Raw genomic sequence first — 139,991 nt, 5'->3', positions numbered from 1 at the left:
ATTACTGCTTCACGGCCGAAACAGGCAGGGTGGTGGTACCCACCCGCGCAGACTATACAAAAGTTTAGGTCTTTTATTTATCGATTGAGGCACTACGAAGTCTGCCTCGTCAGCTAGTTTTTAATATAATTTGCATCATGTTGTCATTTATACTGAGTGGTTTCTTTATTTCTCTGGATTGTGTAGATATCAGCAGACAAGAATCAATGTGTTTTCACTATTCTGGGGGAGATAAAGGCACGGAGAAGGAGGAGAATCAGGTGGTTTGGGCAAGTAGTGCGGATGGAGCAAAATCGGGCTGTGTAACGGGTGTACGCCGCCCCGTAGAGAGGGCCAAGAGGGCTGGTCTGACGCTGTGAAAGGGAAGCTGGTGGAAAGTGTTGGTGATGAATGAATGGCGGCATTTACTGTCGGAGGCCAAGACCAACTTCGGTGTCATAGCGCCAGCGCGGTCGGAGTAGTTCACTACATCTGCGTAATGTGTTTCGGTATCAAGCTTACTCTAATAGAACGATAATTGAAAATTACATATTTAGTGAAATGGAAGTATAATTAATAGCTTTTCAAATATATCTTTAGCTGGTTGAAGTCCTAGCAGGTTCGTTGTATGAAACGGTTTATCTGTGACATATTTTATATAATTTAAAAATAAAATAATGTTAAGTACAAGTTTAGAAAAGTTTTCATGAATCATTCGCGCTTAGAACGTTTTGTAGGTTTTAAGTCGTGTGTGATTGTCTGGCGTAATATCTTGTTTGGAAGTGCTGACATGATTTAAAAACACGGTTCCTCGTCTTGGTCTTTATATTGCTGAAGAACTTGACCTTCGTTTCTCCTGACAAGTGTAAGTACTTTTAATATCAGGCGCTGCTGCAGTCGCCACCGGGTATCATATTGGTATGAATAAATACTGTCCATTCAGAAGCACTACACACAGCCATCCGTATTGATAGAAGATAAGTGAAGCCGTTACGGAATCTATTGATTTCTATTGAAGCTTGTCTCATTTGCCTAGAACTGCGTGTTGCAAGAAGACGAATATTGAATCGATTATGTGTTGTCCACCACTCCATATTCGGCTTAATATAGTAAAATTATCTCGAAATCGAATTTCAACTATTGGGATAAAAATTAGGATGCAAACATTAAAAAATCATCGTTGTGTCATTGTGAATCTGGTACCGTTTCTTTGTTGTCCTTAAAGATCAAAGTGTAAGCCTTTGAAATACGAGCAAAATCTAAATCACTAGCCAATCACAAGTCTAGCTGCACTACACGTCACTGTGACGTCACGTCCAGATCTGGCGTCCCAGAAATTTTCCAATAAAACAAAAAAAAAATTCTAATCACACATCACCAAGCGTCAAATAGTTTTTCCGCAACATTTATTCCGTTTCGGATGGCGACGACGAGGCCATTTCGGAAACGCCTCGAATAATTTACCCAAAGGGAATTCGATTTTATTTGTCGCTCTACAATCCCGTCTGTATAGATTCTGACTTAAGTATTCTCACTGAAGACGCGCGATAAATGATAGTTTTTCTGCAAGATTAAATCAATTTTTGGAGTCGTCATCGAAGCTGTGAACGTGTTGTATGGAATAATGACGTGTTTGGTTTTTTTTCTTGAGCCACTTTAAATTGTCCGGTTCATATTTTTGGAACAAAGTTCCTTATGGGACGATTGCGGAGGGGTACCTTGCGGAGGGGTACCTTAACCGGGAAAAAAGTCCGTAACGAAAGATTTTTCTATTTAGTTTGTTATCAACAGATGTCGCTGCACGTAAATTCAACAATTCCTGAATCGCGGTGACGAGATGTTACACAGCTGATAGACATTCTCGTATTCCTCTTGCTAAATCATACTTACCTGGCGTAGAGGGATACCGTGATCATGCAGGCGGTTTCCCCAGGGCGGGGCTGCTCCATTGCACTGCGGAGTGGTATTGACCCTTGCAATTATTTTTATTTTTATCAATAATGTCTTTATACCTCAAATATAACTTCAAATTAATATTTTTATAATATGGAACTTCGTTCCTATCCGCTGTCCCACGATACCACACACATATTTTTTTATTATTATGATATGAAAACGAAAATTCTCGGATAATTAATCTGTCATAGTACTATCAGCGTGGGATAGTAAAAGCTTGGGTCATTCCCACAAATGAAGTCATAGCATTTGTGTCGCCGCTCGTCAAGAGAAAATGCATGTTTGCTTTGTGACAGAAGTAATAAAAACAAAGATAGGATAATTGGATATCGCTACGTAAATTTGGAAACGAGATTACGGCCCAATTACAGTCAAGTGGTGGTGGGATTACGGGACGTGGGGACGCGGGATTACGTGATTACGTGATTACGTGAATATCGGCCGCTACCTTGATGCAAAAGGGCGAAATCTCTATCAAATTGTACAACAGCTGTCAACCCTACAAGCCAGATCGCAATTGAAATAAGGATAGAGTTGAATAGAAATAAGCAAAATTAAATTTAAATACCTTCGAATTAGCTCCCATTTTTCTTCCAACTCGTGCCATAACGATGTTGGAATATGTTTGCATTCAAACAAGTTATTAGCTTCGAAATCAAAGCTTGCATTGTCGTAAAGGACGTTCAGTAGATTGCGAGTGCTACGAAATTAATGCTCTCAGTTTACCTTAAAAATATCGGTTAATTTCATGAAAGCTTTCTCAGGAACCGAAGGGTGCATCTTTAATGCGCTCGGCAGATGTTCGGGTGCCCGGGAACTGCGAAATGGAATAAATGATAGATGGAATAGAGTAGAGTTTTCCTTGAGCTCAGAATACGCGCTTCCGCTAGATACCATATTGATCAGGATCATTCTGTAACGGATGACATCAAGCCACTTTTGATGAGTTCAGGACAATGCTGTAAAAACAGTCTTGATCCTTTTGGTGGGATTGCGACTTTTCCCTACCTATTCGCTGGGAGCCTAGGAGGTTATACCAGCTACGCCTGAACAGGTAGGTGAGCTCACGGCCTCAACCTGAGAAAATTTGCTAACACAAGCCTTAGCAAGAGCAGTTCTTCGCAGAATCTACCATCAAATTGGAATCGCAACCCACTGAGAAGATCCGGCGAGAAACTCAGTGGGCTGTGTGTATGGGTTACTTCACTTTTTAGTCGAACTCTTTGGCGTAATCGACGACTTCGACAAAGAAGGATTGCGACTTCTATATCTTTCGGCGTTACTGGAGATTACAATCAACAAGGACAAATATATATTATGATACCTTTTGAATTATTTTGAAACAACAATATTAACTCGAAAGAAAACGAACCAGAAAATGAAGGGTTTCAAAATATTATTAAATGCCACATCCGATTCTGAACGCAATTCTGTTTGTTCAGTGAAACTGCGACGCCTTTTTTATTAACATCGTAAAACAGGTAAGAACGTAATAAAATAAATAAATATGTAATTGAATTCCGGGGAATTCATCAAAAAAGTATAAGCACGCCATGCCGTGTCTTATGTAACATGCTTTTTAATTTATCGTACAAAGATAAAGAATCTTCGGTAAAGGTAAAAATATTCAATCCTATCCTGCCCAATCTGCCCGTCTGGTGTTAAGGGGCTACCCGAACCCTATAGACATCACAACGCAAATGACGTCACTCACCTTGAGCATTGAGGTCTGTGTCTTAATAACTAAACTACGGAAATAAAAAAAAATACGCGTTTTATTTTTATTATACAACGTTATTCTCACATCGTGAGAGTCATTTGTGAACATTCGTTAATTTCGTATTTAATTGGCAAAATTGGTATTTACTTGGTTGGGATTTTTGAATATCGCCAAAGTCGTACCGTTCGATCAGGATACACCGGCTTACATCTTTTAGGCCACGACAGAAAAACTTTGTTTATGACCGATAAAATCAATTCTTTATTCTTTATTGTACACACAGTTAATACAATACAATAATTGCGAAAAGTTATAAAATGGCGAGCTTAACTCAAAAGTTGAGTTATCTATGAGCTAACCGTTCTAAAAGAGGGAGAGCTTTACATAAGTGGATATAAGAGTACAATCTAGTCAATTTACTTATTGATACAATACACAATAACAATAATGATAATAATAATAAAAAAAAATCAAATAAATGAAACTGTCATAATGGCAAAGTAAACAGAAAAAGACCATGTGGCAATCTGCCATTGGTTAACCTAAGCGTTGGTTTGACCAAATAATGACATCTACAGGCCTTAATATGGTCGCAGCGCCTCGCACGCCTTTCTCAAGGCGTAGTCTCCCGGTAGAAATTGGGAGAGGAGGAGGACTTTGGTCTTCCCCTTCTCCTTCTTCTTCTCTGGAGGCGCTGGATTCCGACATAACCCAGTCTGTTACCCATACGTAAACAGATTCCCCAGCGTTAAAAAAAAGGCCTTAATATGGTCCTTAGTTGCTGAAAGCCGAACCAAACTTTGACACGAAATTCATACTGGATACGGACCTTTAAAACAAAGAACAAACACCGCGAAGAAGATTCATTATGACTTAAATGAAATCAATGAACTCAAGTTTTTTAAATGCAGAATTCTTTGGAGTGATTTTCATAAAACGATAATTTTTGTCTACTTCAAATATTGCAGTATTTGCGAAAATAAAAGAGAATTTCTTTTCACACAGAATTGTTGTTAATGTGTTTTGGAATTTTCTGGAACTGTAAAAGACATTACTCCGAATATACGTTGCGAGGAAAAATGTTCACAAAATTTTCGGTGTTGTAGATAAACATATAACATGTAATGCGTGTAAACATGTACATAAAATGTCAAGTAATTTGTCAGCGGGATTTTTTTTTTATTCATCCATTGGACAGGATAAGGAAATGTAGTCCACACAGGAAGGGAATGCCTGAATGGCGTTAAGTTCGCCTTTGTGTAATGTTTTTGTACAAAAAATAATAATTTTAATCAATCAATTCAGATAAATAATTTGTAACAAGCCCCGATGGCTTTTTTTATGAATAGTGACCTCAATATGATTATAAAATTTATTACAATATTTGAACTTTAATTAAATTGATATATTTAATGAAATAAAATGAGATAAAGTGGAATTCAATCGGAATAGGTAAGACAACAGTATAGGTGCTGTATGAGTTAAAATTAAATAGTCTCTTAGTAATTTGTTGGTTTTACTAAGAGTTAAATTAACTTTTTTTGAAGAATCACAGAGGCTAAATCCAGCAATTTTGTTCCATGTTTCCCCACTTGTTTTGACAGATTTCACAGATGGTTAAGAAGCCATTAACGTTGGTCCGACCAGATCTCCGAGCAAGACAGTGGACCACTTAGCGTTGCACTACACCTGGCAACTGACCAGAACCGATGGAGGGAGGCAGTCGACAAGCTGAAACCGAGTCACAAGAAGAAGAAGAAGCCACTGTTATTACACATATAAACGCGAGAAAACAGTTAAGTTGACTTGACAGCTGACGTTCCCATCAAAAAGTGCGGACTTCAATCATTCTTATTCTGTCATTTCTAATGAAATGTCAAATATTTCGTCAAAGCGTAATGTATTGGTTTGGCCCTCATTGCCCGTCCCTTGAAGCAGAACAAAATATGTCCCTTGTCGCTACTGGCCTTTTTAAGAGCAGAGTGCCTTAATTGGTCCCATTGAGACTGAGTCTGCACTGTTTCGTTGTATTTTGTTTTATTTGTGAACAAATTTTTTTAGTCCTTACGTTTTATATGCAACATTGGTCAATAATATTATAATTGTAGCATAGCGGATGTTTTGAAACAGAAAACGATATTTATTTATTTGTCGGAACTGTGTACGCTAACTTGGCAATGATAAGCGTCAATAATTTTAAGCGATTTAAGCTGTACTAGAGGTCCCGCAGTAGTTGAAATTCGACTATAATTAATTGGAATTGTAAGTTTGTACACTATTATGATTGTATTTTATACTTCTATAATCACAAATTTCGCCAAGACTACACACTATAAAAAATATTAACAAAGACAAACAATATTTAATCTATTCTCAATTTGACAACAGACGTCAAAAACAAAAGTTTGACAATAAATAGTATGCATGCGTGTGTGCGTCAAATACATGGTATGTAGTGTGTGTAATGTTTTCTTTATTGATTTAATGTATCTTTTATGCATTATTTAAAAAAAATATTAGCATTGTGCACTTCTTCTCTATAATCTCTATAACTGTGGAAAATTTCATACTCCTCCGTCCGCGCAATTTTCGTCAAAAGGGATACAAAGTTTTTGCTTCACGTATTAATATATAGATAACAAATAAAAATAGATTAGAAATGTCACATGATTTTTATTGAATATTGAATTTAAGAGATGAAGTAGTTGTGGCCTAAATTATAGGAGGCTTACTTACTTGTATCGACCAATGCGACTGTATCGGTGTTCAAATACAATATACGAATATGAAATTTTGTTTTGTAGCCAGTAGTAGTCAAGCTCGATTGAGGCGTGTTATTTTTTTTTTATTGCTTTGATTGGTGGACGAGCTTACAGCCCACCTGGTGCTAAGTGGTTACTGGAGCCCATGGACATCTACAACAAAAATGCGCCACCCACCTTGAGATATGTTCTAAGATCTCAGTATAGTTACAACGGCTGCCCCACCCTTCAAACCGAAACGCATTACTGCTTCACGGCAGAAATAGGCAGGGCGGTGGTACCTACCCGCGCGGACTCACAAGAGGTCCTACCACCAGTAAACCAGTTTTACCTGTATTTTCTGATTTATAGCCGTTATCTCTGCAATATAAACAGACCTACAGAAATTTTGGCCAGTATCGCATATTGGCTTAAATATGGGACCTATAATTTTATCCAAAAGCAAGATACTAAAACACAATTTCGACTTGTAGGAACAGCAATGGGGCTTAGAATGAAAACCGCATTGTCTATGATAATTAATATAACAGAAACAACATGACATACGTCTAAAGCTGTTTTGTCAATGTAATAATATCGTGTGTTATAAATAAGGTGAACACGAAAAAGTTCATCCGTATCAATTCTGTTCGCTATTGTTATGTTCGCGAAACTTTTCCGAACAAATAACAAACAAGATAAGGCATCTTAACAACTGTAAATTCGCTTGCGACAAAGCGAAACTCGAAAGAGAGAACGAAAGTTGCAGGAGGGTGGAGGAAAAAGTCGATGTAATATTTTTCTATTTTCTTGTCGCGTGTAATCTAAAGAAAAAACGGTACCTTTTACTAGTGGATACTCTTAGAGGTTCTTTTAACAAACGTCTAAATGTTACAGACATAATAAATAATGAGTCCATTGTGCAGGGCTTGCATGGAGGTAAATGAAACAATAGATCACGTCTTGTTGAAATGCGACGAAGTGAGAGATTCTCAGGTGAAATACCCAGTCGTTTAGAACCTTAAGAGACATGTTGACTTCTTAGAGGAACTGGGGATGATCCAGAGAGACGAAATGTTGTTAGAGACTTGCAATTAATCCTTTTGTAGGGTATATTTAAAACTACTTTTACGGATTAATCTAGCATTTGTAATCATCATTTTAATATTTCGGTACGGTTCCGTCATTCGCAACCCCGAAAAATTTGAAGAATTCGAAACATCGGAAATTGTATTGCAAGGTTTATGGTTATTTATATCATTATGATTATATAGAATCATGTAGATATTAAGGAAGTTTATATTGCAAAACCTTTAAAATATGATTGTTTATTAGTTGCTCAATTGATTGCTTTGTGACCGGCTAAGAGGAAATAGCCGGGTGAGACATATTTAAAAGTGAATGCAGGCAGTCGAGGAGTAGTAGTTGAATAAGACGCAGCAATTGAAAATTGGCAGATTAAATCAGAGTGCGAACAAAGTAGGTCTGTTTAATTTATACATCTGACACCCAAAAGTATAGTGATGATGAATCAATGCGAGGATAATTCGTTAAAGCAGTATTAGCTATGCCTACGACTCGTCGTAATCCGGAATGGGTAGTTCCAGTTGTCTTGTATATTTCTGCGCGAGGCACTCGTGCAATAATTTCTGAAAGGACAGCCATTGTACCAATGATACTTAGGCCTTGATCTTATCTCACGAAGTCTGCCTTAGAAAACAATAGCGTTCGTATAAATTGTAAAGAAAAAACATTTTCATGAGACGAGAGCCAATAAAATTAGTTGAGATCTCGCACTCAAAAACGATATGCTATCCGAGTGCCCTCAACGGAGCGTGTCTCAATACAAAATATATCGAGAATATTTAACTGAAAATAATATCGATATTGGCAATTTCTGATAATGTACATACATATTTAAGGGGGCTTTTTTTTATTTTAACGCGTTACACAAAAGCTGTTTGGTTTTTCGTAATATTTTCACGATCGTTTAGAAATTGAATTTACGTTTGAATTTTTATATTTACAAACGTGTGACATTAAATTCGAATCTCGTACTTGGACCTTTTTTTCCCTACTTATGGTGATAGCCTTGAGAGGCTATTTCAGCTTCGCCCTAACATGTAGGTGAGCTCACGGGGCTTAAACCGAAGTGGTGCTGACACTGGCCCTAGCAAGAGCAGTGCTTCGCAGAATCTACCACCGGATCTGAAATGCGCCCACTGAGAAGATCCGGCGAGAAACTCAGTGTTCTGTGTCTGTGGGTTAATTCGCTCGTCGAGCCCTTCGTCGCAATCAACGGGTTCGACGAGGACGGTGACCGGTACTGTAAGCTCGTCCATACACCTAAGTAATAAAAATTAAAAAAAAGCTGACGTGCAGTGAACTATGGTTTCCAACAGTCACTAGGAGAAATTAGTGGAATAAAATAATCCAAGCAACAACGCGGCTACTGAAGGTGACTTTAAACTAATAATTCGCATCCCATTCTTTTTTATTAAACGCTTTCTGTAGGGATATAAGTACGCTAAAAAAGAGTCAATGAAAGGAATTTTCTAAAGGATGCTACGAAAAAGTACAAACCGGTCATAATTACGTTTTAGACGATTAAAACGAGCGAATATTAAGAACGGTGAAGTGACTCTTAATGTTCGAAAGTGGGAAGCGAGTGTCGTGAGAGCACTCGTTGCTCTAACTTGCAAATTATAACCACATGTTTGGTGTCTGAGGGCGCTCCAAGTCGCGGATACGGTCGGGTTTTTGAAGGGCTTAAGTAATTAGATTCGGGGCTTAACTTTAATATGATTTCGTGTTGCTGTTTCGGGAATTATTATAAATTTAGACTTTTGGCAGCTACGTGATCAGCGCATGCGCAAACGATCAGAGCCGTTTACTTATATGTCGGAGAAGCCACAATTATCAACACCATCGACAGGAATCATAGGGGCGAATAGGGTGATCGAGCTAAGAGAAATATTGAGTACACCAATCACGTTTGTTGTCTTAGAACCATTTAGAAATCTTCTCTCGTTGACGTTAGCAAACGAAAACGAATGACAGTTCTTAAGACGAAGGCGTCGCTCTTCAAGAAGGCTGGTTGGTAAGTGTAATGGCGTCTACGCGCCTTCATCGGCTAGGCTCTGTCGTAAGCACGAAGTTAGCCGATGATACCGCAATCTAGCTGACAGTTCTTAAGACGAAGGCGTCGCTCTTCAAGAAGGCTGGTTGGTAAGTGTGATGGCGTCTGGCCGCCTTCATCGGCTAGGCTCTGTCGTAAGCACGAAGTTAGCCGATGATACCGCAATCTAGCTGTCATCTCTCGGGAATCGTGATACGGTTCGTTTAGCTACCAAACTAATGACCGTCTCCGACATATATTATATGTAGGCTCTAACATTATAAACGCGCATATGGCCTATATAGTTTATCTTTATTGAAACAATGATTCATGATGCGTAAGTTATCGGAACGCTAACAGAACTCGAATTTACAGATCCAACTAAATCTCTCCAGGCTTATATAAGCACTATTTCAATAACAGTACCCAATTTATATAAACGGAACCTGTTGGGATCTTGTTGATTTGATTAGAAGCGATTAATTAAGCCGAGGGCCCGCTGGATGCCGAATATTATAAGCAAGAACAAAGGAAGGCACTAATTAATTCTGTTTACTTTAAGAAGTTGTCGTGGCCTAAAGGATAAGACGTCCGGTGCATTCGTATGAAGCGATGCACCGGTGTTCGAATCCCGCAGGCGGGTACCAATTTTTCTGATGAAATACGTACTCAACAAATGTTCACGATTGACTTCCACGGTGAAGGAATAACATCGTGTAATAAAAATCAAACCCGCAAAATTATAATTTGCGTAATCACTGGTGGTAGGACCTCTTGTGAGTCCGCACGGGTAGGTACCACCACCCCGCCTATTTCCGCCGTGAAGCAGTAATGCGTTTCGGTTCGAAGGGTGGGGTAGCCGTTGTAACTATACTGAGACCTTACAACTTATATCTCGAGGTGGGTGGCGCATTTACGTTGTAGATGTCTATGGGCTCCAGTAACCACTTAACATCAGGTGGGCTGTGAGCTCGTCCATCCATAAAAGCAATAAAAAAAAAAAAAAAAAAGTTTCGTTTGCAATTGCTTGCTAGACGCGACAAAAGACCTACCGCGTACTGAGAGGGTTTCTTTATGTCTTCTTGTTAATGTGATTGTATTTTTCTATGTTGTGGTTAGAATGTTTTTAGATTTACCCCAATATGGCTAAACAAAAAACAGGGCTATTTCAAATTAAAGTTTTTGAGTTCTCAAATTGTGTCTTATCTAAAATTTAAAAATATTCAGGTATTTTATCGATATAAAATATTCGATTACCGAGAGATGGATTCTTCATAGTTTTGAATGCTATGAATTAAATATTAATCAATTCAGGTTTAACCAAAATTCTTTTGAGGACCCAGGATTAAAAAAAATTGCATTATAATCATAGAACGAACACTCGAACTAGGTGTGAAATTGTACATTCACCTACTTCCAATGAGAGCTTATTCGAAACTAGTTATAAAAAACTGTGTTAGATATACGAGTAATAAAATATGTCAATGATTAGTACTATACCTTCCATGAAGTGAGAGCAACAACTGCACAAAGTTTCAATCTAATGATTAATGCAGTAATTAATTACAAAAAAAAACTTACATTCATTTGGATAAGTTACAATCGTTTGATGTGGGTATCGTATGGATAGTGTATAAGGACGAATGATCTCTCGATCCAGCTGTTATAGTTATGAAGTGGTTACCGAATATAGATTACCGAATATACATTACAACGATAATGAGTGATTTATTCTCCAAACGGGCTGGTACCACCAACCTACCTATTTTTGCATTAATGCGTTCCGGCTTGAAGAGTGGGGTGATCTTTTTGGGGTGGACGAGCTCACAGCTCACCTGGTGTTAAGTGATTACTGGAATCCATAAACATCTACAACGTAAATGCGCCACCTACCTTGAGATTTAAGTTCTAATGTCTCAGTATAGTTACCGTATATCGCAATTTGAATGGCGGTAATTCGGTTGTAATGTCAATGAACTTTGACAACCAGTTATCACTAGATAGATCGGGAGCTTCCTCTTCTTACCTTTGGTCTTATGTATAGTTACAACGGCTGCCCCACCCTTCAAACTGAAACGCATTACTGCTTCCCGGCAGAAATAGGCAGGGTGGTGGTCCTACCAGCAGTAAATGTAGTATTTTAGAACTGAGAATGAAACCCATGTGTCAAGGTGAGCCAAGGTGGCTGCCAGCACTTACATCTTGTTGATATCCACTTAACACCCAACTGGGCTGTGAGTTCCTCCGCCCGTATAAGCAATAAAAAAAAATCGGTTGTCTGTAAAGTCGGTTTACTGACGATACTTGAACGTGACAACGTCATAAGAAAATACTGATGGAATGGTTTCATTTTTCAAAAGAAAATTTTAATTTTATTTGTTTGATAGATATTTTGTATGGACAATTGACACCACATTCACTTTTCACTGAACTTCATACTTGACGAAAACATGTAAATGTATTATTGTATAGCAGCTGTCCACGCGGATGCATCGCTCACTCAAGTAGGAGAACAGATGTCGAACGCTGCCGAACGCGGAGGCCGATTGTGCCTCTTTGTCGCTCGTTGCGCGCTCTCGATTGCACTTCAAGCCTTAAATGGAACGCCTCAGAGCGAGGTAACGCCGCATGAGTCATGTTTTTCGTGCGTGCAGCCGGCTCCATCGAATTATAAGACGTTGTTACGTCAAAAAGTACCCATTCGTATGTGCTTTCAATACGCGCTACCACCAACAAAGTTCTGTACGATTTTCACCCAGTCAGTCACTAAAATAAATTTCATTCGTTAATAGTGTCATTTGAAAGGTAAGCCAGCGGATAACAAGAAATGTTCACGTTGCAGTCGAACGCGTTGCCGCTTAATGAGCGCAGTTGTTGTGCACTACTGGCCTCTAGAGAATGAAGAATATCGATAGATCCTTATCGATAATATTAATGTTATTTAATTAATAGGCTTCATAGACGATTTCGAGATATTTGCATTCAGTTTTCACTACACTGATAATAGTTGGTCCATCGTTCAGTAGGTAAAAATATTTCAAAAACGCTCACTTAAACATAAAAAGCATCACGCTGCGCTTCAATTGAGTACTTTCTTTATTTATTTACAATGATTTGATAGAAGATAGGTGATGGGACTATAAGCCCACAAGTCGATAAAACCCACATATACTGTCCAATTTTAAGGAAAAATTACCATTGTCAGTATTTTTTCTTTTGGGAATTGTATCCTGCTCGCCAATAACTCTCACGGTAAACAAATAAAAGAGTTCTAAAATCGATAATGTTCACATCACTATTCATACAGAACTGCTTAATAACTGTCGCTATGAGCAGCGCTCCGCCACAACACGAATGTGACCTGAATAGCCTACCAGTTTATCGATTAATACGTCACATATTAATAGCCTTCATTATTGTATTCAATTCTGCGTTATTAGTTTCGAAAGTCAATTAAAGCATTGGGTTGAAGGTGAAACAATTCCGTTGACACGGCTCGTCAAATTTCTGAATATTACCTGTATAGGTATTCCGCGTCATGTGTGATCACACAGTACCGAGATCGACCAAAGAAGACGTGATATGAATGATGATCATGATACGAAAGAAAGAGGAGTATTGAGATGACGGATGATAGAGAAGAGTGAGAAAGAAAACTCGCTGTACCGACCTCACCTAGTGGGATAAGGTGTGACAAAGAAGAAGTAGATGACACAGTACGTTTGCGTTTGTGGTAAACCAAAATAAATCATTTCATTTGATCAATCATCCATGTTGTATTTTCGGAAGAAGAGTACCGACTAAAGCAGTGTGGCGTTACCTCAGCAAAAATATCATAATTTACGTTGGCATGATGGATTGGAAGAATCCTCGAGATAATTTATAAATACGCGGAGGTGAATAACGCCGCATTCTGCTTCAAGGTCCAGTAATCCCAATGATAGTCACTTGTGTATCGTAACAATTGTCCTAAATGGAAGATTTTCAGGGTATCATTGGATTTGTTTTTTGGAAGAATAGCTAGTGGTTCATAGACATTACCAGCTTTACCAAGAGTAGGCGAGCACAAGCTCAGCCATAAAGGGTGGGATTTGCTAACAACTGCCCGAGGTCATAATCTCAAGGGTTGTGGCTTGGTCAGTGCATCTACTATCAAACCGAAATCGCAACCTGGTGAGAAGCTCTTCATTTGGGATGATGTTATGGGATGTGTCACGTAGACTTAATCTACGAGTTTGAAGATAAGCTGTACTATGACTACTATGTTAAAATGTCAAACAGCGGCATCTATGAGTGGGTCAGATCGTGAGAGCCGAATCCAGGGGTGATAAGTTAGTTATCGTGACGTAAAGATTCATTCCTCATGTACCATGTACTTCGACGATTATTCTACAACAAAGGAGACTAAAATATGTGACTGAAGTGGTATGTGGGTGTTTGCTATATGAGCGAACACCATATTCGCATCTATCATGGCGGAAGTTGTTGATATGACATACAACTAGTCCGTTTTTCATAAGTTTATATTCTGCCGCGATTTAATAATAATACTGTTACGATTTCGATTGGTATCTCTTTTAAAAATTATCATCTCCCTATTTATTCAATCTAAATTAACTCGACTCTCAGTCTTACGTTAATAAAATATCAATTTTGACAGATTAACGTTCCCAATAAATCTTCTTTGAATTAATAATGAGATACCTTAGGAGCTTTTAGTCATCAAATGAACATTCATTATTTGACAGCTCCAGTGAAAGGTACCCGGAGACTTGAATATACGGAGATTATTTCAATGGCCGCCCAGGATTGGGATTAAAGGAAGGCTTTAAGGAAACAGCGAGATAAGAAGTATGAATTCAAGAATCCTTCGTAATAAGATCAAGATTATGAATACTGATATGTTGAATCTGTTTATTTACTAGCTGACCCGGCAGACTTCGTAGTGCCTCAATCGATAAATAAAAGGCCTAAATTTTTGTATAAAATAAACTTAAAACAAACAATAGGAAATCCGACGATAGGGGACACATCAAAGGAAAAACAAAATTGTTATTTTTATTTAAATCCGAGCATTTTCATCTTTATCTACCTTTTAAACCTTCTCTGGACTTCCGCAAATAATTCAAGACTAACATTGGCCGAATCGGTCCAGCCGGTTTCGAGTTTTAGGGAGACTAATCGTATGGGCCGTATGGTCGTCTGCCCACAAAAGCATTTTTGTTAATCAAATCTTAATGTTATTTGATTTTAATTATTTCTTAATCTTCTTGTGAGCAATTAATATGCACAATTTAAAAAAAATAACTCAATGACCAATTTGGATACAATACCTGCCGATAAAAATTGTCCCTCGACTTTTGGAAAAAGACAATAGGCCAATTTCGGCTATGTAGAGCGCTATCTCTATCCCGCTAAACACTAACAGTCCGGTATCTATTAGGACTAGAGACAATATTCACTTGAACAACGACTTACAATCTTCACATACGTAGTGTGCGAGAGAGAAAACCCTCTATGAAACCGAAATTGCCTTTTCCCAAAGGTTAATGTACAATGCTTTCGTTTGTTTCTAAACGTATTTTTTGTTTAGTAGTTATTGTTGTTTACGACCTTTAATGTTATCGATATATTTTTAGAAGCAATCAGGTATTATTTTCTAAATGTCAATTTTTTAAGGAAAAATAAATAGAAATGCGGAATATTTCGAGTTACGGGTGATTTCTCACCCACTGATTGACATTTGGGTAATATTCAATAAAAAAAAAACCTCATCGTCATTTCTGCTTACTAAATATATGCTCCCTCGAAATAGGAGCGGAAAACCTTGTGCCCACTATTCATAATGCTATATTCATTACTTCCTTATCCCCTTGTAGTAGGGGGTTGATTCCAACGCATTAATAAACCCCTATTTATCACTTTCGGATAAATGAACATTCAAGCGCTCGGTTGTTCACTGAACACTGTGCCTATCTTATTACGAGAGCTTACAGAAATTTCGACGAGAAAATATTAGGGAAAACAAATGTTAATGTTTGTGTTGGCAACACGTTTTTTTTTAAGCGAACGCACAACGTGGGTGGCGCATTTACGTTGTGGATGTCTATGGGCCCTAGTAACCACTTAACGCCAGGTGGGCTGTGAGCTCGTCCACCCATCTAAGCAATAAAAAAAAAAAACAATTAGTGTGCTAGAGTTTTTTTTACGAATTTATGCGTCTTTGTATACAACTAACTTAAAACACGGTATTTTAAGACACAAAGAAAATTCCCCAAAAATTCTTATAACATGGTAATTCTACAAAACGATAACGAGATTTTTGTTGAAAGCTATCTAGAAAATTACATTATGCACTATGAACACACATTGTATAGAAATAACCGAAATTTTACTGCTTATTTGTAATCTATATATATAAAAATGAATGAAATATTCGTTAGTCTAGCTAAAACTAGAGAACGGCTTGGCCGATTTGGCTAATTTTGATCTTGAATTATTTGTGGAAGTCCAGAGAAGGTTTAAAAGGTAGATAAATACTTATATATATAAATACTCGGAATCAAATAAAAATAACAATTTTGTTTTTCCTTTGATGTGTCCCCCGTCGGACGGATTCTTTTTTGTTAGTTTTAAGTTTATTGTATACAAAATTTTAGGTCTTTTATTGATCGATTGAGGCACTACGAAGTCTGCCGGTTCAGTTAGTGTTTTATATAATAGGTAAAAAAATACATGCAGGCATAATTGAGATGTTTCATTTAGAAAAAAACTACTCTCTTTATGGTACTTACTGGCTTCTAGTCTAAAATAACACGGACTTTGGAGGAACGTATCTACTGTGTTACGGGTTATCTGTATAGGGTAGACGTCTCAGGTAGGAGACTTATAGAAGTAGAAGTCTCAGTTGAATTTTATACTTAAAAAAGATCCTACCAAAATGAAGCAACTGCTACAGTACGCGATAGAAAAGGGCTTACAAGGTGCTTTACACCAAATGCGCCAAAACTTACAAGGAAATGCTGTTGGAAATCGAAGAAAGCTGGTCTACTCAGATGTGGTACGCACCACACAGCATACATTTTTACATATGACACTAGTGAACCCAGCCGATCGTTTTCTGTAACAAAAATCAATCTGATTCCAGATTGCAGCGCCATCTACCGTATACAACTGAGATAAGGCAATGTAATCGATAAATCATCATCATCATCATTATCATCAACAGCCCACAGTCGTCTACTGATGGACATAGGCCTCTCCCAATCTACACCACTGAGCCCGGTCTGCGGCTCTCCTCATCCACTTCTTGCCGGCCACCGTGCGGAGGTCATCGCACCATCTAGCCAGGGGGCGTCCCACGTTACGTCTTCCGCTGCGCGGTCTCCACTCGAGAGCCCGTCTGCTCAAGCGATCGATAAAAAAAATAAAAAAAACATAAAATCCTAGAGTTCGATTGTAGCACCATCACCAGCAAATTGTATACTAAATTATCCATTATCCATTAACTGGCATTGCTGAATCCTCTGGGCGACGGTAACCACTCACCATCAGGTGGGCCGCCTGCCTACAAGGCCAATAAAAAAAACGAAGGATCCACAAGTTTTATTTCATATAAATCGGTCTAGTCATGTAGGATTTCAAGAAATATGCAACAGTTAATTATGCATGCAGTTATTTACTTATGTACAAAGATGGCCGAATTTCAAGGTGACATAAAAGCGAGAAACATTTTAGTTTTATTCTATTAAAATTAATCCATACTGTGCGCCAATTATTTTTAAATTTGCGAATTAAAAAGTAACACATAAAAATTGCAGTTTCTTATAATATTCCAATCTTATATGCACATACTAATTGAATGAGTTTTCTACCCGTATATTCGATCCAAAAATATAACCTCAACTGTAGCTACTCCATCTTGAAAAATGTTGCCAAAACGAAATTCAAAAGCTGCGTAAAACAAGTTCAAAGACCTCGTCTCGTCTATGTTGCCAGGTGAGTAATTCACTTTTATTATGATTTACTTTCCCTTGAAAATGCTGTTCATAATTTCTTTAGAAGTTCTGTTAAATTAAATTGTCGCAACGTCGCAGAATAACTTGTTTTAATCAAACTTATGGATTTGTTCGAAGTTTAAATATTACATCGGCACAAATTCTTTGTTGATTTTAGGATTCGCAGGATTGTTATCGAAGTTTATTTTTTTATATTCCTACCTTCTATAAGCTTAATAAGCCGTATTTTATGTTCAAATACAGAAGATGTTTTGTTGATTTTTATTATAATAATGGGAACGGTTCATTTATATCAGTGACATAAATTAAACCGAAGTTAACTAAGCTAATTACTATCATGTTATTCGAAACGGCATGTAAGGTATCATCGGGTTAATAATGAAGGACGAAAGTACGCCGGCAATTCTAATTCTTGGATTTGTGTCCTTAATTTCTAAGCGGCGTACCTGGTATGAACTTAAACCGGTACTATAAACGTAAAGGCCAGACGGAAGGTGCTAGAGGCTCATTGAACGACTCTCCTGCGCTTTTGTGGTAGAGCAGTGATTTGAATCTGCTCTTGAAATTGATGACCTCCATAGACGACGGTAACCACTATAATGGGCCGTGAGCTACTCGCCTTTGCAGTAAAAAAAAAGGGTGCGTGTACTTATGTATGCGAGTAAGAAGTTATACTTTATTTTTATTAAATTTATTTCCTTTTTTTTAAATATTAAATAATTAATAATAAATATTTAACGTTAATAATTTAATAATATTTAGTATAAATTATATTAAATAATCATTTTGTCATTTATATTACTAAAAAATGAATGCTAATAACACTATTTTTACGAGTGTACATGCGCGAAAGTTCACCTGTGGCTATATTCAGACTCGCCAAGTTACGTCGGTCGTATTGTAATGAGCGATTTAGTGGGCAACTTCATTCTGTTAATTTTGTGTCACGGTGCGCGCGCATCGTAAAATTTCACTCTCATCAATTTTTCATAACGCGCCTAAAGAAGTATAACTTCAAAAATAAGATAGTCCAGTATACAGGATAAATTTACTACCATCGGTGTATCTAGCTGTTATTACATTACAATAGGAACAATGACTATACGCTGACAGTGGAAGTTGGTACAACTTATACTGGTACTAAACATAATAGATCCCCTAAAACCTTAAATAAATCCTTAATATCCATTTGAAGAGAGCCTGCATAAACATTTAAGTACTCGAAAGCAACAGTTGAATTCTCTGTACAAAATTGAATCGTAGTTTGTAAGGTTAGCTTGATTTAAGATTTTGTCATTTTAACAATAGAGTCTAATTGATTTAAAGTGGAAATGCATTCAGAGCTCAGCGTTTTTGTTAGAATTGTTCGAACACTAGGGTCATACTTAAAAAAAGGGTTCGAGAGGTTTAAGTATAGACTGCACTTGCAGAGTTGTTGATAAATATAATTTAGCTATGTTAGAGCTTATATCTCAAGGTGGGTGGCGGATTTCGTTGTAGGTGTCTATGGGCTCCAGTAACCACTTAACATCAGGTGGGCTGTGAGCTCGTCCACCCATCTAAGCTATATAAAAACACATGTGTGAAATTCAGTGGGTCGTATCTGTGGGTTAAGTTGCACGTCCGATTCCTTCGCCGCATTTAACGTGTTTGACCAGACCGCTGACCGGTGCTTCGTACAGTGATCTTTGCAAAATCTTCTTGGTTATCTTCGTTCGTTGTGACTTAAAACCATGAGGATTAAAAATAAAATTGAAGTACCGACACTTTATGGCCACTTGAATTGTAAATTACTCTCAGTAGATACGAATACTTGTTCACGGAACCCCCTTTAGAATTAACGCGCGTTTCGTAACATCATTCATCATAATTAAAATTTATCATCCAGACTTTCTGAGCGCCCAATGTTTATTAATTACTATTCCATTTTGATTTACAACCTCACGTCTAAATTAATTGCTTTGAGACGTTTTCAACTACTTAGCAGTTAATTTTTGATGTGCATTATTACTAGTTCTTCTTCGAGGAATTTTTCTGGTGGTAAATAGCTATCAAAGACATCTACAACGTAAATGTAAATACCCACCTTGAGAAATGAGTTCGAAGTATCAGTGCTATAGTATAATGGCTGCTTAACCCTTTAAAGCATACTGCGTCACGGCAGAGATAAGACACTAATTATGCAAGCAATATTTTTATGGGTTTGATTTTGAATAGACGATATTTTTCTTCATCGTCATGGAAGCTATTAGCGAACATGTGTTGAGTATTTATTTCATACAAAATTTGGTACTCGTCTGCGGGATACAAATACCGGCACAGTCGCAACTCGCGATACGAATGCACCGTACGTCTTATCCTTTTATGCAACGACAATTCTCAGTGGCTCGCAATTCGGATCCAGTGGTAGACTCTGCGAAGCACTACTCTTGGGCTAGTATTAGCAAATTCTCTCAGGTCGAGCCCGTGAGCTCACCTACCCGTACGGGCGTAGCTGAAATAGCCCCTTAGGTTACCAGCGAATAGGAAGGGAAAAAAACCCACGACGCTTTAATTATAATCCACCTGCGCATTCTGGCTAGTTGAAATGTGCCTAAGACCTTATTCGACGAGGTAAATTTTCGCGGTACGTTTTTACGGTCTTCGATAATCAAATTTCACTGGAATTAAATCTCTAAAATTCACAAGTCACGCAACAACATAAATCTCAAAAGAGGTTATAATAAGTTATACAGTTGACCTAAATGGTATTTTGAATATTGAAACATTAGAAGAAGAAACAATAATAACATTTTGAATACCGAAACATATCAAACATAAAAAAAACTGGTGAAGCATTAGCTTAAACGTTGTTTTACGATGTACTAGGTACCCGTCCGCTTTGCTGGACATTTAAAATTAATATTATTATTTCTCACCCCCACAAACAATCTCATCATTAACGCCCCCGCAACTGGTTTAGGGAGTCCGACACTCATATAAATATTAGCCTATCCATTAAGTACATGTATTTTCTACATGGATACTAATTTTCAAGTCAATTGTATGCATGGTTCAGTAGTTATAACGAAACATTCGTAAAAACCATTGTACATTTGTATATTGATATTGATATAGATTATTTTATGGACCATTAAAAAATGTTTGCCCAGTAAAACTATATAGCACAAACTAAGTTGCTCTGAAAAGAGAAACAACATTTAAGCTAACCAATTTTTATGTTTCATATTTTTCGATATTCAAAAATTTTCAATGTTTCTAATGTTGCTTCTTCTAATGTTTCAATATTCAAAATACCAATTATGTCACCTGTATAATTTATTATAACCTCTTTTAACATTTATGTCATAAATCATATTATAGAGGTTACATTAAAATCAATCTTCCGGTTGGAGAATGTAAACTAACAAGAATACCTCAATTGTATAGCACCGCTAATGATATTCATATGACTATGAATAGTTGATTTCCGTTCACACTACTCGAACACTCATACATTCGGGTGTTGACGATCGAGTCGAGATCGTTTCCTTACAAATCATTGATTTCGCACCCAGACCCATTTTTTATTCAGCACCCCATCGCGGAAATCCCTGCTACATCATTATTTCCGAATAGACAGACTAAAACGACCTCTACAGCCAAGCAGATATAGCTTAAAATCGTCTAATCAAACTTTTATACTCAGGTGTATTCAGTGAAAAGGAATGAAAATTAAGTCATGTCTGCAGCGCACGTGTCTACTCTTTGAGAGTTCAATACTGAGTTAAAAAGCTTTAATTTAGTTCGTGTCAAGGGTTATATCCAATTCGAATCTGAATAGAATCAATAGTGTTATAGCCAGTCTTTTGTAGATAACGAATCAATGTGTTTTTTTTTTTAAATAAAACCCACACAAACCCAATTTCAATATAGGGATCCGCAACGTTTCGCTGATGTTGTGTTAAAATATCTTGGTTTTCAGACCAAATTATCATTAGTGTGTTCGTAGCGGTTGATGGCATTTTTAAGCTATTGCATAGCTTTTATCGCAGGCCTTAAGCGCGGCGACTGAATCATGAAATTCCGTAACGAAAAAAACCTAACACCCCTCATTCCGCCTACCATGTAGCTCACGTTTAACACATTCACTCGTTGCGCTTGTGTAGTGTTTGTGAATAAGCGCGTGGCGTGACGTCACACTGCATGCGGATCATGAAAAGTTTGCCCATCTCTCTCTCGCGCAGTCTAGCTTATGAGTGTGAAGGGGACAGTTAAGGTTTTGCTTTTAATAATGTTTAATATAGCGTGGTCTTGTTTTATTATTGTTTTAATATTAAACTATCATTGTCTAATTATAATTGCATAAGTTGAAAAAAAATGCTATGCAATAGCTTTACCGCGGCAGTTCCCGAGTGCCACACGTTTGTTTATCAAATTTATGGCCGTTCATTACTTGGCATGTGATAATGACGAAATTGTAAAATTTATAAACGTTACTGTTGGCTAAAATTTCTCGATTCATTTTAAATAACTGCTTTAAAGCACGTGCATTTGGTTTCAGTATTATACTCTACATATATGTACGTTGAATACCATCAAATCAAAATATCTGTCACATACACATATCTATAAAATATATGCATAAAATATATAAATGCTACCTGTCATTACCTACGGTCAGTTGATTTTGTACATAGATGCAATATAGGATATAGATAAAATATGAACATACTCTCTACAGTGGTATGGAAAAACAATTTATAATATGTTAAATATATTAACTAGTAGTGCTAATTAGAACCAGAGTTAGGAGTTAAGTATTGGAAACGCAATGAAGTGGGAAGTACCAAATATTATGGATTTAGATGCTAGTATTGTAATATAATATAGTTCTAATAATATTACCTACAAATAAGGAAAATATAATATAATGTACATATTAACATAGAACGCAAAAAAATGTGTTGCAAGTATTTTGACGCTTTGTTTCAAATTTAGAACTTTTTTAATAGTAACGCCATTTTGGTTTCTTAATTTGATTAAAACTTTTACTACACAGAGAAAGTCCTTCGAGAGAGATATATAACTTAGCAAATTAAAAGAAAATAAATTTTAGTCCCAATTCGGTATGTTTTGGCAAGTCTCTTAAAAAAATATTTTACTATTTTGTGACGTAATTATATCATTAGTATACCGTGGAAGTCGCTTACGACGAAGGGCTCGGCGAGTAAATTAACCTACTGACACAGCCCACTGAGTTTCTCGCCTGATCTTCTCTGTCAGTCGCGCTTCAGATTCTGCAAAGCACTGCTCTTGCTAGGGTGAGTGTTAGCAATGTCATCAGGTTTGAGGCCCGTGAGCTCAACTAGTCGTAAGATTACCCTGGCATAGCCTACCAAGTCTACTAGCTTAGGTAGGAAAAAAGAAAAGAAAAGGAATAAATAACTTGTTTCAATATTGCTTATAAGTTTTTTTTATTACGTAGGATGGAGGTTACATACCTCATAGTAATAAATATAAAACTAATACTAACTAATGTGGTATGGTTATAATAATAATTAAATGAATGTTATCTCTATCTATAAAAATAAATTGCTGTTCGTTAGTCTCGCTAAAACTCGAGAACGGCTGAACTGATTTGGCTAATTTTGGTCTTGAATTATTCGTGAAAGTCCAGAGAAGGTTTAAAAGGTTTAAATATGAAAATGCTCGGAATTAAATAAAAATAACAATTTTGTTTTCCCTTGATGTGTCCCCCGTCGGACGGATTCCTTTTCTTTCTTTTAAGTTTATTTTATACAAAAGTTTAGGTATTTTATTTATCGATTGAGGTACTACGAAGTCTGCCGGGTCAGCTAGTTAATGATAATTATGGTCACATCTATAATTGCACTGACCATAACCTAACCTAATCACCTCTCGTAAATAGTAAAATTGGTTGATAATTTAACAAATTATGTAAATAAAGTGAAACACCGTGATTCTAATTAAAACGCTATTAATATACACCATATTATTATTAATACCAAGCATTAATCTATTATGTATGTATAAATATTTATTTCTTAGTTTAAATATTTGCCGATAGTAATGCCGATAGTAATGTTTACGTTCGTGTTTCAAAGTATTATTGACCTTCTGGCTGTGACCATAGATACTCTTAAAGTAGTACTCGTAAAGTGACAGATTGATTTCAGTGTTGCCCATTACAATATTTAATACCTAATAAAAAGTTTCATAGTGTGACCAGACCAAATTAAGTTGGTCATAGTTTGAGTGTCCCTAACGCAAATTCACGATCATTTCCTTCTGTTATCGTTAATTTAGGCAATTTGATAAGAGATACTAAAAATTGGTTTTAAATAAATTCTTTACTGCATTAATACGTTAGATAAAACGTCACCAAAGAGAATTCTCATCATGTCAGAGCAGCATTACCATACAAAGGCCGTTCTGTCTGCCACCGAGCATAAATCTTGTTCAGGTGACAGCCATCCACGTGTAACACCCTCTTTCGTCTCTGAATACAAATTATAATGAACATGGCGAGCGGGATTTTTGTCTGTTTGACGCACTTGCGTTCGAAAATTGCGATTTTTGTTTTTTTTTAAATGAAACTTCTTTTGAATCGTTGTAATTTCAAACTCGATGAAACGAAATGAACGAAACGAAAAAATAAGTGTGCCGCGATTGGCTTGCCGAAACGGCTCCGAGCGGCGCCAACAAATCACGAAGCGCTCCACACGGTCTCGCGTCCCCGACTAGTTCAGTGTGTTTTTGACGTCCGTGCACACTGTCGTGGCTCTCGGAGCGCCCTGAGATACTTTTATTTCTATAAAGTTTGTTATCAACAGATGTCGCTGCACGTAAAATCAACAATTCCTGAATGGCGGTGACGAGATGTTACACATTTTCTCGTATTTCTCTTGCTCAATCATCCTTACATGGTGTAGGGATACTGTGATCATGCAGGCGTTTTCCCCAGGGTGAGGCTGCTCCATTGCACTGCGGTGTGGTTGACCCGTGTGCTTTCTACCGTGTGTGACTTGCACACACACACACACACACACACACACATATTTTTATTGCTTAGATGGGTTGGATGAGCCCACCTGGTGTTAAGTGGTTACTGGAGCCCATAAACATCTACGACGTAAATGCGCCACCCACCTTGAGATATAAGTTCTAAGGTCTCAAGTATAGTTACAACTTCTGCCCCACCCTTCAAACCTGAACGCGTTACTGCTTCACGACAGAAATAGGCAGGGCGGTGGTGCCTATCCGCGCGGACTCACAAGAGGTCTTACCACCAGTGTAATTACGCAAATTATAATTTTGTGGATTTCATTTTTATTACAAGATGTTATTCCTTCACCGTGGAAGTCAATCGTGACCATTTGTCGAGTACGTATTTCGTTAGAAAAATTGGTACCCGCCTGTGGGATTCGAACACCGGTACATCGCTCAACACGAATGCACTAGACGACTTTATCTTTTAGGCTACGACGACTTCTAAAAGCCGAATTCAAAAGGATGTCTAGAGCAGTAGCTCTTTTAAACAAATTAACTCAATGATCTTTCCATATTATCTTTGAACTAAATTAAAATTGTCGAAACTAACGACGCCACCGTTTTAAAATCCAGTGCGTATTATGGTTGATGCTTATTTTGAGGAAGGAAAATATTATATACTAATGAAAGTGACACACGTTGCATATAAATTAGTTTGAGGATTTAGTATTAATTTAAAATTTGCTCTGCCTTTATTTGTTTTGTAAATTAGGAAAAAAACCGTCTTTGCGAACACATTTTTATCAGTAGTTTGTAATAAAGCTTGGTTCGTAAACAAGAAATCAACATGAATTGGTACTATATTAATTGTTTAATTCATTATGTCTGAGACAGCGCACGATGAGCGTTTCTCGAACACAGACAAACAAGACTATCCATACGTTTACTTCTACAAAATTGGATACAATATTTTTAGAGAAATAGAGAGAAAAAGAGGAAGATCTAGAAGCAGACGGGCTGACGGCATTGTAGGGACGGCTGGTGAACTGTGGATGGAAAACGCCACAGATAGAGACTATTGGGTATCTTTGGAGGCTTTTACCCTCAAATTGAAAGGTTTACGCTAATCTAAAATCTAAGTTTAAAACAAATCAATCAAAGTAATTAAATAAAGATAATAAAATCATAATAATTATTATTATAAAAAGATTGTGTACAATGTATTAGGTTTTATTAGGAGTGAACTAAAAGGCTTTTTTATTTTATTTATTTATTTATAATAAAGTGAAAGGACGTTTGGTGCAACGGAGCGGTTATAAAAGATGGTCTAAATTATAATAATAATTTAATAATAATTTATTTATTAACCTTGATACATTTACACATAACAGTTTGCTAAAAACTCTCCACACTAGGCACTGCCTGTCTCGTGGAGAGTTTTTTACAGGAGTATCTTAAAACTAGTAATAACGGTGCTGAATATACAAGTAAATCAAAATAGTTAAGCGAAATATTATACATATATATATACACACCCACACATATACATATATATACATACACATACACTTATATATAAAAGAAAAGGAACAGGTGTAATGATTTTTACCATAAGTACGTGTTTAGGGTTACTTAATGCATTTCAGAAAATCCTCCGAAAAAGAGTAGGACCAATTAAGCAGTTCTTTTATTAACTTTCTTTTAACTTCTTCGTAATTTAGGTTAAGAATTTTGTATTTTTTATTGAGTCTGTTATATAAGTAAGGTTTCATGTAGGAGCTAAAACGACGAGCAAAAGCCGTCCTAACTGAGGGCGTCGGGATTATAGGAGTGCGTTTTGTAGCAAGAACTTTGATGTTGGTAATTTTAGGAACTTCTCTGTGGTAATCAAGGGCTGCCCTAAGGATAAATATTCTTCTCACGCTCAGGACCCCAAATTCTTTAAAGAGTGTGTCTGTGGGATACCGAAATTGTTTCTTTAAAATAGTTTTCAATACTGCTCTCTGAGCTCTTTCAGGGGTAATTAGATGAGAAGTGGCTGCTCCGCCCCAGGCCAGGATGCAGTATGAGAGTATGGATTGACATAGGGCGAGGTAGATGGATTTCAATATGTTTATACTTGCTAAGTCTCGGAGCAACTTAAAGGAGAAAATTAATTTCCGGACTTTAGAAGTAGTAGAGCCTATATGCTCTTTAAATGTAAGTTTTTCATCGATAGTGATGCCTAAGTATTTAGTGGAATTAAAACGCTTTAACTTAGGCTAAAGACAGACAGAACTTAGACTGTAAATCGCCCATAAGATTTGGTTTCTTGTCGTAAGATTCAAGCAGTCGCCGTTAGAACTGCCAAGGATATTCAGCAGATGATACCTGACTTTGGCTCCGATGCCGCGTTCGATTATTACCACCGACGAACCTCTGGCCCAAATTGTCGGTTAACACTTGATTTCAGTAGGTACAAACCTAACATACCCTACTAACTTGTTTCGCAAGGTTTGTGCCTTATGTTTAGCACAACTAACTTGTTTACCCTCCTGGCATGTAAGCAGAATCCAATAATTTCCTATTTAAAGAGAACGAAGAAAATACGTACATTCGTTCATGGAATATCAGCATGTTTTTACTGAACTTTATAGTGTGCGCCGTTTAATACTAGTTCCTTTTAGTCATAAAATTGTACAATGGTAAAGTGGATGTTTTATATGCGGCAAGTCCAGGTGGTTTGTGGTTTCCGCTCGAGCACAAAACAGTGCTTTATAGCTGCGGTCTCCCAGCCACCTTCATTGAAGCTTACGTTTGTCTTTAACGTTTCTGTTTAGAAATAAGACTTGCGTATTGCAGTTATTTTAATGTGATCTTTTTGAAGAAAACTATTTTTCTGTCGTGTTTCTCCTTTCATTGCTCAAAGTTTTATTTCTGTATTACTTAACAATCGTATAGGATGGTGCTTACTGGCTGATATATTAGTATAAAAAATAACTTGAAATCATCTCGGCCTAAAGGATAAGATTCATTTGAGCACCGTGAGCTCACCTACTAGTTAAGGTTACGCTAAAATAGCCTCTCGAGGCTATCAGATTAGGTAGAAAAAAAGTAATCAAGTGATGCAACAAGCCGGTTCTCATATCCGGCGAGCAGACATCATTGTTTCTAAGTAAATACGTACTCAACCCTTTGGCTATCATGTAGGCTCTATGTGGCATACTGAAGTAATTATTATTAATTATGCCGATTTCTGCTACAAAGACCCCGGAATATCTAGTACACTCTGCGAAAGACGAATACGAAGATACTGAGAATTAATCTGTTTCTAAGATACCTAAAATACTTAAACATTAAAAACAAAAGAAGGCAAAGAAACAATAGAAATCGACATTACTTCAGTACACCACGGAGGGGATCAGTGACTTACATGGCAATCAAAGGGTTAAGAATTGTTCACGAAAGACTTCGACGATGAACGCTATTTCCAAATGAAAGAATAAAAGCAATGAATTGATGAACTACGAGTATATAGTATTCACAAATAACAGCAATAGCATTATTGAAAATTAGCATTATTTAAACGGCCGACCGAAGATCGGGTTCAGTGGCGAGCTTTGGGGGAGGCCTATGTCCAGCAGTGGACTGCCGCAGGCTGATTATGAAACGGCCGTCTGGTGTAGTGGTAAGTGACATGGTCACAACACAAGGGGGTCGCGGGTTCGAATCCCGCCAAGGGAAGATATTTGTATGATAAATATAAATATAAAATGTCTTTTCCAGGGTATATTGGTATATGTATATTAAATATATGTATGTGTATAATAAAAATCGTACATTTATTTTCGTTATCTGGTACCTGTAACACAAGTTCTTTACGAACCTAGCTCGGGACCAGTTAACGTGGCGTGATTGTTAAATATTTATTATTATTATTATTATTATTCAAATAAATATCAAATATTCAAAATAAATATCATATTGAAAGTGTTTCAAAACACACTATCTTCAATGCAATCGAAGCCAAATGTAATTATTACGTTATTATTTCATTACAATAAATAACATACAGATGCAGCCCACACGTGTGTCTCTAATTAGCGGCAACGTCCGTTATCTTGCTTGTTACTGCTAATTGCGCTATATCAGGCATCAATCTGACACTAACTATACCAAACCCTGCTGCTAATGCTCTGTTGGCCTTATTCTGAAACTGAATTGTAGTGAACATATTATTATTTGAGCTAATCTGGATGTTCGATAGCGTTCTTATGCAAGATTAAAATGTGTCTAGTCTAGCTACGCTGGCGTTTTGGGTACATCAATAAATCAATGAGCCCTTTTGTCCTGAACTTTTAGGGCTGTTGATTTGTTGTTTAATTTACAGCACGTCTTTCAGTTCAGTGTGCTTATTGACATAGGAATCCTCTAACATCTCAAGTCAATCGTGAACATTTGCTAAGTACGTATTTCATTAGAAAAATTTGTACCCGCCTGCGTGATTCGAACACCGGTGCATCGCAAGATACGAATGCACCGGTCGTCTTATCCTTTAGGCCACGACGACTTATGTAATTTTTGCTGTATATAGAAGAAGAGGCTCTTGATCTATCTAGTGATAACTGGTTGTCGGAGTTAATTGACATTACAACCGAATTGCCGCCATTCAAATTAGTATATACTGTAAATATACTGAGACATTAGAACTCATATCTGAAAGGTGGGTGGTGGCATTTCCGTTGTAGATTTCTATAGGCTCCAGTAACCCTACTTAACACCAGGTGGGCTGTGAGCTCGCCCACCCATCTAAGCAATAAAAAAAAAAACATAAAAATACAGACATATACAATCAATTATTTTGTATACGGACGGTTCCACCACCAGAACGCAAGACTGCTTTGCGGCAGAAATAGGGGAAAATATTGGTGACGTACGGGCACACAGGATGCCCGCTCACTATATTTAAATTTCAAGATTCTCAAATATCAAAAGCACAAGTCACCGGAACTGTAATCTGATAGAGTAACCGCCCAAGGTGACGTCATCCTATTGTCCGCCTGTCATGTACAGAAACAGAGGTACAGTTTGAGAGCAATGTGACTAACTATATATATAAATAATGTTTTGAGATATTGTATTTTATTCCGAAATTCTGTTGAATTAGTTTTACGCAAAATGTTCTCGTTTTTTCCATTTCTTTTTGACTTTTAACTAGTGATCCCCCAGTTGATTGATCAATGCGATTCGTTCAATTTACAAACTATGTCGATGGCTCTCGTGTCTTTCTCGAGACGAAAGCAGCGTCTCAATTTTCCGTTGCAACTCGATAATATGTCGATGTTTAAAAATAGACGAGCCGTATCGATACCGTCGTCGATAAGTGATATAGGTACATTATTGAACTATCAAAAGTCTCTATTGTTGAGTTGGAGAGCGAGACAATCGTAGATTCGATTGTGATTTTAAATCGATTATTAATTATTCGATTGCTTAAAACTGAAATAAGCTATTAAGCTAATAAGCTACTTCTGGCTATGTGTGATAAATCGTTAAAATCGAACATTATCTTAAAGAAATATGACCTTTAACCCCAATGGCGTGACAAATTAACTCCGATTGTAAACATTTAATTATAAATCTAGACCTTTACCTTTACCTAGTTTTGACTTCAAACCCGAAATTTAATAATATAATTAATTCAGTACTGTTAAGATAAATAGATTTAATGTTTCTAAAAAATATTTTTATATACTTTGATAATGTGATTTATGACACTATTTTTATTTCACGCTGCGTAAGCATCACGCGAGAAATGGGTCAATCTGATATCGCCTAACCAGCTTGCGAAGAACAGCATATCTGTAGTTCATCATGGCGTCATCAAACGAAATCTAGTCGTTAAATTATATCATGGTCAAAATCTAATACGTTCTAGCTCACCGGAATTAATCTGATGAAATTATTGCCTTCGGCTACGTCAGACTTATTATGAAGCCGTCAAAAATCTGACATGGGTAGAACTAATACCAAACCTGCGTACGTATTCGAACAGTGAACAATATAAAATTTAAAATTCAAACGAATATTTAAAAAAATAGATTTTTTTAATTTTATTTTTTGATGGGTGGACGAGCTTACAGCCCACCTGGTGTTAAGTGGTTACTGGAGCCCATAGACATCTAGTTGTAGTCTAGTAGCATTTACCAACGTAAATGCGCCACCCACCTTGAGATATCAGTTCTAGGGTCTCAGTATAGTTACAACGGCTAACCCACTCTTCAAGCCGAAACGCATTACTGCTTCACGGCAGAAATAGGCGGGGTGGTGGTACCTACCCGTGCGGACTCACAAGAGGTCCTACCACCAGTAAAAAATCATGTAGAGTAGATGCATCACTCTTTACTTTCCATTTTCCTGGGCATGTGAGCAATTTCTCTATATGAGTAGATTTCCCTATAAGAGTAGTATTTTACAGTCGTCGTGGCCTAAAGGATAAGACGTCCAGTGCATTCGTATCTAGCGATGCAATGGTGTTTCAATCCCGTAGGCGGGTACCAATTTTTCTAATATAATACGTACTTAAAAAATTCTCACGATTAACTTCCACAGTGAAGGAATAATATCGTGTAATAAAAATCAAACCCGCAAAAATTATAATTTGCGTAATTACTGTTGGTAGGATCTGTTGTGAGTCCGCACGGGCAGGTACCTACCTTGAGATATAAGTTCTAAGGTCTCAGTATAGTTAAAATGTCTTCCCCACCATTCAAACCGAAACGAATTACTGCTTCACGGCAGAAATAGGCGGGTTGGTGGTACCTACCCACGCGGACTCTCCTACCACCCGTAATTACGCAAATTACAATTTTGCGGGCTTGATTTTTATTACATGATGTTATTCCTTCACAGTGGAAGTCAATCGTGAACATTTGTTAAGTACGTATTTCATTAGAAAAATTGGTACTCGCCTGCGGGATTCTTACATTTATTATATATACCTATAGTTAGATAATAAATGTTTGCCCAATGTGGGGATTGAACCCGCCATCCTCGGTGCCACAGTTAGGGGAGCCAACTACTAATATAGTAAGATATTTTATGATTACGTAAAAAGGACATATTATTATTATCCTTTGCTACGTTATTATTGTAACGCAATAGGGCCGCTCATATAGAGCAACATTTACAAATTCCTCACGAACACATCGAAACATATTTCCCTTACCCTCGTACAAGCGAATATTTGGGTCCAAGAATGATTATAATTTCGGCTCGAGACTAATTTCACGTGTAAACTTATCTAACACACGAACATAATTCATTGAACCCCTCCCGCCTAAATTGTTTCCATCCGCGCTGTTATTATAGTACACATACATATTATTATACCATCGGATTATTCACGTTGCAAATCGATTCACAATTCGTATACAGCTTGCTCAATTAAAAATTTTCTTCCTGTTGTTCTAAAATATAAATATACTTATTTAGATTTAGATGTAAATAAACGTGTATAGTTAAAATAAAATAAGTGTAGTATAGGAATAAATAATGTTAAAATTAAATCTCTAGCAAACCACTTTCAGAGAACCGTTGATGGAAACATTAAACAAGCAAACGGTGAGGTACATTAATAAAAAAAAATTATTAGAATTTCAGCTAAATTTAAAATTATGTATAATGTAAAATATAAATATTCATTATACACAATGTGATTAATAACATGACAAGTGTCCGATTTACATAATAACAATAAAATTTGGAACGCCAATGTCCGATTTGCACAATAACATTTTGAACAAATGTAGGCTTGCTTTGCTGATCTTTTAGAGAATTCGGTGTGCGCCATCACAACATTAGCCCACAGAACGTAATTTTTTTACCTATAGATAAATTTAAGAAAACTATCAAGGTATGTCTGCATGGTTATGCATATTACAAAGTTGATGATTACGGAACAAACAGCGCGGTGAGCTAATAAAGTATTCGCTCTAGAACATTTTATTTTACTATATTAAATGAAATAAAAATGGATTGAAAGTTTGTTTCATCGGTTTTCCTGAAGACTGCAGCTTTTGTAGATGCTAGCACAGATAGTCAGTCTGTTTGGACACGCAACAAATATGTGTTAATGAGGTTTACATTGAAATGAATGATTTTAATTTAAATTTTATCCCAATTATTGTAGTTTATAATCACGAACAGCAAATGAACCGAATTCATTGCATGCAAAAATCTTTTTTAAGACTTTCTTCTTGCTTGAGCTTGCTACTTGCCAAAAACGATCTTGCACATTGGATTTATTTGGTCCAAAATTACTTCTAAAGTAAAATGATTAAACTGCCTGTCTGTTTCAGAGCTTTTCTCAGCACAAGATTTGTATATTACAATGATTGTATACGTCAGAGCGACTGACAGTATTAACACGCTCGTAGCCACTCACTGTTGACTCAACACAGGAACCCGGTAAGATTTTTTATACTTAGAATTTACAATTATTATTGATCATGATACACAACACCATTCCCAGGTCAACCACGATCGACTTAATAATAGGGCTAGCATAGTCTGTTAACCGCTTTTATTTCATTCTATGGGGTAAACTAAATGTACACAGATACATTAATAGCGCTTGTGTCTGAAGATAAGATAAGAAATTACTGGTGGTAGGACCTCTTGTGAGTCCGCGCGGGTGGGTACCACCGCCCTGCCTGTTTCTGCCGTGAAGCAGTAATGCGTTTCGGTTTGAAGGGTGGGGCAGCCGTTGTAACTATACTGAGATCTTAGAACTTATATCTCAAGGTGGTTGGTGTTGTAGATGTCTATGGGCTCCAGTAACACCGGGTGGGCTGTGAGCTCGTCCACCCATCTAAGCAATAAAAAAATAAAAAAAGGAATTGGATTTTGTTCGGATCTTAACTCTGCCAATGCCGCTCCCAAGCCCGGATGAAAAAAGAGGAGGGTTGAATTAGAGTACGAGCTTTCCACCGTAAAACGTCAACGCCGAATGTCTGGCGGCGGTTAATTAGCCGGACCCAAATAAGGCTTCAGCGGCCTTGAAGAGCTAAATCTCTTCCAAAAGCATTGCCGTGGAAAGACGCAGGAACCTACCATGTGTATTTTTCCAATAAAGAGGCTACGACCTCATGAGGCTACGACCCTCAGGATTGAGGATTATCGACGCAAGGAGATTCTGATCTAAGCGTAGATAGAAAATAGGGTACATAGAAATAGATAGGGTACAAAGGGTACATAGAAATAGATAGGGTACAAAGGGTACATAGAAAATTGTATAACAAAATGATGCATCTCTTGGAGTTGGTTTTTTATATTCTGAAACCTTTCTGCATTCTCTGTTCGGTCTATTAATACCGAGGCTGATAATAATAAAGTAATAAGTACGTTACATGCAGCGGTAAACTCATTTATCAAAGTTTCGTCCCGTCACGAGCAGTTTCCGTCTACGCCGTATCGATTACCAATTAATGGAACTACATATTAACAGCGATATTCCTTTATGTGAAATTCGGACTTATTTTTTGGTATATCTATGATTGCGACATAGTTTTGTGTACTATGTGTTCTAAAATAAGCCTTTATTGCTGTAATTTAAATCCAACTTTTAATTAGCTATTTCGGTTAGCGTTCGGTATGGGTTTCAAAACAGCTTGTCTCTCGACAAAGGCCTCCTCTAAAGATTTGCAATATTCTCTATTTTTGTCCATTCGACTCTTTATTTAATTGTTTTATTTATTACTATGTGTTCTAAAACAATATACTAATACTATTGTTTTTCTGTTTACTGTAGTACTAATCTTCAAATTAGTGAGATAGGTGCTTAATTTTCACCTTAGTAAGGTAATGTAAAATTTCTTTGTGATAGCCAATAGTTTGAAATACAACCAAAAACACGATCATCCAGGATCATTGACAAACTAAATGTAAATAATAAATTGAAAAGTTTTTTCCACCTTAATTAGAAAACGTAACGCCATATGAACAAGAAAATTGAAAATAATACAGTAAATTAATTTTAATGTTAAATTAACCGTGAATAATTTCGAATTTCGATCGTTGGTCTAGAACTACTTAGATGATTAATGTTTAATACAATATTATAATAACTTGTACAGTTTGAGATCTTTATATTTATTATTTGGGCACACTTTATTGCTTATATCAAGACTGTTTCCCCCTTACTGTCTACTAGCATTTTGCTGAATTGAAAAATTTTATTTGTGTGCAGGTATTTTAAGATTAAAGAGGTTTTTTCTTTCTTTTCTGTAGAACCTTCTCGATATTCGTCAAAAGGATAGATCGAAACAAAAAAAAACAGACACGTCAAACGAGCGACCCATACAAGGCGATTTCTGTGAACTATGACGCGCACGCCGACAGAGGAAGTTTTCATTCATGCGCTCAGACTATGAATAATGTGTTCGATGCGACGGAAACGGCTTCCGGTGCACGGTCGGATGGTTTGGGCGCTCGTCTGCGAGGCCTCTTATCTTTTTGCTTTGCGAGCAAAGAGGCCAACTTCGATGGATTCGAAATTGATTCAATCGGGAGATTTTTTCTTTCCATTTTGATATATGCTCTTTGTCCGCTAGTAATAAACTTGTAACAATTACTCAGTATACCGCTTGGAATTTAATGTAAAGCTAGGGCTGCGTATCTTACGATAAATAAAGTTACGCCAAAATCAAACATCATGGCCAATCATATATATTATCTCGTAGCTTTCTTGTATTTTTACGTAAGAATATAAGATAAATTACAAAAATACATCGCAAAAGGATAAATCTTAAGTTCATAATAGTAAATAAAAATAATACTTTCAGAACACATATCACTATTTTATGATAAGAAAGTGATTAATGATACTCATATACATTGTATGAGACATGAGTTCGAATTTTCAATAGCATCAGGGAGCACACGACTTCTCAGCAGAACAACATTGCCTCAATAGATAGGTTAGTTAACTAATGTAAACGGATTCACAAAAAAAAAATACCAATGCAAAAAAGAACACTGAAGATTCAAATAATGTTATGTAACGAGAAAAACGGACATACTTAAACAATCTGTCAATTAATGACAGAAATGTCAGCCACATTGTCAATGTTACGAATGTCAATTATAGAAATATACGTAATATAAACTTAAGAGAACATACAAACGTACGCAAGGAAATAAACTGAAGATTCTACTACTGCGGACTAGAGTAGTTAAAAAATGGGGCTCATTCCAAAGCCGGATGGTACGTGGCAAAAAAGATCTCTGGAAACGCACTGTGGATGAACGCAGTGGCTTCAGGTAGTATGGATGAACTCCACTCCGGTGGCGGGCGGTGCGTTAGTAAAAACGAGATGATGGAATCATCTCAAATATTTCTGCCATGAAGCAGTAATGCGTTTCGATTTGAAGAGTGGGGCAGCCGTTGTAACTATACTGAGATGTTAGAACTTATATCTCAAGGTGGGTGGCACATTTACGTTGTAGATGTCCATGGGCTCCAGTAACCATTTAACACTAGGTGGGCTGTGAGCTCGTCCACCCATCAAAGCAATAAAAAAAAAATTCTCAGAGCACTATCCATGGAACATGCGGTACAAAATGCAGAAAAAAGCGAAGTCCCTCCGCAGACCCAGAGGTTGGAAACGATCCGTGAGAACGTGATTATAGACAATCCGAACGGCCCTCTTCTGTATGGAGTCAAATGGAAGTTGCTGGTATTTGGGAGCCTCAGCCCAGAGGTGGGAACAGTACTCCACGCGAGGCCGGACTTGTGCTTGATGGTAGATGATTAAGAAGATTAAGGTCGCGTAACCTTATCTTTTGTGCTAAAAGTAACTTAACCTGATGTATAATACCAATTCGAGAACGAAACGAAAACTAAGACGAGTCAATATTGAAAAAGCGAACATTCTAGAATTAGTTGCTTAAATATCGCCGGTGTGCTCTTCAGCTTTTATACAGAGATAATTTCTTTGTAAATCAACATTAATGAATATTTCATTCGCAATTCATTGCTGGCACATTTATTTATTGAAAACCTATTATCTTGATCGGATGAATGATATAATCAATTATTGGTTCGGTTTTGCTCTTTATACAAATTGTTTTATGTTGACAATAATTACCTACTTCATTATTATTCCACCGATTGTTGGATGAATCAGTTTTCAATTGAATTTAGCGGATGAGGGTTTTTTTTTGCACTACCTAGTACTACGTGTCTTTCAATGCTCATGGACATCACGAAGCGATTGCTGCCGCCCGCTCTGGAATTTGAGGTAATAGTTGAAGCATAAATCTACAGAACCTATGAACGACCTTATATTTGTGATTAGATTTGATTGATTGTTTGACTGATTTCGGTAGGCAGCGGCCTGGCTCTACCCCTGGCATTGCTGAAGTTCATGGGCGACGGTAGTCTCTCACCATCAGGTGGGCCGTGTGCTCGTCTGCCTACAAGGGCAATAAAAAAAAAGATTTTGGGTAAAAATTTATTGGATTTAACTGATGATTCTTTAAGTTATTCTTTTTTTCCTTACGTAACGTTGGTAGCCTAAGGGGCTGTTCCAACTACACGCGGAATTTTGTATGAACTCAAGGGGCGCAACTTGAGAGAACTTGCTAACACTAGCCCTAGCAAGAGCAGTGCTTTGCTGAATCTACCACCGGATCGGAAGAGCGACACACTGAGAAGATCCGGCGAGAAATTCACTGGGTTGTGTCTATGGGTTAATTCGCACGTCGACGAGTTCGACAAGGATGGTGACTGGTGCTTGAAGAGCCTAAAAGCACGGAGAGTGGATCCGAGGGATCCGACAAGACATGTTTTGGGCGACGGCGGCTTTGCTTTGCTTCGTCGCCTGATCGAACGTATAAATGTTAGGAATCTTTGAACATGATTTTGACCCCCTTCAAAACGTCGGATTAACTTGAAATTTGGTATACTTATTAAAGAACGACGAAAATTAATTATAAAAAAAAAATTGAAAAAAAAACAATGGAAAAATTGAAATTCAACTAAGATATGAAAAAAAAATAGTTTAAAAAAACTAACAAAATACGCTTTTATAGAAAATCCAACTAAAAAACAGAAAATAAATTTTAATAAATTTGAATTAAAAATAGTGTAAGAAAAAATGATTTTATTGCAAAAATGGCGTGGGGTGTATGTATGGTATCAGTAGTTATAAATATTTTATGAACAGATATGAGTAGAAGGGTGGGTTATTTTGATAATATCCTGAAAAGTACCCCACGCTTTTTTGCAATAAAATCATTTTTTCTTACACTATTTTTAATTCAAATTTCTTAAAATTTTTAGTTAGATTTTCTATAAAAGCGTATTTTGTTAGTTTTTTAAACGGTTATTTATAATATTAAAATGTATAATTTATTGATAATATCCATTTGTTTTTGTCGCATATTTCAGCATAATCTTGAGAGATCAGCTTGCATATTATTTACGCTTTCCAAACATTAACACCCGGACCAACGATCTATCGAGCAGACACCACATGGCAGGTATTTCCTTTGACGTAACAATCTTATTCAATGGAATTCGACTTCAGCAAGGAAAAAGAATATTATTGCTTAGATGGGTGGACGAGTTCACGGCCCACCTGGTGTTATGTGGGTACCGGAGTCCATAGACATCAACAACATAAATGCCGTCGCCCATCGGGAGATATGAGCTCTAAGGACTTAGTTTTTAAGTACAAGGGTTTCCCCACCCTCAATCTGAAACGAATTATTACCTTACGACAGAAACAAATAGGCAGCACGATGATACCTAGCCGTGCGGACTCACAAGATGTCCTACCACCAGTAAACCTGTCTTTTGTCACAACAAAATTACAGGCGCGAAAAAAAAAGGATTAATGGTATTCTTTTGAAGTGCTCTATATTTGCAAGAAGATCAAAAGGTGACTAGCCTTTCAATAGTTAATTTATTCACAATTTTAACCCGTTTGTGTCACGGGCCTTTTGTGTCTACCCAAGACCGTAGCGTAGGAAATTAAAGATTCTATCTTCGTAACAAACTCAACTTGGAATAGCATTAAATAGAACAAAACACGAAATTGTGTGCAGGCAAGCGATTGTGGTTTTTATTTTTCCGAGATTGAAATTTAAATTGGTTTGTGTTTTTTTCGAATGCGCGCTCTGCAGTAAATGTTTCGGTCGTGATAAGTGGGTCGTTCTCTTACGAAAAAGTTTTTCCTTTTAATTTTCATAAACCGTTTTTGTTCGTTGTAAACGCGTAGAATGCGCTCGTAGCTTTAACAGGTTTCAGAGAGCCTATTCACAATGTTACGTCAATGCAGCTGAACCAGCGAAATTTTCCTCGCATTCTTTAACCATCTATTAGGCTAAATTCCCGAAAATTTCTTCAAATTATATAGGCGATTATATTACTGGTGGTAGGACCTCTTGCGAGTTCGCATGGGTAGGTACCACCACCCTGCTTATTTCTGCCGTGAAGCAGTAATGCGTTTCGGTTTGAAGGGCAGCCGTTGTGACTATACTTGAGACCTTAGAACTTATATCTCAAGGTGGGTGGCGCATTTACGTCGTAGATGGCTATGGGCTCCAGTAATCACTTAACACCAGGTGGGCTGTGAGCTCGCCCACCCATCTAAGCAATAAAAAAGGCGAGTTAGATTTATTAGGCGTTTTGTTCCTTCAGCACAGAAATATACATCTGATACCTATAACTTGTTTTTAATTGCACTTTCCTGTGCAATTAGATTCAGCCGATGACGTAATCATATCCTAGTTAAATGGAGAGATAGTCATTATACAATACGATTGAGACTTCCAACACTTTTTTTTTTATAAAAGAAAAAATACGTTCCTAACACGAATGTTTGTCCGATGTGGGAATCAAACCCATGACCCTCGACGCGAGAGTCAGAAGAAGCGCTAACTACTGCTCCACCGAGTCAGTCTATCTATAGGATCCGGTAACCACATAACACCAGGTGGACCATTGATTTCGTTCAATGTGAAGTAAAACCTTCAGAATTATTCTATTACATTCTCTCACAGACTATAAAAAATGAATTCTATGAACGTATATGTTTGTCTCTTTTTAGTGTCATTTTTTCGTTACATCGAGTTTCAAACCACAGTGATGTTAAAGAAGATTTCTTTTATAAAAGACATGCGTTAGATTATGGATGTTTCTCGCCACTGAGCCCTGTAAATATGTACATTAACTTTATTATCGACGTCAGAGATCCATTGAAATAACGACTGCCCGCTATCCAGACCAGGGCATGTGATCGCTAGGGGTTTTTTAAATTATTTTTTTATTGCTTTATGGGTGGACGAGCTCACGGCCCACCGGAGCCCATAGACATCTATCTACACCTTAAGACGAGAGTTCAAAGGTACCCGTTTCTACAGTGCAACGGCTGCACCACCCTTCTATTGCTTAGATGGGTGGACGAGCTCACAGCCCACATGGTGTTAAGTGGTTACTGGAACCCATAGACATCTACAACGTAAATGCGCCACTTATCTCGAGATATAAGTTCTAAGGTCTCAAGTATAGTCACAACGGCTGCCCCACCATTCAAACCGAAACGCATTACTGCTTCACGGCAAAAATAGGCGGGATGGTAGTACCTACCCGTGCGAATTCACAAGACGTCCTACCACCGTCCACCAGTAAAGCGTACTACTAATAATAATATAATAATAGCCTACCAGTAATATATGTAACTAACTATATAAGTACTTAATGTTACTCACACAGTAGTACTTTATGAGACTGCTACCTCTGTTTAAGTCATTCACTGAACTTGGACAAATCATTGTTATTTAGTTGTGTACTTAACTAATCTACGTATTTTTGAGCAATAATGAAATCTGGGTTTTTTTTTTTTTTTTTTTTTTTTTTTTTTTTTATTGCTTAGATGGGTGGACGAGCTCATAGACATCTACAACGTAAATGCGCCACCCACCTTGAGATATAAGTTGTAAGGTCTCAGTATAGTTACAACGGCTACCCCACCCTTCAAACCGAAACGCATTACTGCTTCACGGCAGAAATAGGCAGGGCGGTGGTACCTACCCGTGCGGACTCACAAGAGGTCCTACCACCAGTAAACTGGCTACAGATAACGCTTAGAATACATTCTTACATAACGTGTGTCATAACTTAAATTTACGCTAACCTTTTTTTGGAGATAAAATACTCATCTTAAAGTCACCGGATTACGTAATTATACGGTCTATTTTACCGACAGCGGAGCAAGATGTCTGTGAAACAAGAAGTACTTAATTTGCATGTAACTAACCTATTTTTTTTTCTTTTTCTTGATTACGAATTTGGCTGCAGCTCCTTTCCTCGTTTCATTAATCTTAGAGCTTTTTTCCTTGTTATTAAGACGTGTAATTTTATACGCTTGTGTTTTTGGAATTTAATTATTAGGACAGGTTTTTTTTAGTTACTCGACAGTAATAACAAAGCGTATGTGAGGCGCTAAGAAGAGATGAAAAGCAAAAGTTTTTTTTCGCTTCTTTACCGATATTAGCAGAAGAGTCGTTAAGAGATAAAAAAGAAAGGGTATAATATATTTTCAAACACCCACGCCTTAATGCTTACAAAAAGATTTGACTTTAGTACCATAAAATGGTATACATGTATCATTACGTATCAAATTTATTTCAATAATAATTATTTGCAATGCTTTTACCATGAGATCTGTTATTTTATTGTCTTTACGATTAAGAACGAACTAATGGACCAAAGCTTGGGATGAAGTTGTCGAGGGCCGTTACAAACTGACAGATTAATTTTGTGATTAGAATCTTTTCTATTTCCAAGACAAAAAATATATTGCGAGACGAGTTTAATTTTCATTTCGTTTTCTACGACTGGCAGTGACTGTTTACCAGCAGGGGGTCGTTGACACATCATTATGGATCCTCCCGATCCATTAACGGTGCTTTTAGGTACCTCAAGCACCGGTCACCGTCCTCGCTGAAACCGTCGAAGAAGGGCTCGACGAGTAAATTAACCCATAGACACAGCCCACTGAGCTCTCGCCGAACCTTCTCAGTGGGCCACGTTCCGATCCGGTGGTAGATTCTGCGAAACACTGCCAGTGTTAGCAACACTCCGGTTTGAGCCCCGTGAGCTCACCTACACGTTAGGGTGAAGTCTGTCAATTTACGACCATCATAAGTGACTCCTCCAGGCTTACTCATATAAGCAAACAAAAGAGCAAATGTATTGCGTAACTTTGACATTTGAATGGCTGCAAAAAAAAATTAAAGATGGCGACTAATTGTCTCTTTAAAATACCGGCTGTGAAATAATCAAAGTTGGCGTTACAATTAAACACGAATGATTTCGTTTATTGAGATGTTTTATTAATGAAATCAGAATAATTTACATTGTAAAAAATACTCCATAGTTTTTTTTTTATATGCTAATGTTACATTTCAGGTGAATTGGCTCGACTTTACATTCATTTTAAATTTAAGTTAGATCTTTAATTTAAATCTAAATGTTTTAGACGACTTTTCTACATTTAAAAAATATGTTATTTAACCTTGTGGTACGCTCACACTCATATTTATTTTATTTTAATTTTTTTCAATTTAAAATAACGACAAACGTAGGATTAGTTGTAGGTGAGTGTGAACAAACCATTAATTCGATTTATACCTAAAAGGGAGAAGTATCAGTTCAACGGTAAGCCTAATTTATTTTTCTTTGGCATTGAAAGCGACTATTAGTTAAAAAACAAAAATATTCTAATTTTCAATGAGGATGGTAAATAACGAAGAGGAAAGATTTTCTTGAATCTTACATTACTTATACAAATTTCGAAGAAATCACACACGATTTCTGTAACATCCGACAAACTTCGCTTCGGTTCGTGAACTAATCATTATTATTTAAAAACGAGAACCCAATTCTCGCAGAAGGCTTCGCAATATATTTTAAACGTATCTAATTTACTTACATTAAAATTTTACGATTAACCGTCTTAAAATTAAAAGCTGCATCTTTGGATTCCTATAACACAGTCTAAATGGAACTACATTATTGAACTGTCACGAATAAACACTAAAGTAAACGATATGTATTTGATAATCTAATTGAATTTCCCCCGTTCATAAGAGGACTGTGTCATTTTGATTACGCACTAGCAAAATTTTTGTTCTAGCCGTCGCGACATCAGTCTCTACGGGAATTTAGGTAAAAAGAAATAATTGTAGAATTAAAACAGTCCACTAGTCACTTATCCTGAATTAAGAATTTTAAAGAGGTAAAACAATGGAACAGTGTAGGCAGCAAAAAAAATGCAAAGCATCGTTCTTGTTTTCTGCAGTGTAATTCTGTAGTTATTTCTCCATTGTAATTCAATTGAAGATGAATTTAGATTAAACGCTGCTTTTCTCACTTTTGTTTACTCTAAAAAAGTTTATTTGGGTCATGTGAACGAAAAAGGAAATAATATTCTAGTGCAAAAAGATGATTTTCTACTAGCGTCTTTTAAACGCTGTTCCGATAAGGTATTTGGCCAATTTGTGTTAAAAAACCAGAATATTATTAACACTGTCACTATCCTAATATCTAATCACGTCTAATCAACAATTAATTGACAAATAAAATACATTAGAAGCTCGAATAGATACAGCGAAAGTAAAGTCAAAATTTGAAATTAATGCAATTTTTTTTTGTCTAATAAAATTTTTTTACAATAAATTTTTACACATGACAGATCACAACGAATTTTTGTAAATTGAAAAGTAAAAGTGTGTTAATTGAAAATAAGGTCACTGGACGGACAGACACAGGTTTCAAACTTAAAAAAAAACGTGCATTAATCTAGTTCAAATAAAGCATGTATTAAAAATATCTTAAACAAATAATTTCCAATACGCTTATTACGGAATAATTACTGTCGCTTGTTGATCTTATGATAATGAAATCTCTCGATAACCATGAATGTTTCAACAAATAGTATCCGATAAAGTTCTCCTCTTCTGAGAATTCGAAGACTGAAGAAGTACATATTTGTGATATTATTACTCAGCCTGCCAGTCTCCCAACATTCTAAGCTTATGTTCGACATGTCATAAATGACAAAGTATGAGGTAACGTAAATATTTAACAAAAAATAAAACTTTTTAGAAACAATTTGGTAAATAAACTAGGATCTCAATGAAATGAGACGTTTCTACATGGTATTTATTTTATTCGAGGTCAAGAACTTTTGTAACTTATCAGCACTATTCAGTTCAATATTAAGCGCCCACTGAAAAATATAGATGAGCATAATTAGTATAGTAAAATAAAATATGAATTGTTTACGTTCAAGTAAAACCTAAATGCTTCCGCATTAAACAATGCTATCGTAGTCATCTGCACATATATCAATTCATAGATGAAACCGAGGTTAATACAAGGCTTAACAAATATACAAGAAAAGTCATCTTGATGACAAGATGAGTTCTCTTTTCTTAGCAATGACCGTCGTCAGTACTCCAAGGATTATCATGGAAGAGTTTATACAAATCTTACGCTTCGATTAAGCTTTGAAAGTGATTTGTATTAATAGGTCTTGCGAAACCTCAAGTATTGTAAACATACCGTACAGTTCATCAATGAATTTGATCTATGAATTACGTAAGGTTGTTCCGCCAGTCTTCGTCGCTGTGGGCGGTGCAGTTGGTGGCGCACCACCTCGACTGGGCGGTGGGCGGGCAGGGCGCGCCGCCGGGCCGTTGCCGACGTATGATCCGCCGCGTGCGCATCGCCGAGCCGACGCAACCGCCGTCGCTGCGGCAAGCGCTCCACTCGCTCCAATCTGACACCCGGCAGCTTAGCAACCCTGTTGAGGACACCGAAAGTGTTACTTACAGGTTACATTGAATGATCTTAAAATAACTTTATTCTTTAACCGCTTTAGCTTTATTCTTGAACCATGAAATGGGAACACAACCGAGAGAGAAAGAGAGAGAGAGAGAGTACGCTTTGTTGTACAGCTAAACAAATAAAAATGCAAAAAAGCCCAATAGGCGATTTTATCGTTAAGAATCATCTCTTCCAGACAACCATCAGTTGGACAAGTCATTAATTGTCGCGTATTTGATATACTTACGTCGAGGATGAAAGGCTATTTGGCTTAAGCGACATTTTTGCAGCTTTACAGGAGAGCTAATTAATGTTTATAATTCGGAAAAGATATATCAAAAAAACTTCTTCAACTACATATCTATTTAAATGGAGTAAACTCAATTTAAATTAAATAAAAAAAAAACAATTGTTGATACTACAAATAAAACTGACCTTTAATTACAATTATTTATTTATTTATAACACTTCATGTAAAATTTACATTGGCGGACTTCATGACTAAGGCATTCTCTACCAGTCAACCGAAGGTAGCGCAGAGTAAATAATGGTGGGTGCAATGAAATTTATATTAAGTTACGAAAACATACACAAAATAGTATATATATACATATATACACAATCACCTATATATACACACATACATACATAAATATAATAGTTATACATACATACATACATACATATAACAATTAAGACTTTGTAATTAAAAGCTCCGTTTGGTAAAAGTCGAAATATCACTTAATACAAATTGCCTTTCATCCTTCGCTATGTACATATACATTACTTACTTGTCCTTTTCCGTCGTCTCCGCTCGGCGGGGTCAGTATTGTCAGCCCGGAGCTTGCGTCGCCTCCGCGCTCGGGCCCGGCGCGCCAGACTTCGCAAAGCCGAGCGCTCACTCGCGGTCGGTCCAGACGTGGGCAACTCGTTCGCTGATCGAGGCTCCTCGGTGGTACTCGATGAATTGACACTAGAAGAGCGTTTTGTTCGTGAACGTAAATCAAAGGACGTTCGTAATCTTCTATATCACAGACTTAAACTGGTGAACATAGGCCTATGCCACAAGCCTCGCCACACTCTACTGGTGGTAGGACCTCTTGTGAGTCCGCCCGGGTAGGTACCACCATCTTGCCTATTTCTGACGTGAAGCAGTAACGTGTTTCGGTTTGAAGGATAGGGCAGCCGTTATAACTATACTGAGACCTTGGAACTTGTACTTCAAGGTGGGTGGCGCATTTACGTTGTAGGTGTGTGTGGGCTCCAGTAACCACTTAACACCAGGTGATCTGTGAGCTCGTCCACCCATCTAAGCAACAAAAAAATGTTAAAATTGACCTTATGTCCCATGATGAATGACAGCATTTGTTTGTCTGTAGGCTTAGTTCAACGCTTTATGGGCCATGGCCTCTTCTACCTACATAGCCTAGCACAGTGATCTAGCACAGTGTACGAGGAAAGAGATTTTAACTTACATAGTGTAATATGAATAAGCCCCATCGGGTGTGGTTAAAGCGCCGTCAACGTATATCCTGGGTGCTTGCTCGGCTCGTTCCACTTCCTCTGCGACAGAGAGCGCCCTGTTCCCATCGAGCACGTCAATATTGTTGTGACTCATCTTGTCGAGTTGTAGAACGTCGTATTTCTTATCGTCGCTCGTTCGATGGAATACTTCTGTTAATTCGTATTCCCGAAGCTGAGAACGAAGACAGATCAGTAGGACTTTTCCGAGGAGCGGAATATTTTGATTTTGCTATTTATATAAACAAGGTAGGGTCAATGGTAAGAGATCTCGTGTCGATCTCGATTCGATCTCGAATCCCCATGCGCTGGGCTGATCAGATGAAAGACCTTACTGAAATCCCACTTAACGAGTGTGTGCGCCGGGCCTCGGTTCACAAACTATGGAAAACATCTGTCAAGGCTTTAATAAGCAAGAATTCCACATGACCACGACTGCTCTGCCAAGAGCAACCGATTATGATGATGATGATAAATAAGCTTCGCTGTGACTAGTGGAGTATATTAAACACAAATTAATGGTACCTTAACCACACGTGAAGTGCCTGCAACTGTCAATAAAATCAGACAAACGTGGTGACTACTTAGAGCTAATGGCTGGGGTTATTCTGACCCCACACGGGTAGGTACCTCTACCCTGTCTATCTCAGCCGCGAAGCAATCATCCGTTCTGATTTGAGAGATCCGCTACACACTAAAATAGAGGCTCTAACTTCATGTATTATCACATTCACGTCACAACGTCACAGTCCTCACTGATTTCATGATATCTATGAGCTAATGGGATTCTATAACCAGTGAACAATTCAACATGGCGTAAAACTGGCTCTTAAAAATAGTCCTTAGACGAAAACACTCAAAATCCAATATATATTTTTTGTTTCACGCAAAATGTAAAATAACTAAATCTTTTTTAATTCTATTGTAATGCTCATCTCCGGTGTCTGCTAGGAGAGATATTAAAAAAAAATATGTAAATGAATAGATTAATAGATTAATTGACAGGCGAGATCTAGGGTATCATAGCTTAGATTCGTCTGCAAGATGCTATGGCGTTTCATTACAAATTTAATAAAAGCCTAAGTTTTTTAAAAATTTAATAATGGACACGTGTTTATTCTTTTAAGGATATTCTTCTCTGTATATTTTCTTTTCAATTTCTAACATGGACTCCAAAAATTGCAACAATACCACAAATCCAAGGTTCCACTTTCTACATTTATTTGTATAAATAGTCTGATACAAGTGAAGCTAATAAAAAGGTGGTCGAAATTTTGTTTACTTAAAAAAGAGATTTTAAGTCTTTTTAAGATATTTAGACTTTCAAATCACTCACTTTAATGAACTGAAAGGTCGCTATAGGCGGTAGTCTTCTCAAATGGGGATAGAAAAATGAACCGGCTGGATGCGAGGGGTATTTCGAAGTTATGCGATAGGCAACTCCTTGAGGAGCTGTCGTCCAATTCGGTGCTGTAAACGAAAAGCCGTTGTCTGTGCCAGCATCGAGAGGATCTACCTGCAGGCAAAAAAATATTTTAGTTTTGTAATAATAGGAACCAAAGTACTTTGGGACTCTGAGAATCAACGATATTTCAACAATAATTGACTCGGATAGTTAACGCCTGTCCCAATCGTACAATAGCTAGGATCTATAACCGAAAAGCAACTACTATGTAAGCAAAACTTGCATTACCATATACTTGCCAATCATAATGGTGATACAACAATTATAGGTGGCGAAAATTTAAATCTAAATGTTCAATTATATTCACTAAAACAAGGAGAGATATTAGGCATCTTTCAGTACCAGATATTTCGATTACTGCAAATATTCATGCTCACCTCAATAGTTATGCTGTCCAGCCAATTGCCGTCAACGCAAAGATCAAAACTGTCCACACCGATGAACCAGTCCGGAGATGGAACCATGCGCGCCATGACTGATACCTAGAGAATAATAAATTTGAACATAAGAGACATGGAAACCATATATCGTCTTCTTGCATCAAAACTGTATAATCTCAAACTTACTGATTTTATAGGAGAGCGTTTTAAAGGTTTAACATATTATTATGATATTTTTAATATTAATCATCTTTGCGACATTAATTCTTTATTTTTTACCAGATACATTATCTGTCTTTAAAGTAAGATAAAATGATGTATTAATTTTGTTAATAGTAGTCAAAATATAAGTAAACTAAAAAAAAAACTAAAACTAAACTACGCTCTTTTGACAGTATTTATTAATATGAGAAAAATACTGGTGATACCAAATGATTCCGCATATTAACTCAATTTCTAATATTTTTGGAAATTGTACACTTTTAATGCGAAAAGACGATATATGTATCGATAATTCTCTCCCGAAGTCAAATACCAGTCTCCGATGGAATCCCAGGTAGGAGAGGTAGGGAGATTCCGTCGACAACATTAAGCAAATATATCAAAGCTATGTATCTTTTTGTTAAAGATGACCTTACCGAAAACCTAATCGTAATTGGTTACTACCTTTAATAGACAATGTCAGTGTTAAAGGCACAACCGAGCAATGATGCTAATATTTTCAAAGCTACTATAAAAAAGGTACAAAATCAGGTATTTGAACTTCAAGGGTTGTTCTGTTCTACTGAGTACGACACCCGACTATTGGTACTGTATGTCGCGACTTTGTCAGGTTTTAAATCTTACAAGTAGACTCAAAATCTGTATATAAAAAACGTACCAAAGGCTAGTGGTCAGAAGGGACACAATAAAACATTGTGTCGTGAAATGAAATTCGCAAAAAACATAATTTTTCGTAATTACTTACGGCCAAACATATTGTGAGTATACCGCACAGATTGGTGTCTCAATCCTGCTTGTTTCTGTCGCAAAATACAAGTCCAAATCGGACAATCGTTATACACAATACAATATCATCGAGATTTCGAAATAACAAGCAGGCGGACACGTTGTCATATAGCCCAATGAGTTACTCGCCGGATCTTCTCAGTGGGCCGCGTTTCCGATCCGGTCGTAGATTCGGCGAAGCACTGCTCTTGCTAGGGCTAGTATTAGCAACGTCAACAGGTTAGAGCCCCGTTAGCTCACCTACTCCTTCGGTGAACCTAGTGTGACCCCTAGACATACAAAAAAAAAGCTCTCCTAATATGACTTCTACTTAATATGGTAATCCCTAGAACTCAATAAAATAGATACGAACTTATCTCCAAATCAAGAATGTTTAGAAATATTTTAAAACTACTGTAATGAGATGATCAACAAGTATGTACGCGGCAGTAATTAAAATAAGTTAGGGTAGCTTATTTTAATTACTGCAGAGCAAAATCTCGCTTCGTACAGTGCACATTGTATATACACGATCCTGAAGTAACAGGTCATGCAGCGTGCGGCAGGCACATGTCTAGCTCAAAAGGCTAAGTAATTAACGCGTCACCAGCACGCCCGGCCTGACGTCACTACGTATCTAGTCGTGCCTTGTTCTATGGATTGGCATTGTTTGTAGACAGTAGCAAGCATAACGACTATTCGTATTTGCCTATGCGCTAAAACAGAGATTTAAGCTCATCCGGGTTTTTTCTGCTGAATTAATTTTTACTCTTCGAATGCTATGCTCAAAAGGCATTTTTTATTTATTTCCATTAGCTACTTATTCTAATTTGAATGCCAGTAAAATGTAAAACAGAAATTCAAATGAGTAACGAAAAAAAAAAACCCACTAATTTATTTTTAGTCAGAAAAACATTTTCAAGATTTTATTACTTGATTAATAATTATTACGGTCGTCAAAGGTTTCCTTAACGAGCATTTTTATATCCGAACACCGCCTAAGAAACTTAATTATGACCATGTTTTATTAAATTCGATTTTACGGCACGTTTTTTTACGGCTCGTTTTTGTTTAATGATAATTTCGCCGTAGGAAGTTTCATTATTTGACTTCAGTTTTTTTATTATTAAGAAGGATTATCTATTTAATTTTGTTATTAAATACGTCCAAGCGATGTTAGGGCTACCTGGTCTAATCAGTTATAGAAACAAAACAAAATAAAGAGGCCTTAGACTATCCGCACTGCTGTCTCATCATCACCCTGCTGCGATTTGGGTAATTTATTGATCTTGTTTTAGGTATAATCAAAAGGCTTATGTGAATCTAAAGAATATAATTGAATATCTTATTTATATATGGCATACTAAATGAATTACTAAGACAAACTAATACTTTTTTATATAGCATAAGCGTTTAAAGAGGAAGTGTAAAAGTAGCCCCGGTAATCAACAAATTAAAGAGCGGACGGTTAGCGTGGTACGGACATGTAATGCGTAAAGAGAAGATACATGTGACTAGGAGATGTATGGCAATGATAGAGCAAGGTAGAGGGGAAAAAAGGTCGACCGAAGAAGACATGGATGGAGTGTGTGAATGACGATATGAGAGATAGAGGAGTGAGTGTTGATGACGGCTGATAGAAGAGAATGGAAGAGAAAAATTAGTTTTGCCGACCCCACCTAGTGAATAAGGTGGAGAAAAAGAAGATAAGTATTTAAAGTTCTATGATGGAGACTAGGTGAGTATACTCTATCCCTTTTTTAGGCCGCAAATGTTTGCTTATGAAATACATATTGGGTTTTTACGCGCGCGTTTTACCTGAAATTAAAACGCCAACAACACCGTTATCGTTAAGATGATTTTAACTTTAATTTTTATTGTTTAATTGAGTGGACGAGCTCACAGCCCACCTGGTGTTAAGTGGTTACTGGAGCCCATAGATATCTACAACGTAAATGCGGCACCCACCTTGAGATACAAGTTCTAAGATCTCAAGTATAGTTACAACGGCTGCCCCACCCTTCAAACCGAAAAGCATTACTGCTTCTCGGCAGAAATAGGCCGGGTGGTACCTACCCGCGCGGACTCACTAGAGGTCCTACCACCAGTACAAAAATTAAATTTTTAATTAATCGCAGCTATGAGATAGAAGAGTTTTATGGGATAATTAATCATCAATCATTTCTGGGATACAAAAGAATAATACAATTCGAGCCAGCCAAAAAACCTCTAATATTCCACGCACACAAAATTCCCGGCCGATAGTTGTAAAACCACGAAACAGTTAGCCGTAATCGTTCCAATTGTTTTTCGCTTAACCCAATTGGGGTGAAGCCATTAATCTATCGACATAAAAAGTGACGTGAATGCCGCGCTCCCGAAATTAGTCCTAACTGCCAATAAAATAAACAATTCAAAATCAGATAACGAACGTTTCGATTGGCTTCGTATTGAAGGCGGACTTTGACGTTTCCGGTGCGAAATATTAGGTAATTAGCGATGGAAACGCGATAATTTTTCGGTGACGTTTACGGTCGTGAAGTATTGTGCGTGACGCGTTTCCGACAATGAATGATGTCACGAATTTTTCCGGATATTTGATTTCCGAATTTATCGGCTATACCGTTGTACCGATTTATTTTCCGATGTTTATTTGTCGCGTATAAACGAGTTGTTGTGCATTTATACGTTGTATTTTTTTAGTTCATCGTCGTCGGGGCTCGACGAGTGAATTAACTCATAGACACACAGCTCACTGAGTTTCTCGCCGGATCTTCTCAGTGGGTCGCGTTTCCGATCCGGTGGTAGATTCTGCGAAACACTGCTCTTGCTAGGGCCAGTTTTAGCAACACTCTTGGTTTGAGCCCCGTCAGCTCAAAAGGGTTTTGTACTGGTTAACTTTGTTTATATTATGGAAGATATGGAGCGGCATAATTGTTTATGTCCAGATTTGAATCATTCCCGACAGATTTAAAAAAAAAAATTACAATCGTTTATGATTTTCTAGTTAAAAAAAAAGGAAAATTAGACGCAACACTAATGAACCCGGCTACAACACCAACCAGAAAGCTCCTCCTCCTCCCCGCGCCGTTTTCCTCATTACTGAGGGTCGTGACTCCCCCGCTGCATCAGTTTCTCCCGTACGATTTCCCTCCATCTGCTGCGATCCTTAGCTTCATGAAGGGCATTGTGGAAGTTGATGTTTAGAGAAGATCGTATTTGGTCCGACCATCTCGTGGGGCTGCGTCCTCTGGGACGTTTGCCATCTACCTTTCCTGTCACCATCAGCTGTTCTAGATTGTGACCCTCTTTACGAGCAATATGTCCATATAATTCCAGCACCAGAAAGCTACTACTATACTTTAAAATAAAAAGAAGTACTCACCCTAGAATGATTCCCGTCGACAAAGAACTGGGCTTCAGTGCGTCCGGCGCCCTGACTGACCGGCGGCGCGCCGAACACGTCTAAAGTCCCCGGACCGGAGCCTAGCGCGTCCGATCGTCCGGTCTCCGCAAACTGGCGCACTTGAGGCGAAACCCGACGACCCAAACGGAACAAAACGTGTGACCGATTGTGGGAGACACCTGTTAAAGATAAAGAAAAGTATGTAGTAATGAATAAGAAGTGGATGAGGAGAGCCGTAGGCCGGGCTCAGTGGTGTGGTTTGGGAGAGGCTTATGTCCAGCAGTGGACGACTGTGGGCTGATGATGATGAGGATGTAGTAATGCTATGCCAATGACGAACTAGCACGAGCATCGCTCATGCCTTCTGTTTTCAAAAGGAAAGAATATTTCCTATAAGTTGAGATAATATTTCATATTCTGAAATGAATATACCGTTAAGTAAAACACTATTTCTTTAAAGAAAATATTATTCTATCCACTTTTACATGTACCGGTATTTTACCGGTGGTAGGACCTCTTGTGAGTCCGCGCGGGTAGGTTCCACCACCCTGCCTATTTCTGCCGTGAAGCAGTAATGCGTTACGGTTTGAAGGGTAGGGCAGCCGTTGTAACTATACTGAGATCTTAGAACTTATATCTCAAAGTAGTTGGGGCATTTACGTTGTAGATGTCTATGGGCTCCAGTAACCACTTTTATGAGTCCGCGCGGGTAGGTACCACCGCCCTGCCTATTTCTGCCGTGAAACAGTAATTAATGCGTTTCGGTTTGAAGGCTGGGGCAGCCGTTGTAACTATACTGAGACCTTAGAACTTGTATCTCAAAATGGGTGGCGCGTCTACGTTGTAGATGTCTATGGGCTCCAGTAACCACTTAACATCAGGTGGGCTGTGAGCTCGTTCAACCAACTAAGCAAAAAATAAATATTAAGAATCAACAGACTGCGCTAAACAAGTACCCTAATCTTCACTAGATCGTAACAACGGTTGTCGTTTGATGCAGGAATAAGTGTCAGTAAATAAGTTTAATATTTGAACCGGGCGATAGGGTAACACAAAGCCGCGCGCGTCCGAAACATGTCTTGTCGGACCCCCGGATCAATTCTCGGTGCTTTTAGGCTCTTCTTTTTTCCTACCTATGCTGATAGCCTTGAGAGGCTATTTCAGCTTCTCCTTGACCTGTAGGTGAGCTCACGGGGCTCAAACTGGAGTGATGCTAACAAGGCCCTAGCAAGAGCAGTGCTTCGCAGAATCTACCATCGGACCGGAAACGCGACTCACTGAGAAGATTCGGCGAGAAACTCAGTGGGCTGTGTCTACGGGTTAATTCACTCGTCGAGCCCTTCGTTGCAAGCGACGGGTTCGACGAGGACGGTGACCGGTGTTTGTGGTACCTAAAAGCACCATTAATCGATCGGGCGGATCCGTAATGACGTGAGGGCTCTTCAAGCACCGGTCACCGTCTTCGTCGAATTTGTCGATAATTTAGATTAAGTATAAGTAAAACATTGGGAAGCGATAAATAAATAAATAATTCGGATATGTATAAGATCTTTTGACTTTGTCTTCTAAGTCTTGTAGATAATAATAATAGATATACATTATAAATAGTTTGCAAATGATGATCAAGTATGATTTAAATATAATTTCTCAGTGATCTTTTTGCTAAGTGTGGAATGTATCGATGATATAACGAATGAATGAATTTAATATTTATTGTTATGTAATATCAATTACTAAAATGATATACAAGATTCTGTTATTACAATTTCGTACAAAAATATACGAACGAGTTTTGAGCTTTCGTGTTTTTTTTTCAAATACAAATAAAACCCACCATTATTGATTTTTTTTTTTTTTTCAATTGTAACTATACTTGAGACCCTAGAACTTATGTCTCAAAGTGGGTGGCGCATTTACGTTGTAGATGTCTATGGGCTTCAGTAGCCACTTAACATCAGGTGGACTGTGAGCTCGTCCACCCACCTAAGCAATAAAATAAAATAAATAAAAAATACGTTTGTGCTGACGGTACTTAAAAAGAACAGGAACACTGAATCACCATTAAGGCGAGTTGTTACTTAATAAAAGTTCACTGAAATCACTTCTTAAATGCAATTAATGTGTACGATTACTTTGAACAAAAAAGAGGTATTTACAAAGCGTCCGCCCACGTTGCGAAAAATGGAGCGAGAACTTTCTCTTGCCAATTAATGTGGATCATCACATTTCACATACAAAATTGGATTAAACAAAACCAAAAAAAAATACGTTATTATTTTTATCGAATACTCCTTGGGTTAGGCGATTTTGTTGCTTTTAAATTTAAATAAAACTACGCGTCCTTTTAGAGATTTTCAAGAGTTTGGACCTAACAAAACGACGTCATTCTTGTCCAAAAATGCGTGTTTACATACTCTCAAAGAGCACAAGTCAGGCCAAAACACCCTCAATGAAACAATTTTCTACTCTTTAAGGAACAGTTCCGACAAGCTTCAAACATTCTCGCTCACGACTCGGTCGTGCGCGGACGTGCTTTCCGATCCGTGGCCCGCTTGCGAGCTGCGTCTCTGAACTCACAGCTGTGCTCGACAGTGTAGTGACCGTGAATACATCGTGCTTACAATTCGGTAGTGCGGACGTTCCGATCCGTTGGTTGCTTGCGATCTGCGTATCGGAGTCCATTTTTGTGCGCTAAAGTGTTGTAACCGCGAACCCACCCTTTACCAACTGCCTTTTTCAAGGCAAAACCAATCGCTACGATCAGGCTTCCTGTGGCACTCACAGGCTAGCGATTTCCTAACCCTTCCCAAAACAACAGTCTTTTTCAAGACTAGACCCCCGCTCGCGATTCTGCCTGCTGTAGCATTATACAGCCCGAGCGGGTCCTTTCCTTTTCCCCGCCGATTGCCGTTTTCACGGCATAGGCATTCCCCCCCCCTGCTCCTTGCTGTCCTGCAGCACAGGGGGGTTACAAATCCTATCCGGGGCCTCGCCTTTCGGCGAGTTCAACAAAAGTCCCGGGGCCGCCCCCCCCGAGCAAGAAGACCGAAGAAATGGAGCAAGAAGATGTTAGGGATATTGTCGGGTTCCTCCGGGATAGGTACCCGTCAATTAGGGCCGAGTACTTAGAGTATAGGGCCGCCCGTGGCAATCCCTCCCCCCCCGCGTCCGTCGCCGCGTATTTCAAACGTGCCTCGGAGGCACGCCGCGCGCCCCCCGCCGCCGCGTTAAGTTCGAGCGCACGTTCCGACGATGCGACTCATGAAGCGCCTAGCGCTACCCCCACCCCCGCGCCCGCGTCGACTACGTCATGGCGCGTCTCGTCCGTCGCGACCTCGATCGTTTCGAGTTCAGGCTCCGATACCGAATCGGAGATGGATTTCGAATCCGCGTCAAGCCCTCAGCCTGGAACTTCGGATGGGTTCCAAACCGTAACGCGCGGTAAAAAGCGTACTCGCGCCGTGGAGTCCCGGAGCTCCACGACGAAGCAGACAAAATCCGCGACCGCCTCCCGCCCGCAGGTAGTCGTGACACCGGAGTCGGACTCCGCTCGCCGCGTAACCCCGCCGCCGCGTCCCAAGCCCGCGCCCGCTCCTAAAGCAGCTGCCCCGCCCCCGCTGATTCTCCAGGAAAAAACTGCGAGGAACCGCGTTTCCCAGGCCCTTCAGGCAAATAAAATCAACTACACCCATGCGCGTAACGTCGCGCTTGGGATTCAGATCAAGGTCGCAACGCCGGGCGACCATAGGGCCCTCTCAGCATACCTCCGAAAGGAGAACATAGGTTTCCACACCTATGCTCTTCAGGAGGACCGCGAGCTCCGTGTAGTAATACGCGGAGTACCGAAAGAGCTAGACATAGACTACGTTAAGGAGGACCTGATCGCTCAGGCACTCCCTATAGTTAGTGTGCATCGGATGCACAGCGGGCGGGGCAAGCAGCCCTACAACATGATACTCGTCGCGTTGGAGCCAACCCCGGAGGCCAAGAAAAAGATCTCATGCCTCTCGACAGTCTGCGGCCTATCCGGGGTCTCCATCGAAGCCCCCCATAAACGTGGCACTCCCGGGCAGTGCTACAGATGTCAGCTTTACGGCCACTCGGCTCGTAATTGCCACGCGCGCCCCCGCTGCGTAAAGTGCCTCGGCGACCACGCCACACTAGATTGCTCGCGTGTTAGGGAAACCGCGACCGAACCTCCAAGCTGTGTCCTATACCTTAAGCAAGGGCACCCCGCGAACTACCGTGGATGTCCTAGGGCTCCGCGAAAACGTCCGACCCACCCAGCCCCCCGAACCGTCGGCCCAAAGACTTCGGCGCCTTCAGTGCCGAAACCCGCCTTCGTGCCGGCTGCAGTTCCCACGGTGTCGGCGTGGAAAAAACCGCTGCCGTATACGAAGGCGGGAACGAAAACTGCACCCCCGCCCCCGCTCGTGACACGCCCCGCGCCCCAGCCCCTGCTCGCACCTCGCCCCGCGCCCGCGTTCCGTCCCCCGCAACCCTCTGCCGTCAACGACTTCGCGCTCGTGCGTGACTTCGTCACCGCAGTCAACTTCGACCGTCTGCGATCGTTCGCAGACGCGATACGTAGGTCGGTAACCCCCGAACAGCGGCTCGCGGCCGCTTTCGATCACATGGACGTCTACGAGTCCGTGTCGCGTACGTTATAAAATCTTTACCGATAATCAATGGCGCAAAAAGGTAGAGAAAAACCGTATTCCCTTACGTTAGCATTCTATAATGCTAACGGACTCGCGCGGCAACGCGATCAAATTTTTGAATTCCACCGCGATAATCTTGTAGATATTCTATTAGTGCAGGAAACCTGTCTGAAGCCCTCGCGTCGCGACCCGAAAGTCGCGAACTACGTCATGGTTAGGAATGACAGACTCACCGCCTCCAAAGGCGGGACTGCCATTTACTATAGACGGGCCCTGCACGTTGTCCCTCTCGATACTCCCTCGCTCTTACATATCGAGGCGTCAGTGTGCCGTATCTCGCTGACGGGACACCAGCCGATCGTCATCGCATCCGTTTATCTCCCCCCGGACAAGCCCCTTCTGAGCAGTGACATCGAGTCACTGTTCGGCATGGGAGACTCTGTCATCCTGGCAGGCGATCTAAATTGCCACCACACTAGGTGGAACTGCCATCGTACAAACGTCAACGGTAGGCGTCTCGACGCGTTTATAGACGACCTCACCTTTGAAATAGTCGGTCCCCCAACTCCAACATGTTATCCGTATAACATCGCGCTCCGTCCGAGCACTATAGACCTGGCATTGCTTAGGAACGTAACTCTGCGCTTACGTTCCATCGAAGCAATGTCAGAGCTCGACTCAGACCACCGACCTGTCGTTATGCAGCTCGGTCGCCCTCACAACCCAGTCACTGTTACGAGGACCATGGTGGATTGGAATAAGCTGGGCACGTGCCTAGCCGACGCCGCTCCGCCAATCCTCCCTTGCGGCCCGGATTCGAATCCATCCCCCGAGGACACCGTCGAATCCATAAACATCATTACCGATCACATCTCTTCCGCGATCATTAGATCTTCAAAAGAAGTCGATGTGGAGGACAGCTTCCACCGCATCAGACTGTCCCCCGATCTTAGGAATCTCTTAAGAGTTAGGAACGCGGCAATCCGGGCCTACGATCGTCTTCCCACGCATTCAAACCGGATTCGGATGCGTCGTCTACAACGCGAAGTCCACTCCCGCTTAAGCGACGCGCGTAACGATAATTGGCATAGTTATTTAGAACAACTCGCGCCCTCCCACCAAGCATACTGGCGACTAGCTAGGACTCTCAAATCCGAAACTACCGCTACTATGCCTCCCCTCGTACGCCCTTCAGGCCAACCACCGGCATTCGATGACGATGACAAGGCTGAGCTGCTGGCCGATGCACTGCAAGAGCAGTGCACCACCAGCACTCAACACGCGGACCCCGAACACACCGAGTTAGTCGACAGGGAGGTCGATCGCAGAGCTTCCCTGCCGCCCTCGGACGCGTTACCCCCCATTACCACTGACGAAGTTAGAGACGCGATCCACAACCTACAACCTAGGAAGGCACCCGGCTCCGACGGCATCCACAACCGCGCGCTAAAACTCTTGCCAGTCCAACTGATAGCAATGTTGGCTACAATTTTAAATGCCGCTATGACGCACTGCATCTTTCCCGCGGTGTGGAAAGAAGCGGACGTTATCGGTATACATAAGCCGAGCAAACCGACAAACGAAACTTCCAGTTACCGTCCGATTAGTCTCCTCTCGACGATAGGAAAAATTTACGAACGGCTCCTTAGGAAACGCCTCTGGGATTTTGTTACCGCGAACAAAATTCTCATAGACGAACAGTTCGGATTCCGCTCTAAACACTCGTGCGTACAACAAGTGCACCGCCTCACGGAGCACATTCTGATAGGACTAAATAGGCGTAAACAAATCCCGACCGGCGCCCTCTTCTTCGACATCGCGAAGGCGTTCGACAAAGTCTGGCACAACGGTTTAATTTATAAACTGTACAACATGGGAGTGCCAGACAGACTCGTGCTCATCATACGAGACTTCTTGTCGAACCGTTCGTTTCGATATCGAGTAGAGGGAACTCGTTCTCGTCCCCGTCAACTGACCGCCGGAGTCCCGCAAGGCTCCGCGCTCTCCCCGTTATTATTTAGTTTGTATATCAATGATATACCCCGGTCTCCGGAGACCCATCTAGCGCTCTTCGCCGATGACACGGCTATCTACTACTCGTGTAGGAAGATGTCACTCCTTCATCGGCGACTCCAGATCGCAGTAGCCACCATGGGACAGTGGTTCCGGAAGTGGCGAATAGACATCAACCCCACGAAAAGCGCAGCGGTGCTCTTCAAAAGGGGTCGCCCTCCGAACATCACTTCGAGCATCCCACTCCGTAGTAGGCGCGCAAACACCTCCGCCGTTAGTCCCATCACTCTCTTTGGCCAGCCCATACCGTGGGTCTCGAAGGTCAAATATTTAGGCGTCACCCTCGACAGAGGGATGACATTCCGTCCCCATATAAAAACGGTACGCGACCGCGCCGCGTTTATTCTAGGACGACTCTATCCAATGCTTTGTAGTCGAAGCAAACTGTCCCTCCGTAATAAGGTAACTCTCTACAAAACTTATATACGCCCCGTCATGACGTATGCAAGCGTAGTGTTCGCTCACGCAGCCCGCACCCACTTGAAATCCCTTCAGGTTATTCAATCACGATTCTGCAGGATAGCCGTCGGAGCGCCTTGGTTCCTTAGGAATGTGGATCTCCACGACGACCTGGAGCTCGACTCTTTTAGTAAGTATCTACAGTCGGCATCGCTGCGCCATTTTGAGAAGGCGGCACGACATGAGAACCCTCTCATCGTAGCCGCTGGAAATTACATACCCGACCCAGTAGACCGAATGGTAAACCGTCGACGTCGCCCAAAGCACGTCATTACGGATCCTCCTGATCCATTAACGGTGCTTTTAGGCACCACAAGCACCGGTCACCGTCCTCGTCGAACCCGTCGCTTGCGACGAAGGGCTCGACGAGCGAACTAACCCATAGACACAGCCCACTGAGTTTCTCGCCGGATCTTCTCAGTGGGTCGCGTTTCCGATCCGGTGGTAGATTCTGCGAAGCACTGCTCTTGCTAGGGTCAGTGTTAGCAACTCTCCGGTTGAGCCCCGCGAGCTCACCTACTAACGTTAGGGTGAAGCTGAAATAGCCTCTCAAGGCTATCAGCATAGGTAGGGAAAAAAAAAAAAAAACTTCAAATTTGTAAGTCTCCTAACCACCATTCTGTCCATTGCTATGTATTGATGGAAACTTATGTATTGCTATGTTAGTTGTTGTATTACTACTGAAACTAAGAATTGGTAGTCGGGTTTCGGGTGAGTCAATGTATTCCCGTTGATATTAATTATAACAAAACGCTGAATGCGCCACAAGCTAGCTGAATAACATTTATGGCACCGAAACTGGCGAAACTTGTTACTGGTGGTAGGACCTCTTGTGAGTCTGCACGGTCACCACCACCCTGCCTATTTCTTCCGTGAAGCAGTAATGCGTTTCGGCTTGAAAGGTGGGGCAGCCGTTGTAACTGAGACCTTAGAACTCTTATCTCAAGGCGGGTGGCGGAATTTGCGTTGTAGATATCTATGGGCTCCAGTAACCACTTAACATCAGGTGGGCCGTGAGCTCGTCCACCCATTTAAGCAATAAAAAAACAATTGAAAACGAATTTCATATTTTGATTTTAACTTTTATCTTCATTCGACAATTGTTTTACCAATGCGATTCGCGTAAACAGCAACGCCAGAACGAAATCGTTACCTAAAATAAGTGCTCTTTCATAATTCCACAAATGCAATAACATGTTATTTTCGCATGTCCGATAATCCAGAGTAGCGCGTAACTGCTGATTCACGTACGATATCATCGGAGTGTAGTGAACTTGTAAGTTGGCAACGTTACAACGCGATAAACAATTGCATTTAAACCAATATTAATGAGATGTGATGGTTGTTTATTACTGCACGCTTATGGAACTTGCAGAGTATTTGTCTAGATCACTGATTGATTACACGGATAGCTAGCTCAATATTGAAAAATACAATTGATAGACCACGTAATGTAAACGAGATATAAATGGAGAAAGGCCTACTAACTGATCAAAAGCCTGTCGATTCGATTAGAGTTTGAGTATCGATGTAATATAACATAGTTACCAAACGATAAATTTAGTTTTATGGTATTGGCTTGGGATAGCACCACCCAATCACATCGCACACCAAGGGATTTACCGGAGAATGGAAGCGGCATTCTCTGGGTATTAAGCCAGATTAGTGCCAATTGGGATTTACACGTGGTAAGAGTGGGCTGGCGGTAGTGAGCTTTTTTTATTGCTTAGAGCGGTGGACGAGCTCACGGCCCGCCGGGTGCTAAGTGGTTACTAGAACTCATAGACATCTACGCAAATGCCGCCATTCACCTCAAGACATGACTTCTGAGGTCTCAGTGTTTACAGTACAACGCCTGGTCCACTCTACTTCACGGCCGAAATAGGTAGGATGGTGGTACCTACCGGTGCGGACTCACAAGGCGTCCTACCAGCAAATTCGTTGCTTAAGTCCAGAGAAGCCGTGAGCACGACAAGCCCATCAATATGACCGCAATTTAAAGAAATACACTTTTTTAAGTGCACGCCGTAAAGTTATGATCTAATATGAACGCGGTGTTTAAAATATAAATATAATAATATGTTCTAACAAATCTATAGCAGTCTGCGTTGTTAGAAAAATTTTATCCGACCTTTTTTATGTTTGAGAGAGTACTGGTGAAATCCGACCTAATGGTGTAGGCAGCAGTATAGCAAGTCACATGTACTTCGAGATCGTTTTGTTCATCGTCCGTGAGTTCAAGATGTCCTTTGAGCACGCCTTGTCATCGAAATTTAACCGGCTAAACATAAAATTATTCTCAAATAACTAAGGACGGCTTAGTAACGAAAACGGTTGACTAATAACATCTTAGGGTAAAGTTAAAATGTGAAATTCAAATAAAACAACCCCAGGACAATCCTAATTTAATATTGTTTTAGGTTAAATTCCTTTTCATGAGACCCATTCATTAATTAGGTCTTGCTAATGAATTGGGATCGCTAAAGATAAAGGACAAACCGACAGAGAATTTCAAACGAATCCAATGCTGGTCTTTTTGAATTTATTAGTATAGAGGAGCAGAAGAACTAATAGACCAGTGTTACCCTGAATCTTTTTTTTTTCCGGGCCGGGGCCCGAATCTCCTACGAGGTCCCCGCGCATAAGGGGCGCGCGGGGCATGTGAGACTCAACGATCTGCAGGTGTTGAGAGCAGACCGCGGGTCCAAGGAATTTTAGGGCCCACCCACTAAACGACTCCCCTGCACTCTTACACCCGACGTCCGATCTCCGTCCGGGGTCAAAGCCCGGTCAGAGTAGGGGGGGTGTCGCCCTGAACCTACCTTATCCTACCCGACTCACAACGTGAGTGACCTCAAATCCATCAAAGTACTGTAAATTTTAGGATGTAGTCTCAGTGATACTGGAGGTCACGCTACCCTTCAAATTGGAATGCATGGTTGCTTCGTGTAATCAATCTTCAATTTATTTATAGGGAAAGACAAAACAGTTCATCAGTATTTTCCCCTCTGTCTCTCAACCGCTTTTCATTTATTTTGGTATATGATATAAGATTTAATTTAAATCTTGAGGTGTCAGTGCTTATGGTCGAATTTCGATCGGTGGGTGAAAATTTAGTTTATGCATCATTATGACTATTTGATCAATAAAAACCTTTATCAGTTATGTTTTAGTTATCATCAACAAACGTTGCTCCGCGTTGGTCTACTGATTAGTATCCTGACTATTCCGCTACTGAAGTTAGGATCGATTCCGAATCGACGTCTGACTGTATTAGTTCTTATTTCGTATATTCGAAGTTGAATAAAATCATTAATCTTGACATATCGTCTTTTCGCATTAAAACTGTATAACCTCAAAACTTACTAATTTTACAGGAGAGTGTTTTAAAGGTTTAACATGTGATATTTTTTATATTAATCATCTTTGCAACGTTTATTTTTATTTTTTACCAGTTACATGCTCTGTCTTTTAAAGTAAGATAAAATTATGTATTAATTTTGTTTAATAGTAGTCAAAGCATACCTAAACAAAAAAAAACTAAACTAAAACTAAGCTGCGCTCTTTTATTAGAAAAATACTGGTGATACCAAATGATTCCGCATATTAACTCAATTTCGAATATTTTTGCAAATTGTACACTTTTTATGCGAAAAGACGATAATAGATATAGTTCCAAATTGCTTAATACCAGCGGCTGTCTCAACCAAAATGTTACTAAATAGCGCGACTGCTTAATAACTAATTAAATTGCCCGGTAGACCGACGATCCAAATGTTGTTGTTCGGAACTTGTATATACGCAAACTCGTCTTAGAAATCACGCTAGTGAGATCCAGGCATTTGTCAAATATCTCGTATTCTAAGTTGGCTCCCACCACAAATGTAACATGTTTAGTTTCTAATTTAAGCTTTGTGAATGCACCACCCGGTCACATTACGGCTATTGTTAATCTGCTATACTACATAATAGGTAATTTAGCCAAATATATAGCTAAAAGCGATTGTCTGGAAAGATCGCTTTGAGCGATAAGACCGCCTATTGTACCATCATACCTGCCTGTTGACTAATCTATACTTCTATTCTATTCTATCAGCTCATGGACGTCCACTGCTGGACATAGGTCTCCCCCAAGCCTCGCCACAAAGACCGGTCCTGCGCTGCCTGCATCCAGCGGATCCCCGCGAACCTCAATAGGTCGTCGGCCTTATATACTTTTTATATACTTATATATATAAAAATGAATTGCTGTTCGTTATTCTCGCTAAAATTCGAGAACGGCTGGACCGATTTGGCTAATTTTGGCCTTGAATTATTTGTGAAAGTCCAGAGAAGGTTTAAAGGGTGAATAAATATGAAAATGCTCGGAATTATATAAAAAATAACATATTTTTTTTCCTTTTATGTGTCCTCTATCGGACGGATTCATTTTGTTTTTTTAAGTTTATTTTATACAAAAGTTTAGGTATTTTATTTATAGATTGAGGCACTGCGAAGTCTGCCGGGTCAGCTACTAATAAATAATTTAGAGCAACTCACACACGGTCATCCGGCCCCCCATTTAGGATTGTCATAATTATTTGTCCAAATCCAGAGAAATTTTCATGTATGAAACCTATATGAAAATTCTCGAAATTAAATAAAGTTTAGGTCTTTTATTTATCGATTGAGGCACTACGAAGTCTGCCGGGTCAGCTAGTATTCAATATTAATTGCATTTTGGTGTGCAATAAATTATACTCTCTTTCTCTTTCTCTCTCTCTCTCTGGGTATATGTACACCACAGTAGAACTGCCCTGTTGACCTTGGCAAGTAAGCTTAAAGTCTTAATTCCATTGATGCAACGGCTGTGCAGCTCTTCAAACTAGCATTCAGCATGAAAGTACATTCAATTAATTAACCACACATTCTTGAATCGCTGTGCAAAAACAGCTCTTAATTAATACCTCCTCGTTACACAATACGTATTTTTCTTTGCGAAGAATTGTGTGGGGAAACCAGAACCATTAGTCCAAGGTGTGGCCGACCCTTATATTCTCCGTTGGTATGTTTACTTGTTAAGTATTTGCTGTAGTGTAAGATATAAGATATAAGTAAGATGTAAGTGGTATGGTAGTAGAGCGGTGTACATAATATATTTGAATTTAACTCATTGGATTAGTTTATAATGTAATTGGAACTAATGCACTATTATGAATCATTTGTTTTAAACTGCGTAGGTACAGGTGTTAAATTTTTTGAAAATACAGAATATTGAATTTACATATTTGTATTGTACATGCATATTTCTCTATCACCACCAGTGTATTAGAAAAGGATCGAAGATCCGTTAAATTCGTGACAGTTTCAAGTTTTCTAAAATGCTTTACATTACAATATGCGCATGGCGATACAAAATGGAGAAGATATCAAGCACTTCTACTCGTACCCCGACAATTATAATAGACGGCACCGTATTAATTACTTATATACATTTTTTATTCTACTTATCCTTGAGGGGTTATACTAGATTCACCGAGCGAGTAGGCAAACTCACGGGGCTTAGCCCAGCGAATTTGCTAACGCTAGCCCTGGCCAGAGCAGTACTTTGCAGAATCTACCACTGGATCGGAATCGCGACCCAATGAAAAAGATCCGGCGAGAAACTCAGTGGGCTGTGTCTGAGGGTTAATTTGCTCGCCGAATACTTCGTCACATTCGACGGGTTCGACGAGAACGATGACCGGTACCTGAAAGCATCGATAATAGATCGGGAGGATCTGAAATGATGTGACTTATGTAACATGATTTATTTATAATATTCTATCTGATCATTTTTAATAATCATGTATAAAAGTGAGTAAATGCTCTCAATATTATGAGACATACATAACATTTTAACTGTTTAAAAGAACACTTTAACTAGTAAACTCAAGTCACACGTCGAAGCTGGAAAGCACAATTTATATTTTATGGCAGGCGGTATTTTTAAAATTCAGTTTAACTAAAATGTTTCAGTAGTTTAAATTCAAACACAAAACGACGCTATGACATGCTATAAAATGTTTTCTTTATAGCTTTTATTATAGCACCTCCCTTTTTTCTTTTATATGGCATTTGTTTTGTGACGTATTATGTTAGTAGTTCTTAACAGGCTAAAATTAAGGTCAGAGACTTAGCAACTTTATTATAATATAATAAAGTTGCTAAGTCTCTGACCTTAATTTTAGCTGTACATAGAGTTTCTCCACATATTATGTGGAGAAACTCTATGTACACTTTTGTTTTGCTTGATACAAAAAAAAATGTCGTTCAGATTACCTGAATGGCTTGAACTTTGTTAAGCACTGACTAATCTTCTTTTTTGTTTTATGATAGCCACATTGTTCTAATAATTTTCAGTACTGTAATTTTATTGGATTATTCGACGAGTACAGGACTCACGGACTTTGAGATATGAGGTCTAAGCCTCAATTGTGAAGCGTAACGGTTGGATCAACATTTCAAATTAGAACGCTTGACGGCTTTGAATTACTTACTAATTACTACGGCTTGCAATACATTTTACGACAAATAATTACGTAAATTAGTATATTTAAATGCCCGAGCACGATTTATTTTGAACTCCCATTCGGTATCAAAACATGTTTATGCAGTTAATTTGGTATTCGTGAATTATGGATACACAGTAACATGGGAGAAAACGTCTCAAGATTGTGAATGACAACCATTCCTCCCCCCACTACGAGGCTCGAAGTCGGAGTTTTATTTATACTGTCCCGCTCTTTAAAAAAAGACACATGACGGATTCTAATAAATCGAATTCTTTTTCATCTCAAATGGAAAAAAAACCGTGGGTCTTTCAATAGGCCTCAACATAAGCAGTTCGGCAAAATTACATTTAAAAATAGTTATTAGTTTTCCTCCATTTGAGATATTCATATTAGCAACGTGCTTACTCATCTCCGCCATAAGATAGCGTGAAGGTATCAATTATCTTTCTCCACATTGAGTTATACATAGTTTTTGAAGTACTAGAAAAGTTGAAAGTGCTTGAGGGTTTTTGAATTTTTGTTTTTGTTTGTAGAGAAATTTATGGTGTGACTCTTAATTGAGTCCAAAATGTTAATTAAATTTTCTCCCAGCAGCGAAGTTCAATCTTCTTCTTCAATCTTCAATCAATTATTAATTGAAACTATTCCTTTGACGCAATGATGTAAATGAAATAAAATAAAAAAAACTATAAATAATTTCATATTTTATTTGAAGAAGTTTATACTCATCCGTGTGTAGTGACTATAAGATTTACAACAATAATTTAAAGACTCCATAAATTAAAAATGATCGTGTTAGAACCAATTCCAATTAAAGATCATGCAACTTAGGCCTTAATGTGCCTTTATCCTATATATATATAAATGAATTGCTGTTCGTTAGTCTCGCTAAAACTCGAGAACAGCTGGACCGATTTGGCTAATTTTGGTCTTGAATGATTTGAAGTCCAGAGAAGGTTTAAAAGGTAAATAAATATGAAAATGCTCGAAATTAAATAAAAATAACAATTTTGTTTATTCCTTTTGTTTAAGTTTGTTTTATACAACAGTTTAGGTATTTTATGTATCGGTTGAGGCACTACGAAGTCTGCCGGGTCAGCTAGTATAGTTATAATTTCAAGACTTCGATATTTATGTCATGTAATGAAGTATGTATGCCTAACTACAATTTCCGTCTTTCGCTAACTTTATATTTACGATATATCTGAGCTGGATAACATAGTTCGCAGTTTCTGCTTGGTAGTAAACTTCATTTAACGACCGTATCTAAGTATCTAGATGGCCAACTTAATGATGTCTTGCTAACGACGGTTGCAATTATTTAGCCTCTCGGATACGTAATTATAATAGAAAGTCTATACTATCTAAACTACTATCTAAATACTATATCTGTCGTGAACCAGTAATGCGTTTCGGTTTGAAGGGTGGGGCAGCCGTTGTGACTATATTAGATACCTTAGAACTTATATCTCAAGGCGGGTGGCGCATTTACGTTGTAGATGTTTATGGGTTCCTGTAACCACTTACCACCAGGTGGGCTGTGAGCTCGTCCACCCAGCTAAGCAATAAAAAATAAAAATAGCACGGTAAAACGATGGCTGTGTTTTAGTCTTAAAAAAAAATTCAATAATAATAATAATCTAGAGTAGAGAGAAAATGTGACTAGGAGATGTATGGAAATGGTAGTGCAAGGTACAGGGGGAAGAGGTCGACCAAAGAAGACATGGATGGAGTGTGTGAATGACGATATGACAGAGAGAGGAGTGAGTGTTGAGATGACGGCTGATAGAAGAGAATGGAAGAGAAAAATTTGCTGTGCCGACTCCATCTAATGGGATAAGGTGGAGAAAAAGAAGAAGAATAATAATCGAAATAATTTAGTTTTAGTTTGAATTTTATCATTCCGAAGTGGGTAGTCGGAATAACATAGTGGAACCTATTTATTAAAAGACTGGGACTTTTCTAAGAAACACCCACACACACAGACATATTTTCAATTCTGAAAAAAAAACCTAATCATCTTTAGATTGTGATTAAACTACTTAGTGAGCTTAATCAGCCAAGAATTCTGTAAGTCTGTCCGTTTATGTAATTTTAAATTATTAAATAAATAGATGAACTTCCGAGCCGAGCCAATGTCAGTGTTCACTAGTATAATAAATTCGCTGGCGTTATCTTACTCATCTGTTGGCACGGTTTCTTTAGATATTGTTTATGGCACGCACGTGGAAGCGAACGTAATTTTTTTTTTCATAATTTTCATAACAAATGACGCTCGTGGTCATACTCGTCTGGGTACCTCTCTGGTAGTAACGTGTATTCGTGGATTGATCGTGTTACCTAAAGTTTATTATTCTATAACTATTTCGACGCTGGATTATATTTTCTAGCACGTTATTAATTGCATTTTATCTACATTTTTAGGGTAATATTTTCTTCGGTTTTCGTGAGTGGTCCAGAAAATTAAAACTACTTTTTGGGGTTTTTGTCAACATATTAATTCCGATCTTACGAATATTTAAATCAAATTAAATAGCTGTAATGTGGATGTCGATAAACGATAGTGATCGCTCGCCGCAGTTGGTTTTATGTCTCCAAAAGCAGCTAAGAAGATAGTAATGGCAGCTTCAGAGAGAGCTACATTATCACAATACTAGATGTGCTTGCAATTTTAATTCGCTTTTATTAGCTCCAGACGTATGTATGTTTGTAACGGAATCTTTGAACATGATTTTGACCCCCTTCAAAACGTCGGATTAAGTCGATATTTTGTATACTTATTAAGGACCGATGACAATTCAATATTAAAAAAAATATATTGAAAAAATTTAAATTCAACTAAAAAAAGAAAAATAAATAATAGTTTATCTATAATAATAGCTATAAAATAATATAATAGCTTTTCAGGATATTATCAAAATAACCCTTCTACTCATATCTGTTCATAAAATATTTATAACTACTGGTACCATGCACCCCACGCTTTTTTTACAATAAAATCATTTTTTCTTACACTATTTTTAATACAAATTTATTAAAATTTATTATTTATTTTTTAGTTGGATTTTCAATAAAGCGTATTTTTTTCGTTTTTTTAAACTATTATTTACTTAATTAATTTACAAGCAATTCGAAGTTACTTTAATTAAGTCAACAAGAGATATTTTAGGTTGATTAATTCGCCGCATCGTCGGTTTGTCGCATGGCGACGGGGTCATATACCGCGCAGTCCCTAGCAACTCGTTCAATTTACAGTGTCAGCTACGGAAGGTGGAAGGCGGGAATGACAATCTTAGGTGAAAGATTTCTAGTCTTATTTTTTTTTAATATAAATTTGACGGCGTTAACCGCGGGTTCTATCCTAGTCGGAGCTCAGATGTTCTAGCGAGAGTGTAGGGGAGTGGAACTATGCTTGGCAATACCACACAGCACTTTATTTATTTATTGCTTAGATGGTTGGACGAGCTTACAGCCCACCTGGTGTTAAGTGGTTACTGGAGCCCATAGACATCTACAACGTAAACGCGCCTACAAACAACAGCTGCCGCGGTTTCTTTTCTGTAATGCAACGCATGTATAGGCTGAATCATGCAGTTTGCGTGCTAATGAGAATATATTTTTGGCAACGCCGCAAAACGATCTAGATTTACCTGTCGGCTATTTCGGCGTCGCAATGACTCAGCACCGAGACTCTTAATACTTTAAATTAAAGATCAGAGATATGTTAATTGCACATGTGGGCGGATGATTTGTTGACAGATTTGCGGTACAATCAGTTTTGGGGGGAACAATGAAAAAAGCACTTTTAAATATTTCTTTTAAAACAACATTGTTATTACTGTGTGACTTTTTATCCCTCCCGTTTATTCAATCACTCACTCATTCATTTACGATTAGCTTTGTTAAATTTGTTTTAGGCCTATTTTTCAATGATAGAAAGACTGTTTTAAGAAAATATTCGGGTAGCAATATAGTCTTATTGAAGCTGAATTGAGTCATTGTGGTCTAACGGATAAAACGTCCGGTACATTCGTGTTGCGCAATGCACCGGTGTTCGAATCTCAGGCGGGTACCAATTTTTCTAATGAAATACGTACCCAACAAATGTTCACGATTGACTTCCACGGTGAAGGAATAACATCTATACTAATATTATAAAGAGGAAAGATTTGTTTGTTTGTTTGTTTCGAATAGGCACCGAAACTACTGGACCGATTTGAAAAATTCTTCCATTAGAAGCCGACATTGTCCCTGATGAACATAGGCTACTTTTTTTAATATTTTTTTTATTATTTTTTTGGTTTCATGTGTGTTTTAATGTTTCCGAAGTGAAGCGAGGGCGGGTCGCTAGTCGTGTAATAAAAATGAAACCCGCAAAATTATAATTTGCGTAATTACTGGTGGTAGGACCTCTTGTGAGTCCGCGCGGGTGGGTACCACCACCCTGCCTATTTTCTGCCGTGAAGCAGTAATGCTTTTCGGTTTGAGGGTGGGGCAGCCGTTGTAACTATACTTGAGACCTTAGAACTTATATCTCAAGGTGGGTGGCGCATTTACGTTGTGGATGTCTATGGGCTCCAGTAACCACTTAACACCACGTGGGCTGTGAGCTCGTCCACCCATCTAAGCAATAAAAAAAAAAGCTTTTAATGAGACAACAATTGAACTGAGATTGCAACGCGTATTGTATTGCTGTATTATCAATGTTAAAGGTAAAAATAACACGACGTTGCTTGGATACTAGCAACTCGACTAGAGTGACGTCATTAAATAATTAGCAGTGAATTACAATAGTGCCAGTCGATACATATTTTTTTTAGAAAGTAAGTATTACTGGTATCCCGGTTACCTTTTCAATTTTACCAGGAAAGGTAGGCGAGCACGGGCTCAGCCACGAGGGGTGGGATTTTTTATCAGCTGCCCGAGCGTCTCCCAAAGAGACCTAACGGCTCAATTGCAGCTGCTTCACAAATGCATCTACTACCGGTTCGGAATCGCGACCCGCTGAGAAGATCCGATGAGAAACTCAGCGGGATAATAATAATTATCGATACAGTAATACCGTATATGAGAAAGAGGCTGCTTCATTTTCGCGAGGTTTCTGTCTTCCTGTATTCAGCTTGGAGGTACGTTAGAATCGGGTTGCAACGTTTGTTTGTTACGTGACGATTTCGTGAGAGTTTTTTGTCAAGAAGCATGAGCACGCTGGTTCGAGATTTAATAAAAATTTAAAATGATCAGATCTGTATAACGCGTACTCACGGTAGTTTGTTCCGAAGCCGCTTTATCGTCTCTAATTATTTCAGGTTATAGGATGTTATCGTCTCTAACTATTTCAGGTTATAAGCTGTTAAGTAAATATAGTTTATGTGAAATTTAATCCAAATCATTGAAGCGTTGCTCGCGTGATTGAGTAGAAAATATACATACATCCACATTTGTTTTTATTAAGTTAGAAAACTAATGGGCATACCGCAATCGCTTTAGAGAGGCTATCCTATCTGAGCGATTCTGCCAACAGTATATTTGGTCATGGAGACTTCGTATACATCTTTAAAATTAAATATCCACGGTAAATTTTCGTTACGCTTTTTATTAGAAGGCAACTTAACGTCTTTAAAAACGGACTTGGGTTATTAAATAAAATGAATTCACCGCGTAAAGGAAACATCGGAGAACATTTTGGGGGAGTAATTAATAGGATTTCGTTAAGTTCGGGGGAGGCCGGACTTGTTTCAACGGGTCGGTATTCGATGTAAATACGATTCTTGGTTGAGATCCCGCTTCCAAATGTTCATTTTGTTTCTAAAACGTTTAGCGTTTTTCTTGTAACATAAAAAAGTTACTGATATATATTTTTTAAATATCTATTGATCAAGTTTTGGGTCAGAAGGCAGATGAGCATGACGATTAAATGGGTACAGGTTATTGGCGTTCAAATACCCTGTACTCTTGTGGAACTTCTAACCGTAAAACATGCTCCTTGTATCTCATTCGAAAGACCACAGTGCCTTTCCAGAAATCTTTTTGCCACGTACCATCCGGTTTTGGAATGAGCTCCCCTCCACGGTGTTTCACGAGCGCTGTGATATGTCCTTCTTCAAACGAGGCTTGTGAAGAGTACTTAAGGGTAAACAGCGGCTTGGCTCTGCCCCTGGGATTGCTAAAGTCTATGGGCGACGGTAACCATTCACCATCAGGTGGGCCGTACGCTCGTCTGCATACTAGGGCAATATTTAAAAAAACATATCTTGGAGCACTCCAGAAATAACGTAACAGATAATTCATTCCAAGTCTACTCCTGTGGAAGGAAAAATGGCAAAAAAACGCACCACATCGGAGATGAGTAATGACTGAGCGGGTGCAGACTGAATGAGTATTTTAAGGACATACGAATGAGCACATTAGTCCTGCTCATTTTTGTCCCAAAGCAATCATGCGTCCCATATCTAATGGATAAACAGTTGTTTAAGTTTTGTGTTTTTGGCAGGCAATTTCGCGTTCTGGTATGTACCAGATTGAAGTCGTCGTGGCCTAAAGGATAAGACGTCCGGTGCATTCGTATGTAGCGATGCACCGGTGTTCGAATCCCGCAGGCGGGTACCAATTTTTCTAATGAAATACGTACTCAACAAATGTTCACGATTGACTTCCACGATGAAGGAATAACACCGGGCAATAAAAATCAAACCCGCAAAATTATAATTTGCGTAATTACTGGTGGTAGGACCTCTTGTGAGTCCGCACGGGTAGGTACCACCGCCCCGCCTATTTCTGCCGTGAAGCAGTAATGCGTTTCGGTTTGAAGGGTGGGGCAGCCGTTGTGACTATACTGAGACCATAGAACTATATCTCAAGGTGTGTGGCGCATTTACGTTGCAGATGTCTATGGGCTCCAGTAACCACTTAACACCAGGTGGGCTGTGAGCTCGTCCACACATCTAAGCAATAAAAAAAAAAAAAAAAAAAAAACACTGTGTGTACTGTGTTGTTTTTTTTTCAAATATTTTACATTGTTGTGTACTTGTATAAATTTAGCTTTCTTAACAAAGTTTAACATGTTCCAATTTAAAAAAGAAAAAAAAAATTGCTAATCTCAAATACATAACGATTCATTCCGATAGAGGCACCCGTCACGTGCGGACGTGCTCATCGTCCACTCGATCGCCCGGTCTTTGTTCGCCCGGCTTTTGTTAGCCCGGCCATTGTTCGCGCGGCCTGTGTTTGTGGTACATCTGCCGACTAAGTGCTCTTTCTGGAAGTTTTTATTTGTTTTGTTTCCTTTTGTTGTTTCTGTGTTCGTGGTACATCTGCCGACAAAGTGGTTTCCTGCAAGTATTTATTTGTTTTGTTTCTTTTCGTAATTTCTGTTTTGTTGTGCTTTTTCTTTGTCCTGTAGTAATCGCGCCGCATTGCCACCTGTGTTCAATAGAACCGCTCAGGTCCGAGAAGTTGGGGCCTCGCCGCAAGGCGAGTGTTTTCAAGACCCGGGGCCGCCCCACCTGGGTACTCAGCGATCATGGACGCTGTATTCGCGGAATTCCTCCGACTTCGCCACCCACAGCTCGCCTCGGAGTTTCTGGCCTTCAAGGCCAATCACACTGCGAGCCCTCTCGAGGACTCCGCCGCGCTCGCTGCTCCTGCGTCGCCTGTACCTGCGTGCAGAGCTTCTGCATTGAGCACCGCAGCCTCTGTCGTGCCTGCCGCTCCCGTGTCGCCTATACTGGCGAGAAAAGCTGCTGCGTCGTCCGCCGTGACCATCGTTTCAGCTGAGCGATCATCCGCGGCCTCCGTCGCGCCCTCTAAAACACCTACACTTGCTCGTAGGTCGCCTGCACCCGCCTCCTCGTGCTCCGACTCTGACTCGGACATGGAGGTCGACCTCGCCCCCGCCTCATCGACGGATGGATTCACCCTGGTACAGAAGGGTAAGAAGCGTGCCGCGGAGTCTCGAGCTCCCGCGGCCGCTAAAATTAGCAAAGCCGTGAACGCGTCGCGCCCCCGCCCTCAGACTCCCGTTGCGCCCCCAGCCCGTGCCACTCCGTCGCCGCGTCCGGTGGCACAAAATAAAACCCAGACCCCTCCCCCGGTTATCCTTCAGGAGAAGGCAGCTTGGGATCGAGTTTGCCTGGCCCTTAAGGCCAAAAATATAAATTTCACGAATGCCCGTAACCTCGCGAACGGCATTCAAATTAAGGTTCAAACACCCGACGACCATAGGGCCCTCTCTTCTTACCTCCGTAAGGAGCGTATAAGTTTCCATACGTATACGCTCCAGGAGGAGCGCGAACTCCGCGTTGTAATACGCGGAATCCCTAAAGAGTTAGATGTAGAGCTCGTAAAAGCCGACCTGTTAGAACAAGGCCTACCAGTGAATTCTGTGCACCGTATGCACACCGGTCGCGGTAGGGAGCCATATAATATGGTTCTAGTCGCTCTCCAGCCTACCCCCGAGGGTAAGAAAATCTTTAACACACAGACCGTCTGTAGGCTCTCTGGTATCGCTGTCGAAGCCCCCCATAAAAAAGGCACTCCTAGCCAGTGCCATAACTGTCAATTGTACGGGCACTCTTCCCGTAACTGTCACGCGCGCCCCCGATGTGTTAAGTGTTTGGGCGATCACGCCACGGCCCTCTGCGCTCGCGACCAAAAAACCGCGACGGAACCGCCTAGCTGCGTCCTGTGTCGAACACAGGGTCACCCCGCGAATTACCGTGGTTGCCCCCGAGCCCCTAAAATAAATCGCCGCGTCGCCCGCCAAAACCGCCTCCGAGCTTCCGGCCCAGACATCAAAGCCTCGGCACCCTCTGCGTCGCAGGCTAAGCCAGCGTTCGTTCCGGCGGCGGTGCCCAGTGTCTCGGCCTGGGCAAAACCGCTGCCGTACACGAACACGGCTACAACTCCCTCCTCCGCGATTCGTCCCGCCCCCGCGACTCGTCCCTCTCCCGCGACTTGCCCTCCGACCGCGTCCGACAATCTCGCTTTAGCGATCGACTTCTTTCAGTCGATCAACTTTGAGCGCGTTAACGCTTTGGGCGACGCCATTCGCGCTGCCTCCACTGCACAACACTTTATCGCCGTTGTGCAGGAATACGCCGACGTATACGCGTCATTAAATACGTACGTCCTCCCCTCACTCCGCCGGTAATCAATGGCGTATATAAGTAGAATAAAGCCCCTATCCGTAACGATAGGATTTTTTAACGCTTACGGTCTCGCAAATCAACGTGATCAGGTTTCTGACTTTCTGCGTGACCACCAAATTGATATCTTTTTAGTGCAGGAGACCCTACTTAAGCCCGCGCGCCGTGACCCTAAAATCGCGAACTATAACATGGTCAGGAACGACAGGCTCTCTGCCCGTGGTGGTGGTACCGTCATTTACTATAGAAGAGCCCTGCATTGCGTCCCGCTCGATCCTCCCGCGCTCGCTAATATCGAAGCATCAGTGTGCCGAATCTCACTGACGGGACACGCGCCGATCGTTATCGCGTCCGTTTATCTTCCACCGGATAAGATCGTTCTAAGCAGTGATATCGAGGCGCTGCTCGGTATGGGGAGCTCTGTCATTCTGGCGGGCGACCTAAATTGTAAACACATCAGGTGGAACTCACACACCACAACCCCGAATGGCAGGCGGCTTGACGCGTTAGTCGATGATCTCGCCTTCGATATCGTCGCTCCGCTAACCCCGACTCACTACCCGCTAAATATCGCGCATCGCCCGGATATACTCGACATAGCGTTATTAAAAAACGTAACTCTGCGCTTACACTCGATCGAAGTAGTTTCAGAGTTAGATTCAGACCACCGTCCCGTCGTTATGAAGCTCGGTCGCGCTCCCGATTCCGTTCCCGTCACGAGGACTGTGGTGGATTGGCACACGCTGGGCATCAGCCTGGCTGAATCTGATCCACCATCGCTCCCGTTTAACCCGGACTCTATCCCGTCTCCTCAGGATACCGCTGAAGCCATAGACATCTTAACGTCACACATCACCTCGACATTAGATAGGTCATCGAAACAAGTTGTAGCGGAGGACTTCCTTCACCGCTTCAAATTGTCCGACGATATTAGGGAACTCCTTAGAGCTAAGAACGCCTCGATACGCGCCTACGACAGGTATCCTACCGCGGAAAATCGTATTCGAATGCGTGCCCTACAACGCGACGTAAAGTCTCGCATCGCCGAAGTCCGAGATGCCAGATGGTCTGATTTCTTAGAAGGACTCGCGCCCTCCCAAATGTCTTACTACCGCTTAGCTCGTACTCTCAAATCGGATACGGTAGTAACTATGCCCCCCCTCGTAGGCCCCTCAGGCCGACTCACGGCGTTCGATGATGACGAAAAAGCAGAGCTGCTGGCCGATACATTGCAAACCCAGTGCACGCCCAGCACTCAATCCGTGGACCCTGTTCATGTAGAATTAGTAGACAGTGAGGTAGAACGCAGAGCCTCCTTGCCACCCTCTGATGCGTTACCACCCGTCACCCCGATGGAAGTTAAAGACTTGATCAAAGACCTACGTCCTCGCAAGGCTCCCGGTTCCGACGGTATATCCAACCGCGTTATTAAACTTCTACCCGTCCAACTCATCGTGATGTTGGCATCTATTTTCAATGCCGCTATGGCGAACTGTATCTTTCCCGCGGTGTGGAAAGAAGCGGACGTTATCGGCATACATAAACCCGGTAAACCAAAAAATCATCCGACGAGCTACCGCCCGATTAGCCTCCTCATGTCTCTAGGCAAACTGTATGAGCGTCTGCTCTACAAACGCCTCAGAGACTTCGTCTCATCCAAGGGCATTCTTATCGATGAACAATTCGGATTCCGTACAAATCACTCATGCGTTCAACAGGTGCACCGCCTCACGGAGCACATTCTTGTGGGGCTTAATCGACCAAAACCGTTATACACGGGAGCTCTCTTCTTCGACGTCGCAAAAGCGTTCGACAAAGTCTGGCACAATGGTTTGATTTTCAAATTATTCAACATGGGCGTGCCGGATAGTCTCGTGCTCATCATACGGGACTTCTTGTCGAACCGCTCTTTTCGATATCGAGTCGAGGGAACCCGCTCCTCCCCACGACCTCTCACAGCTGGAGTCCCGCAAGGCTCTGTCCTCTCACCCCTCCTATTTAGCTTATTCGTCAACGATATTCCCCGGTCGCCGCCGACCCATTTAGCTTTATTCGCCGACGACACGACTGTTTACTATTCTAGTAGAAATAAGTCCCTAATCGCGAAGAAGCTTCAGAGCGCAGCCCTAGCCCTAGGACAGTGGTTCCGAAAATGGCGCATAGACATCAACCCAGCGAAAAGTACTGCGGTGCTATTTCAGAGGGGAAGCTCCACACGGATTTCCTCCCGGATTAGAAGGAGGAATCTCACACCCCCGATTACTCTCTTTAGACAACCCATACCCTGGGCCAGGAAGGTCAAGTACCTGGGCGTTACCCTGGATGCATCGATGACATTCCGCCCGCATATAAAATCAGTCCGTGACCGTGCCGCGTTTATTCTCGGTAGACTCTACCCCATGATCTGTAAGCGGAGTAAAATGTCCCTTCGGAACAAGGTGACACTTTACAAAACTTGCATAAGGCCCGTCATGAATTACGCGAGTGTGGTGTTCGCTCACGCGGCCCGCACACACATAGACACCCTCCAATCCCTACAATCCCGCTTTTGCAGGTTAGCTGTCGGGGCTCCGTGGTTCGTGAGGAACGTTGACCTACACGACGACCTGGGCCTCGAATCAATTCGGAAATACATGAAGTCAGCGTCGGAACGATACTTCGATAAGGCTATGCGTCATGATAATCGCCTTATCGTTGCCGCCGCTGACTACTCCCCGAATCCTGATCATGCAGGAGCCAGTCACCGTCGACGCCCTAGACACGTCCTTACGGATCCATCAGATCCAATAACCTTTGCATTAGATGCCTTCAGCTCTAATACTAGGGGCAGGCTTAGGGACCCCGGTAACCGTACTCGTCGAACTCGACAAAGAGGTCGACGTGCAACCTAACCCATGCATCAGCCCGCTGAGTTTCTCGCCGGATCTTCTCAGCGGGTCGCGATTCCGATCCGGTAGTAGATTCATTCGCGAAACAATTGCTCTTGAGTTGTTAGGTCTCCTTCGGAGGCGCTCGGGCAGTTGTTAGCAAATCCCACCCCTCTTGGCTGAGCCTTTGCTCGCCCACCTGTCCTGGTGAAACTGGAAAGGCCTTCGGGCCACCAGTAAACTTTCAATCATAAAAAAAAATAAAAAAAAAAAAAAAAAAAAAAAAAAAAAAAAAAAAAAAAAAAATAAAAAAACATAACGATTGGTCCGTCTGTTGCTGGTGTGCACATCACTCCGCAGGTGCCGGCGGAAGATCAACGCCGCAGTACCGATCGTTTTGTTACTATTAGGCATTGCTGAGCCGGTAATTTTGTAAGTACTAACCTAATAATAAGCCTAATAATTTTTGATAAAAAAGATCCTATCTGGCGTCCCAGGACACCAGATAGCAACGAAGTTCCTTATTATAAAAATATAAATTTTAAGTGCTATTCGAGGTATAAAGAAAATAATTATTCGGGTATGCACTATATATTATTTATTATGATTTTCTTATTGATAAAAATAAAAATAATCGCAAGGGTCAACCACTCCGCAGTGCAATGGAGCATTCTCGCCCAGGGCGAACCGCCTGCATGATCACGGTATCCCCTACGCCAAGTAAGTATGATTTAGGAAGAGAAATACGAGAACGTCTATCAACTGCGTAACATTTCATCACCGCGATTCAGGAATTGTTGAATTTGCGTGCCGCGACATCTGTTGATAACAAACTAAATAGAAAAAATCTTACGTTACGGACGTTTTTTCCCGGTTAAGGTACCCCTCCGCATCGTCCCATAAGGAGCTTCGTTCCAAAAATATTTCGATAAATGTTTACTATTATTATTATTATGAAATCTAGTTCGTTCTTCAAAAAAAAATCTAACTTAACCACCCAAATTAATAGGTATAATATAAGGATGCTCAAAATTCTTCTCTGTCAATATCGACATTTTAATTCCCCACTCGAGTTCTTTCCTGCAACATAATAGTGTTGTCACTTAACTTGCTTCCTGCTTCTGTCGATAAGCGTCTATTTTAACGCTTTACTACTGGCAATTTGCCAGAGACGACGAGAATAGCGCCATGTCAAAATTAATTGGCGGGCGTAACTTTTATATGGTTTGATCGCGTTTAATTTTGTCTTAAATTCCACTGGTAATGTCCATTGAATTGATGTTTTTAGTTTCAGAACACGACGTCGTTTTGTATAGTTGATTTAAAAATAAACGGGGCTTTGTTAACCTTTCGTATTATTATTTTTTACGTTTTCTTCTTGATGCTAGAAGAGATCTTTTTTATAAACACTGTCTAGCCACATCTAGCAATGTCTAGACATACGTTTTTCGTGTTTTTAATCTGTGCATAGAGCTATAATAAAATTTCTACGACTTATAAAATTTCCAAATTCGCAGTTAGTCATTTTTTACGATACTAAATTGGATATTGTTGATTAGTTGAAATTATAAACCAGGTGAAGTCTGTTCCACGAGTTTCATTGCGTAGATTGATGGCTTAAGCATTCGCTTCTTGACCTAGGTAATAGATTAATAATATATGTCGGCGCAAATATGACTATTTACCTACTGATCATCAACTAATTACTCTGTGATAAGAAATTTATGTTAAACAGTTCCTTTTATTGTAATTTCAATACTTTAAAACGTGTTTGAAAAACGTGTAAACCCGCTCACGTGTTTGAAAAACGTGTAAACACGCTCACGTGTTTAAAACGTGTCAACACGCTCACGGGTACGAAGCCCCATAAATACGGCCGTGCTGTCTAGCACTGATTGATTCGTGTCCGAGCCGTTGTATACTGTACGGATATCTCTGTAACGTTGTTATGCTTCTCGTGCAATATACGAAGCTTTCGTGAAGTTCTCGTGAAGTTTTGTTTCGGAAACCCAAACATGAGTCATTCGTCAAGAAAGTGATGACCGCGACGTCAGCGGTGCTGACGTCACACTTTTTACAAACAATACGGATGTCCCTACTCCGTCATATATTATAGTAAATATTTTTGACTCCATTATTCATTATCATCATTCTATAGAATTGCACTAAAATTGATGACACAAAAAAATCGAAAGTGATTTTTAAATGTTATGGTGTGATATCAATAGATCTACTGCCTATCTTTATTTTCGGGAACGGTTAAATACTGCATATACAAATATGCATGTTTGCAAATTTTCACTAGAATTTTTACTCCTCGGGGCTCCTGTTCTTAATATCAGGATTGGAATAAAAATGTTTTCATACTTAACTACATGTACTCAATGTAGTTTTATCTCATTAATTCGATGTCAGTTGTAAAATTTCATGTAAACGGCATGTTATCTATCATGAATGTGCAATGAATAAAACAGCTGCGTTTATTACAATGCAAAGTCAATAGCGGTCACAGTTGCATTCGTTTTATCGGAATGGTTGAGTGCGTGATTCATAGCGACACTGACAATGTGTTTAATTATAATTATTCCGATTTGACGTCTACAAGCCAGTCGCCGGATAGCTTGCATACCTTAATATTAAACAAGGAGTTTGATATTTCATTTAAAAACAACCTGCATGTTTGTGGGAATGTGTTGATTTTTGACCTTAAAGATATTTTGTGTAATAACCTCAATTCCATTATTCGAAACACCAATCGCGTGAGTTTTGCGATAGTATTTTGGAATAGTAGACTATAGACACCTTGGTCCAGAGCCGAGATTTGAGATCTTCATTCTGGTCGTAGCTATGGGCACATTCAATGGTCAATCCCCGAAATGAGTAACAAATACGTTCTACTTTGATGACGCAATTATCATCAAAACTTAAAGAAAACTTAACTTTTAACTCCGATTGGAAGTTTTGTGAGAATTTAAATTAGTGTTCTTTTTAATTTGTTCATTGATGAATATTTGTGAAATTGCTAACGTAGGTTTAAAATTTATTTGTCTGATTTTTGTTTTCAATTTTATCTGATTATGGGAAGACCTTTTAAATATATTTCAGATGCAAAAGAAGTAGGATATATTTATATACTTTAAACACTATCCATTGAATAATTAGCTAGTCCCCCCGTCTTCAATACCCTCACCAATTTAGCCTAGTTTTCGCTTTTTAAATATATTTGCCGTCTGCCTTCACAAAACTCTATGAAGTCTTCGAAATGTAGGAAATAGTAAAAAAAATAATATAATAAACGGGAGACTGAATCGTAAAAATAGTGTTAATTATGCGTAGACATAGCTCGCGAAAGCCGAAGAAAGCACTTAATAATTTATTGGTTTTGTGACGTGTGTAGAAGAAGTTAATTATAAATGTTACTAAGGAGACATGACCACTTCGATAAAGCGGCACGACACGAGAACCCCTTATCGTGGTCGCCGGTAACTACATTCCCGATCCTGTGGACAGAATGGAGAACAGTCAACGTCGCCCCAAACACGTCATTTTGGATCCTCCCGATCCACTAACGGTTCTTTTAGGTACCTCAAGCACCGGTCATCGTTCTCGTCGAACCCGTCCCTTGCGCCGAAGGGCTCGACGAGTAAATCAACCCTCAGACACAGCCCACTGAGTTTCTCGCCGGATCTTCTCAGGGGGTCGCGTTTCCGATCCAGTGGTAGATTCTGCGAAGCACAGCTCTTGCTAGGGTTCGTGTTAGCAACGTCATCAGGTTTGAGCCCCGTGAGCTCATTTACTAGTTAAGGCGACGCTGATATAGCCTCTCAAGGTTATCAGCTTAGGTAGGGAAAAAAAAGTGACATGAGAACTCGACCTTGAAGTCTGCAAGGTACTAAGAATGCTTTCACAACTTTGTCAATAGTAATATTTCTCGCTTTACAATTCTAATGAACTTCACATTGCTATCTTGGATACGCGTTGTCAAGATTAGAATATGAGTTGTGAAGTCGTTAATTTTTCGCGCCCGTCTTTATTTAGGTTCAAATAAATATGGACGCAAATTCTAATATTTATTTCATTTAGGTACAAAATTACCCAATTAAAATTTTGAAGTGGTTATTAATATCTATACTAATATTATAAAGCTGAAGAGTTTGTTTGTTTGAACGCACTAATCTCAGGAACTACTGACTACTACTATTATTCAAAAATATTTTCACTTTCTACGTAAGTGGAGAGGCGGGTAAAATTTAGCGTTATGTAAGTAATTATCAAAGTAATTATTCCACGCGGACGAAGTCGCGGGCAAAAGCTATCGTCAAATAAATCTAGTCTTATTTTTAAAATAAATCTTTATGAATGGACTTTATAAATTATGATACTAAAAATTTTATAAATCTTATTGTGCTTACCGTAAATTTTCGACCACTGAGCCGGTGGTCTCCACTCTGGGTAATGTTTCGGGAATTTCTCTCTCGTCCAATACGTGTGCAGCACCATTTTATACACTGTCATTTTATCTGGATTACAAGCGTCCGTGTCACTGGGAGACAGCGCGGCCGCGGCAAACGCGGGCAGCAATAGCGCGAATATAAACGTCGCCATTTTATCGATAAATGATCTATCGACACTGTCACAGCACTATTTCTGTGTTCTCATTATGTCGCTGTCACAACATTTCACTTGTACCTGAAACGAGAAATGTATGTTTTAATTAGACGCACTATGTAAAATTACCGTTGATTAGAAAAGGAAAAAATATTTGGAACTATTCAGTAATTACTTTTTAGTATTTTCATTGGTTTTTGCATGTCGTATATTCAACATTGGTTTATCAGTCGAAAACTACGGGATCTCACGGACTTTACCTCAAATTACAATAACTTTCTATTTAGTACTATTTCTATAATTTCATATTTTTTTCAAAGCACCCGACCATTTTTCCGAATTCGATTTCATTAAAAACCTCCTTCTTCTTCATCATTCGATCACTGTTGAGGATCGCGACTACCTGTGACGTTCCTCTACAGTGTTCGATCATGGGTGGCATGAACCTCATGGTATAAATATAGACTACCACCAAGTGCTTCGTTTACCAGATCTGACCATCTGGCTGGTGTTATGCCCACGGCGCGCTAGCCCTCTATGCGACCCGCAATTATGAGCTTCTCTAATTCATGTCTGGGAGACCGCATGATGTGTCCGAAGAAGCTCATAAAACGTTCCCGGCAGATGGAAGAGAGCCTTTTTCGGATGGATAGCTCCCTTAGAATGGACTCGTTAGTTCTCATGGCAGTCCACGGTATTCGTAGCAACCTAACCTTAAAAACCTTATTGCGAGTTTAAAAAAAAACAGTTCAATCTTGCTCAAGTGATGCGCATATTCTGTGTAGTAGTGCTCTTGCTAGGGCTAGTGTTAGCAACGTCCACAGGTTAGAGCCCCGTGAGCTCACCTACTCGCCTGGTTACGCTGATATAACCCTCTAGGTTACCAGTTTGGGCAAGAAAAAAAAAAAGATTCGCCTACCAACGGACCATATCTAATTATCATTCGCATAGAAGGCATATTATTACAATCGCACAAATAAAAGTTTTATTAAAAGAAAAAAAAAACGAGTTTCCTGTTCGGTCCCATTACAAATGTTTTCGAACTAATCCTATCAAAATAGTTGCTTCGCTTTTCAACTAAAGTTGTTGACCGGAAAAAAAGACTTGTTCATAACTTGAATAAAAAAAAATACATAAATAAAATCGACTTGAACTCATTTGACAGTGGAAAAACATGACTATTGGGTCGGAAACTCGGTCAGCGACCATCGAAATAATGTAAAGATACATTTTCCACGCCACTTGTCTGTCCTGAATAATTTATGTGAAGCTAAAGACTTTTGGGATATAGAATGGTTTTTGGCTGTGTCTGTTTTTATTTTTATTTCTCTGTCTATCGCGCGGACTACCTATCTTACAGTTAACCTGATACAAAGTGATTATCGCTTATTACTTATTATTATTATTATTATGACGTGGAAAGGAAGAAAATAGACGCTCTGGAAATGTGGTGCTGGAGAAGAATGCTTGGAGTTTCGTGGACCGACTTTCGTACAAATGTCTCGATACTTCAGGAGCTCGGCATCAAGCAGCGTCTATTTGCTATAGTACAGTCTCGAATAGTGAATTTCTTCGGACACGTTTCGCGACGAGATGGCCGGTCCATGGAACGCCTCGTTGTACAGGGAAGCGTTGATGGTACAAGACCGCGCGGGAGGCCACCAATGCGGTGGACCGACCAAATTAAAACTGCAGTAGGAGGTCCTCTAAATGAATGCAGTAGAACGGCCTCGAGCAGGGAGAGATGGCGCGAAATCGTGAGACGCATCAAGTCTGCCCCTTCCAACACTACATGACGATCACGACCACTCTGTCAAGAGTGACACGACTGAGAAGAAGAAGAAATAGCAACGAGAATAACACTCATTCATTTGCATTGTACATGTAATGCCTGAGATTCAATAAATAAAAAAATAACGAATACGAATATAAAAAAAATAACGAAAAGTATGACAGTAACTCAGTAGGGGTAAGAGATCTGATATTTCGAGACAAATATTTGAACTTAAAGCTCCGTTATCAAAATAGAACGAAGTCGATGACCCTGTGTAGCTGTTCTCATGTGACGAGAAACATCATTTTAATTTGATTAATCACATCCGAAAACAATTTTTTTATATTTTGTTAATGGAACCGTAACATCGGATAAATTATATTTATCGATTCTTTATTACTGCATTAAGTGCTGACCCCAACATAAGTATGTAATTCATATGTATTCATATGTAATAATAGCGACTCGCCCTTGCTTCGCTTCGGAAACATTACATTTTATTAATGATAGCTGAGTCCCGCGATGTTACCGTCGGTTAGTATCGTACCGCGGGCGACGCCACGGGGCGAAGCTAGACTAAAAAAGGTAGCCTAAGTTACTCCTTATATTATAAGCTACCTATCAGTGAATGTCTCGTCAAAATCGGTCCAGTCGTTCCAAAGATTGGCCGGAACAAACAGACAGACAGACAGACAAAAATTGTAACAAATGCTATTTTGGTGTCTGTACCGTATATATATTCATATGCATGTAGTAAAAAGCGGTTATTTCAATATTACAAACAGACCTTCCAATTTTATTTATATGTATAGATGACATATTAAATTGTCCCCTATGTTCTACTCGCATTAAATATGTAACTGATAAAGAATGAAATGCGTTGCAATTTATCCGGATAAAGAGTCGCTTATGTTATTTTTCGATCCACAAACTATTAGCAGAATTAATTAGTAGATCCTTTAGTATGTCCCGAACCCTTAGCAGTTTAGATGTTACGTACTTAAACGAAATAGATAGAAAAAGAGGAAAATATTTATTCACCCCCATATACACAGTCCACTGAGTTTCTCGCCCGATCTTCACAGTGGGTCGAGGTTCCGATCCCGTAATAGGTTCTGCGAAGCACTACTCTGCTCTGGTCTTGAATTAAAAATAGTGTAAGAAAAAATTATTTTATTGTAAAAAAAGCGTTATGTGCTTTTCAGGATATTATCAAAATAACCCTTCTACTCATATCTGCTCCTAAAATATTTATAAGTACTGATACCATGCACCCATCGCTTTTTTTACAATAATATCATTTTTTCTTACACTATTTTTAATTCAAATTTATTAAAATTTATTTTCTATTTTTAGTTGGATTTTCTATAAAAGCGTATTTTGTTAGTTTTTTAAACTACTATTTATTTTTCTATTTTTTAGTTGAATTTCAATTTTTTCAATTTTTTTTTATATTGAATTGTCATCGGTCCTTAATAAGTATACCAAATTCGAGCTAATCCGACGTTTTGAAGGGGGTCAAAATCATGTTCAAAGATTCCGTTACATACTAACATATATACGTCCGAAGTTAATAAAAGCGTAATAAAAAAATAAAAAAAATAGTTTATTCACCGCTGAAACAGACGGAAGATTTTGGCTATAGAAGATTTTTTCTATAGCAATGAAAAGCTTGTAGAGCCACTTGATGCTATTTTGAAATTCGTATCTTAAATAAATAAAACAATACGCGTACTCACATTGAGCGATTTGCTTATGCCGAAGCGAAATCCCTTAGGGCGTTACCATTTTCTAACGAAATACGTAGCTAACACGAGCTTACGGACGGTAAATGTATTTAAATAAAACGAATATATAAATAAATAAATAAAACATCACAATGTTTTCGGACGCCACGAAAACCACCGGATATCCGGGTCAGCGAACGGACAGCCGGGTGTAGTAAAGGACTGAACCGGTTAAATACTATTGCAATAACGTTGACACATCGGTTGGCTCGGAAACCGATATCTAACTGTCGAAAATAAATAATGAACAAAGAGTAAGAAATTTTACTACAGGAAGAGGATAGAATATGAAGTTGTCATCAAGCGTGTGTGTCATCAAGAAGTGTGTTAAGCGATGCGACCAAACAGCTGTAGAAATTCCTCAGACAGTTACCAATATTTTTCAAAGGAAACACGAGTAAGGCTTGTTGGAAAATAACTAATATAAAATTTATAATGTTAAAGTTAAGATATTTTTTTTATTGCCAAATAGCAACACTGTTAGGTGGCAGCAATGGCAGTAGTGGGGATGGGACATATTAAAAAAGGTGGTAGTCTGAAAAAACGGCAGGAAGAAGCGGTGTATTCTGTGGTGAGCACATAAAGAGTGTAGGTGCACGTGGAGTTACAAATAAAACAAAACAGAATCAAATGAACTACTTAATGCAATCTGTGTATTTATATAACATTATGTAATACAAATCAAATCCGCTAAATTTATAAATTTGCATAAATCACTAGCTATGAAAACGTATTGTTAAGGCGTGCTGTTTCTGCTGCTGCTTCTTTGGGCCGCGAAGCAGTGATGCGCTTTGGTTGAAATATACAATTGGGTTTCTTTGCAGCAAGGACAGCGAAAAAGTTAATCCTCCATCGTGGAAATTGCTTAGTGGACGGTATGACGTATGTAAGTTCGTACAGACATGAACGTTCTATCTCTTTCTGACACGAATAACTAATCTTCTGAACAAAAAGAAATAGACACGGAATTTGGACGATCTGGTATTCAATCGAAACGAAACCATCTTATGCGCTGCAGTTTTGAGAATTCATTTTGAATTCTATACCCTTGAAATAGAGACTATTGTACCCTTCTAACGGATGAATGTCTCGCGATTTTTCCGTAAAAGAGTATTGAAATAATTTTAGTTCTTTGACCTTTCATTTCTTAGAACATGGTTTAATTTTGTTTGCTCTAGCATTAAACGTAATATATGTACATTTTTCTAGGTCATTCTATTCCAGACCATTAACTATCACGAATGGTCAACATGGGAATGCTTTCATATAATTAACCTATTTTATCTCTGCGACGGCTTTCCTCCGGTTTGTTTTTATTTAAATCTATTTTGCTCATATTATTCTCAACTTAGACTTTTAGATTTATTTGCAGTGTCCTATGTTTATTTTTTTTATAGAAAGCCTTTCGATATAACAGTACACACTGACAATGCAGCGCTTATATAAAAAAATAGTTATTTTTATTGCAATCCTGTAGTTTGAACCAACAAATATCTTCTGAATTAAGATCTCGTCATGCATACGTCATCTCATCTAATCTTGAGAATGGCCATGATATTCTTAAGATTAGCACTGGTAGGTACCACCACCCCGCCTATTTCTGCCGTGAAGCAGTAATGCGTTTCGGTTTGAAGGGTGGGGCAGCCGTTGTAATTATACTGAGACCTTAGAACTGATATCTCAAGGTGGGTGGCGCATTTACGGCGTAGATGTCTATGGGCTCCAGTAACCACTTAACACCAGGTGGGCTGTGAGCACGTCCATCCTTATAAGCAAAAAAAAAAAGCAGTAATGCGTTTCAGTTTGAAGAGTAGAGCAACTGTTGTGCTGCAAAAACAAGTGCTAGTGCCGAGATACTAGTTTATATTAATACCTAAAAATATGGATAATGTCACAAATGTCACCACTTATCTTGTGACATATGCCGAAGTCGGAATTGTATTGTTTAACCCTTAGAACGAAAACCGTCTGTAGATCGACTCTGTATTAATGCGTAGAAAGTGTAGAGCGTCGGAATATCGATTATTAGTGCAGTTTGATTATAGATATTAGGTATCGAACTGTACGGAGGTGTCTTAGCGTGCACAAATATGCGTTTTAATAAACCTTTATAAATAATAATTTAAAATAATTTTGCTGTAAATTTAGCATTATTTTTTTTATTGCTTAGATGGGTGGATGAGCTCACGGCCCACCTAATGTTAAATAGTTACCGGAGCCCATAGACATCTACAACATAAATGCCGCCAACCACCTTGAGATATGAGTTCTAAGATGTCATACAGTACAACGGCTGCCCCACCCTTCAAACCGAAGCGCATTACTGCCTCACGGCAAAAATAGGCTTACCGTGCGGACTCATAAGACGTCCTACCAGTAAAAAAACTTTTAGCAATCTGTGCTAAAGATATGAAAATAAGCTTAGCACTAAAAAGGTTAGGCTCTGTCCCACTGCCCTAAAGAGCGCATGGGTGCAGGACGATTGAAATAGGCTGGTTGGTGGAACGTACCTGTCCACAATTATAATATGTCTAATCGACATAATAAGCTCTTGTATTTAGCTCGATACTGGTGGTAGGACCTCTTGTGAGTCCGCACGGGGAGGTACCACCACCCTGCCTATTTCTGCCGTGAAGCAGTAATGCGTTTCGGTTTGAAGGGTGGGGCAGCCGTTGTAACTATAATTGAGACCTTAGAACTTATATCTCAAGGTGGGTGGCTCATTTACGTTGTAGATGTCTATGGGCTCCAGTAACCACTTAACACCAGGTGGGCTGTGAGCTCGTCCACTCATCTAAGCAAAAGCTTTTCTATCATAATGCTTTGCAATGTCTTTCTATGTACAAGCTTTAGTATTAAAATATCTTAATTCACAATTTGTATGTTAAAAGGTTAAATGTCCGAGAACAGTCTCCGCGCTTCAAGCCCTATTAACATAATGAAGCTGTTTGGTATAAACTTTTAAGGGCCGAACTTTAGGGCAGACCTAAGACAACACGGCGTCTTTGTCCTCAGAAATTGTACATTCTCGAAGCGGTGAAGTCGCCGAGCTCAATAGTTAACTTTTGTTGTTTTAGTGTTTACGTTAAATACGGCTTGGCTTACTGTAACAACTATAGTCCAGTCATTTAAGCTTAAATTAGGTAAGAATCTTGGAATTCGAGAAACCCTGCTGTAAGTCTGGAAATACTTGTATACCCTTCAAGTTGACACCCTAAAAGTTGTCTCAAAACCTACATATGGTAGAGTGTACGCAACTAAACCGATTTTTGTGACCTTTGACCTTGAAATTTAACTAGATGATAACGCCATCTTGTTATGTCTTTAAAGCGGTTAGTTGCCCTCAATTAAGAAAAATAGTATTATTATTCGCCAATAGATGTCGGGAAGAGTTGATTATTGAAAACACGAATAAAACAACATTTTCTGAAAATAAATCGTAGCTAGATCGATTTATCGCCCCCGAAATCCCCTATATACTAAATTTTATGAAAATCGTTGGAGCCGTTTCCGAGAATCAGATTGTATAGGTATAGGTATATTTATATACAAGAATTGCTCGTTTAAAGGTATAAAATAGTTGCGTACATCTTACCATATATAGGTTTTGAGACAACTTTTAGGGTGTCAATATACAAGTATTTAAAGACTTACAGCTGGATATCTCAAATTCCGAGGTGAACTTACTATAATGACTGTACTAATAGTGCTTTAAAATATTTAAAGGCACTTCCGTGGCGACTTTCGCGCTCGACAATGAAAAAAAACTGGAGTTTTTTGAAGATTTTAAATCGTGAAACGAAAATAACAATAGTGATTTTAGTCGCTTTTGTTTTATTTTAAACGCATTTATGATGCATTAAACGGTAAATATATACGTTTTCGTTCTAAGAAAAACAATAAATGTTTCTAAATAAATTATATTCGAATTTCGACTACTGCGGAACCACTAGTTTATTTAAAGACTAGCGACCCGCCCTCGCTTCGCTTCGGAAATATTAAATTTTATTATTGATAGCTGAGCCCCGCGATGTTACCTACGCGCGGTTATTGTCGTACCGCGAGTGACGCCGCGGGGCGAAGCTAGTCTTAAAAGATAGAACGAAGTCGATGACCCTGTGTAGCTGTTCTCATGTGACGAGAAACATCATTATAATTTGATTAATCACATCCGAAAACAATTTTTTTATATTTTATTAATGGAACCATAACATCGAATGAATTCAATTTATCGATTCGTTATTACTGCATTAAGTGCTGACCCCAACTTATGAGTATGTAATTTATATGTATTATCATAATAATATGTATTCATATGTAATAATAGCGACTCGCCCTCGCTTCGCTTCGGAAACATTACATTTTATTATTGATAGCTGAGTCCCGCGGTGCTACCCGCTGTTATTGTCGTACCGCGAGTGACGCCGCGGCGCAAAGCTAGTCTTAAAAAAGTAGCCTAAGTTATTCCTTATATCATTAGCTACCTATCAGTGAAAGTTTCGTCAAAATCGGTCCAGTCGTTTCAGATATTAGCCGGAACAAACAGACAGACAGAGAGACAGACAAAAATTGTATTTTTTTTATTTTGGTGTATGTACCGTATACATATTCAAATGCATGTAGTCAAAAGCAATTATTTCAATATTACAAACAGACACTTCAATTTTATTTATATGTATAGATGTAAATGGAATTTGTTAAATTGAACAGCTTCTCAGCTGTGTCCGCTGTGTTCGTCAATATCCACCCGCCCGATCAGATAAACATCAAAACAAACATAGGGTTGACGTTCAATATTTACGTTAACCTGTGATCCGGTTTCGGTGCTCCATACATCACGTATAATTTCGACGTCGCATTCAAAACACAGCAGCCTGCGAAGATCGGCCATAAAGCAATAACATAATCGAATTATCGGGCCGCTGAGAGACTCCATTCAAAAACAAAAGGGGGAAAGTTTATTCCGACAGTTTGCGAGTTGTTTACCGAGGGGAAATATAGGCGACGCTCCTACCTACTTAGCGCTGACCTTTCCACGTCAGCTTGGAAGAGGCCAGGAATTACGTAGTTCAACTTTACGGTAAGCTTTCGAAAGCATATTTTACTAATGTTTGTCCTTTTTAGTTTAGAGTTATAAACAAGACGACTCTGAGTTTTCATTAAAAATAGATTGCCTTTTATTATCATAACTAGCGACCCACCCTCGCTTCGCTTCGGAAACTGTAATTTATTATTGATTTCTCCACTATTTAATGGATGCTATTATACATATAAACCTTCCTCTTCAATCACTCTATCTATTAAAAAAACCGCATCAAAATCCGTTCTGTAGTTTTAAAGATTTAAGCATACATAGGGATATAGGGACAGAGAAAGCGACTTTGTTTTATACTATGTAGTGAAAATAAGCGCTGATCAACATATTAATACTCATTAGTATTTAAAAATGTACAACTAAGCATTATTATTAATTTACTAAGCATAATTAGTAGCGTAAAATGTATTTTAAAATGTTAATTATTCATTAACCCTTTGACTGCTGTGTAGGTCACCGGTGCCCTGCGCGGCGTACTGAAGTAATTATGTATATTTCTATTACTAAACGCCTGAATTGCCTATCTTTGCCTTCTATTGTTTGTTATTGTATGTTTTAGTCTTAGGTCTCTTAGAAATAGATTCATTCGCACTATTGTTACGCCGGTAAGAGTGACGCCATCTACCATCGAAAAGGAAAAACGAAAGAACTAGTGAAATCGAGAACGCTCGAGAAGTACAACGCTATCTATTGTCAAGTGGCGAAAACACATATCGAAACTACTCGACCTGTCAGGAATGTTCTCGATGAGCTAATACGAGATAATACGAAGGCAGCTAGCAATCGGATCTACTCGAAGCGAAACAGCGAATGAATCACCTGAAGCGAAGCGGAGGAAGCGAATTACGAATTGTAAAGTGTTCTGTAAGTGTTCGAAGTGTTAAATATAGGTTAAATTTGCACTTCGGTAGAAGTTTTATTTATTCTAAGCCCCAGCGCGTAACAGTATCTTCGGATTTGTCTTTCGCTGAGTCGATTAGATATTCCGGCGCCTTAGTAAGAGAGAAATCGATATAATTATTTCAGTGCGTCACGTAGGACACCGGTGACTTACGTATCAATCTAAGGGTTAAAATACAGTAAGCCAATGAAATGTTGTTCAGCTACTAAAGCGATCAGTCGTCGGTAATACGAAGAACGAATCACAACACAAATACTTAGTAGTATCGGTACTATAATATCAAATAGGTACTATTATATTATCAAATACAACACGTGCGTATTTTTTTTGTAACAGGTAGACGTTTCTCAGGCAACGTTTCGGCGATACGCGCGCCAGGAATACTCCTGAAATAGGTCGTCGAACGATGACAACTGGAATGGGACGCGGCTAAATATATTCGTCATTGGTGAGTCAATAATCGAGACGAAACACTGATTCAATGAGTCGGGCGGAGTGGATGCGTTTGACGGAAGTGAGATTTCGTTACGGATTGTATTACGTAAATTCGAGTACGCTGTTTATGTGGAAGTGATATTTAAGTGAATAAAAACTTAACATGGATGTTTTTTTGTTTGGTTAGCATTGGATAAACGTATAGGACCATCTAATTATTGATCAAAAGTAATCAAAGGCAGAATGTGAGCAACGAGTACTATGATTTTGCCTAGTTATAAATTAAAATGGGCCAAAGATGTGTTTCTTAAGACCACAAAATAACTCGCTGGGTAATTTCCGCAATTTTGCGCCCAAACTCAGTTTTATTGAAACATAATCATGGTTTCGTTCGCATTATGATATATGTTAGTTAATTCAAGAATATAGACTCTTTCACCTATCTATTAAAAAGAAAAATTACTAAAAATGTCTTCAATATACAATATACAGCGTTTAGCTGCTGAGCAAAAATAGTTTTTACTAAAAGGTCCGAAAGAATAAAATTGTATGAACTGTTTACTTTACTATTATTGCTGAAGTTTCTGTATCTGTACGAAATGGCTCCGTGACTCATCTACTATGCGTGTTTACAATTTTTTTCTGTAGAAAAAACATAGTGTACTCATTCTGAACTAAAAGCTCTTCAATCGTTCTAAAAACAAAATATATGGTGCTTTTCTTGTAACGATATACACGCATGAGATAAAGGCCAGGAAACTAAATAATGACGCTAGCTAGCCAACATTTTTATACCAACTATCTTTACTATCAACATGTGTCGTTTGCTTTTCTTTTTTTTATGCCTAGATGAGTGGACGAGCTCACGGCCCACCTGGTGTTAAGTGGTTACTGGAGGCCATACATCTACAAAGTAAATGCGCCACCCACCTTGAGATATCAGTTCTAAGGTCTCAGTATAGTTACAACGGCTGCCCCGCCCTTCAAACCGAAACGCATTACTGCTTCATGGTAGAATTAGGCAGGATGGTGGCGCCTACCGTGCGGACTCACAAGAGGTCCTACCACAAGTAGTTACGCAAGCTATAATTTTGCGGGTTTGATTTTTATTACACGATGTTATTCCTTCACCGTGAATGTCAATCGTGAACATTTGTTAAATACGTATTTCATTAGAAAAAATTGTATCAGCCTGCGGGATTCGAACACGGGTGCATCGCTTAACACGAATGCACTGGACGTCTTATGCTTTAGGCCACGACGACTTAAACTTGCGACTTAGCGACTTAAATTACTGACCACAAGAATAAAGCCTTCTAAAATTACGAAAATTCGTTTTGTGGTAACAAACGTTTACAAAAAATTTACGAGTCAAACAAAATACAGACATACTAAGTAGTGCTTTAGTCTCTGATGACCGCACCCTTCATTAGCGTTTGTCACTCTTGAAATCCGAAGTCTATGAGATCTTTTCTAGCTTCATCGAGCCAGCGATTTCGGTTCGGTTTAAGCATTTGTATATATATTAGTACATTGTACTCTCTTCTCGACACGGTCGTGACGTGTCTTTCTTAAATGGCCGTGCATGCCCAATCGATAGATTGTCACCAGTTGATGGAGATATGTAGAAGTCTATATTTGATTCTCCGCTAAGGAAAGCGATGGGAAGATAAGATAACGTTAAGAAAGATATTAGAAGTTAGAAAAAGAAGTAGAAGTTAAAGATATTGGAAGAAACCTATTCTAAGAGGCATTCTGAATTGTGAGATATTCTGTAAATACTTACAACAATTAAACCAACTATCCCAAAATATTGATATTCTTCCCTTCGACAAAAGTTAATCGATCTGCCGATTTCTCCTCTACTTTAATATATGCAGTGTTAAAAAGATATAGATCCAAAAGATATTGGAAAACCATACGCCAATTTTCACTTATGTACGAGTATTTTCTGCAGGAACTATTGCTGTCTCTGTCGTTTTGTGGGACTTTGAAGAGAAAGATAGCAATAGTTTTTGTAAAATCTAATCTTAAAAATTCTTGACATCTAGGTACCTTTTTTATCAATTTATTTATTGTCAGTCTGTAGCCACTGCAATTACCAATCTTACTTGGACCTGAATTCCAACGGTATCAGTACTGAACATATATCTTAATAAAACATTATTTGTTAATATCATATTTTCACAATTACTGGCTCTTAGCATGCTTATTAAAAATAACCACTTCAAATACTGAAATAGTTTTATGCCAGTGTGTCATAAGCGTACAAGGCCGGTTGTACGTTGTAGTGTTAGGAGAACACAAACATTTCTGTGAAAAACCTAGTAGGTATCTTAAATGTGACTCTTCTTCTGTCATATCTTCTATTTTCATAATGTAATCGATGCACGTGTTCATTAGAACAAAATCGAACATTTCGAATAAAATAAAAATGGATTGCTGTTCGTTAGTCTCGCTAAAACTCGCGAACGGCTAGACGGATTTGGCTAATTTCGATCTTGAATTATTTCTGGAAGTCCAGAGAAGGTTTAACAGGTAGATAAATATGAAAATGCTCGGAATTAAATAAAAATAACAATTTCGTCTTTCCTTTGATGTGTCCCCCGTCGGACGGGTTCCTTTTGTATGTTTTAAGTTTATTTTATACAAAAGCTTAGGTCTTTTGTTTATCGATTGAGGCACTACGAAGTCTGCCGGGTCAGCTAGTTTCGAATAAAAAGTTTTAATCAAGACTTACACTGCACTATATCTTCTACTTTTTTTTCTACTAAATGAATATTATGGAGTAGAGTATAGGAGTAGTACTATGTATGTATTATATTGATCAAATATAGATTTTTTTTGGAACTAAATGGTACTAAATTATTTATTTTTCCTCAATCAGTCATGCTGTTTTATAAGACTTATTTGAAATTATATTTTTATGATCTCACATTCAATTATATAAATAGACAATTTTTTTTATTGCTTAGATGGTTGGACGAGCTCACAGCCCACCTGGTGTTAAGTGGTTACTGGAGCCCATAGACATCTACAACGTAAATTCCGCCACCCACCTTGAGATATAAGTTCTAAGGTATCATCAGTATTTTTTTTTTTTATTGCTTAGATGGATGGACGAGCTCACAGCCCAGTTACAAGTTCTATTAAAATTTAATTAATATTGTGCTTTTGCATGTACTAAATTATAATATATTTATATACTACATTTTATATAATAATAAATAGCCAAATAATTTGGTTTTCAGCCAAAATTCATTCAGTACAGTGGAAATTAAACGATTTTATGTTTTAAATTTTCGAGAATAATAATTATGGCGATATTTCATAAAACTCTTCGAATTTATAATAAAAATATTCTTTTAATATGTGACATTATGTATTCGTCTCTTTCCACCTATCCACAAGTATCTATATATTAATACGTGAAGCAAAAACTTTGTACCCCTATTTACGAAAATTGCACGGACGGAAGAGTATGAAATTTCCCACATTTATAGAGAAGGAGTGCAGAATGCTAATATTTAAAAAAAAATGCATAAAAAATACATTAAATCAATAATAAAAACGTTACACATACTACCATGTATTTGACACACACACATATACTCTTTGTTTATTGTCAAACTTTTGTTATTGCTTAAAGTCAATGATCAAATTGAAAATAGGTTCATATTTTTTATCTTTAATATTATTTGAGTGTAGTCTTGACGAAATCTGTGATTACAGAAGTATAATAAATAGTATTTGGCAATAGAACCTAATATTATCAATATTATCGTCCATAATTATTAATAAAATATTTTGTATCTCAGGAATGTGGAAAAGATAGGATCATAATAACAAATTACATTATTATTTTTGAAACGTTTCGGTCTTTTATTAGACCTTCATCAGGCATCTGAAAATTACACATATTAATAACCAACAATATAAAAATAACAATTGTCAACACTACAACATTTACCATAATATGAATTCCAACAATCACTATCTTACACTGCACAGTTGCCTTAGTCATCATAAATTAATACAAATCAACAAAGCTGATAAATTGGTTAATTATTATTTTTTATTTTCTTTGTTGGTTATTAATATGTGTAATTTTCAAATGCCTGATGAAGGTCTAATAAAAGACCGAAACGTTGCAAAAATAATAATGTAATTTGTTATTATGTTCCTATCTTGTCCACATTCCTGAGATACAAGATATTTTATAGAACCTAATGTTCAAAATTATAATTTCAATTAATTATAGTCGACTACTGCAGGAGCACTAGTTTTAATTAAAAGTTTGAACGATATCGGATGTCGTTGAACCTCTGAGAATGTTATGTTTAATTTTATTCTGGTGGTACTGGCTTTATTTTATACTTATCGTTACGTTAACACAAAAGTCGAAACACATCTTATTACACGCAAGAATCCTGCATAAAATCGCTATTATCCAGGATCGTTTTTGTATTGTTGAGTCTCTATATCGGGCAAGGATTAATAAGACACGTGTTCAGTTAAGTGACTAACGTATATTGGGATTACAACCTAACGTGCTATCGACAGCCCGACAATGCCGAGACTGACCTAGCATCATTGCATTAAAATTGAGGCCTATAAAATCAAAGGTAGCTAAACGCCTTAATATCGTAAAATGGATTAACAATGGCGCTATCTTGTTTTGTTAGTTGGACACGCTTTAGTGTTTTCATGTTATAACAAATGCAGATAAATTCAAAATGCAAATTCAGTTCAAAAATTTTATTTTTACTCTGTACTAAGTACTAATAAACGAAGTGTTATCATTTAAAATGCAGGTTATTAGTAATATTCTCATTCTTTATAAATCTGGTTTAAAATAAAGAATATCGTAGCTATCCGAACAAAGTTATTTCACTTCTCAAGCCGGAGTGTTGGTAGCACTGGCCTTAGCAAGAGCAGTACTTCGATGGATCGGGAGGATCCCTAATGACGTGCTTAGGGCCGATTTTTGTAGTTTACCTCAATATTTGACAGACTTGGATTTAGCTGCCTTTGATTTTATATGCCTCAATTACCGCTAACACATACATATAATTATTAGTTGCTATGGGGACATTTGTGGTCCCTACAGTATTAAAAAAATATGTAGGTATATATACGTATCTTTTGTTTCTATATTTATTCGAATTAATTGCGTTCAGTTCGCGAAAGGCTGTTTTTTTCATGATATCATGAATAAACGGCAGATGGCGCGTCATTAGTTTCACGACATATGTTTTTAAAAGATTTAGCAATAATCTAAGAGTTTCTAAATCTAAAAGAGCAGATTTCCTTAGGTTTAAATAAATGTATGCTCTCCTATTACTATAACAAGGAAATTAAAAGGTAATAAATTTATTAGTGCTAATGTAGTTAAATCAAAACAGTGGGTAGGTTTTTTAATTTATTAAATATGGATATAATCCTATTCGTGTTTTATGTGATTATAACTCTCTACAAAACTTGCATACGCCCCGTCATGACGTATGCAAGCGTAGTGTTCGCTCACGTAGCCCGCACCCACTTCAAATCCCTTCAGGTTATTCAGTCCCGATTCTGACAAAAGATTAAATAAAAATGTGTAAATACATGAATACAATAAGTACAATTATAGTTCCAATTTTTCTGGCGCATTCTCCATATTTCAATGGTTCTAAATAATTAACCGTAATTATGATTTGATCAAGGAGGGATTGTGTTTCAGATCTGTCGTTCGATTAGTCTAATTTTACTCCTGACTATAAACTAAACAAAGATTATCTTCGCTATGATTTCAAAGATTTCACAAAATATCATGAAGTTGTGGTATGAACTAAGCTATTACGCCTTTACCTCCAATTGACGAAATAGTCCGTGGGCGATAAAATCCTGAAAAAAAAAAGATAAAATCCCGATCCCGATAAAATGCTGCTTCAGCAAAGGCAAATTTAAAATCCCCGAGAATCTAAAAACAGAACATTAACCATTCTGGAAGCCTTCTTGTTGATTTCCACACATCGATCGACGAAATCAAGTGTCGACATTCCAATAGATGGCACAATTTATTTTCGGAGGCCCCGTTCTGAAATACAGTTCAGCCGGTAGGTACAATAATTTATTCATGACCCGTTTACGGACCTACGAACAGCGATAACGTGGAGGCTCTCCGTTGCCATAAGACGAACGAGTAATGTGTTATTTGGAATGTGTTCTTATTGTAACTTTATTGGGTTGTCAAATTTTAGAAAATAAATTCTTCTTCTTCTTCTTCCTAGCGTTTTCTCAGTTTAGTGCTAGGGTCTGCTTCCCTACTTACTTATTTTTCTCCATACCCGCCTTTTCCACATCCAACCAAAGTTTGTTGGGCCAATCGCGAGATCTTGGACCTGGTACACAGTGGTTGAAGCATCTATTTTCGATTTAGAAATTTTGGAAATAAATTAAGTAAAAAAATTTTTTTGGACTGAATTTTGTTTCTTAGCTTAATGGTGATTGTTTGCTGTTTGATTGACAATATAGACGATCTATTACACATTAAACTTAGAACAGATATGCTTTGATGAAATAATGTAGAACCGGTGGGCAGTTTTGTTATGTTAAAATAATATAATACTGTAAATAGAGTAATAGAATATAGTCTTACTGCACAAAATTATAATATTTTAGCGAAGTCGAGAAAAGTGGGTCAATTTAAAACTTGAAACGCCACGAAATTCTGTTAATTAACATTTTAAAGCGACCGCAACACGAACACAGAAGGCGCAATGTAACACGAACAGTTTGTGCAGATTTTGAATTATTTAAAGTTCATTAAGACCGGGCTCACCAACGTTATTCTGTCGCGTTATAACTTTGCAACAATCTTAATGAAAAGCAATAGGGAGCAGACTATTTAGTGGGTTAACTTTGCTGAAATATCAAGATGAAGTACTATACGTCGAAATTTAAAAAATTAATGTGGATCAAAGTTTCAATTTGCTTTTAGATTTGACACCTAAAACTTGGTACATATCTTACTTTTGTAATGTACATGTTTGCTTTGAATTTTTGGTCGTGTGTTTGAAATGAATGATCTTGCATTACTATTCAGTTCGATAAATACATATTTGATTTATCGTGAAGTGGGCTTAAAGTATATTGCAAAAATAACGAATAGATTAACAAACAAACCGAGAGAAAATGACATAAAAATATAGCACTTAAAAGCTAACCTAAAAACAACATTACCATTTTTGTAGCACGAACATTTACAAATACATTTTAAATACACAAACACTAATAAAAACAAATAAGGGTCAGGGACGATCAGCAAAAAAACTGCTGAAAACTACATACCAACTGTTGTTAACCTGTTTTCTAGGAAACGCTTCACATTTCCACAATAATGAGAATATATTTGTGGCAAAACATATAAGAGCTGCGTTCTGTTGAGTGTCCAACACGATGAGGGACCATAAAATTTTGGCAACATTCACAGATATAAATTGCTGACGGTACGTGCCCGCACGTATTTTAATGAATGTCGAATTTTTCATGCTATTTTGACTTGTGTATCGTATTCCATCGTAATTGTTGTTTTATGAATGGAAAATATTCGCATAGTTTAATGCTGAGAATATGAAGGCAAATAAACGTTCCAGGGATTCAATGTCGGCTCTTCTTAGTCGGACTTTTTGACTGCTGTGTAATTATGTCGATTTCTCTGTGCGATCTTCTTACTAAGATACAGATACATATTATATTACATTGTGTATTAATTGTATATATTTCACTGGATTGGTACACCGCGCGTAATTCGTTTCCAAATGATTCTTGTCCACCTGATGATTGTCTGGAAGAGATCGCTCTTAGCGATAAGACCGCCAATTGTACTTTTTTGTGTTTAATGTATGGCACTGTTTTTTTTTTTTTGGTGTACAATAAATAATATTCTCTCTCTCTCTAAGATACCGGAAGATATAGTAGACTCTCATAATGAATTTATTTCTAGGAGACTTAAAAGACTAATAGAACATTAAAGACGTACATTAAAAACAAAAGAGGGTCGAGTTAGACAATCCAGACGCTTAGTAACAGAAATCGACATAATTACTTCAGTGCGCCGCGTAGGGCACCGGTGACCTACACAGCAGTCAACGGGTTAAGTAGAATTCTGTTTTAGTATTATATTATCTTAAATTGTTCATAATGTGATAAGCTTATAGTTATGACCGGTTCGATTTTTACGAGGAGTACGCAAAATATTCAAATTTCTATAAAAAAAATAGATTGACGACCCTTTTATGTTGTTTGACTGGCACAATACTGATGGGTAATTTTTCGTTTAGCTTTTTTAATTTATTTTCATGAGCGTCTCTCTAAGAGATGCTATATTTTTCAATTTAATTCACATCACTCTTTAGTTAGCTTTACTCTTATTACTATCATCATCTATGGTGCGACAGTACATGTACACAGTAAACTGTCAGAAAATGAATTAAGTCTGTCGAGACCATGAAGCTTTTTTTGTATGTTAAACCTACCACCAGTAAAATGATTGATTGAACCCCATGAAGCAAATCTCATAACTGTTTTCAATTTATAAGTAAATAAAGTAACAAAAGACAAAACAAAATATTATAATAGTTTTCACAAAATTTAATTTCAATGGCAGATATGATACAGAATGGTTAATAGATTTTAAAAGTTTGACTATTTTATGCGAACGAAGCCGCAACTGACGCTACGATGTCATGCTCATATATTCAATTATTCGGTCCCGTGGCTTGAGCGAACATTGTATTCGTAATTACATATATGTCGAGAAAATTGAAAATGGTTTTTTGGAGTAATTTTCCGATAAACCTGAATCATTTTTTGAATATATACTTTTATTCCAGTCAAAATTGAATGGCTACGTGTATTTAATAGTCAGATAGATGGTCGATCTCACGGCCCACGTGGTCTTAAGTGATCATTTGGTACCCGTACACATCAACAACATAATTGCCGCCACCTTATGATTTGTTTAATCTTATCGAAAAGACTTCTGATTTGTTCAATCAATGATATTGCGAGCATGTATGCGTTTTTTTTGGCCGGTGTTGAAACTCATATGTGGTCGTCGTGTCTAGGGGACACGCGGGGTATGTGGGACTGAACGTTCCGCAGACGTTAGAAGCAGATCGTGGAACCCAGGGGATGGAATTTAGGGCCCTATCCACTGAACAGCTCCCCTGCACTCACGATCAAGCTACCGATACCCTCGAGGTCAGAGCCCAAGTGGGGTTAAGGGGGTGGACAACACCCTAAAGTGGTCCGGCCGGCGTCTTTGTGGTGATTCCATTGGGATTGATTTCGAGGTGAAAAAAAAGCTCTGGATGTTAGGACACCCTAGCAATGCCACTGGTGTCCCGGGATACTGCGCTGGGATGTAACCAGCCTGGTCCTCGTCGCCCGGTCGGTACGTTACCGGGCAATACCTCTGGGAGTGTCCCGAGGCTCCTGTTATTCGCCACCTAAGAACGCGCACGGTAGATACCTCCCTTATAATTCTTTTTGAAATGAAAACTGCAATACTGCTTGAAAAATAGGAGAGCATTTATTACAAAACAATTCATTGAAATTTCGAGGATAGCAGGAGCGTTGTTAACTCAACACTTTATTTCTTAATTACTTCGAGTATCGCTACATAGTATAAAACAAAGTCGCTTTCTCTGTCCCTATATCTATCTGTCTGTCCCTATGTATGCTTAAATCTTTAAAACTACCCAACGGATTGTGATGTGGTTTTTTTTAAATAGATAGAGTGATTGAAGAGGAAGGTTTATATGTATAATAACATCCATTAAATAGTGGAGAAATCAATAATAAATTACAGTTTCCGAAGCGAAGCGAGGGCGGGTCGCTAATGTGAAAAAAAAAGCTTGTTAATTTATTTCCGTGAATTTCTATTAGGATACGAAATTGAAGAACAAACTTGAAGGATTAAATTACAAATGAAATAAAAGAAGCCAGAGAAAAAAAAAACCTACATTATTTTCGAGAGAAACGTAAACTAACAAAAAACGTCGTAAGCGCCGTAACCCGTAATTGATATTTTTATCCAGCGCTTTATATTCCCCGTGTACGTTTTACAGCTAAAGTCACTTTCAATTTTCGACGTAAAGCGCTTTATGGCTGACTTCGGGCGTGACGGGCATAAAACCTCCAGGGATCGAGCCTCGACTTGTCTCCATCTAGCTCGAAACCGCTCAAGATTTACCGATTCCCTCAAACGGGCACTACGAATCACGCTCCTAATGCAAAAAGCGTTAAGCACAAAATCCCGTGTAAACGTGAAACATGAAATTTCTTAATCATTTGAATATATATTTTTTTCTGTGTTCCGGACAGATGTTACCTCGCGAGAGTCGAGTGTAAAAGTTTGCGTTTTATTTTTTATTACTTTTCTTCACAAATTAGGCTTTGTTACTTTGTTTTACGATTTCATGCACTCAGGAGCATACAGGGAAACGACCAAGTTATGCCCGAAGTAATTTGTATGCGACAAACTTAATTTTACAAAGACGTACGAGTTTATAAATGACTTTTAGGTGCACGAGAGATACGCGGTGTACATTCGCGATGTACATAAAGACCGAACGAAAGCAAGAAACTATTTTTATTAAACCAGAAACAAACATTGAAAACCAAATCAGAAATGGTAATAATGGCTTTCATTAAAGCACGAACCTAAACACGTCATTACGGATCCTCCCGATCCATTAACGGTGCTTTTAGGTACCTCAAGCACCAGTCGCCGTCCTCGTCGAACCCGTCGCTTGCGACGAAGGGCTCGACGAGTAAATTAACCCATAGACACAGCCCACTGAGTTTCTCACCGGATCTTGTCAGTGGGTCGCGTTTCCGCGTCGGTGGTAGATTCTGCGAAGCACTGCTCTTGCTAGGGCCAGTGTTAGCACCACTCCGGTTTGAGCCCCGTGAGCTCGTATACACGTTAAGGAGAAACTGAAATAGCCTCTCATCAGCTAAGGTAAGAGGAAAAGAACAACACGCACACATATATAAAACACGCACACATATATATAAAACTGATATATAAAAATGAATTGCTGTTCGTTAGTCTCGCTAAAACTCGAGAACGGCTGGACCGATTTGGCTAATTTTGGTCTTGAATTATTTGTGGAAATCTAGAGAAGGCTTAAAAGGTAGATAAATATGAAAATTTTCAGAATTAAATAAAAATAACAATTTGGTTTTTCCTTTGATGTGTCCCCCGTCAGACCGATTCCTTTTGTTTGTTTTAAGTTTATTTTAGACAAAGCTTTAGGTCTTTTATTTATCAATTAAGGCACTACCAAGTCTGCCGGGTCAGCTAGTTAATAATATTTATGTAGGTTATTGAGTTAACTAAGCTGTATAAATATTATAAATATGTAAGTTTAGATGTGTGGGTATTGGGATATTTGTGAAAAAGTATTTAAACTACTCTTACGATTTAATCTCACGTTTCTTAATTTCATTTTATTATTTCTAGCATTTCGAATACTTGCTAGTCTTTTTGGTCACATGCGACTAAACTACTATCCATTGTCATCCGAATGTTATGGCAATTACCGTCAAATTTTCTATAATAAAAAAAATCTTGACATTATTTACACGCAGGAAGAACTTGAGTTTTAATTAATTATGTTTAAGAGTCGTTAGAAAAGAAGAAAATATTAGCGTCGAGGTTAGAGATTCTACTAGTATAGTCGATGTAATAAAACAAAGAATCCCAAATTTTCAAATGACTAATAAATTATACATAGAAAACATTCGAAGCGGTAATGGAAAGCTTACTAAGACTAATCTTATTTATGAATTGTGTGCTTAAACCACATAAAACAGTTAGGGAACTTCCATTTTTAAATTAAAATAAGTTGAGCGTCAATATTACTTAATTCAAAAATGTCGTATCATCCATATGAAATATTAAGGCGATCTAAAGCAAAGCTAGTGATTTAAAGAGCGTTGCAATTAGTCTAAAAACTGAGTTGAATATAATTTTTCTTTAACGTTAAACCTCTGATAGTCCCGAGCACGACGAAATAAAGACAGACGATTCCAATTTACAAAAGCATTGACCTTCCAACCTTGTCTGAGGCAACAACAAAAAAACTATTTTTCAGAGATTAAAAACAAGCCAGACAGGTGAGTTTATCGATACAATTAATCATTGCCAACGCGAAATGACAGCGATTCGCAACACTAAAACAAAATGAGAGCTCGAAATAAATGTAAACAAACATTAATCATTAACTGACTGTGAACGTAGGTAATTGCACTTGACGTTTCAAATATTGAAAATTCGCATCAATATATTTTTTTCGTGTCGCTTTCATTTATTCCTTGTATGAGATTTCGTGTGTAAATAAATTTGTAATTCGTCTAATAAACATTTACAACCAAGCTATGCCCGAGATCTTCTAGAATTTTCGAATAAATAAGAATGTTTGCTTTTGAAATGAGAAGTCACATTATGGTCGTTTTCAAAGATATATTTTTTTTTTATTGCTGAGATGTGTGGACGAGCTCACAGCCCACCTGGTGTTAAGTGGTTACTGGAGCCCATAGACATCTATAACGTAAATGCGCCACACACCTTGAGATATAGTTCTAAGGTCTCAGTATAGTCACAACGGTTGCCCCACCCTTCAAACCGAAACGCATTACTGCTTCACGGCAGAAATAGGCGGGGCGGTGGTACCTACCCGCGTGGACTCACAAGAGGTCCTACCACCTATGGTTTAAGTATGTTATTGTAATGAACACGCTGAACAATGATTTGTAATGCACTAATACATAATGATTATCATGTGTCTTCAGTGCTAAAATTTCAAAATAATCTAACATACTAGGTTAGGACAAATTGATCAGTTTACAATGTGTATTGTTTAAAGACTGCGTTCAAATGTCACTTACTGAATATTTTTGATACAAAATTTTCGATTTGTTGATTTTGCCCATACTGAAGGTCTGCACGCGGTAAATATGGTTTTTTGTTTGCTCATCTTCCAAAGGTTGGTGCGTTGCTTATCTTGTAGATTTTAAAATCTGCTATTGTGTCCTTATCAGCGAAGGTAATATAAATAAGGATGATACTATTCACTACAAGTGGTGGAAGAATGGTATCAATCAATTAGCATTTCTCTTGTGACATTTCATGATAACTACAAATAATGTCATTTTTGATACAGAATTTTCGATTTGTTGATTTTGCCCATACTGAAGGTCTGGTCGCGGTAAATATGGTTGTTTGTTTGCTCATCTTCCAAAGGTTGGTGCGTTGCTTATCTTGTAGATTTTAAAATCTGCTATTGTGTCCTTATCAGCGAAGGTAATATAAATAAGGATGATACTATTCGCGACAAGTGGTGGAAGAATGGTATCAATCAATTAGCATTTCTCTTGTGACATTTCATGATAACTACAAATAATGTAGTATAGTGCATTTAGTACTTTACAAATATCAGGGTTTTTGATTCTTGTTACCTCTTTCAAAAATATGTTAACATCTCACACATCTTAACTCTAAGTGACGATAACGTATTAGTGGTACGACATATTTTCAAGAGGTAAACTCAACACTGCTGATTTATATTGAAAATACACATGTTCAAATAAGAATGTTTAGTAAATAATACAAGATTTTAACAAAAATTAATATACACTAACAAAATACACTGAGAATATCAACAATGTAGTCTTAGTCAATTAAATATATTATATTATTAAAGATATCTCAAAAACTGCGAATCAGATAGATCTTAGTAAAACTTAATAAATTAATTTAATAGAAAAACATCAAAATCGCTTCACCTAGAAAAAAGATCTGAGGGTACACACATAATATGTTTAAAACCTCCTCGTTCTTCTTGAGGTCGATAAACAAATACCACAGCAACCCTAAAAGTATTGAAACGACATTAACAAAGCAACGTTATAACAAACCACTTGCACCAACAAATAAAATCGAAACATCACTATTATGTATAAGTAACAGAAAACAAGTCGCAACTCATGTAAGCAAACTGTATATAAATTTAACTGTCAATTACTGAATGGTATTCAATAAAGAGGAAATATTTAAAGGCCTCCATTTCCATCTGCCACGAACAGTGATTTAGGGTTGCAACTCGAACGAATTATTATGATCGTAATTTTCTTTTGAAGCCGAGTTCGAGCGGAAGTTATTGTTATGCTAGCTATTCACGCCGTGTACTGTGTTTTAAAATATTAACAACCCTCGGGGGCTTCTTTTTGAGGGATTGTTTTGTTTCCTTTTCGTTTGATTCGATTATTTAGTTTATATCCGATTCAAATACGACACGATTACGATACGATTTAATCCGATTTTTTGACAGTTGATGCTCAGATCTCGTAATTGTATTGCGCAAGATTGTTTTGAAAATGTTATCCTCATAAAACGTATTAATGGACTGCAAATATCGTGGACGGAGTTCAGAACGAATCAGTCAATTCTACAGGAACTCGGCATCAAGCAGCGACTATACTCCATCGTTCAGGGTCGCATTCTCACTTTCTACGAGCATGTGTCGCGGCGGGGTGACGACTCAGTTGAGCGCCTTGTGGTGCAGGGCATGATATACAAGACCGCGCGGCAGATCACCATTACGATGGACCGACCAAAGAAAGGCAGCTCTAAACGGTCACCTTAACCAGTGCATAAGAAGGGCCGCGGTACGCGAGGAATGGCGGCGTCTGGTGAAACGCACCACCACCCGAAGTGATGACCACGACCACTCTCTCAAGAGTGCATGCGACTGATTAAATTGGTACTTTAAAAACGACCACGGACGTTTCAAACTTACTTCTTGACCTTTTTTTCTTAATAATAGACTATTTTAATAATTTATAGTTCGCCAGCTCCCACGATACCGTCTTTTTTACACGAACATAATGTGTGTGCATATATACTTGTACCATTCACTATGTATAAGTTCAAAATGTAATAAATTTAAGGATGATGACAGTAATATTATTCAAAACTTTAGAAATTCTAAATTGTCATAACGTCTCCGACCTGCGTAACGCAAATTGCGCGACGCCAAACAATTTGCGTGATGATTGTAATTTGCGTTTATTACATTAGAATCCGCAACTATAGCTTCACTCCCAGTCTGCTCTGATGTATTGTAGGGTCGGTCCAAATTAATAGAATTTTAAGGCGGGTTTTCGTAATCGACAAACATTGTAGAAATAATTGAATTTTAAAATATAATACATAGAACAATGGAAAGGAGTTGAAAAAGAGATAGAGAGAGAGATATAGAGTATACTTAATTGCATACCAAAACAAAATTAGCGTTGAAAATAGGTTAACAGGTAGGTACTGCTGGTGGTAGGACGTCTTGTGAGTCCGCACGGGTAGGTACCACCGCCCTGCCTGTTTCTACCGTGAAGCAGTAATGCGTTTCGGTTTGAAGGGTGGGACAGCCGTTGTACTGTTAAAAGTGAGACCTTACAACTCATGGGTGGGTAGCGGCATTTACGTTGTAGATGTCTATGGGCTCCGGTAACCACTTAACATCAGGTGGGCCTTGAGGTCGTCCATCCATCTAAGCAATAAAAAAAAATTGAATAATATGACGCTCTAAATCCTTATAAGTGACTACGAACTTAGGTACTGGGAAGTATTGCGTGTTCCAGTTTGAAGAAGCCTTTATTTATGCAACTGAGATTTCGATGCTGCCCAAGGTACTTTAGATATACGGCACGTAGTGATGACCATTTTACTTTAAATCATTACGTGATTTTTACTGCGTTTATTATATGATATCTGGGTAAATTAGTACACATGAGGTATGTACGTTATTGTTGTCTATGGGCCCCGTAACCGCTTAACACCAGGTAGGCCGTGAACTCGTCACCCCATCTGAAGGACAAACATCCTTAGCGTATTTTTTTTTCAAGTGAATTATTATTATTAACTAGCTTTTACCCGCGACTTCGTCCGCGTGGAATAATTACTTTGGGATAATGCATTTTTTTTTTAATTTTTCCCGCGACTTTTACGTAAAAGGTGAAAATATTGAACAATAAAATGTTAAGGAATTATTTAAGGTACCAAAATCACGCTTTTTAATCGACTTCAAAAGAGGAGGTTATCAATTCGATCATCATTTTTTATCTATGTATGTTCACCGATATCTCGAGAACGCTTGAACCGATTCTGATAATTCTTTTTTATTTATTTTTTTGTTCAAAAATGTTAACTTTCCGAATGATCCTGTAGTCATTAGGATCAGGATTTGATAATGGATTTCTGGAGAAATCGACAATCTACAATCTTCAAAGCCTATCTTGAAGTGATTTGGGTGTTTCTTGCTATTCTTCTTATTCTGCATATGTTAAACTAACGTTAACGTTAGCGCGTTCAAGCAAACAAACTCTTCAGTTTTATAATATTAGTATAGATTAACAATTTTAATATTGGCAAACGTGCAAATAAATATATGCATAACCATATTATTATCATAGTAAACTGTGACATATATATTTATTGAACAATAACAGAGATGTCGTAGAGAACGCTACGATCGTAGCTGCGTAGAATAAACAAGTTACGGAAACTCGTAGGCTTTGTAGAGTTCTCGCAGGTAATAATAATATATTTGCTTAGACAAACAGGAATGTTATTGTCATGCTCTAGTCGTCATGTGTTCCATATCTATATATTATATACGTAAAGCAAAAACTTTGTACTCCTTTTTACGAAAATTGCGCGGACGGAGGAGTATGAAATTTCCCACACCTATGGAGAATATAGAGAAGGAGTTCAGAATGCTAAAATTTTTTTTAATTTTGCATTAAAGATATCTAAAATCAATAAAAAAAAGATTACACATACTAACATGTATTTGACACACACATGACACACGCTCACATATATATACTCTTTGTTTATTGTCAAGCTTTTGTTATTGCTTAAAATCTGTGATCAATAAATTGAGAATAGGTTAATATTGTTTATCTTTAATATTATTTATCTATAGTGTAGTTTTGGCAAAATATGTGATTATAGAAATATAATAATAGTCTTTGACTTAATAATTGAACCCTTATAATATTCAAACTTATAATTTCAATTAATTTTAGTCGTATTTCGACTACTGCGAGACCACTACTAGTGCTATGTAGTTAAACTTTGTGTAGCCTTAAATACAATCAGAAAAAGTATATACTTATTTCAACACACACACAAAAATAAAACTGCTAATTCCTTCTGGACCGTCCTATACCGATCGCTTAAATTCCCACTAAGCTCGTTCAACGAACCGTTTCATATTAATATCGGGATGAAGAGATTATTGTATCATCAATTCCATAATGATTAAAAAGAATATCGTTATTAATTTGTTGAATTATTAATGGACATATTTGGATGAAATCAATAAATATGTAGAATCATGTTCGTGCAGTGCTTTAGGAAAAGAATTTATCTAAAATTATGTACATATTAAAAATCTATGTATCTCGGAACTTGTAGACAATTTTTTTTCTTAATACGAAACACTAAAACGGCTTTAGGTACATGATAGTGCTTAGCTTCAAAACTAAACTTTTTAATGCCAACCTTTAGATAATTTGCTCCCATAAGGCATATAATTAAGGTCTTTATCTCACTGCATAACGCGCCGAATGAAGGCAGTGAGATAAACGAAAAGAATAAAGTTTTTTTTATAGTTATTATATATTTTATACATATACATAAGGATAAGGATAAGGATAAGGATCCGTAAGATAACTGAAATATTACAATCTACAACTAACACTTCGTGCTGAAAATATGTAAATTCTATATTGTAATGCCCCGAGTTAAGGTTTTGAATTGCCAGGCGCACAAATTTCAAATTTTCCAAATATATAGAATATATATTTAACCAGGGTTTTTTTTTCATTGTCCTTGTAGGCAGACGAGCATACGGCCCACCTGATGCTGAGTGGTTACCGTGGCCCATTGACTTCAGCAATGCCAGGGGCAGAGCCAAGCCACTGCCTACCGTAAATACCGCTGCTAAATTTGACCGAGAATCCGACACTAGATTAATGGAGAAATATTCTTTTTTCGGGTTTCATTGTAAACACTAAAATTTTACGGTTTGGGACTAAATTCTGTTCTAGCCCAGATCTCGAAGTGGGTGACGGTTTCAATGATGTCTCTCTCTCTCTCTGTCTCTATCAGCCAACAGATGTCCACTGTTGGACATAGGCCTCCTCCAAGGCTCGTCACAAAGATTGGTCCTACGCTGTCTGCATCCAGTAGATCCCCGCGAACCTCAATAGGTATTTAGTGCCTAGTCCTTTCCAGAAAAAAAAAGATCTTTTTGTCATTTTGAAAGTGATTTCCAACGTCAAAGGCCAATGATCTCACTTGAATCATAATTCGTATTTTAAAGATTTTAAAGGACATTTATTAATTTCTCTAGAATTACAACAAATCTTACATCAACAAAGACAAACAATAAATTAAAAAAAATAAGTAATTCGTTATAACGTATGACTGAAGATGTTTGAATAATATCTTATAAGATAAATTCGTATTCTATTGAATATTTTTTCGAACATTCTATTTATTGCTTCGATGGGCGAACTAGCTCATTACCTATCTGCTATTAAGTGGTTACTGTAGTTCATAGATATCACAACGTGAAGCTACCAACCGATATCTCGAAACAATACATCGCTAGATTTATCAAAAGGCGTTTTGCTTTTTCTATTAATTAATAGTGTGGATGCCTTAACAAGTTTACAGCCCAGCTGATGTTAAGCGTTACCAGAGCCCAGATATTACGACCAGAACTGGTAACTCGCATTTGTACTCATATACACGTTCACTATCAAAATACATTTTGCGGGCTTAATTCAGTACACGATATATTTCTTTATTGTAAAAATCAGACGTGCGTACGTGCGTAGAATAACAAATTAGTACAAACATAATTAATTATAAGTAATTTTTATTGGTGACAGGGCTGATCGGTTTTTACCACCCCTGTCTATTTCTGATATGAAGCAGTAATGTGTTTCAATTTTAATAATGGGGCAGCCCTCTTACTACAAAACTAAGACTTAAAACTCATGTCTCAAGTTGGGTTGCCGAACTTACATTGCTGCTCCCGTAACCGCCTAACATCACACTTTACTAGTGGTAGGAACTCTTGTGAGTCCGCGCGGGTAGGTACCACCACCCTGCCTATTTCTGCCGTGAAGCAGTAATGCGTTTCGGTTTGAATGGCGGGGTAGCCGTTGTAACTATACTTGAGACCTTAGAACTCATATCTCAAGGTGGGTGTCGCATTTACGTTGTAGATGTCCATGGCCTCCAGTAACCACTTAACCCCAGGTGGGCTGTGAGCTCGTCCACCCATCTAAGCAATAAAAAGAAGGCGGGCCGTGAGTCCATACATTTAATAAAATAATAATTTTATGCAATATTACTATCTCTAAAGTATGTTGTTAATGATCACGGTATAGCCACCATGTGAGCTGTGTCTTTGAAACGCAACACCCTATATCTCCCGTGTGTGTTATAAGTGGAAACTAAAAGACTCACTGAATACCGTGCAGCACCATTCTCTAAGTGTTATAAAAGCGTTTTTAGATCACTAATTATTATTTACTGGTGATAAAGGCGTATTGTAAGCACGTAAGATACCACTATCGTGCCTATTTGTGCCACGAAGCAGTCCTACATTCCAGTTTGAAGTGTAGGAAAACCGTTATGCAAAACAATTGAAGCTTCTACTTCGTTTCTGGAAGTGAAACCCAGCGTTCACGTTGTGATGTCTATAAATCAGATTACCTCAGATGGGTCGTGAGTGACGACATATTATATATTTCTCGATAAACCCCAAAGAGGTAGCATAAATGAGTTTAGTGGATATACCTATAGCTTTTCTTCTAGACTGGTGATGGGACCTCTTGTGAGTCCCCACCACCCCGACTATTTCTGCCGTAAAGCAGTAATGCGTTTCGGTTTGAAGGGTGGGGCAGCCGTTGTAGCTATACTGAGACCTTAGAACTCATATCTCAAGGTGGGGGCGGCATTTACGTTGTTGATGTCTATGGGCTCCAGTAACCACTTAGCACCAGATGGGCTATGAGCTCGTCCAACCGATTAAGCGATAAAAAAAGTCGTAGACATGGGTAACTAAAACTACTCTTAAAACTACATTCCGATATTGTGCTAAGTACCGTCTATTTGTCTATAAAAATATTTCGACGAAACCTTAGTCGTCCGTGTCCATGAAAACTGTATAGCGTTTGAAATTACGCAAATAATAATTAGTGATAATAAAAAATACGTGATTAAACCGTAAAAGAAGTTTTGAATGTGTATTTATAGTCGACACCGATGACAAAATGGGTCTTGTACCCCTTTCTCTTTTAGTAAGTACCGAAGTTCTGTGTTTACGCCGGACACGATATTTTAACGTAATGTCAATTAACACTACTGAAGTTACGTTTCTTAATAATATATATGCAATCTGTAAATATTTCTTTAAAAAAAAAAAAGTTTATGAAAGTTAGTATTTTCTTTGGTTTTTTTGTAAGTTGTAGACACAATTACTACATAGACTACTTGTAAGGTTTAATTTTGGAATTTCACTATCATTATATTTTTTACGACGCTTCGAATATTTCTCAGCTTTTGTGGTCAGAGATAACTAAGGTGTTATTCTTTTATATTTAAATGTTGCGCTAAATAATGAAAGTTACTTTTTTGTTTTTCAAAAATCCAAACCATTCCAATTTCCTCTGTCTAGCCCACGAGGAAAATTTGTCGTGAACGTACAATTCACAACTGACCTATTTACAGCATGTATTGCATATTATATTTCTTAACATATAAATTAGGACATTCCAAAATTAAAATGTCAATTTGAATTTTAAATCAGAGAAAGTAAGCTAGAGCAATTGCATCTACAATAAATTACCGTGATAGTATGTATAAAAAAACAATTCAAATAGATCTAGATTCCATAACACGTTCTTATGCATAAAATTAATTTCTGTTAAAAGAAATAAATCAAAACAATAGGCAGATTTTACTTGAGCTTTCCACCTTAAAATATGCAGTACTCACCTTGTACACGGCTACATAACAATATACATCCAACACGCACAAAGTTTAATTACAGAACACCCTACATGCGTCCCAGCGACCGTCGAGAGCGAATTTTCATCAATTTTTCATTAAAGCCCCGGAAAAATATAGCTCGTATTTCATCGATCGTCGGAGCTGCGACACGACCCACCGCCGCGAGGTCGCGAGCGAAACTGGGATCTCACACATTTTCAATCCCGAATTAAGCTCAAGCGGGATAGGTGTATTGGAGAGAGCGGGACGGAAGAAGGTGCAGAGGTGCGCAGGAAAGAATTAGATGTTTATTTGGGCTCCTGGTAATAGGATAACAGAAGCTCGTGCCTTCCTAGTTTCGAGTGACTCTTGAGATAATTACTGTTAGTTTATGTTAGCCTGGTACTTTGTCACGTAATTGATATAGGAGTTGTCATGCCATTAATTGTCACGGCTTTTTCTCTGTAATGACCGTCTTTTGTTGCACTTCTTTGTTACACATTATCTTATATATTATTAATACGTGAAGCAAAAACTTTGTATCCCTTTTTACGAAAATTGCGCGGACGGAGGAGTATGACATTTTCCACACTTATAGAGAATATAGAGGAGAAGTGCACAATGCTAATATCTTTTTAAAATAATCCAGAAAAGATACATTAAATCCATAAAGAAAACATTACACATACTACCATGTATTTGACACAACACATATATAAAAATATAGTCTTTGTTTATTGTCGGTTGTCAAACTTTTGTTAGTGCTTAAAGTCAAATTGAGAATAGATGAATATTGTTTGTCTTTATTATTATTTCTGTATAGTGCAGTTTTGGCGAAATCTGTGATTATATTATATAAGTATAATAGTATTTGACAATAGAACCATAATAATGTTTAAACATACAATTGATTAAAGTCGAATTTCGACTTCTGCGGGACCACTAGTATTGAATAAATACATCATTCGTAATATTTACGTGAATTATTAAAACACATACAGACTGGTCTTTCTGGTAGTTCTATTAGCTATTTCGTACACATAACAATCATCATTTCGGATATGACAATATCAACTGGGAATTCGCTTCACAATCTAACAAAAAATATTAATGTGTTACACGTACCGGACCTCAAAATAATGACTATTCGATCGAGACACACATTCGTTTCCGTTGTCCTAAGAGCCTCAATAAATTTATTTATCAAAAGATTAAGATTTCACGTGTTCAATTATAGCGTTTTCATCCACCATTACCAGATGAATTCATCTGCAGTATTAATATAATGGCCAGTAAATTAACTGTGCCCGAAAATCGTTGAGCCGGAATGCATTAAATAAAGTGCCGAGAGCTAGGAAGCACTCTCTTTACGTTTACTATAATATCCTTTGGTTTTGTTAGCACTTTATTAGAAGGCTAGATGTACTCGTCCGCTTCGCTAGGCATTTAAATTTAACATTATTATTTCTCACCCCCACAAAGATTCTCATCATTAACGCCCCCGCAACTGGTGTAGGGAGTCCAACACTCATATAAATATTAGCCTATCCATTAAGTACACGTATTTTCTACATGGATACCAAGTTTCAAGTCAATCGGATGCATGGTTCAGTAGTTATAACGAAGCATCCGTAAAAACCACTGTAGATTTATATATTAGTGCAGATATGTGTACGCAGTTCTAACCTCCTAGAATTTCTATTATGATTTCCACGATGAAGGGATAACGTAGTGTAAAAAAAAATTGAAGACCCAAAAAAATATTTATGTAATTATTGGTGATGGGGCGTCTTGTGGGTCCACACGGGTCGGTACCACCACCCTGTCTGCCGTGTCGGGGCAGTCGTTGTACTGTAAGAACTGAGACCTTAGAACTCATATTTCATGATAGATGGTGACATTTACGTTGTAGATGTCTATGGGCTCCGGTGACCACTTCACATCAGGTGGGCCGTGAGCTCGTCCACCCACCTAAGCAAAAAAAAAAAACAAAAAGCAATAACACAGAAATGATCAAATGACTTTCCTGGAATTTTGTATTAGAAATAGATTTCACCTTTAGCATTCTTGTTAGATAAACGCAATTAGCTAAGAATTCAGCAAAAAAAATATTTTGATATATTACTCTTGGCAAAGATCCTGTCCTCAACTTTATTTCAGAGTGAAGCTAATTAATTTTAGCTTGATGTTTTCATTTGACGTTTAATTATAGCCACTATTCCAGTTTTGGTCCACTTTTAGAAAGATAATTTTGTAAATTTATTACTTGAATTCGATTTTATCAAATCTAAGGCGCTTGTTAGGTTTTATGGCTGATAAAATACTTACAATCTTCTGCGGGATCGTGAGTAAGATTACCAGTGCATTATCGGGGTTCAAATTGATAGAATTTTCACTAGACTTTAACAATAAAAGGATAATAAAATTGAATTTATTCACATATTTCTCATGCGAATAGTCGACCATTGCTTTTAGAAAAGTGATTTGTAATTCGAAATCACTACTCAAAGTCGTTAGTGGTATTCACGGTGTCATAACAATGAGCCAAAAACCCCTTAATAAGAGCTACCAGCTAAAGCTTGACGGGAACCACCATCCTTGCAAAGCTGCAAGCCTAATAAATAACACAGCCAAAAAGATTACATTCCTAAAGCCAAAAAAATCTATTAATTTATTATTTGATAAATACGTATTTTAAGATTAAAAAGCAGTAAGATCATTTTGCTTCCAAGCGATTTTGCTGAAAAGATCAAGAAGAGTCATTTGAATCATTATGGTTAAAAAGTGACATTTAGGGGAAAGTTGTGAGCTCTGTCATCGCATTATACAGCTTGCTCCAGTAGCAGTTTTGGGTAGTACTTAAAAATTTGCAGATAAGCACTAATTTTGAAAATAATAAAAAGGAATTTTTGATTTATTTATTTATTTATTACGCTACATACTATCATAGATCGGCGGACTTAATTCTAAGGCATTTTCTGCTAGTTAAACCAAGGATGATGCAGAAAAGTAAGTAGGAGAGAAAAGTAGTAAAAGAGTAAAATCGAGTGCAATCGAGACATCGATCTTATGTTGCAAGGCGACATTCACGTTGTGATGTCTATGGGTTCACGTACTCACAAACTACTATGTGAGCATGTTTAACCATCGAAAAAATAAAAAACTAGCTTATAAATTTATTAATTTCAATTATTTTTAACTTTAATTACTTTTAACAGCTTAACTCTACTACTCTCTACTAATGTGTAATGTGCCGAGCGTCGGAATACCGACTATTTGTGCAGTCGTGTCTTAGCGCGCCCGTGTATAACGTCTTTAATATGTTAATAGAATTTATAAACAACCATTTAAAATTATTTTGCTATGAATTTATTAGCATTGAGTATTGTTTATTTTTTTAAAGTTTTTTAAAAAGGCACTTTTTTCAAAAATCCTTCAGCAATTTCTGAAAAATATGTGAAAATAAGCTCAGCACTGAAAGGGTTAACTATATCTCGGAGCTATACAAATTTCGGCAGCTCCTATACAACTGAGTGGTCGCATGATAAATATTGATAGGAAGAGGATATCGTGTTTCGGACCAGACATCGTTCATTAAACATCGCTACACACAAACTACGTATATATGGGCGCAAACGCCACTGTTGGCAATAATTAACATAATAATATATAGTTTAGTTTATTATATGTTAATATTTATTTATTATTAGCAACAAAACTGTTATTCTACCATATTTAATAATTAGCAGACACTGTTTTGATGTGAAAATGTTCAGAATATGTTTAATGTTTATATTATTGTTTAAAAACACAAATGACTGTATAAATGATTAAATATGAATAAAGCATAAATATTAATAATAATTTATATTATAATTAACAGTACTAATAATTTAATTAAGTATTGTAATTGTTATGCAATGATGTTGTTGGCGCCATCTATTATTAGGCTGGATAATAACAATGTTAGTTAATATTACTTAAAAGTAATTCATGTAAATTAAATTAAATGTGAGTCATGTAAAATCACTAAAATATGTATTTTGAATATTAAGCTATGTTTTGCGAATTGTTTCGCATTAATTACATTTGTTTGTATAAAAGAAGTTGTAGTTGCTATAACCAACACAAAATGGCTAATTGTGTAAGAACCACTGAATAACTCAGGCGTGGCTTTTTGTTGTAAACAAGTAATGTTAAAGTTTTATAGAATTGTATTGTACTTTCATTGTAAAAGAACTTATGTGTGTAAATCCTGGCTTAACGCCGACATATACGTTCAGGTTTGATTTAGTGAAGGATTGGGCATATTGCAATAACCATAGTAATGTGTTCAGCGGCGAATTTAATAATTGCTTAGATGTTGTTAATTTGACAGATGTATTGATTTCATTTCATTCATATGACAAAATAAATTGATTGACAGATGCATTGATTTCATTTCATTCATATGACAAAATAAATTGATTGACAGATGCATTGATTTCATTTCATTCATATGACAAAATAAATTGATTGACAGATGCATTGATTTCATTTCATTCATATGACAAAATAAATTGATTGACAGATGCATTGATTTCATTTCATTCATATGACAAAATAAATTGATTGGCAGATGAATTGATTTCATTTCATTCATATGACAAAATAAATTGATTGGCAGATGTATTGATTTCTTGTCTGATATACACAGAACTCTGAATAAATGACATGAAAAGTACTGAGAAGTTGGTAGCGACTTGGCTGTACCTCTGACATTATGCATACTCGATTCTTGCCTACAAAGGCAATAAAAATATTATGTACTAGCTTTTTTTTTTATTTCCTTTTGTACGTAGTATAAGTATGTCGTGGAATATTTATAATATCCTCCAATAGTCGAAATGCGACTATAATTAATTGAAATTATAAATTTGAACATTATTATTGCTTCTGTTGTCAAAGATTATTTATTACGAGTATACTTCTTTAATCACAGATTTCGCCAAGACTTCACTAGGAATAGACAAATAATATTAATGACAAACAATATTAATCTATTCTCAATATGACCACAGACTTAAACAATAACAAAAGTTTGACAATAAACGAAGATATGTGTGTTGTGTCAAATATATGGTAGTGTGTGTAATGTTTTTTTATTTATTGATTTAATGTATTTCTTATGCATAATTTTAAAGAAATATTAGCAGTGTGCACTTCTTCTCTATGAGATCTCTATAAGTGTGAGAAATTTCATACTCCTCCGTCCGCGCAATTTTCGTAAAAAGGGGTACAAAGTTTTTACTTCACGTATTAATATAAGTATAGATATTAGAATAAGAGAAGGTTTTGTCAGAATTGCATCTTAAGCAAACAGAGTAGCTATCCTCTACACATTATATGATGTACTTCGATTTACTATTTATACATTAAAAGTAAATAATGTGTGAAACATTAACACAATAACAGTCTCTGAATTGGATGACTCAGAGACAAATGTCCATTAAAACCTATGAAAAATATACATAAAATCTACAATGTATAAGCAACTTAATCGTGGGAAGCGAATATAATTGTAAATTAAAACTGCGCACGCATTTTTCTCAAGTTAATGTAAATTCAATACGTTATATAGTTTTTGAGCATAAGCCAAAAATCTTCTAAAGCTATTTTCTATACACTATAACAAATATATTGTGTAGAAATGCTTAGTTTTACCATAATATTTTTTTATAATAAAAAATGGCAATAATAAGACAATATTTTGCGCAAGTTTGCATTAGATTATTACGATGACTTCATTATTATTATTATATTTATACAAAAAAAAATATTTTACCTATGTATATTATAATGGACCAATTTAAAAATATAACGAGAGCTTTATAACAAAAGTTACTTGTTACAAAAAAAATATATAAAAATTAAATTGAGGTGTATTATAGTGTTATTAAAGTTATAAACCTTTGATTATTATAATGACATCGCTGTAGCCAATAGTCTAAGATTTTTTTTATTGCTTAGATGGGTGGACGAGCTCACAGCCCACCTGGTGTTAAGTGGTTACTGGAGCCGATAGACATCCACAACGTAAATGCGCCACCCACCTTGAGATATAAGTTCTAAGGTCTCAAGTATAGTTACAACGGCTGCCCCACCCTTTAAACGGCGGTGGTACCTACCCGCGCGAACTAACAAGAGGTCCTACCACCAGTAAAAATTCGTTTTTAATATATAAAGGATGATTATCATTTAAAAGTTTTGTTTTTAGAATGGCCACATAAAGATAAATAAAATTTCGCTATTCCTTTGACCCTAGAATTCAAAGCCTTCGCTCTGTGAGAACGAAATGAATAGACCAGACCCGCACGAATGGGCCCAAACGAGAGCCTATACAAAAAAGGACCAATTCATGGAATTTAATTGCGAAATTTCCAACAATAATGACGGCCTTAATAAAATGCTTTAACAAGCAACAAAAGACTAATGACTTTATTCAATAAATCAATTTACGGGCACAATAAGTTCGTGTGACCAACGCACAAAAAGTGTTCGGACACCGTCAAGAGCATGTTCGGTAGAATGTGTTAATGCATTTAAAAAGTTGAGGTAAAACTTGATTTCAAATACATTCCGAGAAAGTCTGTTTCGATCCAAACTATTTTGGAGCCTAATAGTGTATTTAATGCCTACAAAGAATATTGCCGTATTTTGGTCATGTTGCACGCAGGGATACCAGCAATTTTGAAGGTCATATGGTGACCGGTAAAACCGAGGGGAAAAGGCCTAGGGGTAGAGGTCCAAAACGATTGTCGGACCAATTAATAACGGAGGAACTGAAAATACCCGTCAACGACGCACTCCACCAAGCTACAGAACGGGATCTATGAAGACAGCTAGTTGACGGGATCGGACGGAGTGTCGATCCTCAGCAATGAGGGACCGATTGAAGAGAGTGAGTGTTTTACATAAGTGACTTTATCCGAAACCGTATATAGTACTTGTATCAATATTTAGCAGAGAGAGAGAGAGTGCGTAACGCTAGTGGTAGCCTAATTAAATTAACACCTCCACCTCACGGGACGTCTAAGTCTTATGCATTTAAGGAATACCCGACCTGACCGGGTATAAGGTTATCGGACTTCAACCTGGTCGCTCTACGTAATAATAATAACGGGTTATCTTAATAAGTGTGGACAGACTTGATTAAGTCATCTACTAAGTGTTCCCTTACTGAATGTACACGTACCGCCACAAATAGAGAGAGATGAAGAAGCCTCACAAAAGACGCAACCAAACAATAAGGGCATACATAACCACTACCACTCTGCCAGGAGTGTACAACTGAGAAGAAGAAGATCTTAATGAGCCTCTATACAAGACATACTTCTATCCAAACCGATATTGCAAATCCTACAATTAGAGGGCACGTTTTCCTCACAACAAGCTAGTTCACTTGAAATCGACCACCGATGACTGTTGGTATGGATTCCGGGGCAGTGGCTGATTTGAATAAATACGCTCTTAATTTTCATTGTTTCAGAGTTGTTCTTGGCGATAGAAACAGGCAAGACAAAAATGGTGATATCTACATAAAAGGTTCATAATACGGTTCTAAGTATTATTCTAGCATACACTAATACATTACTAATACATTTTTTTTTTTTTTTTTTTGGTCAGGAGGAAATCACCGGACTTCCGCCCTCCACTGGGGACGGCGGGCGGAGCATGTCGGAGTCGAACCGACTAAAACCTCCTGTCGCTCAACAACCAACGTCCAAACCTCACATGAGACAGAACTCATGAAAAGGCAAAGGGGGGAAAGTGAAGTGTTTAGTGCGGAGCACATCTCTCCCATCACCCTCCCCCTCGGGACGCCGGACTGGCGGTCGTCGGCGCCACGACCACCAGCCCTCTCGGTCGGCAGGCTATCCGGAGCCCGCCTAGATGGCGCCGGTTAGAGTGAGCTATCCTACGGAATACCCCGCTGGGTCAGAACCAGCGTGGGTCGAGGATAGCCGGTCTTCCATCACCCGGATGCTCTTGCGTAAAACGCGTGCAGAGCAGCTTGCACGACGTCTTCTTAGGTCCCCCTCGCCGGTCCCCAGACCGACATATGAGGGGGACCCGAAACACTTAGAGGGCCAGGGCTTGGGCGATATCCGCCTCCCTGGCCCCCGCTCGACGGCGGCGGGCTTGCGCGTCTCTAACGCGCCCCGCCGCCTCCTTCTGCGAGATGGTGCACTCGCAGAAGTCGAGCATCGCCTTCCACGACTCGTCGTCGCCGAGCATCGATGCCACAACACTCGGCAACGACAAGTCGTTTCCTATTTTTGCGACGAGGACACGGCGCCACCCCTCCCATGCGGGGCAGGCGACGAGCGTATGCTCTGCCGTGTCCAAGTCGCAATCACAATGGTGGCACTCTGCCGTCGGCTCGGCTCTGATCCGGTGCAGGAACTCACCGAAGCAACCATGCCCAGTGAGAACCTGCGTGAGCCGGAAAGTGAGGCGTCCTCTGTCACGATTCACCCAATCCACAAGGACTGGGCGAATCGCCTCGACGGTCCTACGACCAGCCGAAGGATCAGCCAGCCGCCTGGACCATGATTCCAGCACGGACCGCTGAGATTGGGCCCTCCGCGCTCTGACCACACTGGGGCTGGGACGCGCCATGCCCCGGGCACGAAGGTCAGCCCGCCACTGATAGTCAGCGGCGAGCGCCTCCGCTTCCAGAACCCAAGGCGGCGTCCCAGCCAGTACACACGCCGCCTCGAAGGAGATGGTGCGATAACCACGAATGCCCCTGACCGCGATGGTGCGTTGCGGCTTTTGCAGCAGCCTCGCCACCCCCACGGCCAGGGACTGGCCCCACACGGGCGCCCCGTATAGGGCCATTGATCGCACCACTCCTGTATAGAGACGGCGCGTCACCTGGTCAGGCCCCCCGATGTTGGGCAGAAGCCGGCTTAACGCGCCGGCCACCCCCAACAAACGAGGGACCAGGTTCTGAAAGTGAGCACGGAAGGTCCAACGACTGTCCAGAATGAGGCCGAGATACTTCAGCTGCACCCCGACCCCGATACGGACGCCTCCAACCACGATATGGGCATCGACAGGTGGCACTCTCCGGGGCCTGTGAAACCACATGGCCTCGGATTTACTGAGCGCCACGTCGAGGCCCAATCTCCTGATTTTGCCGACGACATGCGCCACCCCAGCGGTGGCAAGACGGGCAGACTCAGCAAAACTCCCTCCCCGGGCCACGACCAACGTGTCGTCTGCGTAACAGATTACGCTCAGGCCCGGGAGGAGGGCACCCCTTAGCACCCAGTCATACCCGATATTCCACAAAAGAGGGCCGAGCACCGACCCCTGCGGAACACCGCGCACGACCGGGATCCGGTGCACGATCCCACCGTGTTCGGTACATGTGACCGATCTGTCTTCCAAGTAGGAACCCACCAGCCGGCGAAGGTAGGGGGGCACTCCGTGTCTTTCTAGCGCCACCCCTATCACGGACCAGGGCAGGGTGTTAAATGCATTGGCGATATCGAGTGACACCGCCAAAGCCACCCCGCCCCTGGAGATGGCCTCCTCCGAGAGGGCCCGCACGCGAAGGATCGCGTCCACCGTTGAGCGGCCCTCTCGGAAGCCATACTGTTCCGCCGACAGATCGGGTCCCACCCCGACCAGATGCTGGATGATGCGGGCCGCCAGAATACGTTCCAGCAGCTTGCCCACCTCATCCAGTAACACGATGGGACGGTACCCGGCGGCAGTATCCGCCGGGCGCCCCTCCTTTCTCAACAGCACGAGTCTGCCCGTCCTCCACGATGAAGGAAACCGTCCCGACTCGAGGCAAGAGTTGTAAAGCCTCAAGAATCGGTCCCCTAGGGCACCAAGAGCCAAGGCCCAAACCCGGCCATGGACGCCGTCCGGGCCGGGTGCAGTGTCCTTCGCGCACATTTTGCGCACGGCCACACGGAGCTCCGCCCCCGTTATATGGGGCACCTCAGCAGGGACTTCACCGTCGTATTCCGGCGGCGCGTCCATAGCGGGAGCGACAAATCCCTCCCGCTCCTGCGGGAACAGCGCCGAGACGATGTCTCGCAGCTGCTGAGGCTGGAGACGCTCCGTGATCGGGGGGGCCCATGGGCGCATTTTATTGCGCACCATATGATAGGGCCGCCCCCACGGATCCTCATTCAGCGTCTCCAAGAGACCCTCCATGTGTCGGTCCTTGGCTCTTCTGATGGTCAGCTGCAGCGCTCTCTGCGCGACGCGAAATGCGCCGTGCAGCCGAGCCTCCACTGCCGCGAACGCCACCGGATCGTTGCGCCGCGGCAGGTGGCGGCGGCGATGCCTGGCGCACTCGCGCCTCGCCCGAACGCACTCCACGCGGAGTTGCGCGATTTCAGGCGACCACCAGTACGCCTGGCGATTGGGAAGTCGAGGGCCGATCCGGGGCATCGACACATCACAGATGCGACGCATCGTGTCCCGGAACCACCCCGCCTCGCCCTCGACCTCGACCGGGTGTGGACGCATGGGCGCCCACGCCGCCACTGTAGAGGCTTCCATCAGGAGCTCCTTATTCAGGCGCTTCAATGCCCACCTAGGGAATGATCGAGACGCGTCACGGGGATGGCCCCGGCGGGCGTCCGCGACTGTGGAGCGGGCGGAGAGATCGAACCGAATATATCGGTGATCTGACAGTGTCTCCGCCCCCTCCAAAACCCTCCAGTCGCGGATACGGCGCGCGATGGCCGGGCTCGCAAACGTAACGTCCACAATAGACTCGCCCTGCCACCGCACGCACGTCGCAACCGTAACTCTATTCAATAAACAGAGGCCGGCCGCGTTCGCCCACCTCTCCAGTAGCCTACCACGAGCGTCCGAGCGGGGGGAGCCCCATGCGACAGATTTCGCATTAAGATCCCCCGCAAGAATCACGGGACGGGGAGCGAGGCGGCGAGCAATCGCCCCGATCCCGTCCAGGAAATGTCCGAACTCGACGGTAGGCCTGTTCGGAGAGAAGTACGCCCCGATCACGACGGTCCCTTCCAGCTGCACCGCGACGAACCCTTGACCCCTGGTCACCATCGCCAGGGGGGGGATCGCCGCGTCTCTTCTTATGACTATGGCCGCCAGGCCGCCGTCGTCCCCAAACCAGCAATCATTTGCTGGGGGAACGAAATACGGCTCGGCGACCACAGCCACATCTATGGACCACTCCGCCATGCTCTGAGACAGCATGTCCTGAGCTCTGGCGGAGTGGTTCAGGTTTCCTTGGAGGAAGCGATAGGTGCGGTCCATTACTGTTGGACCACATCCATCGCCCCCTCCCCTTCACCGCTGCCCCCGCTCTCCGGCACCGGTGCCGCAACGGGGATTACAACGTTGGCCAGTGCTCCTCTGGCCAACCTTCTCCTTTGCCGGCGCTTTGATTTCCGGCGCCGGTTTCGTTCGGTGTTATCACCGGACGGGAAACACGCCTTGCCTCCCGCCCGGTGGCTTGCCCTGCGCCCGGCCGCAGTGCACAGAGCGCAGTGCGGGGTGGCCGTGCAGGAAGCCGCTTTATGGCCTGGCTGGCCGCAGCGGAAACACAGACCACTGCGGTCAACCGAGCTGGTGCACCTGGCGAGGCCGTGTCCGGTACTAAAGCACCGAAGGCATCGCCAGGCACGCGGTTCTTGGAGACGCACGTGGGCCGCTATCCAGCCCACGCGCAGTCTCCCCGGATCCCCCGTCGATCTTCCCGGCGGAGGAGTGGCTAAGAAGGTGGCCGCCTCCACAGGGCAGCGCGCCCACGCCGACCTGGCCCCGGAGTACACTGAGCGGAGTTCACCCACGGTCACGCTCTCCGGGGCACATCCACCTTGGGCGGCTATCGCAGCTGCCACCTCCTCCCTGGTGGCGCAATCGTCCAGGCCGGTGATCCTAATCTCAGCCATCCTCACCGGCCTGTGCACGCGCACGTCTTCCTCCGGCAGTGCCAGGCGGAGCGTCGCTACTAATTTGTCTGCGATGCCAGAACTATTGGCACCGGGACACTCCAGCAGCTTCGCCCCATTGGCGGTATGCCGGAAGCGCAGACCCTCCTCCGCCCCAATTTCTTCCAAATTTACGGCCGCGCGCGCCCGGGCCATCACCTCATCATAGGTGAGGCCCTTTTCGGCGGCGGCCGGCAGCAACGTCACTTCGACGGCAGCCGACCGCGCTGCGCGCGGCTTCTTCCTTTCTCTTTTCTTCTTGCTGGCGGCCGGTGCTCTACCCTCGCGAGGAGCAGCCATGGCCACCAGCGCTGTATTTTGAGTTGCGTTGATCGGCGCTCGACCCCTTGGGGGAGCTGCCAGAGTTGCTGTCTGTCCCTTTACTCTATTTCCCTTCTTCACCACTTCCGTCCAGCCCTCGTCCATGTTTGACGGAGGAGGAGGAAGGGAACGAGACTGTGGTTGGGATCGCGGAGCACCCGCAGCCCTACTGTTCTGGTTTCGGCCTCCACGCTGTACCACCCTCGCGGAGGGGGTAAAGGCAGAGGTCGGCCGAGTGGATTGGTCGCGCGGGGCGGCTGCGGCTTTTGGTGCCAAGACGCAGACTCCAGAATCAACCGAGGAGCGGAGCATCTCCTCAAGGCTGGCAAAGTGCTTTCCGACCTCTACTGCCACCGCCCGTGAAATGCAGGTCACCATTTCCTCTTTGCTTGGGAGGGAATTGTTCACCTCCCGCATACCAGCAGCCACGTAGTGTGGACTCTGTGGCCCCACGGCACGCGGGGCCGAAAGAGACGGCTCTGTAGATCTGGGCCGCGGCAGTGCCGGCCACTCGTCCACCATCCTCGCAAGTGGCGAACGGATGTCCTCCGTTTGTGCTGGCGCAGGCCGTTGCACTCCTCTCTGCACGGATGCAGGGGCGGCCGATATCCGGGGAGGCAGCGCAGGCCTTAACTCAACCCTCCGCGGGGGGCGAGAAAGCGCAGACGTAGGTGCTCGAGGAATAGAGGCCACAGGGGTGGGCACTGGCATGGGTGCCGGCACACTCTTCGCGGCCCGCGAGGGCACGTCGGTGTCCATCGCCTCTGCGAGGGGCCCAGAGCGTGTCAGCGCAGGCATTGGCGACAGGGGGGTCCCTCCCCGTAAGGCCGGGGAGTCCCCCGGGATGTTACTCTCCCTGGGGTCAAGCTGCGCGACGAGACCTTTTTTATCCCCTTCCCGGCTCGCCACCAAGTTATACAGCTTAGACATAGTGGGGATCAGCCTCGTCTTAACCATAGCGGCTCCTTCTCGAAGCCTTTTTCGGTAGCTGCTGCCTGGCTCGGCGCCCTTGGCCACGGTCGACAGCAGCTTGCCCAGATTCACCAGCGCAAGGTCAAGGTCGCGGAATGTTTCATCCCCGCTAGCCAGGGATGCGGCCGACGTCGATATAGACTCCACCGACGTCGCCGGTGACACCGCGCCCCTCCTCCTTACTGGTGCCCACTGGGGAGCAGGCATCATATCTTCCGACGTGGCAGGCCCCGAAACCACCGGAACCACCTCCTCGACAGCCATCGTCTTTTCCGGCACCTCGATGCTGGAGGATGACGCACCGCCATCGTCGGAAGTTTGTAATGGGGTCTTCTTTCGCCTCCTCTTTTTCCCCGCCGATGATCTGGTGGGGTTGATCGCACCCGAGTCGCTGGCGAGCGCAGAGCGCATCGAGCCGGCGATCGGGGAACGCCTCGGTTCGACGGGAATTCCGCTGCCCGTCGCACAGCCTCCTTCATCCTGGCAATTGTTGCCCCCCCCAGAATACGTTTGTGGTCGTCGTGGCCTAACGGATAAGACGTCCTGTGCATTCGTGTTGAAGCGATGCACCGGTGTTCGAATCCCGCAGGCGGGTACCAATTTTTCTAATGAAATACGTACTCAACAAATGTTCACGATTGACTTCCACGGTGAAGGAATAACATCGTGTAATAAAAATGAAACCCGCAAAATTATAATTTGCGTAATTACTGGTGGTAGGACCTCTTGTGAGTCCGCACGGGTAGGTACCACCGCCCCGCCTATTTCTGCCGTGAAGCAGTAATGCGTTTCGGTTTGAAGGGTGGGGCAGCCGTTGTGACTATACTGAGACCTTAGAACTATATCTCAAGGTGTGTGGCGCATTTACGTTGTAGATGTCTATGGGCTCCAGTAACCACTTAACATCAGGTGGGCTGTGAGCTCGTCCACACAGCTAAGCAATAAAAATAAAAAAAAAAAAAAAAAAAACCTGGGGCAGCGTGCTTCCACTGGTCGGTTCGTTATTAATGTTTACTTCTAGTTTGTCTGGTATATTTGGTTTAAAAGATTTTTTGGTCTAGGCTTTCTATTCGTACTGGGGTGGAAGCACGGAGGGATTCTACGCCCGACTCGCGGGCGGTAGCCTCCTGGGGTACTAACTTTACACAATTGGCCATATTCATGTGTTCCTTTTTTATTAACCAGGGGTTTGGTCCCCTGGGATCAATGACACCCTCGGGACTGGAAACCCTCCAGCCATACATCCCATCGCCGGGTGTCGAGCTTGGGATTGGGGCATTTTTGAAGAGGTTTGCATCCTCGTGGCTCCGACCAGTAAAGGCAGGAGCCCCCGTTCCCCATGACTGGGGTTTACGGTTTGGCCGGCGGTGGCTGAAGCCTGTCCGCCGCCCACAGCGCAGTGCGGGGCCACGCCGGCGAGCCGGTACCTACCATATCTGGAAGGCTTTCCCCTGTAGCCGAAGCCGGGGACATGGCAACCCGCAGCCGGAAGACACAAAAGTGCTGCCGGCTCATCAGGCTCCCGAGAGCCAACCCCTCATCCTCAGAATAACACCCTTTGGCGGTGCAAAGGGCGTGGGGAGAGGGTCCCTCGCTCTCTCTCAAGGCAGCCCCCGCGGAACGCAAAAGCGGCCAAGGAGAGCTGGGTGCAGTTCTCTTGGTCGCGGCGTCCACACAGATTCCTCTGCACGCGATTTTAGGGACGCACGCTTAAGCCCCACCGCCACGACAAGGCGGAACTACGTTCGGTGGGGAACTAATACACTAGCGTTCTAGCATTGGTAATTACTTTGAAAGCTTTGAAGTTTTGATTTTGTTGCACGATATTACTTATTATTTCATTGTGCAGTGCATTTGTGAATACATATTGACTACGTACCTACTACTAGTTCATGAATACTGTAGGATTTCCGTTAATTTTCAGTAGTCGCGCACATAAACAAAATTACTTTTACGGTTTTGATATAGTCATTATTTCCGATTCCATAAGATTCAAGATTGAATGAAACAAATATATCGGGTATATCACCGCCGAGACCACGGATAATTCAAAACGGTTTTTCTGGAATTCAGTACGCTATTTACGTTGCGTGTTCTCTTAGCTTAACATTCAGTTAGATTCAATAAGTCAACTTTTATCGTCTATAGCGCTATTGTTGTATTGAATTATTTAATATACAAAAACTCGTAATACCGATACCTCTGTACATTGTTCATAGGGAGGCGAGTATAAACAAATCGCATACTCACATGTGGACCATTGTCCGGTCTGAATGCTCTAAATTTTTTCACGTAAACCGTTCCCACAAAGGCTTTTGTACGCCCGAGTCTTGATTGAGCATATTGTTACGTGCATTTATAAGTTTGTGCCTGAATTCTGGTATTTCATGTTTAAATGCACGCTTTGCTTTGTGATTCATATTAAATTCAATAGGTTGAGAAATTTGGCGGTTCCAAAATGAAACCATTAATCAAGGTCTTTGTTCATTCGTTTCGTTTTTAAAAACACCGACATATTTATTACTAGCGTTATTTTATGATAAATCTGATTACAGGATATCATAAATATATCAACGAAATAGGCTAAAATATACACATCGTATGCATACACAGCTTAATATGACAACAATATTATAGTCCTTCACGCGGCCAATGATTCGAAACCCTGAAAAGACATTACAAAAAAAATCCTGTCCAAAAATGATGGTCACGACCCTCAGCATTGAGGAAACGACGCGAAGAAGAGGAGTGCCTACCGGTGTGTCCGCACGCAGACCGCACGATGTCTCAAGGTGACTTGAGGTCGAAATCCTAATTGAGTTGTATAACAACTGTCTAAGCTTTCAAACTGGAAAACATAACTATGTGGCAATATACAGCGCGATCGCAATTGCGTTTGGATCGATACAAGTTTCCAAGAGTGACGGTCGAGTCACCGCAAAACTCAAACAGAAATGGTAAAGATAATCTCAGCAAGGACCACGATAACTGACATGGCTTCCGTTCTCTGAGGGGAGTGACGTAGAAGCTATATATCGACGGATAGAATAAAGTCTGGTAATTAATCTCATGAAGTCTTGTACAAATATTTGTAAAGAAAAAGCTCTTTCGTTTTAAAAATATTTTTCTTCGATAAGCTCACTCACCTGTCATTCAATGAAGAAAAAATTCAATCGTACATACTTTAATAAAATTGTTTAAAATATTAAATAACATAGACATACTAAGGGCTTTAAATGTTGTTTTCTTATCAACAGAATTATTACAGAAGTTAAATGTTTTATTGTCTTGATTATTTGAAATCATTATGATTATATACATTTCAAACGTCCTTTTAAACGTATATGATCGCTTTAAAACTGATATATAATCTATCAATCTCTGAGTAGATTTACTTAACATTCGGAATGATTAATTATTTGATTAACGAATGAAATGTAACAGATAGCATATATCTCGTTTTTACGATCGCACCGCCCGCCACCGGAGTAGAGTTCATCCATACTACCTGGAGCGACTGCGTTCATCCACAGTGCGCTTCCAGAGATATTTTTTGGCATATACCATCCGGCTTTGGAATGAGCTCCCCTCCATGGTGTTTCCCGAGCACTATGACATATCCTTCTTTAAACGAGGCTTGTGGAAAGTACTTAATGGTAGGCAGCGGCTTGGCTCTGCCCCAGGCATTGCTGAAGTCCATGGGCGACGATAACCACTCACCATCAGGTGGGCCGTATCCTCGTCTGCCTACACGGCCAATAAAAAAATTAATAATTATAATTGGTTAAAACAATAATTGGGCGGATGAAATTATGGATAAGCCCGGAAAAGGTTGGATGATCCATCCAGTCAATGAACTGCCATGAATAAGAGATTTTACGGCGGACCGCGCAGACATCAGCACATTAATTTATAAATAAGTGAAACAAACGAAAAATAGAAATTTAAAACGTGACTATAACTAAAACGTGTTCATTGCGGCAGTGAGATATCTTATTGCCTTAGATGGCAGATTAACATAAGGTCTATCTTATGTAAAATGATCATTGTCGCTGATAATCATTGCCAATGCCAAAGACATAGTCAAACGACTGGAAACTGAAAAAAAAAAGGGTAAATACTTTAAATGCGTATTTTCAATACCTACTGGATAATTTCAAGCAAATGAAGATTGTCAATATATGTCTAGCGGAAGGTGGAAATAGGCAGGTTGAGGTAGTTTCGTCAAATTAGACAGTACATTTATTCTGCTATTGCTATGGTCACTCTGTTACTTGGGTTTAAGAAGCTGAATTATATAAGGGAGTGTCACTTGAAGAAGAAGAAGAAAAATTTTATAAGCTTATTGTACTATTTATTAAGAAGAAAACAAGTAATATTTAATGATTAATAGCTTAAAATAAATAATTCAGAAATAAAGTATTATTAGTGACACTTTTCACGATAAATGTACTCACTAACCGAACACATAAAAGTAAAAGGTTTTCGTATTAAGATCGGCTTGTGAGATCAAAGTTCATTAATCTTGACAAGCTTTAGCTCAGAATTAGATCTTCAGAATCGAGAATAATCAAAAATAACTTCATCCCGTAGATTTAGATTTAGAATACGTGGCATCTCAAATGAAAAAAAAACTAGTTGAATGCGTTGCGACAAAGTAATCATCCATTTTGAGGTATGATTTCGAAGTCACAATTAGCCTGTACACTTCAGGGTATACAATACGGACAAAATAATGCTACCTCAAGCACCGGTCACCAAACTCGCCGAACCCGTCGCTTGTGATGAAGGGCTCGACGAGTAAATTAACCCATAGACACAGCCCACTGAGTTTCTAGCCGGATCTTCTCAGTTGTTGGTTTCTGGTCCGGTGGTAGATTCTGCGTAGCACTGCCCTTGCTGGGGCCAGTATTAGCGACGCTCTGGTTTGAGCTCCCCGTGAGCTCACCTACACGTTAAGGGGAAGCTGAAATAGCTTTTCAAGGCTATCAGCATAGGTAGGATAAAATAGAATGTTCACTCCAAATTTTTTCGAAAACATAAATAATCACTCAATTTCCTCAAAAACATAAATAAATAATCATGAGTACACTAATGACAATGTGTCAGTGTCGGTATAATTGTGTCAGAGATTATTGTTTTAACTTCAAAGGGACAAGGAAAAATATATATGAGGCGGTGTCTGTTGAGAAGATGAGGGGTATGATTGGTTGTCTCTGTGTAATAATATAATTGTATTTACGCTGTTGCACCTATAGACACCGGCATCTGACTAGTGAAATTGGTGTCTACACCAATGAAGTGCACAACGCGATGGCTAGAACAACTTGCTCCACGGGGAAATCTGACCTGCAGTACAATCGCAGACAACGGTGGCGCAGTATCTCTCGTCTTGTTTACGTTAAGTAAATATTTTCGCACGTGTATCAAGGAATTTTTAAATGTGAACAATCTTTTATGGAACAGACAAAGATAAGCATGCGTAAAATTTTACCTTACAGTAACACCGCATGCTTGGGATTTATAATTATTCTATACATGAAAAACTTTAATTTTAACGTGTTCATTGCGGCAGTGAGATATCTTATTGCCTTAGATGGCAGATTAACATAAGGTCTATCTTATGTAAAATGATCATTGTCGCTGATAATCATTGCCAATGCCAAAGACATAGTCAAACGACTGGAAACTGAAAAAAAAAAGGGTAAATACTTTAAATGCGTATTTTCAATACCTACTGGATAATTTCAAGCAAATGAAGATTGTCAATATATGTCTAGCGGAAGGTGGAAATAGGCAGGTTGAGGTAGTTTCGTCAAATTAGACAGTACATTTATTCTGCTATTGCTATGGTCACTCTGTTACTTGGGTTTAAGAAGCTGAATTATATAAGGGAGTGTCACTTGAAGAAGAAGAAGAAAAATTTTATAAGCTTATTGTACTATTTATTAAGAAGAAAACAAGTAATATTTAATGATTAATAGCTTAAAATAAATAATTCAGAAATAAAGTATTATTAGTGACACTTTTCACGATAAATGTACTCACTAACCGAACACATAAAAGTAAAAGGTTTTCGTATTAAGATCGGCTTGTGAGATCAAAGTTCATTAATCTTGACAAGCTTTAGCTCAGAATTAGATCTTCAGAATCGAGAATAATCAAAAATAACTTCATCCCGTAGATTTAGATTTAGAATACGTGGCATCTCAAATGAAAAAAAAACTAGTTGAATGCGTTGCGACAAAGTAATCATCCATTTTGAGGTATGATTTCGAAGTCACAATTAGCCTGTACACTTCAGGGTATACAATACGGACAAAATAATGCTACCTCAAGCACCGGTCACCAAACTCGCCGAACCCGTCGCTTGTGATGAAGGGCTCGACGAGTAAATTAACCCATAGACACAGCCCACTGAGTTTCTAGCCGGATCTTCTCAGTTGTTGGTTTCTGGTCCGGTGGTAGATTCTGCGTAGCACTGCCCTTGCTGGGGCCAGTATTAGCGACGCTCTGGTTTGAGCTCCCCGTGAGCTCACCTACACGTTAAGGGGAAGCTGAAATAGCTTTTCAAGGCTATCAGCATAGGTAGGATAAAATAGAATGTTCACTCCAAATTTTTTCGAAAACATAAATAATCACTCAATTTCCTCAAAAACATAAATAAATAATCATGAGTACACTAATGACAATGTGTCAGTGTCGGTATAATTGTGTCAGAGATTATTGTTTTAACTTCAAAGGGACAAGGAAAAATATATATGAGGCGGTGTCTGTTGAGAAGATGAGGGGTATGATTGGTTGTCTCTGTGTAATAATATAATTGTATTTACGCTGTTGCACCTATAGACACCGGCATCTGACTAGTGAAAATCGCGTCTCAATAAGGCAATTACAAAAATTGTAATATCTACAAATTAATTTTACCAAATATTTTTGGAACGAAGTTCCTTATGGGACGATGCGGAGAGGTACCCTAACCGGGAAAAAGCGTCCGTAACGTAAGATTGTTTCTATTTAGTTAGTTATCAACAGATTTTGATGCACGTAAGTTGATCAATTCCTGAATCGCGGTGACGCGATGTTACACGTTCTCGTATATCTCTTGCTAAATCATACTTACCTGGCGTAGGGGATAACGTGATCATGCAGGCGGTTCCCCCAGGGCGAGGCTGCTATATTACACTGCGGAGTCGTTGACCCTTGCGATTATTTTTATCAATAAAAAAATCATAACAAAAATGCATGCCCGAATAATTATTTTCATTATACCTCGAATAGAACTTAAAATTAATATTTTTGTAACAAGCAACTTCGTTCCTATCCGGTGTCCCACGACACCACACATCTTTTTTCTCATTATTTCCAACCCAAATAGAGTATTTCCAGGCGTCGACGAACGACCGTTAATTACGTAATTAATTAACCACGACAAATAAATATAATTGATGGCGAAAAGAACTTGAATTCAGCTTCATCAATTAGCTATTTTCATCATTAATTAGGATATTTCTTTGAATAAAACAGGCTAAAAAGACATTTTACTGCACTGATGGGTAGTTTTGTGACATAATCGAGCGCATTTCTGTTGTGTGCTAATGATGTAATCGGGTTTGAAGAGCGGCATATCTGTAAAAGAACAACAGAGAGAGTTGCCTACTGAGTTGCTCGCCGGATCTTCTCAGTGGGTCGCGTTACCGATCCGGTGGTAGATTCTGCAAGCACTGCTCTTGCTAGGGCCAGTGTTAGCACCACTCTGGTTTGAGCCCCGTGAGCTCAAATACACGCTAGGGTGAAGCTGATATAGCCTCTCAAGGCTATCAGCATAGGTAGGATTAAAGAAAAAAAAAATATAGTAATAATTTTTGCCATGTCATTGTGCTATCGGACTTTGTAATACACGTGATATGAAAATTAAAATAATTATTTTCTTCTACAAACAAGGTATGAAGAGAGTCATCAACGACTGGTTGTTTCTTGGCTGTGCTGTTAGCATTACTGCTATGTACGAGCGACCTAAAAGAACTACCATCAGGTGTGTCTTTGACTCGTCTCCTGATAAATTAAAATCACAAAAGAAACTGTTACAATGTATACACTACATACGTTAAAAAAACAGCTTCCTTCTTCAAGAGCTGTTGATCCATTTTAAGCCTACCGAATTTTCTCGTTTAAAAATATAAATGCGTCGCTCTGAATTCGTGGCCTATTGCAACATCGCATCCGATTTGTAATGGCCTGATGTAAGGCGATGAACACTTTATCGTAAAACATGATAGAAAGCGATTGAAATAATCGAGTAGCTGATGACCGACCCAGCGACGTGAAAGAGATTACATCAAAGTACTTATATCGCGTTATCAAGAGTTGATATATGGAAGAGTATTAGAAATTACAATTAATTTCAATACTGCAATAATTGTTACGTTAAAATACCTCTTGTAAAAATGAGTATTTTAAAAAAAACTAAATCTAAAAAAAAAAACTAATATTAAAAAAAAAGACATGCCCGCTGAGTTTCTTGCCAGTTCTTCTCAGGACGGAGGTTAGTTTTGTGGATTGGCGATAGTTATTTTTGACGTTCAAAAAGTATGTACCTTCATTTATGTTGAATTAAATTTTTTGACTTGACTTGACTTGATTTGTTTACATCTAAGTGACTTTTTTTTTTTTTTTTTTTTTTTATTGCTTAGATGTGTGGACGAGCTCACAGCCCACCTGGTGTTAAGTGGTTACTGGAGCCCATAGACATCTACAACGTAAATGCGCCACGCACCTTGAGATATAGTTCTAAGGTCTCAGTATAGTCACAACGGCTGCCCCACCCTTCAAACCGAAACGCATTACTGCTTCACGGCAGAAATAGGCGGGGCGGTGGTACCTACCCGTACGGACTCACAAGAGGTCCTACCACCAGTAATTACGCAAATTATAATTTTGCGGGTTTCATTTTTACTGCACGATGTTATTCCTTCACCGTGGAAGTCAATCGTGAACATTTGTTGAGTACGTATTTCATTAGAAAAATTGGTACCCGCCAGCGAGATTCGAACACCGGTGCATCGCTCGATACGAATGCACCGGACGTCTTATCCTTTAGGCCACGACGACTTCATTTAGGCCACGACGACTTCAAACGTTGTTTTCGTGGCAGAGCTCGTGCCATTAGGCAACCGTATCTACTATAAGATCTGCTCGCAAATACCTATGCTGGGATGGCGATTCATCACGCCCATTAATGGTTATCCATAAGAGCTCATACACATCACAACACGCTAGCCCTTCCCAGTTGGATGGAGTTGGATGAATGGAGTTCAATAATAGTATCGGCTATCACACGTTTCAGAGGATCCAAATTGGTTGTGCTGTACAATTTGTCGAACCCAAACCGTGTGAGTGTGCTATCTAGTGTAGTTGTTACGGCGCGGAGACGTTCCGGACAACAATACACAGGACCCGGGAACAGGTAAGTGGATTGACGCTTCTTCCTAACATTAGTTAAATACGGGTGGGTGTCGTCCAGCCTGTCTAGCTGCGTCACCATTTTATTTAATAATAAAATCGGCGGACGTTAGCGCCAATAGGGTCTGGCCTCCCGTGTCTACTCCCAGTCCTGTCCTACCCCTCGGGGCTAGGCGGGACTGTAGCTAAACCCGGTTGCTAAGTACTTGGTTAGATTAGGGACCCCGATATCGGGAATCAGGTCTGGTAAGTCTTATAGCCGATTCAGTTTTTGTTCTTTAATAAGTAGTGTAAATAGTCAAATTATTATAAATTCAATAGATTAACTTTCCACAAACTTATCAGTTACATTAAAGTCGTGTGATTGTACGAGCCAATGAGAGGCGAGTACGGCAGGAATTCGTAGTTCCATAATCACACCAAGAATTTATTTCTATCTACCCCCCAAAACATTAATTTTCTTTTTCGTTATTATTTCATAGTTTCATTCTAAGTTAGTTTGCTTTTTCGAACCGACCGACGACCCACACCTTCATAAGTCTTCATCTATAATAACCACATCTATCTTGTTTAATTATATATTAGTTAGTCTAAATAATTATGTTGCAATTATATCGTTACTGGACGAATCTTCGCAATTTTAATTTATGTTCACAAAACTTTTCATTTCACTAAATTGTAAAATATTGTAGTAAATTTTAAATTTGTTTGTTTGATTTGTTTGATTTTTTTTTATTATCTTAGATTACTTTAGATTACTAAAAACTATATTGTTTAAGAGCATAGTTGTTATTTTGTTACCGTGCTATTGCGATTGATTCGGTCAATGATGCTGTAATGGCATACGGGTTATCCTTTTTTCTCTTTATTTCATAGTATATAGCACATAGTTCATGTAAATAGAATACCAATAATAACCAGATACACTGTAAATATTTATTCATTTAAACCGGTCGCGTCGGTTTCGATCACATAGTTATACCTACAAATTATAATTCAATTTAAGTTAACGGATATGACAATTTGGGACCTGACGTCGGTGGAATCTTGAGCCAAGACTTCGAAATCATGTCTGGGGGGTCGTCTCCCCCCATTATCAGCACACCCGGCCCGCCCCGGAAGGTACGCCAAGTGACAGCGGGTTTATTTACCCAACACGCCCCATCTATTCGCCCGGAACTGGGCCTTGGAACGGACGAACGGCCCGGGCCCTCAGTCGCGGCCCAGGGGTCTCCGGGGGTCGGTCCGAAGGAAACTTCTTTTTCTCCGTTGACCGATCGCTCTGGGCCCCCTCGGCCGCGAAAGAAGCCCCGATCCGGGTCCGACCATAGCATTTCCGAAGCCCAAGATAAACGACCCCGGATTGGACCCTCGTCCAAATCGATAATCGAAGCGGATGAGGATGGAAATAGTGAGGAGACATCCTATGAGACAACGGATTCGGAATACGAGTCCGATGCAACTCACTCTTCTCACTCTTCCTCCTCGAGTAAGGAGTCCCCGCCCACCCGAAAGCCCATCCCTAGACCGAGGATGTGTGTCGAGACGGCTGTGGCTGCAGCAGCTAAGCAGCTGCGTACACCTCCTCGGTCTCCCTCCCCTCCAATCTCACCCATTCCACCAGTCCCGCGTAGAGGTGCCCCCACTACAAGCTGCACAGTGGGCAACCTTGAATCAACAAGGTACATGAACCTCGAACACTCCAAACCCACGACCGGTACAGCCGTGTCCCCGATCCCCTCAACTTCATACGCTGCTATGGCAGCCAAGCAACTCGTTCCCACCATAAGACAGTGCAAACCCCCTGCGCCAGGTAAGTCTGGTACCAGTGAGGTCCCCCGCCGTCACCCCCCTATTATGGTCGAGGCGCTTCCCAATTGGCCCCGACATATGGCGGCCTTAAGGGAGCGCTTGGGGAGGGCCCCATCTGTGCGTCCTTACGGAACAGGGTTCCGATTTCTGCCCGCGTCGGGAGAGGAATATAGGGTTGTCCAGGCCTATCTCGCCGAGGTCTCCTCCACTGACAATGCCATTAAATGGTATTGTTACGCGTTGGAGGAGGAGATCCCGGCGAGGGTAGCTATTCGTGGACTGCCTGCCGATACCGACGCGGCGGAAATCACAAACTCCCTGAAGGAGCTAGGGTTTCCGGCTCGCTACGCGCGGTGCATACGGGCCAAGAGAGGGCGGCCAGGTTGCGTCTTTTATGTAACCTTGGACCACCTCTCGAAGGATGACCTCGCCCGCTTGTACGCGGTTGAAGAACTGATGTACTTGCCGGGGGTGTCAGTTGAGGGATGGCGTCCGAACCGAGGACCGGCGCAGTGCCATCGCTGCCAGGCCTTCGGACACGCCTCCACCAACTGCCACCGAGCGGTCCGCTGTGTGCGATGTGCGGGCGAGCACATCGTGGCGGACTGCCCGAGGCCAAGGGAGGGACCCCTCACCTGCGCCAACTGCGGGAAGGGCCACGCCGCTATTGACAAGCGGTGTGTGGTCTACCGCAGGAGGGCGCGGATGATGGGGGTCGCTATTCCTCCCCCCGTACCGCAAGCAGCGACGCGTGCCAGCCAAGCCCCTAACCCCGCTCCACGTCTCGGTCCACGCCCATCTTTGAAGGGTAAGGGCAAGGGGAAGACCTCTCAACCCCCCACTCTCCCTCCGGTTATAGAGCAACCTGCCACTGTGGAGGCCAACCCAACAGCGGCCACCCTGATGGCAGAAGCAAACCCGCAGCGAAAAGCTATAAAGCCGCGACCTGCCCCTCGTTCCAGTAATAAGGCAGCATCCAACTGACAAGCTGCCTTAACTACAACAAAAACTCAAAAAAAAAAAAAGAAAAAAATAAATAAAGGCCAAAGAAAAAAAAAAAAAAAAGCAATGGAAGAAGCAGCTGCCCTGGGAGAAGGCCAAGTTGAGCCAGCTACCGAACCTCCATGCCCAATGGAGACGACAGCCAGCGACCCGCTCCAGAACGCTAACATCACTCTGGGCGACTCACAGCCCCCATTACCACCCCGCCCGCAGAGAGAGCGGCGCAGTGGCCGACAGGACACGCAGCCTGCCGGCTTCGCTGCCTGGCTTCTCTCCCTGTGGGAGAAACTGTCCGAGGTGATCTCCGGAGTAATCCGAGAGATCGCCTCGGGAGCCAGTCCCTTCGGGGCCTTGCTCGCGGGGTTCTACCGGATGATTGCGCAGCTCAATGGCTAGCCAGGAGCTGCGCATCATCTATTGGAACCCCGAGGGGATAGGGTCCCGAAGGTCGGAGTTAATCCGACTCGCCCAGGAGTATGACCCGCAGGTTATCCTCCTGGGCGAGACCAAGCTCAAACCTCGACAAGATTTTAGGATGCCCAACTACTTCGTGTACCGACGGAACGAACTGACCTCCAGCGGGCGCCCGTTCAGGGGCACTGCGGCGCTCGTCAGGAGGGACGTGGTGCACGAGGAGCTTGAGCTACTGACCTTCCCTCTACCAGAACGGTCGGGGTGAGGGTCCACGTACCGGGGACCGAATTGCGGATTTATGCCGCGTATCGACCCCCGGGTCCTGATTTTGTCGAGGACGATATTAGACGGGCCTTGAACCATGATCGCCATCCGCGACATCCCCTCTCAGGCCTAGGGTCGAC

General features: G+C 39.7%; 1 protein-coding gene across 1 annotated transcript; it reads right to left on the bottom strand.

Moving 5' to 3' along the window:
- Positions 1-41,885: 41,885 nt before the first annotated feature.
- mspo (M-spondin) lies at positions 41,886-113,828 on the bottom strand. Its single transcript, XM_028172016.2, has 8 exons — positions 113,630-113,828; positions 82,312-82,588; positions 52,143-52,342; positions 47,768-47,872; positions 47,262-47,441; positions 45,880-46,100; positions 45,196-45,377; positions 41,886-44,381 (listed from the first exon to the last, which is right to left on the bottom strand). The coding sequence occupies exons 2-8, from the start codon at positions 82,502-82,504 to the stop codon at positions 44,173-44,175; spliced, it is 1,290 nt and encodes a 429-aa protein (XP_028027817.1). The 5' UTR covers positions 82,505-82,588; positions 113,630-113,828; the 3' UTR covers positions 41,886-44,172.
- Between the last annotated feature and the right edge of the window lie 26,163 nt (positions 113,829-139,991).

This window comes from Bombyx mandarina, chromosome 23 (genome assembly GCF_030267445.1).
Source record: "Bombyx mandarina strain Sakado chromosome 23, ASM3026744v2".
In the NCBI taxonomy this organism is placed as follows: domain Eukaryota; kingdom Metazoa; phylum Arthropoda; class Insecta; order Lepidoptera; family Bombycidae; genus Bombyx; species Bombyx mandarina.
The sequence above is the reverse complement of the archived record's forward strand: the minus strand, read 5'-3'. Positions and strand labels throughout refer to the sequence as shown.

Bases quoted from the DNA above. Each gene is read 5' to 3' on its own strand.
- mspo (XM_028172016.2), bottom strand. From the start codon at position 82,504: ATGGCGACGTTTATATTCGCGCTATTGCTGCCCGCGTTTGCCGCGGCC. The intron at 47,442-47,767 runs GTGAGCATGAAT...TTTTGCCTGCAG, and splicing joins TGGACAGCATAACTATTGAG to GTAGATCCTCTCGATGCTGG. The intron at 46,101-47,261 runs GTGAGTGATTTG...CTTCGTTCTCAG, and splicing joins CGACCTTTCAGTTCATTAAA to CTTCGGGAATACGAATTAAC.